The sequence below is a fragment of the Schistocerca gregaria genome, chromosome 7, assembly GCF_023897955.1.
Source record: "Schistocerca gregaria isolate iqSchGreg1 chromosome 7, iqSchGreg1.2, whole genome shotgun sequence".
Taxonomy (NCBI): Eukaryota; Metazoa; Arthropoda; class Insecta; order Orthoptera; family Acrididae; genus Schistocerca; species Schistocerca gregaria.
This window is the reverse complement of record NC_064926.1, coordinates 527,083,989-527,228,167: the sequence shown is the minus strand read 5'-3', so window position 1 is coordinate 527,228,167 and position 144,179 is coordinate 527,083,989.

Below are 144,179 nucleotides of genomic sequence, written 5' to 3'. Positions count from 1 at the left end.
GACCGCTCATGGCTTACAAGGGAACGGCGCCTACACGTCACAATTTTGTCCAAATTTGTGATTATATGCAGGGCCTGGCCAGAGATGAATGTGACAGTAATGGGAGCTCCAGATGGCCAAACTATTAAAAAAATACCGCTTTTGCCACGGGGTCAAGCGAAACATGAGCAATTATTTTTTAGCTGCATTTAGAAGCAATGATAGGCGCAGCGGAAAACGTATAGTACGATAAAGTAACGGTCGTGGAATCGAGCATCCCCTGTGCAACTTCTTCTGTTTTCAATTTTTACGTTATTTAAACAGTGCCGAAATAATCTTCAACATATGGTTTCATTAACTATTCCAGAAACAGGATGAAAGGGAAAGGAAAAAACTGGGACAGCAAATAAAATTCCAAGAAAGGACTGTACTCATTGCGTCCAAGAAGACAGCAGAAACACTTCCAGGAAAGGGTTCTAATTAAAGCGCACAGGATTTCGTATTCCATTTCGTTCATTTTGACTTCCGAGCAGTGAACAGCATCACACGTGGTTTGCTGCCAAACTGTGCTGTGGGAGAGACTTGGTTTTTCTACTAGAAACCTTATAAAAACCAAGTAAGTTTAAAATTTGGGCATTTATAACATGAGCAGGATGCCGATAAAATTGATGCTTTTCCTATTTTTAAGACGAATTTAGCCCTAGGACGTGTAAATCAGCCTATGTAAACGTTCTCTCCCATAGCATAGTTTGGCAGCAAACCACGTGTGTCGCTGTTCACTGCTCGAAAGTAAAAATGAAACAAATGGAATATGAAATAAAAAGACTTATTTTTACATACGAAGTTCTCATGTACGCATTGAAATCGTGTCCTGCGAATTTATTTCCAGAATCCACGTATATTCTTGTAGTACAATTTTCTCTCTTAGAAATTTATTTACAATCCTTTGCCTTATGTTTCAAGCCTTTCATTAAAATGTTGGTACGTACAGTATATTTAGCATTATTTCTTTTTATTTGCATTGTAAGTAACATAAAATCTGGTAATAAAAATAAATGTAAACATAGGGGTTCGACTCCATGACCCTTGTGAAAGCCATCACTGTTCTTTCCGTGAACCTACCACCGCCTGGAAGCAACCCTAACGTACACTGAAGCGCCACAGAAACTGGTATAGGCATAGGTATTCAAATACAGAGATATCTAAGCAGGAAAAATACGACGCTTCCGTCGACAACGCCTATATGAGACTGTCTAGTGCAATTGTTAGACAGGTTACTGCTGCTAAAATGGCGGTTGAGTTGAGTGAGTTTGAAATTGGTGTTACAGTCGGCACACGAGCGATGGGAGACAACACCCCCGATGTAGCGATGAAGTAGGGATTTTCCCGTAAGACCAATTCACTAGTGTACCGTGAATATCACGTATACGGTAAAACATCGAATCCCCTGCATCGCTGAAGCCAGAAAAATATCGTGCAAGAACGGGACCAACGACTACTGAAGAGAATCTTTCATAGTGACAGAAGTGCAACCCTTCCACAAATTGCTACAGATTTCAATGGTGGGCCTTCAGAAAGTGTCAGCGTGTGAACCATTCAACGAAACATCATCGATATGGGTTTTCGGAGCCGAAGGCCCACATCTCTATGCATGATGACTGCACGACACAAAGCTTTACGCCTAGCCTAGGCCCGTCAACACCAGCATTGGACTGGAAACATGTTGCCTGGTTGAACGAGTGTCGTTTCAAATTGTGTCAAGAGGATGGACCTGTACGGGTATGGAAACAAGCTCATGAATCCACAACCCTGCATCGTGTATCAGCAGGGCACTGTTCAAGTTAGTGAAGGCTCTGTAATGGTCTAGGCGTGTGCAGTTGGAGCGATATGGGATCCCTGATACGTCTAGACACGTCTCTGACAGGTGACACGTACGTAAGCATCCCGTCTGATCAGCTGCATCTTTTCATGTCCATTGTGCATTCCGACGGATTTTGGAAATTCCAGGAGAACAATGCGACACCCTACACGTCCAGATTTGCTACAGAGTGTCTTCAGGAACACTCTTCAGATTTTAAACACTTCCGGTGGCCACCTAACTCCCCAGACATGAACATTATTGAGTATATCCGGGATGCCTTGCAACGTGCTGTTCAGAAGAGATCTCCATCCCCTCGTACTCTTACGAATTCATGGCGTCCATTCCCTCCAGCACTGCTTCAGACGTTAGTTGAGTCCATGCCACATCGTGTTGCGTCACTTCTGCGTGCTCACGGGGGCCGTACACGATATTATACAGGTGTACCAGTTTCTTTGGCTCTTAAGTGTAATTGGCTCATCCATCACTCAGTGCGCATTCAAAATGCTACTTTTTCTACACTTAGCCATCTGAAGCTTCCACTTCCGTCACTTTTATTTCCGGCCAGCGCTGCATACACCATTAATTTTGAGGTAATCTATGGAATTGGAGCGGTCCTCTTGTAAGCGGTCCGTGGACTCTCTGCTATGATGCATCGCAGCGCAGTCAGTCTGGCCTACCTGCTACAGATCACTGAGAGCCGCCACCGCCACCAGCGCTGCTGCTATGCGAGGTCAACTGAACTCTCCCCGCCGAACGAAGTGGCCGAGCGGTTCTAGGCGCTACAGTCTGGAACCGCGCGACCGCTGCGGTCGCAGATTCGAATTCTGCCTCGGGCATGGATGTGTGTGATGTCCTTAGGATAGTTAGGTTTAAGTAGTTCTAAGTTCTAGTGGACTGATGACCTCAGATCTTAAGTCCCATAGTGCTCAGAGCATTTTGAACCATTTGAAGAGTTGTCTGCCACATCCACGCACATGTCGAGACTACTCACTGAAAGAATCAGCAACAGAATTCAAGCCGTTGTAAAGGCAACATGTGGTCACATCCTATATTAACGTCTACTAATAGCTGCCAATATACTTTTGATCCAATAGTCTACTTAGAGTTACCGGGAATGTGTTTGGGGTACGTCAGAACGTCGGTTTCGCTCAAGACCCCAGCGCTCAACATTACTACTTTCACTGGGTTCCGTTCTTGAGGAAGAGTGAGCTGCCAGTTCCCCACAGACATTGAGACTACTCACTGACTGAATCCCCAATAGAATTCAAGCTATTATAAAGGCAACATGTGGTCACACCCTACATTAATGTCTACTAATAGCTGCCAATATACCTTTATTTAGTGCTGCCGGGAACGTGTTTGGGGTGAGTTAGAACATCGGTATCTTCGTAGTGGAGCGCCTGGCGAGTATTTGAAGTCTAGTTCGTACCGTAATCGCACTGTCTGGGATCAAATTGAAGACAGACACCCTCAGTATAATAACTTCTGCGACAACATCAACTACTGAATATGCAGCCGGCTCAAATATCGAGTAATGAAAGTCAGCACCCTTACTTTACACAACCTCGTGATCGCACAATGACACGATTACACTACGAACAGACACTTCCAAGCATTCTAATGATAATGATCACCAATATTACGAGATAGGCCAATGAAGATAACAACTCTCCTTATCCAAGCTACTGGTCGAATCCTAGCATCAAATCTCTTTAAGTACATTACCTGTTTATATTATGTTGAGATAAATGCCCATCTTTCTTGCAGTTGTTCTTCCACGCAATGAAATCCTCACAACGCAGTACATTATCTCTGGAAAAGACTCGTAACCTTTTAATTACTTACAGTATTCCTATTCCATATACCGTCATGTTGTGGCCAGTTGGTATTAAGTCGCTTCCACTAATATCGATAAGAACTGAAATAGTTTAAGCTACCACAAAATCTCTTTCCACTTAGCCCAGCGTTGCTATGTAGATAATACAACGTAACGTACTTCACAGATTTGCTAATCTTTGTTCTTGGTGTAATCGTTGACTTTCCGTAATAAATTACGACAGCTTCAATTCTACTTATCAATGAAATCGTTTTAACTTTTTGGAATATCTACTCTCTGTAGGTTATCGTGGTTCGAGACGTGGCAGCACGATGCGTTACAGCCAAGCGGATAAGATGCCTGTCATCTCGACTACTAGTGATACGAGGCCGTTTGGATCCAGCACGGTGTTCGGTATTACCCTCCTGAATCCACCGAGTCCATATTCTGTTAACAGTCACTGTATCTCGACCAACGCGAGCAGCAATGTCGCGATACGATAAACCGCAATCGCGAGAGTCTACAATTCGACCTTTACCAAAGCCGGAAACGTGATGGTATGCATTTCTCCTCCTTACACGAAGCATCACAACAACGTCCCACCAGGCAACGCTGGTCATCTGCGGTTTGTGTATGAGAAATCGGTTGGAAACTTTCCTCATGTCAGCATGTTGTAGGTGTCGCCACCGGCGCGAACCTTGTGTGAATGCTCTGAAAAGCTAGTGATTTGCATATCACAGCATCTTCTTCCTGTCGGTTAAATTTCGCGTCTGTAGCACGTTATCTTCGTGGTGTAGCAATTTTAATGGCCAGTGGTGCACTTGAATAGTGTATGGTTACACACAGACGTTTCTGTAATGAACTAGACTCAGTAATGGTAAAATCTCAGTTGGCTCGAATAGCAGACATCTGCGACCCATATCCTAATTTCTATGTAATGCGTTCTACGTCGGAAACCAGCGTGCGAGTCTGATTTGAGGATTTCCCTTGCATCAAGAGAATGTGTTTTGAAACTTTTGGTGGTGGCCGAATGCGGTGATCTGTAGGAGGTTCAGTGCCATACATACGACGAAAATTACAGTAACCTGTCGGAACGGACTACGCCAATCGACTTTAGTTGTTGAGTTACCGCAGAAACAAAAGCGACAGGACCCACTGTTATAGGTTTACAGGATTGAAGAACAATCACCTGAAGTAGTTACGCCCTTAACACATCTACTATCATGGGTACCGCACGATCTGAAGGGGGACGTCCACATACAACTCTACAACTAATCGCAGTAAGCGCTGTAAACGAAGTAAACGCCGGATGGATCTTAAGGATAAGACCTTTGGCCTGAAAAGGAAAACCCGTATTGGTTTTTGGAATGTAAGGACGTTGAGAGAGGCAGGGAGTCTAAGACAGGTCGAAAAAGATATGGAGAACTGTCAACTAGATATATTATGACTACGTGGAATAAGGTTGCCAGAATCTTTGGAATTACAAACACAAAATGTTGGAGTCAGACAGGTGAGGACGCGATGCATGGATATGGTGTAAGGTCTTACTGTCTAAAAGCAGCAAAAAGAGCTTACTGGGGTGGAAACCAGTCTCAGAACGGATAATAACAGCAGCCTTTTAAACAAATGTGCGATATGTCACTGTAATTCAATACTATGCACCTACTGGAATAGCTAAAGGAGAATTAAAAGATGCATTTTATACAGAGCTTAACGGAGTCCTTAGACAAACAATTCTAGGGACATAAAAATTTTAATGGGTGACTTGAACGCAAAAGTTGGCTCAGAAAATGAAGGGCTTGAACATATCATGGGCGTGCATGGCGGCGGGTCAGGAATGTAAATGGTGAACTGCTGATAGACACGTGCGCTGAACATGACGTAGTCATTGGAGTCACATTGTTTCCAATGGCAGTTCCCATAAGATAACATGGATTTCTCCAGACCACTTTACCGCAAATCAAATAGACCACATAGTCATAAGCCGCCAGTTCCGACACTCTCTGTTAGATGTCAGAAATAGAAGAGGAGCAGACGCTGAAGTGACCACAATCTATTTTTGGCGGAATTAAGACTGAAGATAGTGGCAAATCGAACCAAGCTCAATCACAGGTGCAAGAAAATAGATGTGGCAAGGTTAAAAGACCAACAGATTAAAGAAACATTTGCCCTTGAACTACAAAACAGATTCCAGATCCTCTCTGAAGAAAACTTTACAGAAGAGGGAATTGAAACATGTTGGCAAAAAATCAATAGAGTTATTTAGATGTGGGAGAAAAAATCTTAGGAGTTAAGGCACGTCAAAGGAAGGAATGGATCTCTGATGCTACATGGAATGAAATTAGCTACAGGAAAGATCTACAACTTAAGCTAAATTTTTGTAGGGCAAGAGCGCAGAAGTGCGAAGAGCATAAAGAATACACGGAGGCGAACAAAAAAGTGAAAATAAGGCTACGTCGAGAGAAAAGAAAATGGGTAGATGAGCAAGAAAAATTAGCAGAAGAGGCAGCAAAACAAGGAAATATGAAAGAGCTCTACAATATTACCAAACGGTTGTCAATGAAGAACTTCAGACATGAAGGACGAATTAAGAACAAGGATGGGGTGATGCTTACAACTCAACAGGCACAGCTACAGAGATGGGAGGAGCACTTCAGGGAACTGTTAAATTGTGAAGACAACCAAGATGCACAGGTAAGAGATGTTCCAGAGGAATCCGAAGGAGGTCAAAATATAAATTTGCAGTGCCCCACAATGGACGAAATTAGGATTGCCTTGAAAGCACTGAAAAATGCAAAGGCTCCAGGCATAAACAACATAGCACCGGAGCTCTTAAAACCCGATATTGAAAGTACTGTTAAAATGCTACGTCCTTTGCTGAAACACATTTGGATTGAAGAGAAATCTCCAAAGGAGTGGAAAAATGGTTTGGTGGTAAAGCTCCCCAAACAGGGAAATTTGTCAGACTGTAACAACTGCCGGTTTATTACATTGTTGTCAGTGCCAGCGAAACAGTGCCCAGCTGTGAATAGGTGAGCAATCACTTCACGGAAAGAATCCCCAATACAATTAAATCCGTTATAAAGGCACTGACAACAATGTAATAAATACAGGCAAAACAAAGGAAATGAGAGTAAATTCAGGGAACATGGATGTGCTACTGTTAATAGGTGAGCAATCATGTACCTGGAATTCATTGATTTTCAAAAGGCCTTCGATTCCGTGAAACATAAAGTGCTCTGGCAGACGTTGCGGAAGTATGGCATACCACAGAAGATCTTAAACATCATAAAAGATATATATGAGGGCTACAAATGTTGCGTACTCCACAAGGGAAATATGACAAGAACCCGTAAAAGTAACAACTGGAGTCCGGCAGGGTTCCATTTTATCACCAACACTTTTTTTTGTTTTAGACTCTGTTACGAGAAGAGTCACAACATGCACGAGACGAGGAATCCAATGGTGGATCCATGAACGTCTGGAGGATTAGGATTTTGCAGGCGACATCGTTTTATTGCCTCAAAGGCTAACTGATATGCAAGCTGAAAGTAGAAGCAGAGTCTGCTGGCCTCAAGATAGATACAGGCAAAACAAAGGAAATGAGAGCAAATTCAGGGAACATGGATGTGCCACGGTTAATAGGTGAGCAGCGGGTGGAGACTGTCAACTCATTCCTGTATCTGGGTAGTATAGTGACGGAAGATGGTGGAGCTGGAGATGACGTGAAAAATCGCATTAAAAAGGAAGATGCTGCCTTGATACAATTGTATCCAATATGGTAAAATACAAATATCACGTACAAAACAAAACAAAAATCCGTATTTTTAATGTGGCTGTCCTGTACGCCAGTGAAAGCTGGAAAAGGGATAAAAAGATAACATCTTAGTTACAAAGCTTCATAAATAGATGCCTTCGACGCATCATGAATATCTGGTGGCCAGAAAAAGTGTAATGATGAGCTCTGGCGAATAACAAACCAGGTACCTATAGAAGACCAGATAAGAGAGAGAAAGTGGGGTTGGTTGGGTCATACCTTGAGAAAGCCAGATGGAGCCATCGAGAAAAAAGCATTTGAATGGAATCTCCAGGGAACAAGGAAGACAAGGGGCACATGGGAGAGGACAATGGAAGGGGAATCAAAAAGAGTTGGCAGGACCTGGGCAGAATTGAGGCACGTGGCCAAAGACAGAGACGGATGGACAGTTCTCCTGAATGCCCTATGCCCCCATATGGGCCAAAGGACTTAACTGAACTAACTGAAGTAGTGTACTAAGTGGTCGTGTAGGACGCGCAACACTGGTAAGGGCGAACGTAGCCCTTTGCGTTTTTGAAACAGCGCACAGTTCCCGACAAACGTTGAGACACTTCACGGAAAGAATCCCCAATAGATTTCAAGCCGTTATAAAGGCAACATGTGATCACACCCTACATTAATGTCTACTAATAACTGCCAATATTCTTTTGATCAGATAGTGTACTTAGTGCTACCAGGGGAAGCAGGGACAGGCCGCTAGTGTAAAATAACTCCGCTGAGGTTTCTTATATGTGCAGACGTGTTCGTCAGTTAGTCCCAGCGAAAGGCCGCTGCAGTCGTCATCGAAACGTCAGTGACATTAATTCTACGTAAGGTGGCTCTACTTCAAGGGCATGTGGCCGCGGAAGCCTGTGCATCTACATTGCGCCACTTTACCGTACTGCACCGGAATATATACATCTTTCCTCATCTCAGACACCTTTCTACGAGATTTGTGCGACTTGTTTCATATAAAGTAATGTTATACAAGCTACCCAATACAACGACCTTACAGACACTACACAATACTAACATATGTCTACTTTGTTTCACTATTCACTGTGTACGTGCACATTGTTCACTGTGTCCCTTTTCCGATGCTCATCTCTGGTCTAAGAAGCAAATAGTCAGATTGGAATAGCCACTAGTCTTCTGGTCATGTGAGAATCGTATGTACGGTGTGGATCGTCCGTAGCCATCGCACGCTGGGATGTTCTACATTGATGGTTTCAATAAAACTGAACGTTAACCGCAATGCTATTTGACAATTCACAAACGGGAAATTATAGTAGCAGCAATTATTCCCATTGCTTTAACTCACTGTGTGTACCGGTTGCAATAACAGCAGTGAACCTTTCACCTTTCTTTTAGTTACATCACCCTAAAGTCACCGCTTGGTTCGTCGGCAGCGTTAGCTATTCAACAAGTGACTCATTTAGTACACGCGACCGTTTGTTTCCCTTTGAGTGCTTCAGCCTGACGAACCCATTAACGAAGGCTCTATAGTCTGTGTAAAACAGTATTTTCCTTTCTAGCGTCATTTTGTGTGAGTCTGTAGAGCTTTTGTTTGTGTCCATTAACCGAAAATGAGCAGTTAATTAAAGCGTCGTTGCAAGACCACAAGAATATCACATCACCAAGAACAGTCACCTCTTTTACTTCACAGCTGCATAGGGGGCAGACAAAGGTAAAGTTCCAAGGTTATCAACTTTTTATATTTTTCCTCCAGCTACGTTAGTGTAAGACATGGTATTATTGTGCCCTTAGTTGAAACTACGAACGGTCCTCAGTCATGATAAAAAGACGTCCTTTCATTTCCATCCTCTAGATCATAGGCAGACATTATCTCGCATTGTTCAGTCACATCTGTCAACACTTTGACAGGGTTACCAGAAGTTTTCCCCTGATATTTCCTTGATTTGCACGCAAGTTTCAGTAATTTTCCCTGACAAGTTTTGAAATCTACAGGATAAGTAAAGTCATAAGATGACAAAAAGAAAGTAGGGCTTTCTGTATTTCTCCCCCGTGTGAGCATAATCTTAAGTACTAGCATCAGCTTCTTATGTAATGAACTGCCTTCAGATGGAGAAAACAAGCCAATTCTACATCTACATTTATACTCCGGAAGCCACCCAACGGTGTGTGTCGGAGGGCACTTTACTTGGCACTGTCATTACCTCCCTCTCCTGTTCCAGTGTCGTATGGTTCGCGTGAAGAACGACTGCCGGAAAGCCGACGTGCGCGCTCGGATCTCTCTAATTTTACATTCGTGATCTTCTCGGGAGGTATAAGTAGGGGGAAGCAATATATTCGATACCTCTTTGAGAAACACAACCTCTCGAAACTTGGACAGCAAGCTACACCACGATGCAGAGCGCCTCTCTTGCAGAGTCTGCCACTTGAGTTTGATAAACATCTCCGTAACGCTATCACGCTTACCAAATAACCCTGTGACGAAACGCGCCGCTCTTCATTGGATCTTCTCTATCTCCTCTGTCAACCAGACCTAGTACGGATCCCACACTGATGAGCAATACTCAAGTATAGGTCGAACGAGTGTTGATGGACTACATTTTCTAAGGATTCTCCCAATGAATCTCAACCTAGCACCCTCCTTACGAACAATTCATTTTACATGAGCATTCCACTTCAAAACATTCCGTACGCATACGCCCAGATATGTTACAGAAGTAACTGATACCAGTGTTTGTTCCGCTATCATATGATCATACGATAAAGGATCCTCCTTTCTATGTATTCGCAATACATTTGTCTATGTTAAGGGTCAATTGCCACTCCTTGCACAAAGTACCTATCCGCTGCAGATCTTCCTGCATTTCGCTGCAATTTTCTAATGATGTAACTTCTCTGTATACTACAGCATCATCCGCGAAAAGTCGCAGGGAACTTCCGACACTATCTACAAGGTCATTTATACTTATTGTGAAAAGCAATGGTCCCATAACACTCTCCTGTGGCACGGCAGAGGTTACTTTAACGTCTGTAGACGTCTCTCCATTGAGAACAACATGCTGCATTTCTTTAAAACCACTGTTGTTATTTTATTTCAATAAAGCGAAACACATTTGACTACAAATATACAAATTTCCTTGCGGCCGCCAAGACGCATTTAAAATACCTTCATTAATTTCGGAAACAACCTCTGAAACCTTTGAAACATGTGTATATGTAGGGAAAGAGTTGTGTAAACCAACACTATAGCTGACCGCCAATAAAATGTTCGTTTTTGTCGCTTATTCCCCACTGTGTTATGTGTATTGTTTGACAGGTATTATGTGAGTTCTGTTTCTTGACTTCATAGTGTACAAACCGAAAGCAACTGCCACCATTTTCTTCTTCGTATCGTCCGTACTTTCTTATATATAAACTACTTTCGAAGCGCCAAAATGTATTAGAATAAAAGTCTAGAATCTATAAAATGCCGCACGATACAATCTGCTTGCGGTGAGACAGTCGCAATTCCTGAAATCCATCTCCCTTGGCCCTCTGGCGTGCCGAGAAGCGCCGTAGTCCTGGGTCCATGGATAAGCCAAGAAAATCAGCACCATTATACCGCACACATACAGACCCGGCTTGCCGGCAGATCGCTGAGGCTAGATCTGACGGAGGATAGTCTAGTGTCCGATACCATCCGCTGGCTTTGACCAATGACGTCATACGTAGGGGAAAGATGTTGCAGTGTACAATCTATGAATGGAAAGGATCATTCTCTTAAACAAACGAAAGTAGCATGCCATAAAATGAAAGATTTAACGCGACTATTATTTGCGAGCTAATTTCATTTAAACGAGTTGCAGATGGCTGCAGTAAGAACACGAGAGCAATTACGAGTGCATATATTATATTATATTTTCCACACGCACTGCAAAAACGATCTAAATAATGAAGCGTCGAATAGTTGGAATCGGTAACTAGAAGCAACCTATGTAGGAGGTCATTTCTAGTTACCGATTCCAATACTATTGTTTGTTGCGCGAAAACCTTATAATATATCAGAAACGTGCATAAGAAATGATCTTATTAGTGAACTACAGAATACGATTAGACTTTCAAAAAATTAAAATCTTTACACCCTTTTTGACGGCTTCAGTGGCCGAGCGGTTCTAGGCGCTACAGTCTGGAAACGCGAGACCGCTACGGTCGCAGGTTCGGATCCTGCCTCGGGCATGGATGTGTGTGATGTCCTTAGGTTAGTTAGGTTTAAGTAGTTCTAATTTCTAGGGGACTGATGACCTCAGCAGTTATGTCCAATAGTGATCAGAGGCATTTGAACTATTTTTACACACTTTACTACACAAGCAAAGAAATAAAACGCAAAATTGACCAAACCTTGCAACCGATAACTATAATACACGAAAGTCACACCAGCTATAGTAGTTCCAGATAACACTCAGTAAAATCGATACACCAGGAGTGACAGTAAAAATAAGAGAAGTGTAACAGAAACAAATAAAAGTAAAACATAAAAGTGGCTACATAAAAAGAAACTTACCGCATATGAACTTTCAAAGGAGTCAGAGATGGAGCCTGACAAGAACGAAACAAGGACATAACAAGATATCATAATGTTAGAAGGTCAAGCTGTAACGAAAGGAGCAAAATCTAGGATAACTAATGAGATAATTAATAAAACACACAAATTGCCAGGCACGAATGAGGTACCACCCAAATCAGTTCTTCCCTACCACCCGCCGCCAATCAGACGCAAAATTTGAAAATAGTAAAAAAAAAAAACATAAACCCTCCGACAAAGACGCAGCAGTACCCCTCGGCGCACCATTGTAACCAGAAAATATTAAAACGACAGAAAAACCTCCCTCCAGAGAAACCAAAAAAGTACACTGGCACAATACAGTAACATAAAAAAAACGCGACGTAAAACTAGAAAAAAGGATCAAACCCACCTACACCTAACTAACAAAACAAGGATTCTGCACTTTGCTGACTACTTTCATAAATGCAGGAAATAGACAATAACATTTAGGAATACTCTTCCTCCAAAAGTATTCATCTAAATGGCCTTGCAACACAGAAATCCTCTTTCCCCGCCCGAAAACATATTTTACAGCCCCCCAGTACCCCTCGATAGTGTTAGTACATGCCCTCGTCTTATAATCTTTAAACTGAATATTGTGATTCACGACCAAATGATCATAACCCCTTTTACCCAACCCCCTTGTACGAAGCAAACCCATCCGACATGACTACAGAACCTTCTTATACATATTCTTCTATTAAAGATGTCAAGACTTCCTTGTTCCGATTTGGTACAGTCCTAAATGCAACAACAGCACAATCTCCTCCAGAAACTACTACTCCAAAAACCCAAAGACCCGTTTCGTACTTTCTCCTTCCAAAATGTGACTCATCTACTTCAACTTCAACCCTCCCCCACTCTTACAGTGACCCCCTATATTTTATAAATTCCCCGAAGACTTCTCTACAAAACGGGAACCTGTCGACTACAGTGCCACACGAAACCCCTGCTTCGTGCATGACACATTTGCAAGAATATTCATTGCAAAAATAGTAGGTTAGCATGATAATTACTTATAAATTCAGCCTCGATCTTTTGAACCACGTCCCCCTGCGTATGGATCTCCATATGTTATTTTCTCTGCACCTCCACATGAATTCTTCGGAATTTCGTGATGACCCAACATTTGTCAAAACTATATAATATCCACAGACACTGCAATTGCAAAATTTAGCAATGACGTCGAATGATTAAAAAATTTTTATAGTTGATTTAAGGTCACTCATTTTCTGAAGCAGAATTTTCGCAGTAAAAACAACTGACTCATCTATAACTAACAGCGTCAGAAATAAAGACCTTATATATCACGACTACTTATAAATCACGACTACTTTCATTAACAAAAGACGCCGAAAACAAATTACGAGATGAAAACAAAACGATCTACATCGAATTTTTAATATACGTGCGTAACGAGGAAAACCAGAGAAATGATTTAACGTTCATCCACAGCAATCTGTGGCACAAACAAAATAACATCACAAATTACGTCATCGGTCAAAACTGACAAGTGGTATCGGACATTGAATTGGAGCTTGCACATTAGTGGGAAACGGTGGGCTTCAGATTGGGAGACCCGATCCGTTAGAGATACCCGCATAAGTGGACTGCGGTTTTGGACCGTCGTGAAAGTCTTCTCGTGTGACACTACGTTGAGGAAAGGAGACCGCAGTGACCAATCCGTGCAACAGATAACTTGCGCAAATACTCTGAGATTCAATACTAATGACGATAGTTAGCAATCACAATAAAGATGATCGCTGAGCCGCAGATAAGCATGGGGATAAGCCAATCACACTCTCACGACTAAATTTTCGACTGTAGCCTTTGAGAGCACACATTCACACAATCACTCAGGCACGACCCAGACACATATCACGGCCATCTCCGGCTGCTGCATCAACAAGCTCTGAGACTCAGATCCCAAAAGCCACTCCTCACCCCTCCCTGCCTCTCATCAGCAGCTGCTAGGCTAGCAGCAAGAAGTGGTGGCAGCACTGACTGCAAGTTGAGGGAGGTGGCAGAAAGGGCAGGATCAGTAAGAACGAGCGAGGAGGGAAGCGGCGCACGAACTCAGCTGCACCCAGCTGCAACGATACACGATACTTCAGTAAGCAAACCAAATCGTCTACTGAGACAGAAACGAGATTTTTGGAGTGTTATTTCAAATTTCCTTGATATTTCCCTGATTGCCCTGAAACGTTTGAATGTCCCTGATATGCCCTGATATCCAACACTTTTGGCAACCCTGTCCGATGACATGGCGTTTCTAGCATCTACACCCAACGTCATATAAGTGTTAGATCTTTCGAGATTTAAATCAACCAGTTCAACTTACGTTATCCACTAGCACCTTAAAATTCAAAACGCTAGTTACACACCCTTCACTTCTGCTAAAACCGCCCCGTCACAAGGGGAGGTCACGACGTTTGGAACGCGGATTTACTGCAAACTTCGTACCCTCGTAGTACTCCACGAGGACAACAAAATGTGTAACCAGTGGCGCGTACTTCTCAACCGTTATTGAGAAAATCGCGAGATACTTTCGGTCGTCAAATATATACCTGTGCGTGGCCATTATTACTATGAAGCGCCGGCAGGCGAGTGGTTAGCGTTCAAGCCCCGTCATCGCTGGATTGAGTCCCGCTCGTCAGTTTTTATTTCTAACACAGTAATTTTCTTTACAGTTCATATTACAATTGATGTAATGGGAAAAATACGTGTAATCGGATAAACTTTTATCAAATTTACAATGTTATTTGGCAGTATACAAATTTTTATTATCATAAATAATATAATATTCATAACTATCGACTGTTAAACGGCCAAACGCATAAAGTGATACTGAAAATTAGTTAGGGGAATGAAATCACAATAAAGGGAAATAAAAGCTAATCTAGGCTCTCTGAAATTTGTGGAGACTACCGACATTTCGGCAACAGACAGCGTGTTTACAGTACTTTGTTTTCGTTACTATGGACGTTGTGGATTCGTTTGGTTGTCTCTTGTCACCCCATTGTTTCTTGCGTGTTGCCGTAGTAAGGTACGCTCGGTCGTCCGTCCTTACTCGTGTCGGTCCTTTCCCGGTCGTTTGTTTGTTTACGGGGCGCCCTGTTTGGTCCCGTCGCGCTTTCTTTCTCGGAAACCCCGTGACCGTTCCGTTCGGGGTTAGAACAGTCGATTATGTTTTCATTTTTAAATAAAGTAAAAGTATCATAAATAAATACATGATGTCCTTAGGTTACATAGGTTTAAGTAGTTCTAAGTTCTAGGGGACTGATGACCTTAGAAGTTAAGTCCCATAGTGCTCGGAGCCTTTTTTTCAAATTAGATTCCTTTTTATAGTTTAACTGAAAAAGTAGTTCGACCCAAACACAGCTCTAACATCGACGATTCAGCATATCCGTTCCTCACGATAGTTCGCCGTCTTACTGCGCTAATTGCACAGCTCCGATACAGTGCAGAATTCTTTCTACCTGTTCTTGGCCACGTTGCACGCAGTTACGGCGTTTACAGAGCCTCCTTTTTAAAATCACATCTCTGTCAAACCTGTTGGGAACTAGGTTTCTCTAGACACAATTTGGTCTTGAAGTGCAATGCCAGTCACCCTGTAAAACCTACTTCCCAAACCTGATAATCTTTCAACAGAACGCTGCGAGCAGGTTCGAATAACAAGAGAACATAATTTTACGACTTACTAGCATCCACCAGTACAATATAATATTAATTCCTTGATACGTTGATACCTTAAGAACCCACGAACTTCTGCATCCTGCAAATTCTACAAATATTTCAGAAAGTAATGTGCTCAAACATCCGTTTCCCTTGCACTCAGACGCCCCTTCACCAGTTTACCAAGAGTGCCACACCTTCTACTCTCCCAAGCACATCTTACCACTAGCACAACGAGTCACTACAATTCACATGAATGTAAGGGAGAGTAATATATACACCTTCACCAATCATGAGCACCTTGTACAATCGAAACAGAATGGTACTCACCACAATCAGTCACTACCTAAATGACTGTTTCTGCCTTCTACTGACTTATTTAGAACTGTTGAAAACCACTGTAGCCGGCCGCGGTGGTCTCGCGGTTCTAGGCGCGCAGTCCGGAACCGTGCGACTGCTACGGTTGCAGGTTCCAATCCTGCCTCGGGCATGGATGTGTGTGATGTCCTTAGGTTAGTTAGGTTTAAGTACTTCTAAGTTCTAGGGGACTGATGACCACAGCTGTTAAGTCCCATAGTGCTCAGAGCCAGCCAGCCACTGTACACGCCGGTGATTGTTGCTGAGGTATCCAGTGACACACTACCATCTACAAGAATTACTATTATATATGAAAAGATTATTTTTTTTACAATGCATACCAAGCCTACGAAAAATTTGTTGGACAATGACATATTACTAAACTTACGAACTGCTCAACACATTAATAAACTACTGACAACTCTGAAGTGACAACTCTGTAGGGAGCGCTGCGTGTGTGGTGATGCTGTAGGTGGTGGGGAACAAGTGGAAACTCGGTGGACAGTGTAACAACATTCTTGTTGTTGTGGTCTTCAGTCCAGAGACGGGTTTTATGCAGCTCTCCATGCTACTCTATCCTGTGCAAGGTCCCTCATCTCCAAGTACCTACTGCAACCTACATCCTTCTGAATCTGTTTAGTGTATTCATTTCTTGGTCTCCCTCTACGATATTTACCATCCACGCTGCCCTCCAATACTAAATTTGTGATCCCTTGGTGCCTCAGAATAGGCCCTACCAACCGATCCCTTCTCCTAGTCAAGTTGTGCCACAAACTCCTCTCCAAGTATATTCAATACCTCCACATTAGTTATGTGATCTACCCATCTAATGTTCAGCATTTTTCTGTAGCACCACATTTCGAAATCTTCTATTCTCTTCTTGTCTAAACTATTTATCGTACATGTTTCACCTCCATATATGGCTACGCTCCATACAATTACTTTCAGAAACGACTTCCTGACAGTTAAATCTATATTCGATGTTAAACAAAATTCTCTTCTTCAGAAACGCTTTCCTTGCCATTGCCAGTCTACATTTTATATCCTCTCTACGTCGACCATCATCAGTTATTTTGCTCCCCAAATAGCAAACCTCCTTTGCCAATTTAAGCGTCTCATTTCCTAATCTAATTCCCGCAGCATCACCCAATTTAATTCGACTACATTCCATTATCCTTGTTTTGCTTTTGTTGATGTTCAACTTATTTCCTCCTTTCAAGACACTGTCCATTCCATTCACCTGCTCTTCCAGGTCCTTTGCTTTCTCTAACAGAATTACTATGTCATCGGCGAACCTCGAAGTTTTTATTTCTTCTCCATGGATTTTAATTCCTAACCCGAATTTTTCTTTTGTTTCCTTCACTGCTTGCTCAATATACAGATTGAATAACATCGGGGAGAGACTACAAACCTGTCTCACTCCCTTCCCAACCACTGTTCTTCTTTCATGCCCCTCGACTCTTATAACTGCCATCTGGTTTCTGTTCGCTCTCTGTATTTTACCCCTGCAACCTTCATAATTTGCAAGAGAGTATTCCAGTCAACATTGACAAAAGCTTTCTCTAAGTCTACAAATGCTAGAAATGTAGGTTAGCCTTTCCTTAATCTATTTTCTAAAATAAGTCGTAGGGTCACGTGTTCCAAAATTTCTACGGAATTCAAACTGATCTTCCCCGAGGTCGGCTTCTACCAGTTCTTCCATTCGTCTGTAAAGGATTCGTGTTAGTATTTTGCAGCCGTGGCTTATTAAACTGATAGTTCGGTAATTTTCGCATCTGTCAACACCTGCTTTCTTTGCGACTGGCATTATTGTATTCTTCTTGAAGTCTGAGGGTATTTCGCCTGTCTCATACATCTTGCTCACTAGATGGTAGAGTTTTGTTAGGCCTGGCTCTCCCAAGGCTATCAGTGGTTCTAATGGAATGTTAACTACTCCCGGGGCCTTATTTCGACTCAGGTCTTTCAGTGCTCTGTCAAACTCTTCACGCAGTATCATATCTCTTATTTCAACTTCGTCTACATTCTCTTCCATTTCTATAATATTGTCCTGAAGAACATCACCCATGAACTGATTAACAGATTAATAAACTACTGACCACTCTGTAGTGACACCTCTGTAGGGAGCGCTGCATGCGTTGTGATGCCGTAGGTGGTGGAGAACCAGTGGACAGTTTAACAACATAACTGTACTAGATCTTCAATTCTACGTTAGGATTGTACACCTCTCCTCGTGAGTTGTGGACAGTGCATGTGTCATCGGTTGCTAGGAAGACGCCCGGCATCAGGACTCCGGTCCAGCGGCAAAGGCAAGGCCACGACCTGACACGACAGTGGTGCTTCCCGGCAGAGCGGGCACACAAGAGGCCCGCCCCGCTACCCTTCACTCCGCGGTGGTGGAGGCGGCTGTGCACGGGTCTCGACCCGCGACCCTCGGCCAGCCGGCAGACGGCGGCTGGTGTTGTGAGGCCGAACAGGTAATAGGATTGTGGATAGGGCCAAGGGTTGAAGTCAGTATCTGCTTGCAATTGTCATTTATTGTAATTTAGCAACTCTTTCACGGCTGAAGTTCTCCAACACGAAATCTTAACAAGGAAAAAAGATAAAAACATAGCATAAAATAATTCAAAAATCAGCATACGCAAAGTGCAATACAAATGGCTTAGGGCCACAATTAATTTCCAAAATTTTAGAATATATTACCATAGATCTTTAAAGGCAGAAGCCCACAAAGAAATCTTTAAAAAAATTCAATTAAGATAGCAATAAAATAATATGAAACCCAAAGCAACACATGCAAGGTGCAACACAAATGGATGAGGGTCACAGTTAAATTTCAAAACTTCAGAATAAATTACGATAGACCTATGAAGGCAGAAGGCAAGCATGTTTAACAACAAGAAATCTTAAAAAACAACAAAATAAAAATCCAATTAAGATAGCAATAAAATAATTTTAACAGGCAACATAGGCAACGTGCAAATACTTATGGCTCAGGGCCACAACCAGACTTCAAAATATCAAAATATATTACCATAAACTTTAAAGGCAGAAAGCCTTATTTTTTATTGCTTGAAAGATATATTTAAAAAGTAATTTTTCAAAATTTTAAGGAAGCAAACAAATAACCATAAGCCTAAAATTTAAAAGAGCTGACAACAGATAATTAAACACTGGTTTCACTGAGAAGGCCTCCAGGGAGGTCGGTCTGTCCCCGTTCACTTAGGTGAGACAGGTGGTGAGCCCAATTATACTTGATCCGTCGGAAGTCAACCAGGGACAGCCAGAGAACGACCAACACAGCGACTTGCTTCCCGTCCATCAGTATATGGGAACTCAACCAGGAAAGGCTACAAATGTGATTATCCAAATTGCACCACCGAAACGAACCACACAACATGAATGGAGGGGGCTTGGGTACTTAAAACCACTATTCAACCTTGACGTCCTGGGTCGGTGAACCTCGAAGCTCGCAGTGATCGAACAGCTCCACAGACGCTCCGACACTGCGCAGGGACGGCCACCGGACCCAGCCGACTGTACCGCACGGAGACAGCCTTCCTGGTCCGTATCAACCGACCGACTGCCGCTGGTACGTCTGCAAACTGCTGCTCCATCGCGACTGCACTGCTGGTGCGTCTCCCAGTCACTTACAGACACACGACGGCGGAAATACTGGCTCGGACCCAACCATGCAGAGAAACACACACACTGGTAGAACGACATCCCTGCACCAGGAAAGCGATCTACCCAGGATCCACAAGATGGTAATCTAAGTGGCCCAGAAGCGCTCAAGGGAACCAGTTACACGTCACCCGATGACACGACAGACCTCTGAGAGCCAATACTCCAACAACTGAAACGTCCCCTTAGAAAAATTATAGGTGACTGTGCTTAAACTGACACACAATATTTTTAGCGCAACGCAATCTGACTTTCAAAAATCCCTACAAAAGAATGGCCCTGACTAACATTAACCTATACCTTTCACAAATCACGTACCTCACCAAAACTCTTCGTTCCTCGAACTACTGCAATATAGCGAATGCCACTACTGCCAACTAAATAAAAGATTCAAACTACTGAAGGCACTGACTACTGATAGGCGTAGTTAGCAAATGAAAGATTTTGATAGAGAGCAAACAATGTATTTACCTTAATAGTCATAATATATACAGCAGTTTATGATATCCATTCTTACAAATTTCAAAACTCCGCCATCTCTCTCCCCACATCGACCACTGCTGGCGGCTCACCTCCAACTGCGCAACGCTACGCGCCGCTAACAGCCAACTGCCCAACGCTACAATGGCGAATATTACAACAATGCCAACCAGCCACTGACTGCACACAGCACAGCCAGTGATTTTCATACAGAGCGCTACGTGGCGTTACCAATACAAAAAACCTAAACAGCCTACTTAAACAACATTTAAAATAACCTCCCATTCGAATGACACAAACTACACACACAACCTGACAAACACTGCACGAAGACCTTAACCATTCGCAACGGTAACTAAGCACACACGAAGACAAGTCGGGAGTCGACGCACACACAGACAGCCGACTCATGAACGGTCGGCGAGCCAAAAGGCGTCGTTCGGTAGAACGATCGACCGACGATTTCACTAAGACCGTAGCCCGGCTTAAGTGATGCGTGGCGGTAATGGTCGGGCGAGCCATGCCGACACAGACCTCATCGCTGCTCCAACCCGACTGCACTACTGCCGCATTGCAACTCCCGACTGGCAGGTCCGGACTGCTCTCCAGACCCGTTCCAACTTACTGCCAGCCCGAACTCCGACGTGAACTCTCTACCCGAACTCCGGACGAACTGCCAATCCGAACTCCCGACCCGAACTCCGACGTGAACTCCCTTACGACAGACAATGACCGGGAAGTAATATCAGTCGAGCAAAGATACTACGAGAGGGGATATGTCGGTACGCTCTGCTAACACTGCTCAAGGTCAGGCGAAGCAGCAACTCAGTAGTAATTTAAATTAACGTAGTGAGAGGAAGTATGGTAAAAACAGGGCGAAAAATACATGATGGTGGGAACTCGAGCAACGCACGGCTCAAGTGCTACTACATTGCCTCCCTTTATGGAGAAAACCCGTTGCTTTATGTCTTACTATGACCCATTACTCTACTTTGACTACAGTTACTCTCTGTATAGTTACTCCAACTTGGCTGTTCCTAAGTGTTAGGTAAGAGCTATATGAAGTAAGTCGTTCTATCTGTCATCTTTTGCTGTGGGAATCCAGTTTACCAGAACTTGTACTACCCCTGGAGCGGAATGCTTCCGCCACATCGCCTGAAACATAAAATAAAGCTAGGCATACTTAAATCAGAATCACCGTTGTGCTACGAATTGCCCCACCTAATGTCATTGTTACTTGACGTCTCCTACTCCGATACTACTCTACGTACTGTAGCATTATTTCACTGGTTATCCGGCCTCATTATGTTGCAGCCATTTGTCTTTAGGAGCAGTCCAGGCCTCGCTCTCAGGTATCGTTCAGAAGGGTATAATTCTGTTTGGATAAGATCTCTAGTGATTCGTCTGGCCAGTACAACTGAGTCTTTGATACAGTAAGTACAGAAACTACCATTTGGTGAATAAAACTTAAGTCCTACTGTATTACTACTAGTCCTGTTATTCCGCTGCCTAGCAACTCCAAACGTGAGTTCATCTTGCTCATAATGGCTAACAACCACCAGCGTGTCAATGTACACCCAATTGACTCAGTGGCGTTCTGCTGTCCGAAAATAGGAGTTTGGCTCCATCACCCATTGTGGGCAAATATATTCTCCTGTTATGCACTTAAATAGTTGCAGAATACATATCAGGGTACCCATTACAACCTCATGAGCTGGGCGTTTGGTGACCACCTCGTTGTGACATTGCTGGAGCCCACCTGCGCTCAGCTCCATGTATCGATCCCCGTCTTCTGCTAGAAGTATCATCGCTTCTTCCCTTATTTCTATATACACTCTTGGAAATTGAAATAAGAACACCATGAATTCATTGTCCCAGGAAGGGGAAACCTTATTGACACATTCCTGGGGTCAGATACATCACATGATCACACTGACAGACCCACAGGCACATAGACACAGGCAACAGAGCATGCTCAATGTCGGCACTAGTACAGTGTATATCCACCTTTCGCAGCAATGCAGGCTGCTATTCTCCCATGGAGACGATCGTAGAGATGCTGGATGTAGTCCTGTGGAACGGCTTGCCTTGCCATTTCCACCTGGCGCCTCAGTTGGACCAGCGTTCGTGCTGGACGTGCAGACCGCGTGAGACGATGCTTCATCCAGTCCCAAACATGCTCAATGGGGGACAGATCCGGAGATCTTGCTGGCCAGGGTAGTTCGCTTACACCTTCTAGAGGACGTTGCGTGGCACGGGATACATGCGGACGTGCATTGTCCTGTTGGAACAGCAATTTCCCTTGCCGGTCTAGGAATGGTAGAACGATGGGTTCGATGACGGTTTGGATGTACCGTGCACTATTCAGTGTCCCCTCGACGATCACCAGAGGTGTACGACCAGTGTAGGAGATCGCTCCCCACACCATGATGCCGGGTGTTGGCCCTGTGTGCCTCGGTCGTAGGCAATCCTGATTGTGGCGCTCACCTGCACGGCGCCAAACACGCGTACGAGCATCATTGGCACCAAGGCAGAAGCGAATCTCATCACTGAAGACGACACGTCTCCATTCGACCCTCCATTCACGCCTGTCGCGACACCACTGGAGGCGGGTTGCACGATGTTGGGGCGTGAGCGGAAGACGGCCTAACGGTGTGCGGGACCGTAGCCCAGCTTCATGGAGACGGTTGCGAATGGTCCTCGCCGATACCCCAGGAGCAACAGTGTCCCTAATTTGCTGGGAAGTGGCGGTACGGTCCCCTACGGCACTGCGTAGGATCCTACGGTCTTGGCGTGCATCCGTGCGTCGCTGCGGTCCGGTCCCAGGTCGACGGGCACGTGCACCTTCCGCCGACCACTGGCGACAACATCGATGTACTGTGGAGACCTCACGCCCCACGTGTTGAGCAATTCGGCGGTACGTCCACCCGGCCTCCCGCATGCCCCACTATACGCCCTTGCTTAAAGTCCGTCAACTGCACATACGGTTCACTTCCACGCTGTCGCGGCATGCTACCAGTGTTAAAGACTGTGATGGAGCTCCGTATGCCACGGCAAACTGGCTGACACTGACGGCGGCGGTGTACAAATGCTGCGCAGCTAGCGCCATTCGACGGCCAACACCGCGGTTCCTGGTGTGTCCACTGTGTCGTGCGTGTGTTCATTGCTTCTACAGCCCTCTCGCAGTGTCCGGAGGAAGTATGGTGGGTCTGACACACCGGTGTCAATGTGTTCTTTTTACCATTTCCAGGAGTGTATTTATTTCGAAGAACAAGAACTCTGCTTCTACTTCGCCCTTTGCATCCGATGTGCATAGTACAGTAGGTGTCAGATCAGAGCGAACATAGGCACCCACACCACCCCCGCGTCGTGTTTCACGATCTGCCCTTAGGAGAGAGTAACCAGCGATTCGGAGAGCGTCGGAAGAAATGTTTGGTTTCAACCAAGTTTTAGAGGCGAGGATAATGTGGAACAGCGATTGGCAGAACAGGTCACAGAACTCGTCGAAGTGATCCGTTAGCGACTGCGCGTTCGCGTGGGCCACAAAGAGCCCCCCCCCCTTAACCGGTCCGTCCCATTGTGGCCGCCTGTAGGACCGAGCGCGCTCCGTTTACCTGCTGACCAGAAGAAAGACAAAAGCTGGATTTCGCGGGGGAAGACATATTTACAGGTGTGTCCAAGATCGTGACTGGCTCAAGCGTCTGTGGACTAAAGGTGAAAAACACGCTGGAAGTATCGCAGAACGGAGCGAAAAGAAAGATGGAAAGTGGCAGTAGTGGTTACGGAAAAGATAATAGTAGTAGTAGTAGTGGTAGTGACGAAGATGAAAATAACAGATATGGAAAGGCGGTTGTAAGGAGATTCCTGTTAATGGAGAATGTCAATTCCCATTTGACTGACAATATGAATATACATAAGCACTTATGATAGACAAATAAAGAAACCATATTTTTGTGAAACAATTGACTGATTTTAAATAGAGTACTTATGGTACTTATAGAAATAACGGAGCAGTATTTAAGCTAAAAAATGAAAAGAATGAATAAAAATTAACTTATATTAGACAGATTACAATATGAGACTTTGTGTCTCGCGAGATTTCGCTCAGTCTTTCAGTTCGAACATGTTCGTTACCGTTTTCCTCACTCCTTCCGTCTTGACTACGATGCTGCCGTCCTGGGTCCATACATTTTGAAGGCCGAACTGTGTGATCTCAGCGTTCAAAACTTTTAGTCTTTCGCACGTTAGATTTTCCTTCAGGGTAACCCCACTCTTGGCGAGTTTTCTTTTCTGAGCAAACACTTCAGCTTTTTTCCGGTAATACACATTTTTAATTACTATGGGCCTGGGTTTCATGGTACCTGGTATCCTGCACCCAACACGATGGCTTCTGTCAATATTGGCCACGTCGATCTGCATGCCAAGTTTCTCATGCACGAGGCTAATGGCCAGGTCGTCGGTGTTTTCGCGATCGTTTTCAGCTACCCCGAACAAGCGCAAGCTCTGATGCTGCTCAATTTCATCGGTGGCAGCAGACAGTTTAGCTTCTAGCTCGGCGGCTTTTTTCTCTTCTGCGGCCAGGGACTTTCTAAGGGACTGGATTTCGGTGCTGTTGCGCCCGACAGATTCTTTCAGTTTGTCCATGACCGCGGCCGTCACAGAGTGCGTGATGGATTGCACGATTACGTCTAGCGTGTCTTTGCTGTGCAGCGCCGCACTCACCTGGGACCGGACGAGCTCCAGGATGTCGGGAAGCGGGGCCTCACCTGCCGCCGGAGATCGGGCGCCTCGCCTGCTGCCGCTTACTTGTGCTCTTCCCATTTTTCACTCACTTATCACTTATCACTTGTGGTAATCAACGGAGAACAATACACCACGGCAAGTAACACTTGTTTAGTCGGATCCACACGTTGTGGACTGCCGCACTTCTCTGTAACACCTTCAATGAGCGGAAAAACTCGCGATCCGAAGAAACGCGCGTCACTCAGTGGCCGCCATCTTACAAGATTAAGTTGTGCTCTGTGCAAAATTCTACCAGGCGGCTTCCTCTTTCATTTCTTTGTCCATATTCACCTACTACGTTTCCTTCTCTCCCTTTTCCTACTACCGAATTGCAGTCACCAATGACTATTAAATTTTCGTCACCCTTCACTACCTGAATAATTTCTTTTATTTGATCATACATTTCTTCAATTTCTTCGTCATCTGCAGAGCTAGTTGGCATATAAACTTGTACTACTATAGTAGGTGTGGGCTTCGTATCTATCTCGGCCACAATAATGCGTTCACTATGCTGTTTGTACTAGCTTAGCCGCATTCCTATTTTCCTATTCATTATTAAACCTACTCCTGCATTACCCCTATTTGATTTTGTGTTTATAACCCTGTAGTCACCTGACCAAAAGTCTTGTTCCTCCTGCCACCGAACTTCACTAACTCATACTATATCTAACTTTAACCTATACATTTCCCTTTTTAAATTTTCTAACCTACCTGCCCGATTAAGGGCAGTACGCCAGTTTTCTTTCTCCTGATAACGACATCCTCTTGAGTAGTCCCCGCCCGGAGATCCGAATGGGGGACTATTTGGGTGCATAGATCCTGATAAATCAGTACCCCGAACAACCACCTCTGGCCGTAACAAACGCCTTGATACGCCTGGGCATTGAGTCAAACTGAGCTTGGATGGCGTGTACAGGTAGAGATGTCCATGCACCTTCAACACGATACCACAGTTCATCAAGAGTAGTGACTGACGGATTGTGACGAGACAGTTGCTCGGCCACCATTGACCAGACGTTTTCAATTGGTGAGAGATCTGGAGAATGTGCTGGCCAGGGCAGCAGTCGAACATTTTATGTATGTAGAAAGGCCCGTACAGCACCGGCAACATGCGGTCGTACATTATCCTGCTGAATGTAATGTTTCGCAGGGATCGAATGAAAGGTAGAGCGACGGGTCGTAACAAATCTGAGATGCAACATTGTTCAAAGTGCCGTCAATACCAGCAACAGTTGACCGAGACGTGTAACCAACGGCACCCCATACCATCACGCTGGGTGATACGCCAGTATGGCGATGACGAATACACGCATCCAATGTGCGTTCACCGCGATGTCGCCAAACAAGAATGCGGCCATCATGACGCTGTAAGCAGAACATGGATTCATCCGAAAAAATGACGTTTTGCCATTCGTGCACCCAGATTCGTTGTTGAGTACACCATCGCAGGGGCTCCTATATGTGATGCAGCGTCAATGGAAACGGCAGCCATGGTCTCCGAACTGACAGTCCATGCTGCTATTAACGTCGTCGAACTGTTCGTGCAGATGAATGTTGTCTTGCAAACGTCGCCATCTGTTGACTCAGGGGTGGAGACGTGCCTGCACGATCCGTTACAGCCATGCGGATAAGATGCCTGTCATCTCGACTGATAGCGATACGAGGCCGTTGGGATCCAGCACGGCGTTCCATGTTACCCTCCTGAATCCACTGTTTCAATATTCTGCTAACAGTCATTGGATCTCGACCAACGCCAGCAGCAATGTCGCGATACGACATACCGCAATCGCTATAGGCACAATCCGACCTTTGTCAAAGTCGGCACCGTGTTGGTACGCAATTCTCACCCTTACACGAGGCATCACAACAATGTTTGAGCAGGCAAGACCGGTCAACTGCTGTTTGTATGTGAGAAATTGGTTGCAAACTATCTTCATGTCACGGCGCAAACCTTGTGTGAATGCTCTGAAAAGCTAGTCATTTGCATATCACAGCATCTTCTTCTTGTCGGTTAAATTTCGAGTCTGTAGCACATCTTCGTGGTGTAGCAATTTTAAGGCCAGTAGTGTATATTGCCCCTTTTCCTACTTTTGCTGTCTTTAGTGACTCCTCCTCAACAACACGAGCAATATGTGTCTTGCAATTAATTTAGCTTCATTAGTAGTTCTTTTTATCTCTGCTACTTCACATGCCAGTCTGGCTTGCAATGTAACTATCTCGCCTTTGATGTCTTTTGTTTCCATCTTAATTGTGTTAATATCCATATTAACTTTGCCCATCCTGTTGTAAATTCCCGCTATGATGTTTTTAATTTCGGTTATAATGTTTTATTACCGCCATCAACCGCTTTTCTAGAAACGCGAGTATATTCGCCATTCCTGTCGCGTCATTACCTTGCACGTTATTTGACACAATTGGTTCTGAACAAGCGTGGACATACCGGTATTGTGTTCTATCAGTCTCTTCGTGTCAACTGTAACTGCTATAACCTGATGCATTACTGGGTGCTGACGCATTCGATTGTGGTCGGTTGTAGCAATTACAGGAACTTCTGCTTCCACGTGGGCTAACTACAGCGTAGTTTCTGATGTTTACTACTGCGTCCACGTGCTCCCGAGTTTCTTCCTCACTATCGGACTCTCCTCCCCTGGCATGGTTAAATTTACCTTCCTCCAGAAGTTCCCGCTGATCCGCGTTTATCTCATCGGTTCCCTGCGCACGTAGCATTCCCAGTTATGTCTCGTCCCACACATTTTCGTCACTCCCATGTGCCTCCGCCATTTCGCTATTAATCCAGTCTACAGTATTTGCTCGTTTCTCTAAACGAGCTTTAGCTTTGGTTAGCTTCAGGTGTAGGACTACTCGATATTATCTCTCACGTGCAAATTTCCCTCACACAAATAATTACTAAATTGTCACTAGCACACACACAAGAAAATAATTTAATAATCACTTAACATTCCTAAGACAACGTCGTGATTGTGATGTCATCTGTACAAATAAATATTATAAAACACTCCTTAACGACTATAGGGAGCGAGTAGACGCTCAAACACGGCACTGTTTCAAACTAACCCTTTGAGTACTGCAGACGTGATACGCCGCGGCGCTCCACCTTGCGGCTGGGCCTGCGGACGTTGTTTTCCGTTGAAGTGGGCTTTCCCGTGGGCTCTGCAGACGGCATTCGCCGCGCGGCCTGGCCTGTACTTGAGTCCTAATGACGGCCTATAAAGCAGCCGGTTCCACTGCCTGTGGGTCTGCGGAGGTCAATAGCGCTCCGGACTGCACGCCGGCCCGTCGCAAGTGCTTTTGTCCCGTGCACTCCAGGGATGGATGTGCCCTCTTTATTGTTCTGTTCCGCTGTCCCTGCGACCTGGGAAACACTCTGCTACGGATTTCGAAGTTGCTGTTCGACATTCGTGCTAGCTGGTTCGTGTGATCTGCATTCTGTTTCTGTGGTGTCGTTTAGCCATCTGCTGCTTCATCAGGATTCTTAGAGTTCTGTCTCATTTGAGTTCCACAGGCAAATGGCAGATCGGCGTCGTTTCACTGACGAAGAAATACTGAAGATACTGACAAGGAGTGACAGTGACATTGAGTATGGAATCTTCAATGAATATAGTGACGATGAAGGTTCATCAGAAGAATCTCTAACTAACCTAAGGAGAGCACACACATCCATGCCCGATGCAGGATTCGAACCTGCGACCGTAGCGACCGTGCGGTTCCAGACTGAAGGGCCTAGAACCGCTCGGCCACCGGCGGCCGGCCAGGACAGTTCTTCTTAAGATTCTGAAAGTGAAGACGAATCGATCCATAAAAGGGCACGCCATAGTGAGAATGAGAAATTTGATTGGGAAAAACGTGATTTCAGTCAAGTACTTCATGAATTTGATGACTCATCTTCAAGACATAATTGCCAACTAGCACCTGATTCAAGCGTTCTACCCTTTTTCGTGCTATTTCTATCAGACGATCTGTTGAAATTTCTAGCACCATTACGAACCGACTTTTCATTTCCACCATGGAAAATACGTCGGAATCAATTCGTTCTCAACTATCCACCTGGAAAGATACAGGCATTGAGGAAATTTATAGCATCATTGGCATATGGCCTCTCATGGCTCATGTTAAAATGTTGAGGATAAAGGAATATTGGTCCAGAGATGTACTTCTGAGTACTCCAATTTTTGGCGAAGCTATGTCCCGTGACCGTTTAATGTTACTTTTAGTGACAACTCGGCTAGTCGTGGAGATGACAGTTTGTTTAAAATTAAGAAAATAATTGATACAGTTCGATTGGCGTTCTGTAGTGCATTTAATCCATACAGAAAACTGTGTCGATGAAAGCCTATAAGTGTTCAAAGGTAGATTATCTTTTAAACAATACATTCCTTCGAAACGAAGTAGATTTGGAGTCAAAACATTCCTGTTGTGCGACTGTAGAACTGGGCACGTCTTGGATTTCATTGTATACACAAAAACAGAAATTGAAGTCCATAATCTGGGGAAATCTAGTGATATTGTGGCAAAACTAATAAAGCCATACCTTGAACATGGACATACCCTGTATGTCGACAATTGGTATAGAAGTCCAGCCTTGTTCCTGTTGCTACAGAACCAGAGAACAGCAGCATGCGGTACTGTACGTAGGAACAGGCGCAACTTTCCGAAGCTACAAAACTGAAACGAGGAGAAGTTGCGTTTATATCAACGGACACAATGCTTGCCATCCAGTGGTCTGACAAGAGAGAAGTGTTAATGCTGACAACTTGCAAAACTACAGAAATGCGTGACACGGGAAAGACAAACAGGACGACTGGCGAAAGAGTAATGGAGCCGCTATGTGTTGTTGATTACAATGCAAATATGGGAGTAATAGACCACTCCGATGTGCTATTACACTCTGTTGCATCTGTGCGTAAATATGTCAAATGGTACAAAATATTTTTCCTTTTTTTCATCTTGTGGACCTTTGTGTTTTGAATGCACGCACTCTTCACAGATCGGTGGCAGGGAGCAAAATATCATTAGCAGCTTTTTATTTATGTCTGGTACGAGAATTTGTGGAAAAATTTGCTACAGATCGGAGAAGAGACTAAAAAGGAAGACGCTCTGATGACGAGAATCCGCTTTACTGAGAGGCACTTTCCACATGTCATTCCAAGCGACCAGTCCAAGAAACGCGGACTATGGCGTAGATGTGCAGTCTGCTCAAAACAGAATGTGCGTCGAGAAACGAAATATGAATGCGAAACATGCAATGTACATTTGTGTATTGACCCATATTTTGAAACATACCACACAAAGAAGACCTTTTAGCCAAGTTGTTACAGCTGGAAGATGAAATGAAGCCCTTATTTCTGAAAAAAAATTAGTTAAAAATGAAAAAATGAAAATCATTACAAAAATTAAAATATATTTTAACTTCGCCATTGCCAGTCCAAATCCCAGATGAGAATGAAGGATGGGAAATGGGAAGTATAACTGTGTAAAAAAAGAAAAAAAAGAAAGAAAAGACACCGAATTGCCTGAGCTTGACTAGCCTCTCCAGATGAATTACTCTGCTGACAAAAATCTTATGTACGAACGAACATGTGAAACACCCAGTCTGTGCTGGCAAACACAGACTGGATGCTTCAAATGTTCATACAGAACGTGCAGAAATAAAAACTTTGTGCAAATTTATGTATTCTTCCATAACTTCTTGGTAGAAGTTAAACCTTAAACTTAGTGCAAATATCATGAATTAAACAAAAAATTCGAACATTATTATTATTACAAAATTGTAGCCTGGGTTGCGGTAAGAGATATTTATTTAAGCGGTGACTAGTTTCGGTCGAAGGCCATTTTCAAACCTCCATGTAAAACAAAGACAGTGATACCCTAATTAGAGCTGTTAATAAAACCATAGAAGATGGACAGCTATCGATATTTGTGGTTTTATTAACAGCTACAATGTGTTTGACACATTCCCTTTTGACATGGTTGTTCGAAAATACCTCTTACCGAAACCCGGGCTACAATTTTCTAGTCTTATTCAGTAACCGATTGCTGTCCTATTTTTCCAGGACACTGGATTTGTGAAAAAATGGTTACAAATCTCAGGTTCTCCCTGTATTAATACTAGCCCCAAAACTGTTTGTCTGGCACTATTCTAAAATGTACTCGCGATCTATGATTAGTCGTGGAGTAACTGACATCCCCGTTCTACTAAATAGCAAGAAGGAAGTACTATCTCAATGACCAAGGTGAAACCATACTGCACAACGGAGTGGAACATGCGATTCGACAACGTAAATTCACTTTCGTACACAAGGGTGCATAAGGAAGATAACCATAGTGAACAAAAGCTATAAACGTGGATTTTTAGCCTCGGCGAGATAATAGAAAACTTTTATTTCAGCGAATTAACAGCCGAAGTCGTCCGTCAACTGCCGTGGGCCTCCAAGCCGACTCTCCTGCTCCATGGCCCCACAACGCCTCCAGTTTTTATTTCTATTCTCTTTTCGCTGCTCAAAGTCACTCGCTCGCTCGCTGTAAATCTCTGGCTACATATGCCAGGTGTAGGGGCAGGTTAAGCAGCGGAGCTGCTGTTCCTGCTGTGACGTCTTTGGGGTGCAGTTTCACCTAACGGGTTGAGCTGTCCTCACTGGGCGTCATTTCTTGTGACACCATTTGTTCCTGCATCGGGCTGCGAGAGAAAATTACTCTCGCAGTAGGTCTGGCCAGCGTGTCGTTGGCTTGTGGTGGACCTGGCGGCCCAGACCTCGAATCAGGCGGCTGCCAGAGTGTTCTGCATTGCTGTAGAACACTCTGGCGATTTTCCGGAAGCGATCCCGCAGGAAAGGGATACTCGCTTCCTCGTGCAGCAGCCTCGTCGGGTAGCGAGGTGGCTTGTGGAGCGCAAGTCGCTACGCCCTATTTTGCACGCGTTGGAGCGTCGCAATGTGCGTCGCTGCCGCGTTACCCCACACCACGGCCGCATATTCCAGTACCGGTCGGACGAGGGACAGATACATGGTGAGGCCGTGGCGTGGAGGAAGTGTCGATGAAGGGTTGAGCAGTGGGTAAAGCGCACGAAGGCGCCCCACTGCCTGCCCTCTGACGTCTCGGACGTGTGGCACCCACGTCAGGTGTCTGTCCAACGTTACCCCGAGGTATTTGCCGGTCCGCAACCATGGGCTGGGGCCCCCCATGATCGTGACCGGCGGTAGGTCCGGCGACAGCCTCCTTCTGTTAAAGATGACAGCCTGGCTCTTTGCAGGGTTGAACTTTAGGCGCCATTTCGTGGACCAGGCGCCCAGAACGTCACATCCGAGCTGGAGGCCGCGGCGCATCTTGGCCATGTTCATGCTGCGGGTGAACAACGCCGTGTCGTCGCATAAAGTGCCAACTCCACGCGTGCCACCCGCGGGGCGTCGGCGGTGTACAGGGAGTACTGCAGGGGACCGAGGACCGACCCCTGCGGTACTCCCGCTCGAATCTGCCGGTCGGTTGAAGTGCCCTCAGCTGCGCGGACGTGGAATGTGCGCCCCGAGAGATACGAGCGCAGCAGGACCACTTGCGACGTCGGTACCCCGTGCACAAAAAGTTTGTACACGAGGCCGTCGTGCCACACGCTGTCGAAGGCCTTGGAGACGTCGAGAAGCACCGCCCCTAGGTACTCCCGCGTCTCCAGCGCACGCATCGCCTGCTCCACGAGGCGCAACAGCTGCTGCGTGGTAGAGTGGCCGCTCCGGAAACCAAACTGCTCCTCGGGAAGGAGTTGCTGCTCTGTCACGATGCGCAGCAGCCGCTCCACGTACAACCTCTCAAACACTTTTGAGAGGGACGGGAGCAGACTGATCGGCCGATAGTTCGCTGCCTGACGTGGATGCTTGCCGCTCTTGGGGATGGCAACCACTTCCGCATGTTTCCACGTGGAAGAGAAGGTCCCAGAATGGAGGATGCTGTTAAAGTTGTCCGCCAGGGATTGGTGTACCTCCGGCGGTATCATCCTCAACAGGCGGTTGCTGACACCATCTGTGCCACCCGCCTTCTTTGGGTTGAGTCGACGGAGCTGCAGTTCCACTTCCTCAGCTGTGATCTCCTCGATCGAATCGTCGTCCTCCCTTGCAGCGAGGAAAACCGGCAGGCGGTCCTCCACCAGGCGAACGTGGTCGGGATCGATCACACCATCAGCAGGTTGAAAATTTTCCGCGAACGCGTCCGCGAGGATGCTGGCTTTAGCAAGTTGCTCGCAGACAACGTTCGCGCCCGTATGGAGTGGCGGGACTCGCTGGCGACGACGAAGGAAACGCTTGGCGGTCCGCCAAGCACTACCATCCGTCGTAGTTAGGGTGGCCACCAAGCCCGCCCAGTCCCGATTCGGATGTTCATCGATGGCGTCCCGAATCTCGAGTCGCGCCCTGTTGAGGCGGCGCTTCGTCTCTGGCTGCCGTGTGAGCTGCCACTCCCGGAAGACGCAATTCTTGTTCGTTATCGCCTCTAGGATATGCTGCGGGAGTTGGCGCGACATCTCTCGCGGCCGATCCGGCCGCCTGGGGGTGGCCGCCTCCGCTGCAGCTAGTGTGTGCCGCGTGAAGAAGGCTAACCCTTCTTCAGCCCCATGCAGAGTGGGATCTGGCGCGCCCTCAAGGCGGTCAAGGACCACGTCACGAAAGCGCGCTTCGTCGATGCCACGGAAGTTGCGGCGGTCGGACGGCATAGATGCACCGATGACGTCCGGACGACATGGCACATCTAACGGTGGCTGAAGTGAAGTGCCCAACACCTTTGAGCACGGCGATGTCAAGCACATCTGACTGGCCGCCATAGGGGAAGACGGTGTGATCGTAAGGCCCCAGTACTATCGCGCCATGCCGCTGTGTGGCGCGGAGGAGGAGGGCGGCGGATGGCATTGGTGATGCGGGAGTTCCACTGCGTGTGCTTGGCATTCAAGTCACCCGCAATGAAGACTTTTCCGCGCAGAGCCAGCAGGGCGTCGACGTCAGCCTCCTGAAGCAGTCCCCTCGGCTGCCTGTAGGCCGCAACGAAGGTGATGACCCCCGCCGTCGTGGTGACAGCCACAACAGTGGCCTCCACTGCAGCGAGGGGCGGAAGTTGAACTTCATGGTGTTTGAGGGACGCCTACATATAAACAGCCGTCCCGCCGCCGTGGGTCAACCTGTCGGTGCGGTAGCACCGATAGTTTGCCACATTGAATGCGTTCCCGGCTTCAGCAAGGTCTCGCACACGAGGCAGATGTCAATTGCCTCGTCGTGTAAGAACTCCCTGAATTCCCCTTGCTGGGGGACCAAACTGTTTGCATTGAAAGTGCAAACGGTGAGGCCATGGATGTGGCGATTATCCATGACGCGGCGGAGTTGCAACGCCGGCCTGAATGGCCGACGTGACCGCGGTGACGAGCACCGGAAGCTGCTCGAGCAGCTCGCTCAACGACCGCAAGAGCGAACGGAGCTCGGCTGCGTCGGTGGCCGAGCGGGCGGTGGTGGCGGCTGGGGAGGCCTCGGCCACTGGGGCGGCCGGTTGCAGCCGCTCCGTAGGAGACGACTGCCGCGGAGCATCGGCCGCTGGTCGCGGTTGCGGCGCAGCACGAAGTGCCGTCCTCTGCTGCGGCAGAGTGTCATCGGCAGTCCTATGTGCAGCGGCAGGGGTGGCCCGGCCCGCGCGGCGGCGACGCCTGCGCGGGGCGGTAACCCGAGCGCTATGCGTGGGCGCGGGGATTGCCTCATCCCCGGGCGAAGCCGTGGACGGCGCGATCGGTTGTTGCGTCTCGCCCGCCACCTGTTCCGAACGTCGGGTGGTGGCGGCTGATGGTCCGCCCTTGGTGGCGGCAGCAAAGCTGGTGGACGGGTGCACCTTACGAGAAGGAGGAGTCCCTCCGCTCCGTTGGTTTCGGCGCCTTTTAAAGGCCGAACAGCCTCTGTAGCTGGCAACGTGCGCGCCGCCGCAGTTGCAGCACGTCGGCTTTTCTTCCTTAGCAATCCCGCAAGACTTGCTCTCGTGCTGTCCCTCGCACTTGACGCAGCGGGGCAACATAGAGCAGTAGCGGGAGACATGGTCGAGCCTCTGGCAGGAAAAGCACTGGGCCCTCTTGCCTTTGGCTCGGAGAGGTTCCACCGCGACCCTGACCCGGCCGACCCGCTGCACCTGGAAAATTTTCCAGGTTGTCAACGAGGACAACCTGGTACAGCGGCATGTCACGGTGCGTACGCGGAGACTTCATCAGTCCGGTGGACCGGACGCCGAAGCCCATGTCCTCTAGTTCCTCTCGAAGGTAGTCCGCACCAAACTTGAGGGGAAGGTGGCGGAACACCACCTTCAGAAGTTTGAGTGGCTCAGAGGGGTGCGTGTAGCACGGGAGGCCATCTTTGCAGATGGTGTCCATCACCGCGCGGTACTCCTCGTTGGAGGACACTGTGACCTTGCACAGGTCACGGCCAGCGTTGTTGACCGTGGCGGACGTGGCCACCCTGTCCAGTTTTCGCTGGAACTCCTTGTATTCGCTCGCCCATTGGATGACGATAGGCGGCGGCTTCTTTTGCGCCGGCACCAGAGGGGCGGCGCCATCCTCCATCGCATCTACGCTGGCGCCCGCAAACGTGTTGGCGGTCGGCAGCGGGGTCGGTTGCTGCAGCGCAGCAGCCCTGGCAGTGTGCCGCCTGGGAGGGGCGACAAATCCATCCTCGTCCGGCTGCCGGGAGGTGGCAGGCGAAAGAGTGGGCCGCCGCGTCTTCGGCGATCTCTGCGAGGCGGTGCTCCGGTAGGAGCCCTCGATAGTCATCCCACACTCTGTGGTGGAGGGGCGGGAGGCCCTGGAGGCCTTCTTCCGCGGCCTCGCTGTTTCAGATGTCTGAGAGGGAGTGTCAGAATCGTCATGCGTCACAGCCGGGCGCTTTCTGGGCGCGCGGGCAGCGTCAAGGTCGGTGTCACGGCGCTCTGACTCGGCAATCGCCTCAGCCAGATTTGCGCCGGGCAGGTCGATGTCCTCCATCTCGGTGGCCGCAGCTAGCGTAGCCACGGGCTCTTCTTGTGTCTCTGGGACCAGGGGGGCAACCGGGGGCACATCGACCTCTCGAGTGGTCGAGGCCAGAGGCGCAACTCCCGCCGAGGCCGCCACCGCCGGGACCGCAAACTCGTGCGATGCGACCGGCGGGGCTCTCAGTGGCACACCCGACACTTGCTGCCTCGTGTACGGTAGAGTGGAAGCCTTCTGAATGTTACAGAAGGCGAGTATAGCCACCTCGTCGTCCTCTCGACCAGGGTGGGAGCCCCCATGGGCTTTTGTTCATAAGAATGAACACTCGATCACGAGAGTGCGCGTCAGACTCCGAAGAATCAATCCTGTCATCGTCATTTGTCGTAAGCCGGTTCGTCATAAGTGGGGGGCCGGATGGGGCCGCCACCGGGATCAGCTCAGTCGCCTGAGCTGGCCCCGACGGACGGCGATACGCCACACCCTTCCCAAGTAAAGCATCCTGTCTCATTGACATCTCGAACAGCACTTCGTGCGTCCGTGCTGCTCAAAGTCTTTCCTCCCCTTTAAATTTGGGTGGCGAATCACCTTTCTGGAAGGCGCTCGTTTCTGAACGCCGACCAATCGCAGTTTAGAATCCAGATCGAACTTTCTGGAAGTTCTTTCTGTGACCGTACAAAAGTCACCTACTGCCATGTGTTTTTGGCTCACCAGGCCGTTTTCTCACGCCTGCATGCCGGCCACGTGTTCCCGTTTTGCTGGTGGTCCAGTTCACAGGCGGGTCCCGGGATTAGCGCCGGAAGCGGCTGTGCCGCCCTATTGTCCTAAGGAATGTGTGAACTTCTAGTGTCCTTCCGTTCTACCACGAGTTTCTCAGATCTGCTTGTTCCCCAGTCACCCAACATGCAGACATTATACATTACATCAAGTATACTTGACGATGTAAGTGGCAAATATGTTTTTAACGAACGAGCGCAAACCTGTCTGTTCTATCATTGAAGAGGCTTACTTATGTCGTATTGGATGTAAACGCGGCTCGTAAGCTGTAAAATAACGCCACCTTGAAAACTTTCTCCACAAGAGACAAGGAAGTGCGATCCAAATGCAGATTGGATTTCTGCCTAGTATTAACTGAGTGAAAGCTGCTAATTCTTGGGAATAAGCTGATACTGTTAACAAGAAACGACAGTAAAGAATGTATATATTGAGAGGCCAACATCAAATACTCATACATGTCGTGTAGGTTCGTGGTCGATAATTGTACTGCATGAGTGCATGGTGACAATTAATAAGGGATGTTCCAGAAGGAATGGTCAGTATTTAGGGATACGGCTGGTACGATCACTTGAAGGACAGATGTCTAACAATCATTGCAGTAATAGGGATACAGTAAGAGCTATGAGTATTCTTCATATTGTGAAACAAATATTTTTTCCTCGCTTCTTTCCGTTTTCCGTTTTCTGTCGTTCCTTAATTGCTTCAAGTTTCATGAAGCAATGCTCTGTCTTCGTAACTAATGGAAGGCGGTTTCCTTTTTATCTACATTTATTACATTACTTCGCTTGTGCTTTTCATTGTGTGTTGAACGTATGTGTGTTTACGCACAGATATAAGCGCGAGCGCGCGCACACACACACACACACACACACACACACACACACACACACACAAAACGAAAGATGAACACACATCGATAGATGTTTGCAGACTACACACTGCAAACACACAAATCTCCACCACACAATGGAAAGTGCAACTGATGTGTCGTAATGAATGTGGGAGAAGTGAGGACGGGATTAGGCCATCTGGACTATGGGGACCGGGTAAACCCATCTCCAGCTCTATACACAAGGACTAACAACACTGGAAATCATAAGTATCACCAAGCGATAGTTTAACCTCATGAAACGTGTTTCGAAAAATTTGTTTCTAACCAGAAAAACATGAGAAGATGTGACATGAAACGTATTGTTAACTTCTAAAAGATGAGTTTACTATATATGTATAACAACAAACACTTTTTATAGGCCACTGAGAATATTTTGTAAATAAGAGAAAAACGTGTCGAAATAAAGTAAAATAAAATAAAAAATCTGTCTTTCATTTACTTGCTAAGACGGAACATACATCCAAAAACATCTCTTCTACCGCAAGTTCTTTGGTTTCCATATTTTGTAGTCTGGACCGAAACAAGGACAAAATGTCAAGCAAATATGCTCTCTAAAGTGTATACCTGAAGAGCTATGAGGTGTTGTCCGTCTTCAATAGTCTGAAACACATCGCTGCTATTGGACAAGTGTTCATAGCACTTAACTTATCCCATTCGAGCCCATGTTAGTAATCTTTTTTTTTTTTTCGGACCATGCTACTACCTCCGAATATAGAAAGCAAAGAGCTTGTAGTAGAAGAGATTTATTGCAGCGCATCGAAGACGAACAGGCATCGTGACCTGTAACGTGACCCACGGGCTCGATGCCACTTCAGAAAGCAACGTGTCGGCATATGCGAAAAAGACCGGCAGAGCTCAGAGATTCATTTGGTGGGTAAAGTGGGTTAATGGTGTCACACTGGCACCAGTCTTTCACCAAGATTCTGCCCACCGTCACCGTGGACGTGCCACGTGATAGGATGGTCTTCACAGCTCGTCTTACCCACATTTCACCCACTCTTTTGATGCATTTGCTATGGAGGTCGGGACAGCAACGCCCAGCGTTGAAATTACCCGTTTTCCTATGAATGGTCGAGGAAAACATTTGAGACACACCGCTGCTAAAAATCGAAACAGAAAGACGTCATTGAGCGGCATAAAGGGCGTCATTGAAACCACTCCCCTGCGCAGTGTACGTCAGTAACTCCTTCAGTTTAATATTTGCTGACTTAAACAACAAGGCGATCAACTTATGTAGTGAGATGCGGCCTTTCTGCACACAACCATTGCTGCTAGTAGACTGCCACTCAGCTATGGAAAACAGATATTTCTCGTAAGAACACTGGTAAGATATTTTGTCTGTGCAGTTTATACTGTGAACATTAACGATCCCTTCATTTCATGCTCATAAAGATACTTTTACGTCCATCAATGTCAGTTGACATACAGGCTATAGCATTGTAAGACGTGGTCTCCTGATCTTCATTGCTGACATATTCCACCCTCACAATCATAAAAGCTTCATTCCAACTTAAACTCGATGAGATAAAGTCAATGATGCATGAATTCATGTAAATGATATGCAAATAACTAATAAATCGCAAGTGCGCATTGTGGTTGAAATACTCGAGGCTTCCGTACACACACACACATTCAAGACACAACGGTAACAAAAGCTTTTACTTCGGGAGAGCAACATTACGGCAGGAGGCCGGTCCCAAGCTATCTACGTCGGCCGTGGAGCAGACAGCATTTGCCCGAGGGACAGGAGAAACGACCCCATGTTCGGCTTAAAAGCAAATTCCGCTACATTGTGTGTGAGCGGCGAGCCTACGTATTCTTTACAAACATAGCACACAGTTTCAGATATTTTCACAGGGAGAAAGCAAACGCCAACCGCTGATACTACAGATTTCCGGATTGGTCACCTTAAACGAAAAGTCAGTCTCACGTTTTAGAAGAGCAATGCTGATTGGCAGACAATATTTGGACGCCTTGAGAAGAGGAGTAATGGAAGAGGCTGAAAGATATACCCCTTCACGTCTGGCGTGGAGAGGGGCCATACCGTTGTCGCTCTTGGAGTGAGATCATGTAACGAGAGCGTGCGCGCTCGTACGTGTACTCAAAGTGCAAGGAACAAGTCTCTCCTCAGTACTTCACTGGCAGATCACCTCTGTCGAGATCGAATCGAAGTGCGACTCTATATTGAGTCCTTGCGATTAAGCGTTGTTTACTGTGTTGGCCGACACACTTATTGTGCGGTGTGAATGGACAGAGTTATAGTTAAACGCCTGCGAGCGAATTTTGATTGGCATCGCGGTGGACTGGTTATCTGACCGGTGTATCACGCCAGTTTTTAGACTAGGAGCATAGGGAGAGTTTCATTGGCAAAGTCAATCCAGATAGAATGAGAGTTCCTTATTTGTCACTAGCGAGCAGCGCAAACAGCAGTCATCGCAGCTTACGGTATTGTGCGCTACAGCTCATGCGAGCCCGTTATTTCCTCCACAACAGTACACTTCAGTGCATTTCACACGCGACGGCCTCGACCGTACCTAGCAACATTCTAATGGCTAATTATTCAAGTTTAGTAAGCGGGCCTCTCAGCTATGCTGCCAAGTCAATAATAATCTTAAACTTTGTATAGAAATTTCATTAGCGAATGCTATCCTTGAGAGGTAATTTCACATTCCGAGAAGGATCAGGATATAACTTGTTCAATTCATAACTAAAAGTGCTAGTGTGAATCTCGGAATTTTTGCAAAATAAATAATAACTTTCGTTAGTTTCATGTTTTTCTTCCACTAACTAACACTACTCCAGTACCCAAATATCCCTAGTTACATAAGATATTTTGTGATTTTTTGTGTCATTTCCTTACAGCGGTGTATTCCAGAAGATATTTATTGCTGACAGTTTTTAAGGCATTTCTCTTCAGAACATTAGGGGCGTCTGTCTGACCTCTGTAGTAGTGTGCGGGTGGAAATTGCGTCTTGCAGGAGCCACAGGGTAAAGGGCACATCTCAGATTAATCCGTTGCGAAGAATGACAGAATAGCAGAGCAACCCCACACACTCACACCGTTGTTTGACTCAGAGCTTGGCTCGAGGGCAGTCAGGGCAATCCTCTTATGGCTGTCTCCAGAATAGCGTCACACGCGAAAGGCCTACCACGCAAGGGCGGTGACCACCGTTTTCGGAACGCGGACGCGGCCTGCGAGACGTCCTGCCAGCATGCGCGGTAACGGAGGAGACCAGCTCACCGTACCGAGGCGGCCAGAGAGGCACATTTCAGTGGCGAGGCCGCACAGTGCGTCCTGTGGTTTGATTCGGGAGACGCAGCGCACAGGTCAGCGCCTTCGCTTGAAAGGGCGACGCGACAGAGGCCGTCCTCATCCGTATATGTCTAAAATAGCGAATACCGGCAGGGGGGCGCGTGGCTGGGCTGCTGGGCAGATGCGCCTTCCCCGCCACGCTCTGCGGCGCGCAGACCGCAGCTGGTCAAAGGCCCGAGCCGGTGGCTCTTTGTGCGGGCTGGCGCCAGTCACTGGCGCGCCCGGAGCGCGCCCCCCGTGCCGCTGCGAACGCTGCGCCGAGCCGAGCCGCTCGCCTCAGGAGGGGGGTCTCTTTGACACGCGCTTCTGCGGCGTCTTTACATAAAGGACACTGCCCCTTTCTGTGCCAGAGATCCCAGCCCCTAGGCCTACAACATCGCCACGGACTACGCCGGTCACAGGGAGCTTTAATACCAGGAGCTAATTAACCAGATTGTCACACATGCACAAGAATATACACACGCAAATAGTAATGGGACGTACAGTGATGAGCCAAAACATTGTGACCACTGCCCACCGCGAGATTCAATGTTTCCAGGTGGTGGCACCCGTGAAACACTACTAGTTCTTTATTAACATGAAGTACTGAGTGCTATTGACAAGGGATTTCAGATCGATTCCGTATTCCTGGATTTCCGGAAGGCTTTTGACACTGTACCGCACAAGCCTCGCGTACTAATAGAATATCGTCTCAGTTATGTGACTGGATTTGCGATTTCTTGTCAGATAGGTCACAGTTCGTAGTAACTGACGGAGAGTCATCGAGTAAAACAGAAGTGAATTCAGGTGTTCCCCAAGGTAGTGTTACAGGCTCTTTGCTGTTCCTTATCTATATACACGATTTGGGCGACAGTCTGACCAGCCGTCTTCGGGTGTCTGCAGATGACGCTGTCGTTTATCGACTAATAAAGTCATCAGAACAAAAAGATTTAGAAAAAAACATATGTGAATGGTGCGAAAAATGGCGCTTGACCCTAAATGCCGGCCGGAGAGGCCGAGCGGTTCTAGGCGCTTCAGTCTGGAACCGCCCGACCGCTACGGTCGCAGGTTAGAATCCTTGATCCCTGCGAAACCCTACATTTCAGCAGGATAATGCACGACCGCACGTTACAGGTGCTGTATGGGCCTTTCTGGATACATAAAATGTTCGACTGCTGCCCTGGCTATCAAATTCTCAAGATCTCGCAACAATTAAAAACGTCTGGTCAATGGTGGCCAAGCAACTGGCTCGTTACAATGCGCCAATCACTACTCTTGATGAACTGTCGTATCGTGCTGAAGCTGCATGGGCAGCTGTACCTGTACACGCCATCCAAGCTCTATTTCACTCAATGCCCAGGAGTATCAAGGCCGTTATTACGGCCAGAGTTGGTTGCTCTCGGTACTGATTTCTCAGGATCTATGCACCCAAATTGCCTGAAACTGTAATCACATATCAGCTCTAGTATAATATATATTTGTCCAATGAATACCCGTTTAGCATCTGCATTTCTTCTTGGTGTAGCAATTTTAATGGACAATAGTGTATTTTTAAACCCGGTTTCCTTCTAGGTCCCGCCCACCCCCCACCCCACGAACCATGGACCTTGCCGTTGGTATGGAGGCTTGCGTGCCTCAGTGATACAGATAGCCGTACCGTAGGTGCAACCACAACGGAGGGGTATCTGTTGAGATGCCAGATAAACTTGTGGTTCCTGATGAGGGGCAGAAGCCATTTCAATAGTTGCTGGGGCAAGAGTTTGGATGATTGGCTGACCTGGCCCTGTAACACTAACCAAAACGGCCTTCCTGTTGTGGTACTGCAAACGGCTGAAAGCAAGGGGATACTGCGGCCGTAATTTTTCCCGAGGGCATGCAGCTTTACTGTATCATTAAATGATGATGGCGTCCTCACGGCTAAAATATTCCAGAGGTAAAACAGTCCCCCATTCGGATCTCCGTGCGGGGACTACTCAACAGACGTCGTTATCAAGAGAAAGAAAACTGGCGTTCTACGGATTGGATAGTGGAATGTCAGATCCCTTAATCGGACAGGTAGGTTGGAAATTTTAAAAAGGGAAATGGATAAGTTAAAGTTAGATGTAGTGGGATATAGTGAAGTTCGGTGGCAGAACAAGACTTTTGGTCAGGTGAATAAAGGGTTATAAACACAACATCAAATATGGGTAATACAGGAGTAGGTTTAATAATGAATAAAAAAATAGGAGTGCGGGTGAGCTACTACAAACAGCATAGTAAACGCACTATTGTGGCCAAGATAGACATGAAGCCCACACCTACTACAGTAGTACAAGTTTATATGCCAACTAGCTCTGCAGATGATAAGGAAATTCATGAAATGTATGATGAGATAAAAGAAATTATTCAGGTACTGAAGGGAGACGAAAATTTAATAGTCATGGGTGACTGGAATGCGACAGTAGGAAAAGGGAGAGAAGGAAACGTGGTAGGTGAATATGGGGTTGGACTAAAAAACGAAAGAGGAAGCCGCCTGGTAGAATTTTGGAGCATAACTTAAACATAGCTAACACTTGGTTCAAGAATCATGAAAGAAGGTTCTATACATGGAAGAACCCTGGAGATACCAAAAAGTTTCAGAGAGATTAGATAATGGTAAGATTTAGGAATCAGATTTTAAATTGTAAGACATTTCCAGGGGCAGATGTGGACTCTGGCCACAATCTATTGGCTATTAACTGTAGATTAAAACTGAAGACACTGCAAAAAGGAGGGAATTTAAGGAGATGGGACCTGGATAAACTGAAAGAACCAAAGGTTTTGGAGAGTTTCAGGGAGAGCATAAGGGAACAATTGACAGGAATGGGGGAAAGAAATACAGTAGATGAAGAATGGATAGCTTTGAGAAATGAAATAGTGAAGGCAGCAGAAGATCAAGTAGGTAAAAGACGAGGGCTAGTAGAAATCCTTGGGTGACAGAAGAGATACTGAATTTAGTTGGTGAAAGGAGAAAATACAAAAATGGAGTAAGTGAAGAAGGCAAAAAGGAATACAAACGTCTCAAAAATGAGATCAACAAGAAGTGCGAAATGGCTAAGCCAGGATGGCTACAGGAAAAATGTAAGGATGTAGAGGCTTATCTCACTAGGTGTAAGATAGATACTGCCTACAGGAAAATTAAAGAGATCTTTGGAGAAAAGAGAACCACTTGCACGAATATCAAGAGTTCAGATGGAAACCCAGTTCTAAGGAAAGAAGGGAAAGCAGAAAGGTGGAAGGAGTACATAGAGCGTCTATACAGGGAGAATGTTCTTGAGGACAATATTATGGAAGTGGAAGAGGAGGTAGATGAAGATGAAATGGGAGGTATGATATTGCGTGAAGAGTTTGACAAAGCACTGAAAGACCTAAGTCGAAACAAGGCCCCGGGAGTAGACAACATTCCATTAGAAATACTGACAGCCTTGGGAGAACCAGGCCTGACAAAACTGTACCATATGGTGAGCAAGATGTATGAGACAGGCGAAATTCCCTTAGACTTCAAGAAGAATATAGTAATTCCAATCCCAAAGAAAGCAGGTGTTGACAGATGTGAAAATTACCGAACTATTAGTTTAATAAGTCACAGCTTTAAAATACTAACGTGAATTCTTTACAGACGAATGGAAAAACTAGTAGAAGCTGACCTCGGAGGAGATAAGTTTGGATTCCATAGAAATGTTGGAACACGTGAGGCAATACTGACCCTACGACTTACCTTAAAAGCTAGATTAACGAAAGGCAAACCTACGTTTCTAGCAATTGTAGACTTAGAGAAAGCTTTTGACAATGGTGACTGGAATACTCTCCCTGTCAAAATCTGAAGGTGGCAGGGGTAAAGTACAGGGAGACAAAGGCTATTTACGATTTGTACAGAAACTAGAGGGCAGTTATAACGGCCGAGGGACAAGGAAGAGAATCAGTGGTTGGGAAGGGAGTGAGAAAGGCTTATAGCATCTCTCTAGTGTTATTGAATCTTTATATTGAGCAAGCTGTGAAGGAAACAAAAGAAATTAAAATTCATGGAAAAAATTAAAACTTTGAGGTTCGACGATGACATTGTAATTCTGTCAGAGACAGCAAAGGACGTGGAAGAGCAGTTGAACGGAATGGATAGTGTCTTGAAAGGAGGATATAAGATGAACATCAACAAAAGCAAAACGAGGATAGAGGAATGTAGTCGAATTAAGTCGGGTGATGCTGAGGGATTTAGATTAGGAAATGAGACACTTAAAGTAGTAAAGGAGTTTTGCTATTTGGGGAGAAAAATAACTGATGATGGTCGAAGTAGAGATGAGATAAAATGTAGACTGGCAATGGCAAGGAAAGCGTTTCTTAAGAAGAGAAATTTGTTAACATCGAGTATAGATTTATGTGTCACGAAGTCGTTTCTGAAAGTATTTGTATGTAGCGTAGCCATGTATATAAGTGAATCGTGGACGATAAATAGCTTAGACAAGAATATAATAGAAGCTTTCGAAATGTGGTACTACACAAGAATGCTGAAGATTAGATGAATTGATCAAATAACTAATGAGGAGTTATTGAGTAGGATTGCTGAGAAGAGAAGTTTGTGACACAACATGACTAGAAGAAGGAATCGCTTGGTAGGACATATTCTGACGCCTCAAGGGATCACCAATTTGGTACTGGAGGGCAGCGTGGAGGGTAAAAATCATAGAGGGAGACCAATAGATGAATACAGTAAGCAGATTCAGAAGGATGTAGGCTGCAGTAAGTACTGGGAGATGAAGCACAGGATCAAGTAGCATTGAGAGCTGCATCAAACCAGTCTCAGGACAGAATACCGCAACAACAACAACATCCTTGTAGGTAATCGATCATTGCTGGCCACAAAATGTATAATACCACATACACTGATAAGCAAAAACATTACGACCATATGATTAATATCGTGTTCTTCCACTTTTCAATCACAGTATAACAGAGATTCTACTTATCATCGATTCTCCAAGCCGTTGACAGAATTCCAGAAGTATGTGACACTATATGTCTACGCACAGGTCAAGGAATTCCCGGAAATTACGTGATGGTGGTTTACGGCCACGCAGCTGGTGTGTTCCAGAGGGTACATTAACTTGTCTCCTAGACATTAATGGATAATACGCATCAAACCACTGTACCACGATGCTGACCTTGCGACACGGACTGTTATGCTTTTGGTAGATGTATTCACATAAGGGGGAGACTTCAAGTATGAAGCGATGCAGGCGATCCGCAACAATGTTCACGTAGCTCACAGTAGTCACGAAGCCGTCGATTAGCACCACATGTCCCGTGGAAGCCCAGCACAATATACCCCATAGCTCAATTCTGCCCTCGACGGCCTGCGTCTGTGGTGTGGTACATGCTTCGTGCAGCCATTCACCTGGACGACGGCCTTTAAGGACCGAACCACCGACCTGGTGTAAGAATAAATGCGGTTCATCCGACAGGTAAAGAGTTTCTGTTGATCCACGGTGGAAACTGAGTTATCCTGTGCCCACCACAATCACAACTGACGATATCGTAGGATCGACACAGGATCACGTGGGGTTCGTATGGAGCTCCATGGTCAACATTGGTCTTTGAACGGTGTGCTTCCAAACACTTCTGTCTGCACCAGCATCTGCCACATATCGTTGCTTACTCTGGATTACGCGGTGGGGAATCCTGTGATCTCTTCGTTTCGTGACGAGACGTCCTCGTCCATCACACGTTATTTCACCATCCTTCAACCACGTTCTAAAGGTGGTCACGATAGTAGTACACCACAGGTGACCAGCATCTAGTTTCAGAGATTCTCGTTATCATTCGCAGCGGTACAACTATATGCCCTTTGTCAAAAGCGCTTCTATCAGTGGATTTCCGCATTTTCGGCCCTTATCTTCGGTATAATATGTGAGCATTCGTCTCTCTTCCGCTTATATTCTGTCATTACTGTGCCAAGTGCCCGGAACACCTATATATACATCTACATGGATATTCTGCAATCACATTTAAGTGCCTGGCAGAGGGTTCATCGAACCACTTTCACAATTCTCTATTACTACAATCTCGTATAGCGTGCGGAAAGAATAAAGACCTACATCTTCCCGTACGAGCTCTGATTTTCGTTATTTTATCGTGGTGATCGTTCCGCCCCATGTAGGTCGGTGTCAACAAAATATTTTCGCATTCGGAGGAGAGAGTTGGTGATTGGAATTTTGTGAGAAGATTCCGTCGCAACGAAAAACAGCTTTCTTTCAATGATTTCCAGCCCAAATCCTGTATCATTTCTGTGACACTCTCTCCCATACTTCGCGTTAATAGAAAACGTGCTTCCCTTTTTTGAACTTTTTCGATGTACCCAGTCAGTTCTATCTGGCAAGGATCCACACCGCGCAGCAGTATTCTGAAAGAGGACGGACAAGCTTCGTGTAGGCAGTCTCCTTAATAGGTCTGTTACATTTTCTAAGTGTCCTGCCAATAAAACGCAGCCTTTGGTTAGCCTTCCCCGCAGCATATTTTATATGTTCTTTCCAGTTTAAGTTGTTCGTAATTGTAATACCTAGGTATTTAGTTGAATTTACGGCTGTTAGATTAGACTGATTTACCGTGTTACCGAAGTTTAACGAGTTCCTTTTAGCAGCCATGTGGATGACTTCACACTTTTCGTTAATTAGTTTCAAATGGTTCAAATGGCTCTCAGCGCTGTTGACTCAGGGATGGAGACGTCTGTTACAGCCATGAGGATAATATGCCTGTCGTCTCTACTGCTAGTGATACGAGGCTGTTGGGATCCAGCACGGCTTTCCGTATTACCCTCCTGAACCCACCTATTCCATATTCTGCTAACAGTCATTGAATCTCGACCAACGCGAGTAGCAGTGTTGCGATACGATAAATCGCAATCGCGATAACCTACAATCAGACCTTTCTCACAGTCGGAAACGTGATGGTATGCATTTCTCCTCCTTACACGAGGCATCACAACAACGTTACACCAGGTGACGCCGGTCAACTGCTGTTTGTGTATGAAAAATCGGTTGGAAACTTTCCTCATTTCAGCACGTTGTAATTGTCGCCACCGGCGCCAACCTTGTGTGAATCCTCTGAAAACCTAATCATTTGCATATTACAGCATCTTCTTTTTGTCGGTTAAATGTCGCGTCTGTAGCACGTCATCTTCGTGTTGTCGCAGTTTTAATGGCCAGTAATGTACTTTTATATTTGCTCTATAGAACACTGTAAATCAGCCAAGCCGAAGGCACCATTCCGCACAGCAAGATAAAGAGAAAAATTGTAATCTGAGCCCACATTATATATTGACCAATATGCAGGAACTTGACAATTCAGATGAAACTGATAGAGTTAATAACATGTTCGTGCTCAAACTTGCTGGAGACAAAGGGTAAGTTCAGAGGGTGGAGGGAGTGAGGGGTTTAGTGAACCGTAAGCAACCTAGCCACGTCTCTGAAACAAATCGATTGTATAAGGTCGAAAACATATGTGGAGAGCTCATCGTAAAAAACAGCAGTTACAAAATAAAAACAAATGTTCCTGTATCAGTAGATCGAGAGGAAGGTCGAAAAGTAGCTTTTATCTGTTCAGTATCTTAATGTGGTTCTGCATCGAGAACATTACAGTAATAGCAGTCCACTCAGTTACCGTGTTCCAATGCTGTTGTCCATATTCTGTAACTAAGGGTGGGAGTTCACCTGGAGTAACTGAATAATGAAATGTGGCGTCACCCTACAGCAATGTCGGCAAGGAATTTTGCACACGTTCGGAGCTGCTGCACATGTGCAACTTCGTGGTCACAATGCGAGCTCTTATCAGACGTGTAAACAGGTGAACGGAACCGACACCGCTCATTTAGTGTCTCTCTCCAAGCATAGACGTCGCCGCATCGCTTTACCCACTAGCTGGGTTACTCTGTACCTGAGGCATTCTCGTTCTTTCACATTGTGCAATGCACTTATGGGAAGGTAGTGTGTAATTCCATTGCCCTGTCAACAACCTTCACGGTTCTAAAACATAATATAAAAGCAAACGGTGCACAAATGTAACCGATTGGTTTTACGCCCACGTTAGGTACCGAAATACAATTCATGGCAAGGACATCACACATGTCTCTCAATAACTAAAGCATAATTTCCAGGATGTAGGTATATCTTGAACAACCAGTTAAATTCCCAGTTTTTCAGATAACAGATAACAGTTCTCGCTTACATAGCATAGAGCAGGATGGGGCACAGTTTGTAAATAACCATTTTACACCAGAAAAAGAAAAGAAATCCGAAAATTATTTATCATTAGTGATGAGAAACGATAATGTCAGAAACAAAAGCAAGGCACGTTGATAAAATCAAGCAGTTGAGAGGAATTTTGTCACTTATACTCGATCGAAACCTTCTTTTATTCACTTTTATTTCATGAAAAATCTTTCACACACGTATGTAGAACCGAACATGAACAGGACTCTCGCACCTTCGTGATGGAGGCGAGGAAATTCTTGCTGTGGAACATTTTCGTAGAATTACTTCCTACGTCGTACTGCAAAAAACTTGTTTCTCAGCTGCGTGTTGCACTGCAGGTCGATCAGTTCCGTCTATACATGATTCAGAGCATCTTCAACTGGTTGCTGGAAACGGTCCTGCCAAACAATGAATGATAGGAGACACCCTCGTAACATCTATACATCGCACTCAAAATAGCTCCTTAATTTTTATACTAATTGACATGTATTCTTCGACACTAGCTCTTTGGTGGTCCAAAACTATCGTTTCGTTATCAGTGTGGTCGATATAGTTAAAAAACATCTGTTTCATCCCAGATACATTGTCACTGTTGGCTAGTGTATCCATTCACTTTGAATGAATGATAGGAGACACCCTCGTAACAATTATATATCGCACTCAAAATTGCTCCTTAATTTTTATACTTATTGACATGTATTCTTCGACACTAGCTCTTTGGTGGTCCAAAACTATCGTTTCGTTATCAGCGTGGTCGATATAGTTAACAAACATCTGTTTCATCCCAGATACATTGTCACTGTTGGCTAGTGTATCCATTCACTTTGAATTCAAATCCCTTTCTTGAAGTTTTCTTTTATATCTTTCAGAGCTCCTTCGATGTATTGACTGAACAGTACAGACGAAAGACTCATCCTCAGCGTACACCCTATTTCAACCGACCACGTCGTTCTTGGTGTTCCTGTCTTCTTGTTCTGTCCCTGTTCCCGTGCGTATTGTCTATTAACAGTCTTCTCTATAGCGTATCCATATTATTCATAGAATTTCGAGAATCTTGCCTTATCTTACATTTCCAGTTCAACAAATCCTATGAACCTGTCCCGATTTCTCTTCCGTTTCCCATTTTCAACTACAACGTCAAAACAGCCTGTCTCGCGCATTTTCTTCCCAAAAACCAAACTAATTGTTACCTCTTCGATCTATTTCCTTTTCCATAAATTTGGATGCTTGATCTGTTACTACCATTATGCGATAATTGTCGCACTTGCCGGCTCTTGCTGTCTTCGGAATTGTGTGGATGATGTTCTCCCGAAAATCTGATGGTATTTTGCCAGTCCCATTCGTTTTACACACTATCGAGGATAGCAGTTTTGTTGCCACTTCCACCAATGATTTGAGAAATTCCGATGGAATGTTATCTATATCTTTTACCTTATTTGACCGTAAGTTGTCCAAAGCTCTCCTAAACTCTGATTCTAGTACTAGATCCCCTAATACTCAGCTTCGACTCATGTTTCTTCTTCTGTTACGTCCTCATAGAGGCCCTGAAAGTACTCTCTCCATCCATCCGCCCTGTTCTCTGTATTTAACAGTAAAATACTTGTACCTTATGATATTGCCGTTGCTTTCAATTTCATCGAAGATTGTTTTGCCTTTTCTATAAGCCGAGTCAGTCCATTAGACGATCACTAATTATCGATTTCATCACATTTTTCATGCATCCACTTATCCTTAACTTCCTTGTACTTCTTATTTATCTCATTCCTAAGTGACATGTATTTCTGTATTACTCAATTTCACTGGACATTTTTGTACTTCCTTCAGTTTCGTTGAACAACTGAAGTAATTCTTCAGTTACCCATGATTTCTTCTCACTGACATTCCTGGAGCCTACGTTTTTCTTTTCACAGTCTGTGATTGACCTTTTTAGAACGGTGAGTTGCTCTTCAGCTGCCTGCTGAGCTCTTAATGATCTCAGTCTCTATAGCTTGATATAATTTAATGCGTAACCCTTGATTCCTTACTACTTCCGGTTCCCACTTTTTTGTGGATTGATTCCTCCTAACTCATCTCTTAAATTTCAGCCTACTCTACGCCATTATTACACTCTAGCTGAGTCTATATCTGCTATTGGATATGCCTTACACCCAACATCTGATTTTCGAATCTCTTCATGATCACGAGGTAATTTAGTTGCTATCTGCCTGTATCTCCCGGCCTTTTACAACCCTTCCTCCTACTGTTGTGATTCTTAAACAGAGTATTCGCTTTTACCAGCTGAAATATGTTAAAGAACTCAAATAGTCTTTCTCCTGCCTCATTCATGCTACTAAGCCCTTATTCTGCTGTAACACTTTCATCTAAATCTTCACTTACAAGTGCATTTCAGATAGAGTTTCAATTGGTTCAAATGGCTCTTTGCACTATTGGACTTCTGAGGTCATCAGTCCCCTAGAACTTAGAACTACTTAAACTTAACTAACCTAAGGACGTCACACACATCCATGCCCGAGGCAGGATTCGAACCTGCGACCATAACGGTCGCGCGGTTCCATACTGTGGCGCCTAGAACCGCTCGGCCAGCACGGCCTGCGATAGATTTTCATCTCGTTTACGAACTGAATTAGCCGTTTAATATATCCATGTGATGTCTGTATCTCATTCTCTGCGTGCTACGACATAATATATACCTGAACTATTGCTGCCGGTGTTGGTTTGCTATCAATTCTGATGAGAACAACCCTATCACCGAACTGTTCACAGAAACTCGTTCTCTTCTCCACCTTCCTATTCATGACGAATCCTATTCTCGCTATACAATTCTCTGCTGCTGTTGATGTCACCCTATACTCATCTGACGAGACGTCCTTGTCTTCTTTCCATTTCATTTCACTACCTCTAATATATCTAGATCGAGCCTCTGCATTTCAGTTTTCAGATTTCTAGCTTCTCTGCCACGTTCGAACTTCTGACATTCAACGCCCCGACTCGTGAGACATTATCCTTTCGTCGATTATTTTCGTTTTCCTCGTAGTCACCTGTCCGTTGGCAGTCCCTTCCTGCAGATTCGAATGGGGGACTGTTCCGGAATCTTCTGCCAATGGAGAGATCATCATGACACTTTTTCCATTGCAGGCCACGCGTCCTGTGTATATACGTTATGGGACTTTAATTCAGTGGTTTCCGTTGTCTACAGCTGATCACTGGTGATTCTTCAGCTTTTTAGCTGCATTTTTCCACCCCAAGTTCAAGAGTGTGCCCTGAAACTCTGTCTGCTCATCCACCGTATTTCACAAGGTCGTTGCCACGAGTGTGCATTCTTATCCCGGAAGCCTTCGGCCACATTGATGAAGACTTTTTTCGATAATTTGAGCAACTGCTAGGTTCGAATGTAATTAAAGAACTGATGTTTTGCCAGTGGCACTAAAATTGTAGTTAGTAGATGCGAATTACATAAGACCTTTGTGAGCTATAGTGGTCCCATTATTCATTTATAATAAGGATTCTGTCTTTACCACACGTGTTAATTGTATTATCTTTCTGGAATTCTTATGAGTTTCGGCACTGGGGCAGTGTCAATGGATTTAAATGAAGAAGCTGTGGGAATAGCAATTAATAAAAAACTAAAAACCTTCCGTTATGATACATGTGATCAATGTACTGCAAAACTTGTACATACCTAATTGGAATTAATTCAGATTTACATATTGTTATAGAAGATATGTTCTTAAGTGTTATTGAGTGGTATTTGGCGGTTTCGAAATGGCACCACATATTTCATTCTGGACATCAAGGAGTCCTTCACAAATGCTAAACGTGGCGCATGGTGACGAAGTAATGGGTAGGGTGAATCCACAAAAATTTGTAGGTCTCCATAAAGATGGAAATGAAATTTGAGAAAGTTCTAGATTTTGAATGCTTAAAATAATTTAACCAACATATGTTTTCACTTCGAATTATATCCAGTAACATGGAGCGGCAAATCAGTTGTTATTTTGTAGTTTCCTATTTTTGGAATTGGTTTCCTGCGTTTGTATGAGTGTGTGTGTGTGTGTGTGTGTGTGTGTGTGTGTCTTCAACAGTGTATTAAGCACCGTGATGTAGTTGCACAGGAAACCACTAGGTACAAGTACGTCAGAACATGTGGACAAATAATCCGCTCCCTATTGTCGCACCGTATTAGTTATTGAAATCGAGTGGACTGTTTTTTACCCTGGGATGCAGTAGTGGTACTGCCCCAGCAGCAGCACTATCCATGAGCTTCTAGCACACGTTGAGGTTTGCCACGTCACAAACCGAGCTCATATTATAACCTGAAGGGTGAGTGGAAATCTTGGCGAGATACCCTATCAATTGGCGTGCGGAAGCGATCTACGGTAATAGAAAAATAAAACAAAGATAAAAACAGAGAGAGAGGAGGGAGTTCCAATTTTGACAACCAGGTGCAAAACTGGCTCTGTGGATGCAGGGGAGACGTATAGAGATGTTTCCACATGAAATGGATTAGGAACGGGACGTCAGCACAAAAGGCCAAACAATTGATAAATGCCTAATGTTGATTTTCTTACTAACCACCGCTAACACAGTTTGTTCAATATGAGGACCAGAGACATCGACGAGGTGCTGCAGCCGTAAAACGACGTGGTGAACAGTTGTTCACAGCCTTTGCTGTGGAATCGAAACACCGTGTGCCTGTACACCGGCCTTCAGATCAGGTAGGTGTCGACCGTGACTGCCCAGAGACCAACGTCTCACGGATTCACATCAGGTGATCTTGCAGGCTACGCACCTGGAAAAGTCTCTGGAGGTAACACGTTAGTGGAATGTGTATTAAGCAGATATTTCACTGGCCGGGTGAAACGAGGTGATGACCAATATTGGATAAAAAACAATGGTTTGCACATTGTGCTCTTGTTCTCGTTACCCATACTGTACACTCACATTAGGCTTGTCAAATGACAGCATGGATGTTATACCGTCACACAAACACTGTACAGATTCAGAGTGGCACCTAGTGGCCACAATATGATGTAATCTGTTTTCCAGCGCAAACCCGTTCCGCATTAACGCACTAGTGTATCTGCCAAGTTTCGATAATTATAGCCCACACTGGACCCTGAGACCTCAGTTGTAACAACGTGTAACATACGATTAACCCTGTATAATTACATAAGAAAGAATTTCTGTTGATTCATGGGACACAAGACAGCAGCTGGTCAAATATTTAACAGGAAAATCGCCAAACAGCCGTGCAATTTAAGAGGTTAGTTGAATTTGTTTTCACAATCAATTTCGACAATACTGTATACCGTCTTCTGGTCCCATATGCACCTCATGTACAGACACTCAAACGTACTGAAATTGGCGTACTGCACCATCAGTTTCTGTGTCTCTTGAATTCGTATTTTAAGTGCTTCCTTCGAAGACTTGAAAATAAGTTGTTGTCAGGTGTTCGTAGCAAGCACTTGAAATACGAATTCACGAGACCCTGAATCTGATGACTTCAGTAAGCCAATATCGGTGCATTTGAGTGTGTGTTTATCAGGTGTATATAGGGCTTGAAGATGACATACTGAACTGCCGAAAGTGATTATGAATATTTAAAAAAAATATCTTATATTGCGCAGCTTTTGGCGATTTTCCTTGTTAATCATGAGAAACACACTAGCAGAGGCAGCGGGATCATTCACCACCAAAAAGCTATACCAGAGAGATGTTTCCCAGAATCTTCATCTAAAGCTCAGTCTTGATTGAAACTGGTAAAGGAAACTGGTAATGGACAGAGTCTGACATTTACTGCTGTAGAAGGATGCTGAATAGTAAGTGAATTGAAGCGATAGGAGAACATCCCTCCCAGAATCAGAGAAGAAATGATAATGAGGACAGCATTAATTAGAAAATGGACGGACTTCTAGAGGATGTGTTAAGCCAATAGAGCATAATTTCCATAATGGAGGAGAGGTACAGGCAGAAGTAAAGCTGTGAGGACGGGGCGTGACTCGTGCTTGGGTAGCTCAGTTGGTAAAGCACTTGCCCGCGAAAGGCAAAGGTCCCGAGCTTGAGTCTCTGTCCGGCACACAGTTTTAATCTGCCAGTAAGTTTCAGTGTGGTTATAGTTAGCTGCTGGCGGAAATGTACGTATAATGTATCAGTTCACTGCACTGAAAGTGTTTTACAAAATTTCTGCTGAAATGTGACTGGAGATGCGAGCAGGAGGCTTTAGCTCTCTGGCAGTGTGCGGGCTGCAGCAAGTCGGCGTCGGCAGGCGGGACGCTGACGCACCAGCCATCAGTCAATGAGGCGGCCGCGGTGTCGCGTGGCTACACTGACGGAGCAGCGGCGCCCATGATGCGCCGGGCGCCGCTGCCCACGTAGGCAGCGCGCATCAGTCTCGCGGATCGGAGCCCACCAGAGGCGCAGGTCAGCTGCCGTCTGCTGTCAGCGCGCTTCTCCTGACAAGGTGCGTGTCTGACAGTGTTCAGAAAGCGAGTGGCAGCACAATGCAGAGGAGCTTGCGAGGTGACGGGGCCGCCAGTGTATTTAACACTAAATTCTTCTAGAATCTTCTTATGGAAATGATGCTCTAAGCCCCCCCCCCCCCTTTTGTAACTTTCTAACTCCAATTTTTGCTGTTGCACGTGGATTAAGAAGATACGCGAACTGACTTTCATCGACCCTGCAAGAGGAGTAGAAAAGAGTTTGGCACCTGCAGTAATTTAATTTGATATAAATTAATTAGATAAAGGAAAGTTTCATTAACGTAGCGAGAAATGAAAGGGTTGCTCTACCGATTAACATAACACTTTGATTTATTATGACTAAACTCAAAATAATAAACAAAACACATGAAACATTTAAAATACATCAAATCTGATACTCAAATAAATGCTGTGAAGGTGAAGTTATCCATTAACTAGATTGTGACGTTTATGACCAAGTGGTATCTGGAGCCAATTCCTTGCAACTCAAATCTTAAGAGAAACACCCAGTCAACCCAACATTAATTGCTGCTACAGTAGTGAGAACTCAGACAATGAACACCCAAGACAGAACAGAGCAATAAAAGATGAACAGGCGCGTTCTGCTAAGCTCTGATTACCACCTAGCAAAATTTCCTAATCTTCCGGGGCTGTGGACATGCATTGCCAAGCTGTCTTCTTAACAGCACGGTCTGGGGTACCAGAGGCAATGGTTGGTTTCTTCGACTTCCAGTCGTGGTGACGATATTGTCGCGAGTATAGACAGAAACAAATTATCCTGGTTTGGTTGTTCTAGACTAAAGACTTCCTAGCAATACAAATGCGCCTCTGAGGGAGATGTAGAAAGCTCGCTACACAACCACTGAGGGTACAGTGATTGATTTTAACGAGCGAAGTCACACAGTAACTTCGATACAGTTAACGTTAGCCAAATCTGCTCAAGATGGACAACATAGGCCGCTTGTACGCAGAACGTTCAATTGCCAACTGTACTCGGGAAGTTACGTTGAAGTATAAACTTAAGCAAGTTCGACAAACAGTTACAATTAAATGAAAGTGTATTACACAGCCAACGGAAGGCAGGCTCTCCAGAGCAGCGAGAGCTAAGTCTTGTAACCTACCCCAACCGAAAGGTGAAAGCCGACTCTCTCAAGAGCACCTATACAACCCGAATACAGAACATTCCTGCCCCATGTCAGTGACCATGGTTAAGCGTTCCACATCAGCAACTCGAAAATCGGAGGAAAATTTCACTCTATTGCCAAAGCACTACTAATCAACTAGTGGAGATACTTGGCGCCAATTTCTGCATCGATTTTGCTACGTCACGGAGCTATCCCCTGAGCAAGCCAATCAGTTATGATTTTGCAGAAAACGCGGGATTTTGTCCACCAAGACGGCCTGGGAGCAAAAGTCTTTCCCACGCCTCGTTGGTAGCGCGCCAGAAAATGTTTTCACTAAGTTTCTGCGAAGTAACGGAATCTCTAGCCCAGACGCTCCGTCAGGCCCCAGTGGGCGTGTCGTCCCCGCTCTTATGACAATGTCGGCGTCTGGAGAGCATCGACTCCCTCACACCCGTCGGCTTAACCCATTGAAGATCAGAAGAACCTGCCTGTCACTGGACCACCAGGGTGACGAGAGACGCTGTGTGGGAAGTCCGCGTGTGAAGGAATAGCAACTTTTCAGTGCATGCAATTAGAGAGGAAAACCGAATTACTCAAAGTAAGATAGAAACATGAGAGGGGACACATGCCATCTATCAAGCTCACTGTAAATTACTACACTCATGAAATCATTAAAACACATGGCTATCTCCAATAAGCGGCTCTCATGAAAAGTGTCCGATAAGGAAAGCATATTTTGAGTGTATAATAAAAAAAAATTTATTAATGAAATAAAGTAATTTGCATATTGATTGCAATGCATCCAACCTGCGATTGCCTACGAAAGGAGATACTACTAGAGAAACTTGCTGAACTCTGCAGACACACTCTCAATCTTTCTATGAAATTTTCCATAGCTCTTCGGCATACCTGCACCTGTAGTTCTGAAATTGCACACTGAATTTTAGTCATGAACTGTGGTTATTTGACGGAAACCCCATAGAAGGAAATCACATGGCATCAAACACATCTGGGAGGCCAATTCACGTCACCGTTAAAAAAAATTCACTCGGCCAGGTATCCTCCCTCATAACAAAACCAGTGTTGTGCCATATTGTTGAAACCAAACCTTTTCTGCATTTACGCGATCCAATTCAGACCACAAAAACTCCCTTAACACAGAGATCTAATACTATGCAGCTACACTATTGATGACAAACAACTGGAGACAGCGCCTACTGTAAAATATCTGGGCGTAACTATCCACAGCAACCTTATGTGGAATGACCATATAAAACAGATAGCGGGAAAAGCAGACACCAGACTCAGATTCAGCAGAAGAATCTTAAGGAAATGTAACTAACTCATCCACAAAAGAAGTGGCTTATAAGGCGCTTGTTCGCCAAAATCTTGAGTAATGTTCATCTATGTGGGAGCCCTATGAGGTAGGACTGATAGAGGAGATAGAGAAGATCCGACGAATGGCGGCGCGTTTCCTCACGGGATCGTTTAGCTGTCGGGATAGCGTTACGGAGATGCTAAACAAACTCCACTGGCAGACGTTACAAGAGGGGCGTTGTGCATCACGGAGAGATTTACTATTGAAATTTCGGGACAGAACTTTTCAGGAGGAGTCGGGCAACATATTACTTCCCCCCTCTGGCATCTCCCTTATTGAACACGAAGAGAATATTGGAGAAATTCGAGACAATACAGAGGCTAACCGCGAATCTTTCTTCCCACGCACTATTCGCGAGTGGAACTGGGTTGGAGGGGTCAGATAGTGGTACCGAAAGTACACTCCGCCAGACACCATTAGGTGGCTTGCGGAGTATGATGTAGATGTAGATACAGTGGTAGCGTTCGCCGTCCACTGTTAATGCGTTTGCTGCCCCAAGTTCAAAGCATTATCTGTGCCCAAAGTCCTACAAATCTACTTGTTGACAAATTGTTTCGGAATTTGGGGTTCATTGGTGAACATTATTTTCTTAATGTAGTTCTTCTCCGCTCTGAGTTTCGCATAGATCCAATTAGCAAATACTCTGAAGATTTCGTGATTATTTGACGGCAGTTCTTGTGTCAGGGGAATTTGAAAGGCCCAAGGCCCAGGTTTTCTCTTAGACTACGTTGCATATCGATTCTGGCAATGCAAAATCTTTGAGAATGTCAGCAAACAGATTTCATCGGACTTCAGACAACATTTCCACTTACGTTCTAACGTGTTCCATACAACGACTACCACGGTGCCCCGAGTGTTTAATGACCTCAATCGAACTGGTTGTCTCAAATTTAGTAATCACTATCATCACAGTAGACTTACGGAACATTAAGTTGACCTAACATTCCACGAAGTTAGTGAACTGTCTCTGCTCGACATTGACCAGATTTGTAATAAGACTTTATAATATTCCATTCCATTACTCGTCATACAGGAAAAACGGAAATCTTTCATTGTTCACCTCACAAGAGCAAACACGGCGAGTGTTTCAAAGGTAGCATTCCTTAGAGGGTCACCTTTCTCATACTACCCGAGAGCGAAAAGCTTTCCTTCAGTGGGTCACAAATCATTTACATCCCATATCAAACAGTACAGATGCTGTTGAGAGCCGTCTTGACTGAAGTTATACAACTGAATCTATCTATGTGGTATATTCATTTCTTGTGAAACAAGTTAATAACCATCTTTTACGAGACTTTCACTGTTGCTTTGTTTATTCTTAAGTCACATCCTATACTAAATATGCTTTCTATTCCTTTCAACACGTCTCTTATAGCTTAGTTGCATCCGCTAGAACGACTATGTCGCCTGAAAATCTTAGCGCTGGCATCTATTCATCTTGCATATTTCTCTTCTGAACTGTTCCCTCGCTTACTTCAGCCCTTCTCTGAAATACGAACTGTGGTAGGAGCATACACCACCTGCTATCCGCGAGAACTACGTACTTAAACTTTTATCAGATCATTTAAACTTAAAATTCAATAGACAACGGCACTCTGCGACTCTGATGAAATCCTGTGGAGTACACTGCACCTGCGTACACAGTATGTAAGGAATGGGAACGTCAGTTCCACAGCCCATGACGACAGTATGCGACTGAAGACTGTCGCAGAACAAGGGGAGCCGGCAGTCGCGCTCGCTTCGGCGCGCGTTGCTCTGGTCTAGAGGCATTACGTCTGCTGCTGAGAGTGCGTTATGCAGATTCCCGCTTCGCCAGGAGTCTACGCTAAGAGGTTTATCGGGAAACCGTCCGCGAGGAAAGAAGGGCTACGACCACTTAGAGGGGTATGGGAGTTCGTCGGTTGGGCTGGCGGAGGGGAGGGTGAGGCGACGACTCCTCTCCGCCTATAACGATTCCGCTCCCCCGAGGATCGCCTGTTCCCCTTCTTTTCTTCTGCTCGCTAACACATCCCGAGAGGGCGAAGCTGAGAGACACGGTAGCGATCTCGCTTCAGCAGTTCACTTGCAACTGCATACAGTTTCTCTCCTCGGCTGCCGGTAAGAGTCGATTTCTTTTAACTCCCCACTCAGCAATTTCACTGTCCTTTGGCTAGTTTGATGCTTCCCCCCACGATTGCCTCTCGTGTGTAAATCTCTGAGCAACACTTAAGTCCAATGACCTTAATTGTATACTGCAAATGATGCAGTTTGTGTCTTGGACACCATTCTTGTCATCAGTTGCTCCGTCTAGTAGCATGGATATTATGAAACTTCCTGGCAAATTAAAACTGTGTGCTGGGCAGAGACTCAAGCTCGGGACCTTTGCCTTTCGCGGGGAAGTGCTCTACCAACTGAGCTATCCAAGCACGCCCCGTCCTCACAGCTTCACCTCTGCCAGTACCTCGCCTCCATTATGGATATTATGCTCTATTGGCTTAACACATCCTATAGACGTCCGTCCATTTTCTAATTAATGCTGCCCTCATATTCGTTTCTTCTCTGATTCTGGGAGGGATCTTCTCCTATCGCTTCAATTCACTTACTATTCAGCATCCTTCTACAGCAGTAAATGTCAGACACTGTCCGTAATCAGTTTCCTTAACCAATTTCATTCAAGACTGAGCTTTAGATGAAGATTCTCGGAAACCTCAGTCGGGTGGAGCTTTTTGATGGTGAATGTTCCCGCTGCCTCTGCTAGTGTGTTTCTCATGATTAACAAGGAAAATCGCCAAAAGCTGCGCAATATGAGAATTTTTTTAAAATATTCATTATCAGATTCGGCAGTTCAGTATGTCATCTTCAAGCCGTATGTGCACCTCATATACACACACTCAAATGCACCGACATTGGCATACTGAAGTCATCAGATTCAGGGTCTCGTGAATTAGTATTTCAAGTGCTTGCTACGAAGACTTGACAATAACTTATTTTCAAGTCTTCGAAGGAAGCACTTAAAATACGACTTCAAGAGACCCAGAAACTGATGGCTGCAGTACTCCACTTTCAATACGCTTGAGTTTCTGTACATGAGGTGCATATGGAACCAGAAGACGGGATACAGCATTGTCGAAACTGATTGTGAAAATAAATGCAACTAAGTTCTTAAATTGCATGGCTGTTTGGCGATTTTTCTGTTAAATATTTGACCATCCGCTGTCTTGTGTCCCATGAATCAACAGAAATGCTTTGTTATTTAATTATACCTGGTTAATCGTATGTTACAGGTTGTTACAAGTGAAGTCTCAGGGTCCAGTGTGGGCTATGTGTGAGCTTGTTGTGGTACCTGGAATAGGGAGGTGTCCTATTCGGGTAGAAGTTATTGACGAGGTTGGTATTACTGCAACTGTCCACGCAGCAAGTGCCCTGGGAGTGCTAGTGCTCCTGCAGTTGTCCAACCCACGGTTGATTTTTGGCATATTTCACTCTGGTTCCCGTACAAGATCCAGACGGTGTTGCAAATGAAACATCATGATCCACAGCTGCGTTCTGTTTTTGCACTTCGCTTCTGGCGTGGATTGAAGTTGATATGTGGCTCGGAAATATTTGAAGGACAAGCAAGGCACATTTTACGCTATAAGATATCGTTAGCACACAGAACCGCCAAATAGAATCTACATCTACATCTACATCGATACTCCGCAAGCCACCCAACGGTGTGTGGCGGAGGGCACTTTACGTGCCACTGTCATTACCTCCCTTTTCTGTTCCAGTCGCGTATGGTTCGCGGGTGGAACGAATGGCCGAAACCCTCCGTGCGAGCTCGAATCTCTCTATTTTTACATTCTTGATCTCAACGGGAGGTATAAGTAGGGGGAAGCAATATATTCGATACCTCATCCAGAAACGCACCCTCTCGAAACCTGGCGAGCAAGCTACACCGCGATGCAGAGCGCCTCTCTTGCAGAGTCTGTCACTTGAGTTTGCTAAACATCTCCGTAACGCTATCGCGGTTACCAAATAACCCTGTGACGAAACGCGCCGCTCTTCTTTGGATCTTCTGTATCTCCTCCATCAACCCGATCTGGTACGGATCCCACACTGATGAGCAATACTTAAGTATAGGTCGAACGAGTGTTTTGTAAGCCACATCCTTTGTTGATGGACTACATTTTCTAAGGACTCTACCAATGGATCTCAACCCGTTGCCCGCCTTACCAACAATTAATTTTATGTGATCATTTTACTTCAAATCGTTCCGCACGCATACTCCCAGACATTTAACTGAAGTAACTGCTACCACTGTTTGTTCCGCTATCGTATAATCATACAATAAAGGATCCTTCTTTCTATGTATTCGTAATACATTACATTTGTCTATGTTAAGGGTCAGTTGCTAATCCCTACATCAAGTGCCTATCCGCTGCAGATCTTCCCGCATTTCGCTACAATTTTCTTAAGGTGCAACTTCTCAGTATACTACAGCGTCATCCGCGAAAAGCCGCATGGAACTTCCGACACTATCTACTAGGTCATTTATATACACTCCTGGAAATGGAAAAAAGAACACATTGACACCGGTGTGTCAGACCCACCATACTTGCTCCGGACACTGCGAGAGGGCTGTACAAGCAATGATCACACGCACGGCACAGCGGACACACCAGGAACCGCGGTGTTGGCCGTCGAATGGCGCTAGCTGCGCAGCATTTGTGCACCGCCGCCGTCAGTGTCAGCCAGTTTGCCGTGGCAAACGGAGCTCCATCGCAGTCTTCAACACTGGTAGCATGCCGCGACAGCGTGGACGTGAACCGTATGTGCAGTTAACAGACTTTGAGCGAGGGCGTATAATGGGCATGCGGGAGGCCGGGTGGACGTACCGCCGAATTGCTCAACACGTGGGGCGTGAGGTCTCCACAATACATCGATGTTGTCGCCAGTGGTCGGCGGAAGGTGCATGTGCCCGTCGACCTGGGACCGGACCGCAGCGAGGCACGGATGCACGCCAACACCGTAGGATCCTACGCAGTGCCGTAGGGGACCGCACCGCCACTTCCCAGCACATTAGGGACACTGTTGCTCCTGGGGTATCGGCGAGGACCATTCGCAACCGTCTCCATGAAGCTGGGCTACGGTCCCGCACACCGTTGGGCCGTCTTCCGCACACGCCCCAACATCGTGCAGCCCGCCTCCAGTGGTGTCGCGACAGGCCTGAATGGACGGACGAATGGAGACGTTTCGTCTTCAGCGACGTGAGTCGCTTCTGCCTTGGTGCCAATGATGGTCGTATGCGTGTTTGGCGCCGTGCAGGTGAGCGCCACAATCAGGACTGCATACGACCGAGGCACACAGGGCCAACACCCGGCATCATGGTGTGGGGAGCGATCTCCTACACTGGCCGTACACCTCTGGTGATCGTCGAGGGGACACTGAATAGTGCACGGTACATCCAAACCGTCATCGAACCCATCGTTCTACCATTCCTAGACCGGCAAGGGAACTTGCTGTTCCAACAGGACAATGCACGTCCGCATGTATCCCGTGCCACCCAACGTGCTCTAGAAGGTGTACGTCAACTACCCTGGCCAGCAAGATCTCCGGATCTGTCCCCCATTGAGCATGAGAGGAAAGGCCGCTGGTCCTGATGGAATACCAGTTCGATTTTACACAGAGTACGCGAAGCAACTTGCCCCCCTTCTTGCAGCGGTGTACCGTAGGTCTCTAGAAGAGCGAAGCGTTCCAAAGGATTGGAAAAGGGCACAGGTCATCCCAGTTTTCAAGAAGGGACGTCAAACAGATGTGCAGAACTATAGACCTATATCTCTAACGTCAATCAGTTGTAGAATTTTGGAACACGTATTATGTTCGAGTATAATGTCTTTTCTGGAGACTAGAAATCTACTCTGTAGGAATCAGCGTGGGTTTCGAAAAAGACGGTCGTGTGAAACCCAGCTCTCGCTATTCGTCCACGAGACTCAGAGGGCCTTAGACACGGGTTCACAGGTAGATGCCGTGTTTCTTGACTTCCGCAAGGCGTTTGACACAGTTCCCCACAGTCGTTTAATGAACAAAGTAAAAGCATACGGACTATCAGATCAATTGTGTGATTGGATTGAGGAGTTCCTAGATAACAGAACGCAGCATGTCATTCTCAATGGAGAGAAGTCTTCCGAAGTAAGAGTGACTTCAGGTGTGCCGCAGGGGAGTGTCATAGGACCGTTGCTATTCACAATATACATAAATGACCTGGTGGATGACATCGGAAGTTCACTGAGGCTTTTTGCAGATGATGCTGTGGTGTATCGAGAGGTTGCAACAATGGAAAATTGTACTGAAATGCAGGAGGATCTGCAGCGAATTGACGCATGGTGCACGGAATGGCAATTGAATTTCAATGTAGACAAGTGTAATGTGATGCGAATACATAGAAAGATAGGTCCCTTATCATTTAGCTACAAAATAGCAGGTCAGCAACTGGAAGTAGTTAATTCCATAAATTATCTGGGAGTACTCATTAGGAGTGATTTAAAATGGAATGATCATATAAAGTTGATCGTCGGTAAAGCAGATGCCAGACTGAGATTCATTGGAAGAATCTTAAGGAAATGCAATCCGACAACAAAGGAAGTAGGTTACAGTACGCTTGTTCGCCCAATGCTTGAATACTGCTCAGCAGTGTGGGATCCGCACCAGGTAGGGTTGATAGAAGAGATAGAGAAGATCCAACGGAGAGCAGCGCGCTTCGTTACAGGATCATTTAGTAATTGCGAAAGCGTGACGGAGATGACAGATAAACTGCAGTAGAAGACTCTGCAGGGGAGACGCTCAGTAGCTCGGTACGGGCTTTTGTTAAAGTTTCTAGAACGTGCCTTCACCGAAGAGTCAAGCAGTATATTGCTCCCTCCTACGTATATCTCGCGAAGAGACCACGAGGATAAAATCAGAGAGATTAGAGCCCACACAGAAGCATACCGACAATCCTTCTTTCCACGTACAATACGAGACTGGAATAGAAGGGAGAACCGATAGAGGTACTCAGGGTACCCTCCGCCACACACCGTCAGGTCGCTTGCGGAGTATGGATGTAGATGTAGATGTAGATGTTTGGGACTAGATGAAGCGTCGTCTCACGCGGTCTGCAAGTCCAGCACGAACGCTGGTCCAACTGAGGCGCCAGGTGGAAATGGCATGGCAAGCCGTTCCACAGGACTACATCCAGCATCTCTACGATCGTCTCCATAGGAGAATAGCAGCCTGCATTGCTGCGAAAGGTGGATATACACTGTACTCGTGCCGACATTGTGCATGCTCTGTTGCCTGTGTCTATGTGCCTGTGGTTCTGTCAGTGTGATCATGTGATGTATCGGACCCCAGGAATGTGTCAATAAAGTTTCCCCTTCCTGGGACAATGAATTCACGGTGTTCTTATTTCAATTTCCAGGAGTGTATATTGTGAAAAGCAATGGTCCCATAACACTCCCCTGTGGCACGCCAGAGGTTACGTTAACGTCTGTAGACGTCTCTCCATTGATAACAACATACTGTGTTCTGTTTGCTAAAAACTCTTCAATCCAGCCACACAGCTGATCTGATATTCCGTAGGCTCTTACTTTGTTTATCAGGCGACAGTGCGGAACTGTGTAGAACGCCATCCGGAAGTCTAGGGAAATAGCATCTACCTGGGAGCCTGTATCTAATAATTTCTGGGTCTCATGAACAAATAAAGCGAATTGGGTCTCACACGATCGCTATTTCCGGAATCCATGTTGATTCCTACAGAGTAGATTCTGAGTTTCCAGAAACGACATGATACTCGAGCAAAAAACATGTTCTAAAATTCTACAACAGATCGACGTCAGAGACATAGGTCTATAGTTTCGCGCATCTGCGCGACGGCCCTTTTTGAAGACTGGGACTACCTGTGCTCTTTTACAATCATTTGGAACCTTCCGTTTCTCTAGAGACTTGCGGTACACGGCTGTTAGAAGGGGGGCAAGTTCTTTCGCATACTCTGTGTAGAATCGAATTGGTATCCCGCCAGGTCCAGTGGACTTTCCTCTTTTGAGTGATTTCAGTTGCTTTTCTATTCCTTGGACACTTATTTCGATGCCAGCCATTTTTTTCATTTGTGCGACGATTTAGAGATGGAACTGCAGTGCGGTCTTCCTCTGTGAAACAGCTTTGGAAAAAGGTGTTTAGTATTTCATCTTTATGCGTGTCATCCTCTGTTTCAAAGCCATCGTATCCCCGAGTGTCTAGATATGCTGTTTCGAGCCACTTACTGATTTAACGTAAGTCCAGAACTTCCTAGGATTTTCTCTCAATTCGGTACATAGAATTTTACTTTCGAATTCACTGAGCGCTTCACTCATAGCCCTCCTAACGCTAACTTTGACATCGTTTAGGTTCTGTTTGTCTGGGAGGTTTTGGCTGCGTTTAAACTTGGAGTGAAGCTCTCTTTGCTTCCGCAGTAGTTTCCTAACTTTGTTGTTGAACCACGGTGGGTTTTTCCCTTTCCTCACAGTTTTACTCGGCACGTACCTGTCTAAAACGCATTTTACAATTTCCTTAAACTTTTTCCATAAACACTCAACATTTTCAGTGTCTGAACAGAAATTTTCGTTTTGATCTGTTAGGTAGTCCGAAATCTGCCTTCTATTACTCTTGCTAAACAGATAAACCTTCCCCTCTTCTTTTATATTCCTATTAACTTCCATATTCAGGGATGCTGCAACGGCCTTATGATCACTGATTCCCTGTTCTGCACTTACAGAGTCGAAAAGTTCGGGTCTCTTTGTTACGAGTGGGTCCAAGATGTTATCGCCACGAGTTGGTTCTCTGGTTAATTGCTCGAGGTAATTTTCGGATAGTACACTCAGTATAATGTCACTCGATGCTCTGTCCCTACCACCCGTCCAAAACATCTGAGTATCCCAGTCTATATCCGGTAAATTGAAATCTCCACCTAAGACTATAATATGCTGAGAAAATTTACGTGAAATGTATTCCAAATTTTCTCGCAGCAGTTATGCCACTTATGCTGCTGAGTCGGGAGGTCGGTAAAAGGAGCCAATTATTAACCTAGCTCCGTTGTTGAGTGTAACCTCCACCCATAATATTTAACAGAACTATCCACTTCTACTTAAGGACTGTTGACATCATTGGTTTGGTCCCTTAAGAACTTACCTCAAACTTGCAAAAGAAATTTACACTGCGTTTTGCCCTCCATGAACCATGGACCTTGCCGTTGGTGGGGAGGCGTGTGCCTCAGCGATACAGATGGCCGTACCGTAGGCGCAAACACAACAAAGGGGTATCTGCTGAGAGGCCAGAGAAACGTGATACCTGAAGAGGGGCAGCAGCCTTTTCAGTAATTGCAGGGGCAACAGTCTGGATGATTGACTGATCTGGCATTGTAACACTAACCAAAACGGCCTTGCTGTGCTGATACTGCGAACGGCTGAAAGCAAGGGGAAACTGCAGCCGTAATTTTTCCCGAAGTCATGCAACTTTACTGTATCATTAAATGATGATTGCGTCCTCTTGGCTAAAATATTCCAGAGGATAGAAAAGTCCCCGATTCGGATCTCCGTGCGGGGACTACTCAACAGGACGTCGTTATCAATAGAAAGAAAACTGGCGTTCTACGGATCGGAGCGTGGAATGTCAGACCCCTTAATCGCCAGGTAGGTTAGAAAATTTAAAAAGGGAAATTGATAGGTTTGAAGTTAGATATAGTGGGAATTAGTGAAGTTCGGTGGCAGGACAAGACTTTTGGTCAGGTGAATACAGGGTTATAAACACAGAATCAAATAGGGGTAATGCAAGAGTAGGTTTAATAATGAATAAAAAAATAGGAGTGCGGGTAAGCTACTACAAACAGCATAGTGAACGCATTATTGTGGCCAAGATAGATACGAAGCCCACACTTACTACAGTAGTACAAGTTTATATGCCAACTAGCTCCGCAGATGATGAAGAAATTAGTGAAATGTGTGATGAGATAAAAGAAAGTATTCAGGTAGTGAAGGGAGACGAAAATTTAATAGTCATGGGTGACTGGAATTCGACAGTAGGAAAAGGGAGAGAAGGAAACGTAGTAAGTGAATACGGACTGGGGCAAAGAAATGAAGAGGAAGCCACCTGGTAGAGTTTTGCACAGAGAACAACTTAATCATAACTAACACGTGGTTCAAGAATCATAAAAGAAGGCTGTATATATGGAAGAAGCATCGAGATACTGACAGGTTTCCGATAGATTATATAATGGTACGACAGAGATTTAGGAACCAGGTTTTAAATTGTAAGACATTTCCAGGGGCAGATGTGGACTCTGACCACAATCTATTGGTTATGACCTGTAGATTAAAACCGAAGAAACTGCAAAAAGGTGGGAACTTAAGGAGATGGAGCCTGGATAAACTAAAAGAACCAGAGGTTGTAAGAGTTTCAAGGAGAGCATAAGGGGGCAATTGACAGGAATGAGGGAAAGAAATACAATAGAAGAAGAATGGGTAGCTTTGAGGGATGAAGTAGGAAAAAAGACGAGGGCTACTAGAAATCCTTGGGTAACAGGAGAAATATTGAATTTAATTGATGAAAGGAGAAAATATGAAAATGCAGTATATGAAGCAGGCGAAAAGGAATACAAACGTCTCAAAAATGAGATTGACAGGAAGTGCAAAATGGCTAAGCAGGGATGGCTAGAGGACAAATGTAAGGATGTAGAGGCTTATCTTACTAGGGGTAAGATAGATACTGCCTACAGGAACATTAAAGAGACCTTTGGAGATAAGAGAACAACTTGTATGAACATCAAGAGCTCAGATAGAAACCCAGTTGTAAGCAAAGAAGGGAAGGCAGAAAGGTGGACGGAGTATATAGAGGGTTTATAAAAGGGCTATCAACTTGTGGACAATATTATGGAAATGGAAGAGGATGTAGATGAAATGGGAGATACGATACAACGTGAGGAGTTTGACAGAGCACTGAAAGATCTGAGTCGAAACAAGGACCTGGGAGTGGACAACATTCCATTACAACTAGTGTGGGCCTTGGGAGAGCCAGTCATGACAAAACTCTACTATCAGGTGAGCAAGATGTATGAGACAGGCGAAATATGTTCAGACTTGAAGAAGAATATAATAATTCGATTCCCAAAGAAAGCAGGTGTTGACAGATGTTGAAATTGCCGAACAATCAGTTTAATAAGCCACAACTACAAAATACTAACGCGAAATCTTTACAGACGAAGCCGACCTCTGGGAAGATCAGTTTAGATTCCGTAGAAATACTGGAACGCGTGAGGCAATAGTGACCCTACAACTTACCTTAGAAGCTAGATTAAGGAAAGGCAAACCTACGTTTCTAGCATTTGTAGACTTGGAGAAAGCTTTTGACAATGTTGACTGGAATATTCTCTTTCAAATTCTGAAGGTGGCAGGGGTAAAATACAGGGAGCGAAAGACTATTTACAATTTGTACAGAAACCAGATGGCAGTTCTAAGAGTCGAGGGGTATGAAAGGGAAGCAGTGGTTGGGAAGGGAGTGAGACATTGTTGTAGCCTTTCCCCGATGGTATTCAACCTTTATATTGAGCAAGCAGTGTGGGAAACAAAAGAAAAGTTCGGAATAGGCATTAAAATGCATTTAGAAGTAATAAAAACTATAAGGTTTGCTGATGACATTGTAATTCGGTCAGAGACAGCAAAGGACTTGGAAGAGCAGCTGAACGGAATGGATTGTGTCTTGAAAGGAGGATATAAGATGATTATCAACAAAAGCAAAACGAGGATAATGGAATGGTAGTCGAATTAAGTCGGGTGATGCTGAGGGAATTAGATTAGGAAATGAGACACTTAAAGTAGTAAAGGAGTTTTGCTATTTGGGGAGAAAAATAGCTGATGATTGTCGAAGCAGAGATGATATAAAATGTAGACTGGCAATGGCAAGGAAGCGTTTCTGAAGAAGAGAAATTTGTTAACTTCGAATATAGATTCAAGTGTCAGGAAGTCATTTCTGAAAGTATTTGTAAGGAGTGTAGCCATGTATGGAAGTGAAACGTGGACGATAAATAGCTTAGACATGAAGAGAATAGAAGCTTTCGAAATGTGGTGCTACAGGAGAATGCTGAAGATTAGATGGGTAGATCACATAACTAATGAGGAGGTATTGAATAGAACTGGGGAGAAGCTTGAGGCACAACTTGACTAGAAGAAGGGATCGGTTGGTAGGACATGTTCTGAGGCATCAAGGGACCACCAATTTAGTATTGGAAGGCAGCGTGGAGGGTAAAAATCCTAGACGGAGGCCAAGAGATGAATACACTAAGCTGATTCAAAAGGATGTAGGTTGCGGTAGGAACTGGGAGATGAAGAAGCTTGCACAGGATAGAGTAGCATGGAGAACTGCATCAAACCAGTCTCAGGACTGAAGACCACAGCAACAATAACATGTTACAGCTTGCTTTTATTCGATGAGAACGTCTGTTCCTGACCCACCTGTGTACTGTTGGCTATGCTTTGCTGGATTGTTTCGGAATCGAACCTCAGTCTGATTGTCCTGTATCCATTAGGTTATCTCGCTGTCATAACTGTCTCAAATATTCCTTGCAGTGATTTAACGTTAGCATCGGTTGTCCTTTAAGGTGATAGGTGTTACCGTTACAAGACGATATGTTGAATATGGCCTCCATGGATGTTGATACAAGCAGCACCCCAACTCCATATTGGATATGGGACGCGCTTATGTATCTCTCGAGTATTGCGTGTTGTTTCGCAGACATCCATAATACTGGCACGGCGACTCTGAACACCTTGTACTAGGGTTCCATACACAAGAGCTTTCAAATGCTCCCCGCAAATAACCAAGTCCAGTGGTTTTAGGTCCGGAGAGCGTGGATGCCAGGCAACTAGTCCATCTGCTACAATCCGTCTGTCACCGAATATGTTATTTAGAATGCGATGGGCTTTAACACTAAAGCGAGGAGGCGATCCATTGTACATGAAGTACATGTTTCGTTGTACAGCTAATTGAACATCTGCTAACAGATATGGAGAACATTCTCGGCAAAATTATGATAACAATGTCCGTTGAGCCTCGGTGGAAGAAAGTGAGGCTCTATCAAACAGTCGCCTACAACGCGACCCGATCATTGACAGAACATCATTGTTGACGACTTGCTTAAAGAGTCGCGTGAGATTTGACGTCTGGCCATACATTCCGATTGCGAATAGTTACAATGTGATCTCGGTGAAACAACGCCTCATCTGTGAGCAGCACCCTTACACTAAAATTAGGGTTGCCATTTCGTTGAATAAACTATTCACAGTAACCGTACTCTATTAATGCTATGGACATAGATAGTCTTCGTGTAAAACTCGCCAGACGGTCGGGTGGTCAACGTTCACTTTTGAAGCTACATGTTTTGTGCTGTCACAGGGGTCGTCGTCAACAGTATGAAGAAGTGCGGCCTCCCGTTGTGCATACCCCGGTCACGAGTATCAGGCTTAAACGCCCCATGTTCCCTAAGACGACAGTCAACTGCTTCCAACAGTTGCCCTGTCGGGGCACCTTCGTCCTCGATACGTCTTCAGGTGCAAATGTTGATCGCGAATTCCATTGCCGTCCGTTAATCTACACATCAAATAGGCATCTGCCATCTCTACCTTTTTATACACTGTCATTGCACGAGCCAAATCAGTAATTAAAGAAGAATCCCGTCTGCTTGCAACGGTCGTACTGATAGCTGGAACACCTGCTGTTTCGTGTAAACAAGCAACGACGTATGTCATATGTAAACAAAACACTGTCGGTGCACAACGTAAGCAGTCGCTACAGATATTGTGTGTTCCCCAAGATTCCAGAGTTCTGTTCACATACACATATAACATAATTCTTCATCTACGTGTGCGAAACGTGTCATGCAGTTTGTACCGAAAATTTTTGTTATACACTGTATAAGATACGACGAAGGATTTGTAAGATCAGTCGAAAGAAATGGATAGTGCTTTGATAAAAAAAAATGCCATAAGAAGAATATCAACAAAACTGAAAAGTGTTTGTAATGCTGTCGGGTTTGATCTGTCGACGCTGAGGGAAATACATTAGGAACTGACACACTAAAGGAAGTAAAGAAATTTTAGTATTTGGGCAGCAAAATAAATTACTCTGATGGAATTAAAGAAGATATTAAATACAGAATGGTAACAGAAGAAAAGCGATTCTGAAAATGAGAAATTTTGTGACATCGTATAAGAATTTCAGTGTATAGAGATACCAGATCGAAAAATTTTCCCGTCCTAGCATAAAAGATTCGAATGGGCAAAGTTATGGACGTAAAGTAAGGGATTTAGCTTTATGATTTGCGTGGCAGCTTCAAAGACATTTAAATCAAAACATCGTGGCATATTCGTTCTTTTTGACTTGTTGGTATTAACTCCCAGGTCATGTAAATGCCTTCCGGAGTGGCCGTGCGGTTCTAGGCGCTACAGTCTGGATCCTCGAGACCGCTACGGTCGCAGGTTCGAATCCTGCCTCGAGCATGGATGTGTGTGATGTCTTTAGGTTAGTTAGGTTTACGTAGTTCTACGTTCTAGGGGACTGATGACCTCAGTTGAGTCCCATAGCGCTCAGAGCCATTTGAACCATTTCTCATGTAATATAATGCAGTGTCAGGTGAACTAATGAGAGACATGACGCCATCGCTCCAGGAACGAATTCACTCCCACAAATTTTATTCCAGACAGAAAAACTTTTTAGCTATTACGTGTACCCTCTTCAGTCGTATGATATTATATATTGTTTACTATGATTGGCGAACCTTACGGATTTTGGGTACAGATTCAGGGACTTCACAATATAAATTGCTAGATGCAGGATTGCCAACATCTTACAGCTGAGAGAGCTCACTGCGCTGAGAAAGTGTTTTGAATTAAATATCTTTGAAGCTGTTATATAAGTCGAAATGCTAGTTTCCTTCTCTTACATCCCCTTCTTTCGAACCATGTTCCTTGTATCGACAGGACGACTATTAATTATTGCATTTGCCCATCTTCTTGAAAAAATATGAACAGATCACACAGATTTGAAACATATAGATGGCGCACATAAGAAACCTAACCGAAAACCTTTTTTGCACTGTTTTTGTCTCTATAATCTCGACGACAGATAAAAATTATTGGATAACAATATTCCGTTTTGAGATCATCTATTTATCTATCTCAGGGTATAGTTTGAGCCGATTCGTACACGTTTAAAGTACAGAAGTGGAGCACTGCAGAAGAAGGTTGTTTCTTGCATGTAAAATCAGAATGGTGATCTAAAAATTGTGCCATTACCTGAGAGTTAATTTCAGTGCAGTTAACATCTTTTTCAAAGGAATTAATCGATCCGCACAATTTGTCCAGGCGCCATCTCCGGTTCGTCGTTGAAACCTTGCTTAGGCTCTGCAAATGGGGCTGGTGCAAAAATTATTAACCCCATGTGCCTATCTGGTATAGGAATCGAGCCTCAACTCCGCCCTCCTTCCAAACGGTGATTCTGCAAGGTGTTTTCTCAAAGATACAGTATTTGTTACTGCTCTTCCGGGCTGTGATGATACCTGCTACTTGTCCCACAACCTGAGTGGTCATTACCAGCCATCAAATGGCATCGCGGGATCTTACGAACGATGAAAATACTAGAAACACCATTTTTAGGATATTGTTCCAATGTATCCCAGAGCATATAAAAAAATCCCAGTTTGCTAAAGTGTGAGTGATTCTTCCGTGGTCACAACTTTGTTTCACTGGGCCCTACCGGAACGACGCCTCAGTCACACTGCGTCTCTATTCGGTTTCAAAGTCCGTAACATGTAACTACCTCCTGAAGATGACGATATAGGGTCTGACAGTGGAAATGTGTTGAAGAAGCACCAATGAGGTCTCATACCTGGGCAGGTGTGGTTTTGTTTCAATGTCGTAGGGTAAAAAAACGCAAGGTAAGAGTCACAGCACTGGTTGAAAGTCACTGAACTCGTCTGTAATATGGTAGAGTTATATCCATCCAAGTACAGTCTTATTGAAATACGTGAATCCCTACAGTTGACGATTTACACCAAGCCAACCTTCCTTTGAATGCGAAGAACTTAAGCCAACGAATCCCACATGCAGTGTCATCAAACAGTCTTCGTCCGGCCGCGGTGGTCTCGCAGTTCTACGCGCGCAGTCGGGAACCGTGCGACTGCTACGGTCGCAGGTTCGAATCCTGCCTCGGGCATGGATGTGTGTGATGTCCTTAGGTTAGTTAGGTTTCAGTAGTTCTAAGTTCTAGGGGACTAATGACCACAGCAGTTGAGTCCCATAGTGCTCAGAGCCATTTGAACCAAACAATATTCGATGCAACTCACATATTGTATTAAAAAATTCAGAAGTTCTCTGTCTCCTCTGTGTTGACTGTTACAGGCTTGTTGAGCTATATTGCACTTTGTCGATATCTGTATGCTTGTTGTAGGTTTAAAAGCTTGATTGATAAAGTAAGAGATCCTGGCAGAGGACGCCAAATGACAAGCTTCTACTTATTTAAGTAGTCTAGACTGTAATAAAAAATGGAAAAGAGCTGTTAATTAGAACTCAGGAAAAAGTTGTGATCTAAATCACAATAGATTTATTCGTTTTTAACATTACAAGAAAACAAAACTGACGAAAGAAACATTACACAAACGTTTTCTCTTTGACAAACGCTTTCACTGACATGGGGTCTATGGTGTACAAAGCGAACACCTGGCGATCGACACACGACACTAACCAGAACACCAATCGCTTTATCTGACTTCATACACGTGAATCCGGGCTATGGCAGTAAACTACGCTACCACGAAGCATCTATACTCTACTACTCAAAAAAGATAATACGGTTCCAAAGAACAGGGTTCTGAGAAACATATATTACAGCCATACGTCACAGCAGCGAATGCTTTACCCTCCTGCTGCTCAAGGCGGCACATCACGATGCGTTCGGCGACTGAGGTCGTGAACGGCGCCAATTTGTTATTAATGGCGCGTTCCTGAAAAATGTAAGTACGCGGTCTCGCGTTCGGTTAATTCGGAACGCAGGCACTTTCCTATGAGCGTCTGAAAACCCGGTATATTCCAGTGTGCAGGTGGACATACTTCCCGGTCTGCCAAACAAATTTTACTCCATGTCACGACTGTGCATTACGGAATTTTTCAAATGTTTGGATGGCCGACTCAAGACAAATAAATACACACACGCTTCATTTGTTGTGAGCGTGATGATATAAGCAGTACCTCTAACGGTTCAGAAGGTGACTGGCACAGGCTCCAAGTGGCACACTACTATAGGACACAAGTCTCACCGCTTAGCTAGAGACCTGCAGTTCTTTACTAGTGAAGCGCCAGTACAAGTGTGGCTTCTTCCTTCCTGCTCACTTCCTCCTCAGTTCGGTACGAAAAGCACAAGCCAATCACAATCTCGATCCCGGCATTCTTAGCTGAGAGAGCGGCCTTTGCTCTGCAAACACCGATTTGATCAATCAGGGACTTCAAAGTTGGAACCGGGCGGCCTCTACGGTCGCAGGTTAGAATCCTGCCTCGGGCATGGACGTGTGTGATGTCTTTAGGCTAGTTAGGTTTAATTAGTTCTAAGTTCTAGGCGACTGATGACCTCAGAAGTTAAGTCGCATAGTGCCCAGAGCCATTTGAACTTCAAAGTTAATTGCGAGAAAAAGGAAAATATATTTCAGCTTCACCGCCTCTTTCCCACGCGTTTACCATGTCTTTTGCCAACAAAATGCTCAGGACGGAAGCACAGCTCTCCTTAAACATCTTGTCATGTCCCCTGTTGCGTCCATTTAAAAGTTTCCAAAGAATGGCCATAAACTCGCTAAAAGCCTCATGCTTTCACAAATATGTTTTGAACAGAGGCTGGATGTCTGGGCGCCAGTCGTCCTGTCCCACTGAAATACGCAGAACTTTCTCAGTTCTTTTGTTGGCTTCCTCCCTAACAAGGGTCCATCCTCTGCTTTATTGCCAGTCTACGATGCGCTGGGCACTGCAATGGCGGCTTCTCGGCGCTAGTCTGTATATCTGGACGCGCCTGACTCCCGTCTGGCGCCAACTAAATGTGTTTTCTCAAAGAGACGGCGGAACTTAGCTGTCCGGAATTGTCTCCTCACGTTCCACAGAAAAAACCGCGCTTTGCTGGGTCCACCATCGCAGCAGGTTTTACTGTAGTCATTTACATCGGCACAGTATTCCTTTGAACACAGGTAAAGCTTACCGTCATTCCTTCCCTAGAGCACCTAAACAATACCATTAACTACTGGCCACAATTTCATCATAATGGATGCAGTCAAATCGCAGTAAAGATTCCATAAGAACATGGAGCATCATAACACCGAATCAGAAGTGAGAGTGCCCTGCAATGTCTCAAGGTGTTGTTACATGAATAGTCTACGTGATTAGCCGTCGTCGGATCTCAGAACTTACCACTGTGGGTAGATAATTTATTCCATATTCCTACGCACATTTGAGTTACTGTCAGCAGATAATAAGGAAATGAGAACATAAAGAAAAAAATTGAAAAAAAACTGAAGAGCTGAGAACAGGAAGAGAAGAACAACTGAAACTTCATGACTTAGAAGTGTGTGTCATGTGCTTACAGTGATGACGAAACTGATTCAAGTTGATGAAGAACGTTGCACCCCTTCTGACGAATCCACTGATTTGGTTCCAGACGGTGTAACAAAGCCGTTTCATCCTTTTCTGAGGCAATCTGGCTGACAACTGCTGTAGCAGGTGCTTGAGATCCCGGACACCAACCCTGGTATGGTGTTCAAGTACGAACAGGTCCCACATATGTTGTACTGCGAGTAGATCTGGGGATCTTCCAGGCCACAGGAGGACCTCAACATCCAGCAGATGGTTCATTTAGGGACGTGCCATGTGTGGACAAGCACTGTCCTTTTGCGAAACGGCACCACAGGACGGTCACGTGAAATTTAACTCGCAAGTACGCCAGATTTCCGTGACGCACTTTTTATCCTTCGGAGTCTCATCGATTACTAACAGCCGTGAGCTGAAATAAACGTTGGCTTCCCCGACCATGGCCTCAGGAGTAAAAGTGCTGCATTTCTCCAATTCACTGGACGAATGTGACCTCTCCCCAAGCTGCCGCTCTATTCGCGGACTGTTATCAACCGAGGTAGTAGAGTACCACGAACCATCATGAACATAAAGAGACGCTGTTCGTAAGCAGTCAGTACTTTCCAGTCACTCCATCACTCCAAACATAACCTTGCGACGATAATTAACAACTCCGGCTGCTATTGGTCGCTGACCAGGAAGACGCAGAATGTCTCGAGGACTCTGTTTCTTGTCCTTGGATGGCAGCGGCAGATGTGGTGGGATTGCAGTGCTTGGTCCTCAATACGGCGATCATTTCCTGTGATGATTAGTCACAAACGAGGCCTTTTCTAACTTTGTGAAATTCTGATAACGCTGCCTCATGCGAGTATGCTTTACAGTGACGGCTCTACAGCGGACCGTTTTCATGCCCTTTATGTATCCTACGACACCTGGTGGAAACTCTAAACACGAAAACGCTGGTGCCCTCGGGTGACCGTTCTAGCTGTCACAGAGATCTGCAGCCCTAATCATTTGCATGCTATTGTTTTGGGTAGTCAGTATATATACCTAGAAGGTTATCAGAACGTAATGGATTGTGTCCTGGAAAATGTCTTCCAACTGAGGCGAAGAAATGCCTCAAGTTCAGTAGACCTTACTCCTGTCTCGTAGTTCCGTCTGTGTGTGATGCCTCGACCATATTAAACACAAGGTACAGAGTTTTGTTGCGCGCGAGACCTGATTTAACGCTTCTTTTTAGGCCATTGTGCAGGTGTATTACAAAAGCTTACTGTCATTATTCCCTTACAAAATAATGCTTGGTTGTAGAGGACGAACCTAAAACGTACAGCGAAGCGTTCAGATCACATGCCGCACACATATATGAATATTCATGTCAGTCTGAAGATACTTCCTTACCACATGATAAGTCATTTTCTTCCACGCTACATATTACACTAAGGTGACGAAAGTTATCGGATACCCCCTTACATCATATCGGACCTCCTTTTGTCCGCCGTACTGCAGCAACTCGATGGATCATCTTCTCATAAGACTCCAGGAATGGTGAGCCACAAGTCTCTATACTAGCCTACAATGGCGAAAATTTTGCCCGTGCAGGGTTTTTTAATCGGAATTGACCTCTGTTTAATGCCTCATAAATATTTTATGGGATTCATGTCGTGCGATCTTGGTGGCCAATTCATTGACTCCAACTGTCCAGAATGTTCTTCAAACTAGTCGTGAACAATTGTGGACCGGTGATATGGCGCATTGTCGTCTACAAGAATTCCATCGTAGTTTGGGAACAGAAAGTTCATGAATGGTTACAAAAAATCAATGACCAGTTCATAAGGGTGAGAGGACCCAGTCCATTCCATGTAAACACACCCGCACCTTTATGGATCCACCATCAGTTTGCATTGCCTTGTTGACAGCTTGGGTCGTTGCCTTTGTGGCGTCTGCGCCGCTCTCATACCCTGTCATCAGGACTTACCAACTGAAATCGTGACTCACCTGACCAGGCTTCTGTTTTCCACTCGTCTAGCGTCCAACCGGTTTGGTCACGAATCCAGGAGAGGCGCTGCAGCCGAGGTCCCGGTGTTAGTACAGGCACTCGCCTCTATCGTCTGGTGACACAGCCAATAAACGTCCGATTCCGCTGCACTGTCATAACGGACAGGTTCGTCATACTTCTCACATTGACATCTGAGGTTACTTCACTCAGAGTTGCTTGTCTGTTATCATTGACAACATTGTGTAGACGCCGCTTCTCTCTGTTGTTAAGTGAAGGTCGCCGGCTACAGCGGAGTCCGCGGTGAAGGGATTTGCTTGAAATTTGGTATCGTTGACCAACTCTTGACATTATGGATATCGGAATATTGTATTCCCTAAAGATTTCCGAAATTTAATGAACATGCGTATAGCTCCAACTGCTATTCTGCGTTCACAGTCCTTTCATTAACATCGTGCGGCCCTAATCGCGTCGGAAAACTTTTCTCATAATTCACGCTTGAGCAAATGACAGCTCTGTCAATGAACTCCTTTTTATACATTGTACTCATAATAGTACCAACATCTGTGTATGTGGATATCGCTACGACACGGGTTTTGTCACCTCAGTGTCTTACAGCAGCTACGGAAAGACAACGAACTAACAGACCGTAAGAAGGTTTTAGAATTGACTTCCATTAGAATTGGTAATTGCGTAAATCCGCCGCTGAACTTAATCCCTGGTTAGATGTTGTATCCCTAGAGTACTGGGTACGGTTTCGAAATCCTCATCAACAACGACATCAGCAACCTTAAAACATTTTGCATTGTAGTTCGTACACTGCGGTGATTGTCCTTGTTTCAGAGTAAATAACTGTCGGTTTCCAAACAGTAGACGTAGAGGTTGTACAAAGTTTCAGGGAGAGCATAAGGGAACAATTGACAGGAATGGGGGGACAGAAATTCAGTAGAAGAACAAGTGGGTAGCTTTGAGGAACGAACTAGTGAAGGCATCAGAGAATCAAGCAGGTAAAAAGACGAGGGCTAGTAGAAATCCTTGGGTGACAGAAGAAATATTGAATTTAAGTGATGAAAGGAAAAAATATAAAAATGCAGTAAATGAAGCAGGCAAAAAGAAATACAAAAGTCTGAAAAATGAGAGCGACAGGAAGTGCAAAATGGCTAAGCAGTGATGGCTAGAGGACAAATGTAAGGACGTAGAGGCTTAGTTCACTAGGGGTAGATAGATACTGCCTACAGAAATATTAAAGAGACCTTCGGAGGAAATAGAACCACTTGTATGAAAGTCAAGAGCTCAGATGGAAACCCAGTTCTAAGCAAGGAAGGGAAAGCACAAAGGCGGAAAAAGCACAAAGGTCTATACAAGGGCGATGCACTTGAGGATAACATTATGGAAATGGAAGAGGATGTAGATAAAGATGAAATGGAGATATGATACTGCGTGAAGAGTTTGACAGAGCACTGAAAGACCCAAGTCGATAAAGTTCCCGTGAGTAGACAACATTCCATTAGAACTACTGACAGCCTTGGGAGAGCCAGTCCTGACAAAACTTTACCAGCTGGTGAGCAATATGTGTGAGACAGACGAAATACCCTCAGACTTCGCGAAAAATATGATAATTCCAATCCCAAAGAAAGCAGGCGTTGAAAGTCGTGAAAAGTGCCGAACTATCAGCTTAATAAGCCACAGCTGCAAAATACTAACGTGAATTCTTTACAGACGAATGGGAAAACTAGTAGAAGCCGACCTCGGGGGAAGATCAATATGGATTCCGTAGAAATATCGGAACACGTGAGGCAATGTTGACTCTACGACTTATCTTAGAAGCTAGATTTAGGAAAGACAAACCTACGTTTCTAGCATTTGTAGACTTAGAGAAAACTTTTGACAATGATGACTGGAATACTCTCTTTGAAATTCTGGAGGTAGCAGAGGTGAGATACAGGCAGCGAAAGGCTATTTACAATTTGTATGGAAACCAGATGGCAGTTATAACAGTCGATGGACATGAAAGAGAAGCAGTGTTTCGGGTTGTAGCCTCTCCCCTATGTTATTGAATCTGTATATTGAGCAAGCAGCGAGGTAAACAAAAGAAAAATTCGGAGTAGTTATTAAAATCCATGGAGAAGAAATAAAACATTTGAGGTTCACCGATGACATTGTAATTCTGTCAGAGACAAAAGGACTTGGAACAGTAGCTGAATGGAATGGACAGTGTCTTGAAAGGAGGATATAAGAGGAACATAAAAAAAAGCAAAACGAGAATAATGGAATGTACTTGAATTAAATCGGGTGATGCTTAGGGAAGTACATTAGGAAATGAAACACTTAAAGTAGTAAAGGAGTTTTGCTTTTTGGGGAGCAAAATAACTGTAGAGAGGATATAAAATGTAGACTGGCAATGGCAAGGAAGGCGTTACTGAAGAAAGAAATTTGTTAACATCAAGTATAGATTTAAGTGTAGGGTAGTCGTTTCTGAACGTGTTTGTATGGAGTGTACCCATGTATGGAAGTGAAACATGGACGATACATAGTTCAGACAAAGAAGAGAATAGAAGCTTTCGCATTGTGGTGGTACTGAAGAGTGCTGAAGATTAGATGGGTAGATCACGTAACTAATGATGAGGTATTGGAGAGAATTTGAGAGGAGTTTGTGGCACAACTTGAAGTCGCGAGTCGTTGGTAGGAAATGTTGTGAGGCATCAAGGGATCATCAAATTAGTATTTTAGGGCAGCGTGGAAGGGAAAAATCGTAGACGGTGACCAAGAGATGAATACACTAAGTAGATTCAGAAAGATGTAGGTTGCAGTAGGTACTGGGAAATGAAGAAGCTTGCACAGGATAGAGTAGCGTGGAGAGCTGCATCAAAAAAGTCTCAGGACTGAAGACCACAACAACAACAACACTCGTAGTCACGGGTCCATAGCATGGCTTTCGTAGAATCTGTCACCTATATTTTGTCCGTACGCTAATTTAATTTTTGGTGGGAACTGAAAGGTTTTATGTGTAGAGACCCACTATGGGTTGTAGAGAGCTCCTGTGCCCTAATTGTGGATGGTGTGAAATTATTTGGTGATCTCGAACATATCAGCGATTCAGTGAGACGGAGTTTTGGTGCACTGTCAACGCTGACGGAGGGCAGTTGGAAGAAATTATGTGGAAAAGCTTTTGCATTGTACGCCGGTTCGTTGTGTTCGTTTTTCCTTGAATTCTGCAATGGAAGTAAAGGGTTTACAACTATGTACAAATAATTCTTCTTTCGTGAGACGAAAGTTTGATGCACATGATTAACGTCCTGTGGAGTCGTTTGTCTTTGCTTGGATAGCAGTGCAGCACAGCACGATTTATTAATTTCTTCAGCGTGAAGTATGTTTATGTTTATCCTTATTATTAATCCATTGCTTCACCCTGCTTTTGATTCATTGTCGTACACTGCGAGAGGCTATGGCGCGGACCAGAACTTAGAGCTATACTCGATCTCGTTGTGGAGTTTGACACACAGAAACAACATTTTAATGACGTTTACCTCATCGTATTTTTTTAGTTTCCTTAACGTACTCACTGAAGTATGTCGTAACTTTGAGTAGATTTGTTACTGAAGTACTCAAATATTACTCCATAAAATAGTAACTGCTATATCAGAGGACAGATTTCAGAGTAATCCGCTGAGCTAAGTGCATTCAAAGAACGGTACTGTTCACTTGCTTTTGCTGAAATGTGTCACTGTGCATCGAATGGTGTCAATTGACAAAAGATTTTCCATGCCCACTAGCACGGGACAGAAGAAACGTATTCCACGGTCCATGGTCGACAGAATTGCCCATTGCCTATTGTCCACTCTATCTGCCGACGTAAACGATATGAAGGGACACAGAAACAGGAAGAGCCCTGCGACATAAAAGTTTCCTGGGTATGGTACCCGCGTACTAATGTAAAAAAAATTACTGCTACTGGAGAAAAGCGAACGTTTGGGCCACGTTTGCAAGGGCCTTCGTCTGGGTCTAATGGTCAAGAGTCATGTTTTTTGTGAGCACCTTATGAAGATTGCTGCGCAGGCCTGAGAGACACCGGGTGCTTCGGTGGTGGCTACCTCTCACGGTGTTTGTTGTATACCTCTTCCTTAGTACACAACACGCAGAAGATCGGAACAGAAGGCGTCAGATATCTGGGGGTGTGGCTACAGCCGTAGGAATGCCAAGGGAGACAGACAGTTTGGTGGTTATTGCCTAGTTAGCGAAGACCTGTTTGTTCTTCGAGTAATACGCTTGATATTGGATTTCTCATTCTGTTCACTGTTTTGTTTGCATATTGTTTTGTATGTCTTATTTAAGAGACTTCATAGCTCTGAATTTTCCACCCTCCATTCTCTGTTTTTATTCCTCTTATAGTAATGATATTACTATTGCTTTCTTCCAGTCGATTGTTGTATTTCTCATATACAGAAATATGTGCCACCTCAGAGTTCTTGTTCTTTTACTCGTAAGTCTTCTGATGTGGCTCGTCACATCGTCACAGATTCCTGCCCTGTAACAATCTTTTGTCTCCGAGTAGCAGTTTGAACCTATGTGCTCAATTATTTGCTGGATGGATTACAACGTCCATATTCCTCTAGACTGTCTACCGTCTACAGTTCCCTCTAGTGTCATGGAAGTTATTCCTTAATGTCTTAAAAGATCTTCTATCTTCCTGTCCATTCTTCTCGTCACTGCTTTCCATCTATTACTTTCCTCGCCAATTCTGTGGAGAACATCCTCATTTCTTACTTTATGAGTCGATCTACCTTTCAATATTCTTATGTAGCACCATATCTCAAATTCTGCAATTCTCTTCTGTTCTGGTTAGTGTTTCACTAGCACGCAATACTGTGCTTCTAACGTACATTCTCAAAACCTTTCTTCCGGAAATTAAAGGGTATGTTTCATACTAGCAGAATTGGTCTTCCCATGCGTGCCCTTTTTGTCTGTGCTAGTCTGCTTTTCACATACTCCTTGCTTCGTTTATCATTGATTTCTTTTGCTGACTAGATAGTAGAATTCATTAGCTTTGCCTATTTCGTGATTACCAACTATGATGTTAAGTTTCCTGCTGCTCCCATTCTTGATACTTCTTATTACATTTGTCTCACTTCGATTTACTCTCAGTGCATATTCCGTACCCTTTACACCATCCATTCCATTCAACAGATTCTGTAATTCGTCCTCACTTTCGCCGAGGATAGCAATGTCATCAGCGAATGTCATCATTAATATTGTTTCACCGTGAATTTTAATCCTATTCTTGAAGCTTTCTTTTATTTGGATCATTTGCTCATAGATGTATAGACTGCACGGTAGCGGAGAAATAATACATCCCTGACTTACATGCTTTGCAGTCTGATTACTTAGTTCTTGGCCTTGCAGTCTTATTTTTCCCTCTTGGTTCTTGTAGGTATTGTAAATTACCGGTCTTCCCCTTTAGCTCACCCTATGTTTTTCAGAATTTCGAACCTCTTGCGCAATTTTACATTGTGGAACGCTTTTTATGTGTCTCGATTTTCTTCTCTCTATTTTCTGTCATCAATAGCATAGTGAGAACTAACTTTCTGGTGCCTCCACCCTTCCTAAAGCCAAACTGATCGTCATCTAAGAGAGCCTCAATTTTGTTTTCCATTCTTCTGTATATTATTTCTATATTATTCGCATAGGTAACTTGATTGCTTAGGTCCTTGCGATAATTCTCACACTTGTTGGCTATTGCTGTCTTCGGAAATGTGTGGGCTATGTTTCTCCCGATAGTCTGATGGTATATCGCCAGGGTCTACTCACGAATGTGCATAGTTGTGTTTTTGCCATTTCTCCCAGTAAATTTAGAAATTTCGGTGGAATGCTACGCATTCCTTCTGCCTTATTGGACCTTAAGGCATCCTAAGTTCTTTTAAATTCCTAATACAATACTTCATTCCATATCTTTATCAAAGCATTAATAATATACATTATTAGGGACAGCTGGCATCAATGACAGTGCGTTACGGGGTGTAAGGGATGCGGCACGACAGCGACGCGGTTACAATACAGGCCGCAGCGGCGATCACAGGCCGGCTACCCGCAGCGCACACAGCCTGCGCATGCCCAGATTAGACTCTGGCGGCGCGAGGTGTAATTGAGGCAGCGGAGCGTCAGAGATCCCGACGCCGCTCCGGCGCGCCGCGCAGCGCCGGGTCGCCGTGATTAATGGGTCGCGCCGGGCCCTGCGCCGCCGCGCCGTGGACACTGGCTGAGGGCTCTGCCGTGCTGCCCACGGCGGGGGCCGACGGCTACCGTGGCTGGCACCGGGCCAGGCTCCCAGCCGAGCTGCCGCGTCGCCTCAAGTCATCTGTCTCCTCCCCTCTCCTGCTAATTTCATCAGCGCTGTTTCCATCAGCGTTGACTATCCGGTTTATAATACTATATTAAACTGTCGGTGGTCCAGCTTACTCCAGGTTGCTATACCTGTGATCTTCAATCCAGAGATTGGTTTCATGCAGTTCTCCATGTAATTCTATCCTGCTGAAGCCTCTTCACCTCATAATAACTACTACAACCCACATACTTCTGAATCTGCTTCCTGTATTCATCTGTTCGTCTCCCTCTACACCTTTTACACTCCATACTTCCAATTCTAAATTGAAGAACCCTTGATGCCTCACAATGTGTCCTATCAACCAAACCCTTCTTTCCGTCAAATTGTGCCACAAGTTTCTTGTTTCCCCTTCACTACTCAGTAGCTCCTCATTAGTTACGTGATTTACACATACAGTCTTCAGCACAATTCTGTAAAATCACATTTCAAAAGCTTCTATTTTTCTCTTGCCTTTACTTTTTTATTGTCCATATTTCACTTCCATACATGACGACACTATTGACAATTACCTTACGGAAAGGCTATCTAGCGCTTAAGTCTTCAATCCATCTTAACAAATTTATCTTCTTCATAAACGCTTTTATTGTCGTTTCCAGTCTAAATTTTTATTCTCCCTACTTCGATCATCATCAGTTACTTTACTGCACATATATGAAATCTCATTTACTAATTTAAGTGTCTCGTTTCCTAATCTAATTCCCTCAGCACTACATTGCAGTGTGCTTTTTCTTTTTGGTAAGGTTCATGTTTGTCTGCCGACCGGGGTGGCCGAGCGGTTCTCGGCGCTACAGTCGAGAACCGCGTGACTACGGTCGCAGGTTCGAATCCTGTCTTGGGTATGGATGTGTTTGATGTCCTTAGGTTAGTTAGGTTTAAGTGGTTCTAAGTTCTAGCGGACTGATCACCTCAGAAGTTAAATCCCACAGTGCTCAGAGTCATTTTATGTTTGTCTAACATTGTGCTTTCAAGATACTGTCCACTCTGTTCAACTGTACTCCCAAATACTTTGAGTCCACAGTCATAGTCTAGTGGCTAGCGTGGCTGCCTCTGGATCACTAGGTCCCGGGATCGATTCCCGGCTCGTTTTGCTGAGTTTCTCTGGGTGTTCGTGTTGTCCTCCTCCTCCTCCTGATCATCATCATTCGTGATAGTGAATAGACTGGAAAGTGAAAAAATTGGGACTTTGCACGAGCATTCATGACTCTGCCAGTGAGCGAACCACAAACCGAACATCATCATCATCAACAACAACAAAGTCCTTTGCTATCTCTGGCAGAATTACAATGTCATCGGTAAACCTAGAAGTTCTTATTTCTCGTCCCTGTACTGTAATTTCTGCTCCAAATTTTTCTTTAGTTCCCTTTAATGCTTGCTTTATGTACTAAAGGAATAACATTAGCGAAAGACTACAGCCCTGTCTCACTCCGTTCTCAACCACTACTTCCCTCTCATACCCCTCGATTCTTATTACTGACATGTGGTTTCAGTGCAGTTTTTAAATAGCCTCTCGCTCCCTATTTTTGACCCCTTATATATTCCACTCAATTTTGTCAGAAGCTTGCTTTAGGTCTAAAATGCAAGAGACGTAGGTTTGCCTTTCCATAACCTATCTACTAAGAGAAGTCGTAGGGTCAGTAGTGCTTCGAATTTTCTTACATTTCTCCAGAAATCAAACTGATCTTCCTCGAGGTCGGCCTCTACAAGGCTTTCCGTTTTTCATTTTAAAAAATCGCGTTAGTATTTAGGAGCCATGACTTTTCAAATTAATTGTCTGGTAATTTTCGCACCTGTCAGCAACTGATTCCTTTGGAACTAGTATTACTGCATCCTTCTTGAAGTTTGAGGGTATTTCGCCTGTCTCATACATTTTGCACAACAGATTGCAGAGTTTTGTCACGGCTTGCTCGGTCAAGGCAGTCGGTAATTCTTAAGGGTCGTTTACTCCCGTCATTTCTGGAAACCCAGAATTAACTCTGTAGGAATCAACATGGATTCTGGAAACAGCGATCGTGTGAGACACAACTCGCTTTATTTGTTCATGAGACCCAGAAAATATTAGTTACCAGCTCCCAGGTAGATACTATTTCCCTTGTCTTCCGGAAGGTTTTCGACACAGTTTCGCACTGTCGCCTGATAAACAAAGTAAGTGCCTACGGAATATCAGACTAGCTGTGTGGCTGGATTGAAGAGTTTTTAGCAAACAGAACACAGCATGTTGTTCTCAATGGAGAGACGTCTACAGACGTTAAAGTAACCTCTGGCGTGCCACAGGGGAGTGTTATGGGACCATTGCTTTTCACAATATATATAACTGATCTAGTAGTAGATAGTGTCGGAAGTTCCATGCGGCTTTTCGCGGATGATGCTGTAGTATACAGAGAAGTTGCAGCATTAGAAAACTGCAGCTAAATAGAGGAAGATCTGGAGTAGATAGGCACTTGGTGCAGGGAGTGACATCTGACCCTTAACATTGTCAAATGTAAAGCATTGCGAATACACAGAAAGAAGGATCCTTTATTGTATGATTGTATGATAGTGGAACAAACACTGGGAATATGCTTAGGGAACGATTTGAAGTGGAATGATCATATAAAAATTGATTGCTTGTAAGGTGGGTGCCAGGTTGAGATTCGTTGGGAGAGTCTTTAGATAATGTAGTCCACCAACATAGGATATGGCTAACAAAACACTTGCTTGACCTATACTTGAGTATTGCTCATGAGTGTGGGATCCGCACCAGGTCAGGCTGACAGAGGAGATACAGAAGATCCAAAAAAGAGCGGCGCGTTTCGTCACAGGGTTATTTGGTAAACGTAAAAGTGTTACGGAGATGTTTAGCAAACTCAAGTGGCAAACTCTGTAAGAGAGGCCCTCTGCATTGCGGTGTGGCTGGCTGTCCAGGTTTCGAGAGGACGCGTTTCAGGATGAGGCATCGAATATATTGCTTCCCCTACTTATACCTCCCGAGGAGATCACTAATGTAAAATTAGAGAGCTTCGAGCGTGCACAGAGGCTTTCCGGCAATAGTTCTTCCCGCGAACCATACGCGACTGGAACAGGAAAGGGAGGTAATGACAGTGTCACGTAAAGTACCCTCCGCCACACACCGTTGGGTGGCTTGCGGAGTATAAATGTAGATGTTGATGTAGAAGAGGTCTCGTTTCATCTTAGGTCTTTCCGTGCTGAGTCGAATTCTTCTGACACAATCATGTCTCCCATCTCATCTTCATCTACGTCCTCTTCCAGTCCTATAATAGTGTGGTCAAGTTCAGATTAAAACTGAAGAAACTGCAAAAAAGGTGGAAATTTAAGGACATGAGACCTGGATAAACTGACTAAACAGAGGTTGCACAGAGTTTCAGGGAGAGCATAAGGGAACAATTGACAGGAATGGGGGAACAAAATACAGTAGAAGAAGAATGGGTAGCTTTGAGGGATGAAGTAGTGAAGGCAGCAGAGGAACAAGTACGTAAAAAGACGGGGGCTAGTAGAAATCCTTGGGTAACAGAAGAAATATTGAATTTAATTGATGAAAGGAGAAAATATAAAAATGCAGTAAATGAAGCAGGCAAAAAGGAATACAAACGTCTCAAAAATGAGAACTACATAAAATGCAAAATGGCTAAGCAGGGATGGCTAGAGGACAAATGTAAGGATGTCGAGGCTTATCTCACTAGGGGTAAGGGAGACACTGCCTACAGGAAAATTAAAGAGACCTTTGGAGAAAAGAGAACCACTTGTATAAACATCATGTTCTCAGATGGAACCCCAGTTCTAAGCAAAGAAGGGAAAGCAGAAAGGTGGGAGGAGTATATAGAGGGTCTATACAAGGGAGATGTACTTGTGCACAATATTATGGAAATGGAAGGGAATGTAGATGAAGATGAAATGGGAGATACGATACTGCGTAACGAATTTGACAGATTACTGAAAGATCTGAGTCGAAACAAGGCCCCCCGAGTAGACAACATTAAATTGGAACTACTGACGGCCTTGGGAGAGCCAGTCCTGACAAAACTCTACCATCTGGTGAGCAAGATACCCTCAGATTTCAAGAAGAATATAATAATTCCAATCCCAAAGAAAGCAGGTGTTGACAGATGTGAAAATTACCGAACCATCAGTTTAATAAGCCACAGCTGCAAAATACTAACACGAATTCTTTACAGACGAAGGGTAAAACTAGTAGAAGCCAACCTCGGGGAAGATCAGTTTGGATTCCGTAGAAATACTGTAACACGTGAGGCAATACTGACCTTACGTCTTATCTTAGAAGAAAGATTAAGGAAAGGCCAACCTACATCTCTAGCATTTGTAGACTTAGAGAAAGGGTTTGACAATGTTGACTGGAATACTCTCTTTCAAATTCTAAAGGTGGCAGGAGTAAAATAGAGGGAGCGAAAGGCCATTCACAATTTGTACAGAAACCATATGGCAGTTATAAGAGTCGAAGGGCATGAAAGGGAGGCAGTGGTTGGGAAGGGAGTGAGACAGGGTTGTTGCCTATTCCAGATGTTATTCAATCTGTATATTGAGCAAACAGTAAAGAAAACAAAACAAAATATCGGAGTAGGTAAGTCCATGGAGAAGAAATAAAAATGTTGAGGTTCGCCGATGACATTGTAATTATGTCAGAGACAGCAAAGGACTTGGAAGAGCAGTTGAACGGAATGGATTGTGTCTTGAAAGGAGGATATAAGATGATTATCAACAAAAGCAAAACGAGGATGATGAAATGTAGTCGATTTAAGTCAGGTGAAGCTGAGGGAATTAGATTAGGAAATGAGACACTCAAAGTAGTAAAGGAGTTTTGCTATTTGAGGAGCAAAATAACTGATGATGGTCGAAGTAGAGATGATATAAAATGTAGACTGGCAATGGCAAGGAAATCGTTTCTGAAGAAGAGAAATTTGTTAACACCGAATATAGATTCAAGTGTCAGGAAGCCATTTCTGAAAGTATTTGTATGGAGTGTAGCCATGTATGGAAGTGAAACATGGATGATAAATAGTTTGGACAAAAACAGAGTAGAAGCTTTCGAAATGTGGTGCTACAGAAGAATGCTGAAGATTAGATGGGGAGATCACATAACTAATGAGGAGGTATTGAATAGAATTGGAGAGAAGTTTGTGGCACAACTTGACCTTGACTAGAAGAAGGGATCGGTTGGTGGGACATGTTCTGAGGCATCAAGGGATCACCAATTTAGCATCTAGATCTTGATATTTATACAGCTGCTTCTCTTTTTTCCAAATGGCGTCTGTAAGTTTACTGTAGATGCCTATGTCCACTCTAGCGAAATTTGCTTATAAATACTTAATACTTAGATTTGTTCTCTGGCCATTCTTTCTTAGTTACTTTTATTTATGAAAGAAGTTGAGGGGGAGAATGCCACGGGAAGGGTTGACCCAATTTTCACTCTCGAATGTTGTCGCAAGATGCAGCAACTGGCCAGACCGTGGAGACAGTATCCTAACAGTCTTTTACGTATATGTGTGTGATGCCACAACGATTATTCGCTATTCAGTGGAGTGTGCGCTGATATAAATCATCCTGGCAAATTAAAATCGTGTGCCGGACTTTTGCCTTTCGCGACCAAGTGCTCAACCTTGAGCTATAAAAACAAGTTCAACTCCTCTCACAGCTGTAATTACACCCGTAACACACGTCATTTTTTCCCAGTTTCTCAGACATTCTCCTGCATACGACGCCCCACTAGCACTCTGGGAAGAAAGCACGCTGCGGATAAATGCCATAATCACAGCAGGTAGGTTGTTTTCTGAACGAATTTGAAATCTGTAGCATAGTATGCGCTGATTCCTTGTACATTAAAAATTTGTGCTGGACCGACTCGAACTCGGGGCGTTTGCATTTCACGGGGAACTGCTCTACATACTGAGCTCTCGAACCACGACTAGCGTTATGACCTCAGTCGTTTGTTCCAGGATTGCAAGTCTTGCAAGTCATGCCAGAGAACATATGAACATATGTGAATTGTCGACGGAGCGAGACGAAGTACCGGAGAACGTAGCACTCTGAGGGCACCCTGTGAGACGCGATTAGGTAGCTCAGTCGGCAGAGCACTTGTCCGTGAAAGGCAAAAGTTGTAGATTCGAGTGGTGGTCCGGTACACAGTGTTAATCTGCCAGGATGTTTCAGGTGAGTAGAGAACATCGAAACACGAACTCTGAACGTCGGGCGAAATGATCGATACTAGGTACTTGGGACGTGTCGTGTCACGGATTACACGAGAATTCAGGTTTCCGCGTTCAAACATATAAAGGGTCGATCTTCAGTGTGGCTTACAATGCTCGCCTCACAGGGCGCCCACAAATGTAGCACTAACGGACGTCACGGCGTCTCTGCAGAGCCGTATGTGGCCATCAGTGGTCTGCTGTCCCTCCGACGACTTGTGTCAGTGGTGTCAGGAAGCCATTGATATCTTCACTCAAGACATGATCTGACGAACGCTGGTGTGTTGCATTGGGCTGATGTGCGAGTACTTCTCATAAGAGAGGATATAGAATGCTACATTGTATTGTACCTCACATAACTAATTGTTCTGAGTTGGGGATAAATCAAAAAGGCAGCAAGAGAGCAGAAACGATCATTAATGAAATTTCCACTCTGCAGTGGAGTGTGCGCTGATGTGAAACTTCTTGTGCCGGACGGGAGCTCAAGCTCGGGAACTTTGCCGTTCTCAGTCCAGTGCTCTACCATCTGAGTTACCCAAGTACGACTCACTTGACCCTTTCTCGCAGCTTCAATTCTGACAATACCTCATTCCCCACTTTCCAAACATCACAGAAGCTCTACTGCAGACCTTGTAGAACTAGCACTCCTGGAAGAAAGGGTACTGCGGAGACATGGCTTTGCAACAGGCTGGGGGCGTTCGAGTCTTGGTCCAGCACACAGCTTCAATCTGTCAGGTAGTCATCATGTTTAATATTCAGTTAAGATTTAAGCAGAAGTATACTCCTGGAAATTGAAATAAGAACACCGTGAATTCATTGTCACAGGAAGGGGAAACTTTATTGACACATTCCTGGGGTCAGATACATCACATGATCACACTGACAGAACCACAGGCACATAGACACAGGCAAAAGAGCATGCACAATGTCGGCACAAGTACAGTGTATATCCACCTTTCGCAGCAATGCAGGCTGCTATTCTCCCATGGAGACGATCGTAGAGATGCTGGATGTAGTCCTGTGGAACGGCTTGCCATGCCATTTCCACCTGGCGCATCAGCTGGACCAGCGTTCGTGCTGGACGTGCAGACCGCGTGAGACGATGCTTCATCCAGTCCCAAACATGCTCAATGGGGGACAGATCCGGCGATCTTGCTGGCCAGGGTAGTTGACTTACACCTTCTATAGCACGTTGGGTGGCACGGGATACATGCGGACGTGCATTGTCCTGTTGGAACAGCAAGCTCCCTTGCCGGTCTAGGAATGGTAGAACGATGGGTTCGATGACGGTTTGGATTTACCGTGCACTGTTCAGTGTCCCCTCGACGATCACCAGAGGTGTACGGCCAGTGTAGGAGATCGCTCCCCACACCGTGATGCCGGGTGTTGGCCCTGTGTGCCTCGGTCGTATGCAGTCCTGATTGTGGCACTCAACTGCACGGCGCCAAACACGCATACGACCATCATTGGCACCAAGGCAGAAGCGACTCTCATCGCTGAAGACGACACGTCTCCATTCGTCCCTCCATTCACACTTGTCGCGACACCACTGGAGGTGGGCTACACGATGTTGGGGCGTGAGCGGAAGACGGCCTAACGGTGTGCGGGACCGTAGCCCAGCTTCATGGAGACGGTTGCGAATGGTCCTCGCCGATACCCCAGGAGCAACAGTGTCCCTAATTTGCTGGGAAGTGGCGGTGTGGTCCCCTACGGCACTGCGTAGGATCCTACGGTCTTGGCATGCATCCGTGCGTCGCTGCGGTCCGGTTTCAGGTCGACGGGCACGTGCACCTTCCGCCGACCACTGGCGACAGCATCGATGTACTGTGGAGACCTCATGCCCCACGTGTTGAGCAATTCGGCGGTACGTCCACCCGGCATCCCGCATGCCCACTATACGCCCTCGCTCAAAGTCCGTCAACTGCACATACGGTTCACGTCCACGCTGTCACGGCATGCTACCAGTGTTAAAGACTGTGATGGAACTCCGTATACCACGGCAAACTGGCTGACACTGACGGCGGCGGTGCACCAATGCTGCGCAGCTAGCGCCATTCGACGGCCAACACCGCGGTTCCTGGTGTGTCCGCTGTGCCGTGCGTGTGATCATTGCTTGTACAGCCCTCTCGCAGTGTCCGGAGCAAGTATGGTGGGTCTGATACACCGGAGTCAATGTGTTCTTTTTTCCATTTCCAGGAGTGTATATGCTGAAATTGACACTGCCCCCTGTTACCATTATCTTTCCCGTTATGATGAAACCATAGGAGAGCGATAAGTTGGATGAAGGTTGATAGTGTTAAAATGTCACACCACGCGGTGCAGTAAGTCGTCGGGCACAACAACAATAATTTGACTTCGTAGAATAAACAATTTAGACTGCGGGTACTAAGAGAAATGGCGTGTAATCGTACCATCACCAAGCTTTCTACTCAAATCGTAAGTAAACTGCTGATCGCTGTAACAAATTTGCACAGAAAATTAGTGACATTTGGTGTACATCTATATAAATAAAAATTTAAGTATTCCTTGGTTCAAAATCGTTGATATCCGAAAGTTCCTCACCGGCTGCTTCGAAACTTGGACACAACGTTGTATGCGTGTTTTAGGCACTTATTCATTTAATGTATGTGTTTTAATACATACTATGAGTACTTGATTTATAAAAGAAGAGGTTCCGATACTGTGTCCTAACTTGGGCTGTTGTCTTTGAAACTTAGACGTCTTAAAACGCTACTTTAGTCCGTTGTTTTCGTCAAACGTATCGGTACTGTGTGTGTGTGTGTGTGTGTGTGTGTGTGTGTGTGTTTGATTTCTTGAGATCTTTTTGTGAGAACGTTTCTCTATTATTAAATCGATAAGAAAATGTCTACTTCATATATTAAAAAATGGGTATATAGAAACTCACACATTTCAGTGCAATCTTTTCACGAAACTTCAAAGTGTTAGGTCAAAAACTTTCGGAGACTAGAAACATTTACCACATCAGATGGATCCATATTTAGTGTCAAAATATTGGATCTTTTTTTTTTTAGGGCGTCACTTCATTGTCTTGTACTATCAGCCCATAAGGTTTTAGCCATAACTCAAATGAAGTCACAGACAATCGGAATGACATCACGCGTAACTTGGGGTAGTACACAGTTGTCTCTTGCTCGTCAGCTGTGCAGAATTCCTAAGTGAGTAATTGTTGGATGTAAGAACCGCCAGTTATGCACAACGCCGTTTTTTCCAGGTTCCCAAACCTGTTTCAGCACACCTGTGAGTTTCTGTTTTATTTAATCTGTAATGTGAAACATTTTTGTTAAATGATTACAAAATTATGTGGATATTTTATTCAAACAACTATTCGATTATTTTTGTTAATACCTTTTACACTCGGTTTGCATGATTTTTCTAGCCCACTTGTGTGTTGTTTATTACTGGTAGCTTGTCATCTGCAACCAAACAGAGTTGTTGAGAAATTTTGTTGGGAGTTAACCAATCATTTTATGCTGTAAACTTAATTTAGTATGTCTCGGTATTTCGCGTCTACATTCGTTTTTAATTACTTTCACTGTGACAATCCCTGTTATTCCCCTCAGCATGGTAAGGTGTTGTGAAGCACATGTGAATGTAACACGTATTTTCACAAATAACGTCGTATAAACACTTTGCACTTCACCAAAACACACTGTAATCGTGGTTCTTGTGTGTCCCAGTCCAGTCAGTGTTCATTTGTTCACCAATGAGTTTGGCACCAAATTTGAGTTTTGTTTACAATCTTGGTGTATGTGTGAGTGTGTTCTGTACAATTCTTAGGTGTTTGTGTTGTATTGTGCATGATCTTCGCTTTGTGTGTAAATTGGGGAGTCTTTGCAGAATGTAATGTATCAATTTATCGTGTGTGTGTGGGAGGGTGGGTGGGTGGGTGGGTGGGTGAGTAGACATTTTAGTTGTTTGTGTTGTTTTTTTTGTAAAGTTCCTTTAACGTGTTAAGTAGTGTGCCCATGCAGAGTGTAGTTATTCATTTATGACCTGTTTTCCATCGACTATTGCCTTCTGTATGTGGACGTTTCTCTCAATGTTAAGTTTGCTGCACAGGCTGTGGTTGTGTTTAGCATTCTTAAGTCTGTTTCTATTTCAGTTGAGTGGTGATTGTGGGCTATTAGGTGGTCAGCAAATATGCTTTGGGAGATATTGTTTTTTAACGCTCTCAGATGCTCTGAATATATAGTTTTGAATTTTGTGCACGTGTGTCCTATGTACACGGACTGGCAAGTGTTGCATGTGAGTTCACATATTCCTGATCTGTTAAATTTATCCATGGGTGTTTCTTGTGTTCAGATCTTCTTCTGTGTTGTGCTCTCTGTCCTGTATTCTATTTGGAGTCCCTGTTTCTTTATTACGTTACCTGTTTTGCGAACAGTCTTGTTACTCTATGTGAGTATGTGCCATTTCGTTTTGTGATGACTGAAACTGCTACTACAGATCTTGCAGTTTATAATCGCTTAAGACTGCGATCTATTTAACTCCACCTCCCTCAGAGGCAAGCGGTCCTGCAATACCTACACAATTTGAAGTTGTTGTGTTGACATAGTGCGATGTAACACTGTCTGATGGTATCCATTGATGTGTTTGCATTTTTGACTAATACATATATTTTGGAAGTTGTTGTGATTGTTTTCCCATGTGTTGAAATTAACAGCATAATTTTATCCTCTGTACACAATTATATACGCCATAATATCCTCATGCATTATACATAAACCATCTTCACATTCTCTAGGAATGCAAACACACCAAGTTTTGGAATTATGACTTTGTCTATAGAACAGGATACCATCGATGTACTGTGGAGACCTCACGCCCCACGTGTTGAGCAATTCGGCGGTACGTCCACCCGCCCTCCCGCATGCCCACTATACGCCCTCGCTCAAAGTCCGTGAACTGCACATACGGTTCACGTCCACGCTGTCGCGGCATACTACCAGTGTTAAAGACTGCGATGGAGCTCCGTATGCCACGGCAAACTGGCTGACACTGACGGCGGCGGTGCACAAATGCTGCGCAGCTAGCGCCATTCGACGGCCAACACGGTGGTTCCTGGTGTGTCCGCTGGGCCGTGCGTGTGATCATTGCTTGTACAGCCCTCTCGCAGTGTCCGGAGCAAGTATGGTGGGTCTGACACACCGGTGTCAATGTGTTCTTTTTTCCATTTCCAGGAGTGTATATACGAATTATAGTTGTCGGTGATGGTTTTCTGTCGATTCTGATGAGAACGCTGTCCTGTTCACAGTAACACACTGTCCGATCTACTCTCGCTATACCATTTTCTTCTACTCCTTTACCTATAACTCATCTAACTATAAATGCTTGTCTTCTTTCCATTTCACTCCACTGACCCCAACTAAATCTATATTGTGAATTTGCATTGCTCTTTTCAGAATTTATAGCTTCCCGGACACATTCAAAATTATGACAATCCACTCGCCGACTCGCGCAACATTATCCTTTCGTTGGTTGTTTAATCTTTCTCTCATGGTCACCTCCCTTTTTGCAGTCCCATCACGAAGATCTGAATGGGGTACTAGTCTAAAATCTTTTGCAAAGGAGAGAGCATCGTGACAGTTTTTCAATTACAGGCCGCATGTCCTGTGCATACACTTTATTTGAAACACGAACAGCTGCTAACATGAGTTTCTTAGAAGTAGATACCCTAGGGGTTACGAAGCAACTCAAATAGCTTGATACAGGCAAGTCTTCCGGTCCAGATTCTATACCGATTGGGTTCCTTTCAGATTACGCTGATACATAGCTCCCTACTTAGCAATCATATACAACCGCTCGCTCACCGATAGATCTGTGCCTACAGATTGGAAAATTGCGCAGGTCGCACCAGTGTTTTAGAAGGGTAGTAGGAGTAATCCACCGAACTACAGACCTATATCATTCACGTCGGTTTGCAGTAGGGTTTTGGAGCATATACTGTATTCAAACATTATGAATCACCTGGAAAGGAACGATCTATTGATACGTAATCAGCATGGTTTCAGAAAACATCGTTCTTGTGCAACGCAGCTAGCTCTTTATTCGCACGAAGTAATGGCCGCTATCGACAGGGGATATCAACTTGATTCCGTATTTCTAGATTTCCGGAAAGCTTTTGACACTGTTCCTCACAAGCGACTTCTAATCAAGCTGCGAGCATATGGGGTATCGTCTAAGTTGTGCGACTGGATTCGTGATTTCCTGTCAGGAAGGTCGCAGTTCGTAGTAATAGACGGCAAATCATCGAGTAAAACTGAAGTGATATCAGGTGTTCCCCAGGGAAGCGTCCTGGGACCTCAGCTGTTTCTGATCTATATAAATGACCTGGGTGACAATCTGAGCAGTTCTCTTAGATTGTTCGCAGATGATGCTGTAATGTACCGTCTAGTAAGGTCATCCGAAGACCAGTATCAGTTGCAAAGCGAGTTTGAAAAGATTGCTGTATGGTGTGGCAGGTGGCACTTGACGCTAAATAACGAAAAGTGTGAGGTGACCCAAATGAGTTCCGAAAGACATCCGTTGGAATTCGATTACTCGATAAATAGTACAATTCTCAAGGCTGTCAATTCAACTAAGTACCTGGGTGTTAAGTTGACGAACAACTTCAGTTGGAAAGACCACATATATAATATTGTGGGGAAGGCGAGCCAAAGATTGCGTTTCATTGGCAGGACACTTAGAAAATGCAATAAGTCCACTAAAGAGACAGCTTACACTACACTCGTTCGTCCTCCGTTAGAATATTGCTGCGCGGTGTGGGATCCTTACAAGGAGGGATTGACGGAGGACATCGAAAGGGTGCAAAAAAAGGGCAGCTCGTCTTGTATTATGACGTAATAGGGGAGAGAGTCTGGCAGATATGATACGCGAGTTGGAATGGAAGTCATTAAAGCAAATACGTTTTCCGTCGCGGCGAGATCTATTTACGAAATTTCAGTCAACAACTTTTCTCCCGAATGCGAAAATATTTTGTTGAGCCCAACCTACATAGGTAGAAATGATCATCAAAATAAAATTAGAGAAATCAGAGCTCGAACAGAAAGGATTAGGTGTTCGTTTTTCCCGCGCGCTGTTCGGGAGTGGAATGGTAGAGAGATAGTATGATTGTGGTTCGATGAACCCTCTGCCAAGCACATAAATGTGAATTGCAGAGTAGTCATGTAGATGTAGATGTGTGTTTAATGTATCGACGAATCAATGAAGGAACTGAAAGGAAAGTACAAGAGAGGAATTAAAATTCAGTGTGAATGGATATAAATGATAATATTCGCTGATTACTTCGTTATCCTCAGTGACAGTGAAGAAGTATTACAAGATGTGCTGAATGGAATGAACTCTCTGATGAGTACAGAATATTGGTAAAGAGTAAATCGAAGAAAGGCGCAAGTACTAAGAAATAGTAGAAATGAGAACAGCGAGAAACTTAACTTGAGGACTGAGGGTCAGGAAGTATGAGAATAAATTCTACTACCAAGTCATAAAAATAAGCAATGGCAAAAAGATCAAGGAGGTCATCAAGAACATACTAGCAATGCTAGAAAGAGTATTCCTGGTCAAAAGAAGCCTAGTAGTATGAAATGTAATACGTAATTTGAGGAAGAAATCTCTGGGAATGTGCATTTGGAGTACAGCATTCTATTGAGGTAAAACGTGGTCTGTAAGAAAAGTGGAACAGAAGGAAATCGAAGCAATTGAAATTTTGTCTACAGACGAATGTTTAAAAGTAGGTGGACGGATAAGGTAAGGAATGAGGAGAACCAGAGAACAATGGCATGTGTGGAAAACACTGACAAGTAAAAGGGACAGGGTGACATGACATCTGTTAAGACATCACGGAATAACGTCCATGGTACTAGAGGGAGTTATAGAGTGTAAAAACTATATAGGATGACAGAAATTGGAATACACCCAGCAAATATTTCAGGACGCAGGTTGCAAATGTTCGTAACGGGCCGTATGTCACTGATCTACTTCTACTCTACATCTACATCCATACTCCGCAAGCCACCTGACGGTGTGTCGCGGAGGGTACCCTGAGTACTTCTATCGGTTCTCCCTTCTATTCCAGTCTCGTATTGTTAGTGGAAAGAAGGATTGTCGGTATGCTTCTGTGTGGGCCTTAATCTCTCTGATTTTATCCTCATGGTCTCTTCGCGAGATATACGTAGGAGCGAGCAATATACTGCTTGACTCTTCGTTGAAGGTATGTTCTCGAAACCTCAACAAAAGCCCGTACCGAGCTACTGAGCGTCTCTCCTGCTGAGTCTTCCACTGGAGGTTATCTATCATCTCCGTAACGCTTTCGCGATTACTAAATGATCCTGTAACGAAGCGCGCTGCTCTCTGTTGGATCTTCTCTATCTCTTCTATCAACCCTATCTGGTGCGGATCCCACAATGCTGAGCAGTATTCAAGCAGTGGGCGAACAAGCGTACTGTAACCTACTTCCTTTGTTGTCTGATTGCATTTCCTTAGGATTCTTCCAATGAATCTCAGTCTGGCATCTGCTTTACCGACGATCAACTTTATATGATCATTCCATTTTAACTCACTCCTAATGCGTACTCCCAGATAATTTATGGAATTAACTGCTTCCAGTTGCTGACCTGCTATTTTGTAGCTAAATGATAAGGGAGCTATCTTTCTATGTATTCGCATCACATTATACTTGTCTACATTGAGATTCAATTGCCATTCCGTGCATCATGAGTCAATTCGCTGCAGATCCTCCTGCATTTCAGTACAATTTTCCATTGTTGCAACCTCTCGATACACCACAGCAGCATCTGCAAAAAGCCTCAGTGAACTTCCGATGTCATCCACCAGGTCATTTATGTATATTGTGAATAGCAACGGTCCTATGACACTCCCCTGCGGCACACCTGAAATCACTCTTACTTCGGAAGACTTCTCTCCATTGAGAATGACATGCTGCGTTCTGTTATCTAGGAACTCCTCAACCCAATCACACAATTGATCTGATAGTCCATATGCTCTTACTATGTTCATTAAACGACTGTGGGGAACTGTGTCAAACGCCTTGCGGAAGTCAAGAAACACGGCATCTACCTGTGAACCCGTGTCTAAGGCCCTCTGAGTCTCGTGGACGAATAGCGCGAGCTGGGTTTCACACGACCGTCTTTTTCGAAACCCATGCTGATTCCTACAGAGTAGATTTCTAGTCTCCAGAAAAGACATTATACTCGAACATAATACGTGTGCCAAAATTCTACAACTGATCGACGTTAGAGATATAGGTCTATAGTTCTGCACTTCTGTTCGACGTCCCTTCTTGAAAACGGGGATGACCTCTGCCCTTTTCCAATCCTTTGGAACGCTTCGCTCTTCTAGAGACCTACGGTACACCGCTGCAAGAAGGGGGGCAAGTTCCTTCGCGTACTCTGTGTAAAATTGAAGTGGTATCCCATCAGGACCAGCGGCCTTTCTTCTTTTGAGCGATTTTAATTGTTTCTCTATCCGTCTGTCGTCTAATTCGATATCTACCATTTTGTCAACTTTGTGACTATCTAGAGAAGGAAGGACAGTGCAGTCTTCCTCTGTGAAACAGCTTTGGAACAAGACATTTAGTATTTCGGCCTTTAGTCTGTCATCGTCTGTTTCAGTACCATTTTGGTCACAGAGGTTCTGGACATTTTGTTTTGATCCACCTACCGCTTTGACATAGGACCAAAATTTCTTAGGATTTTCTGCCAAGTCAGTACATAGAACTTTACTTTCCAATTGATTGAAAGCCTGTCGCATAGCCCTCCTCACACTACATTTCGCTTCGCGTAATTTTTGTTTGTCTGAAAGGCTTTGGCTATGTTTATGTTTGCTGTGAAGTTCCCTTTGCTTCCGCAGCAGTTTTCTAACTCGGTTGTTGTACCACGGTGGCTCTTTCCCATCTCTTACGATCTTGCTTGACACATGCTCATCTAACGCATATTGTACGATGGTTTTGAATTTTGTCTACTGATCCTCAACACTATCTGTACTTGAGATAAAACTTTTGTGTTGAGCCGTCAGGCACTCTGTAATCTGCTTTTAGTCACTTTTGCTAAACAGAAAAATCGTCCTACCTTTTTTAATATTTCTATTTACGGATGAAATCATCGATGGAGTAACCGCTTTATGATCGCTGATTCCCTGTTCTGCATTAACTGATTCAAATAGTTCGGGTCTGTTTGTCACCAGAAGGTCTAATATGTTATCGCCACGAGTCGGTTCTCTGTTTAACTGCTGAAAGTAGTTTTCAGATAAGGCACTTAAAAATATTTCACTGGATTCTTTGTCCCTGCCACCCGTTATGAATGTTTGAGTCTCCGAGTCTATATCCGGCAAATTAAAATCTCCACCCAGAACTATAACGTGGTGGGGAAATCTACTCGAAATATTTTCCAAATTATTCTTCAGGTGCTGAGCCACAGCAGCTGCTGAGCCCGGGGGCCTATAGAGACATCCAATTACCATGTCTGAGCCTGCTTTAACCGTGACCTTCACCCAAATCATTTCGCAATTCGAATCTCCGTCAATTTCTTGATGACACAAAACAAAAAAATGAGATGTGCGGAGTGCCACACACGATGGTAAAGGAACAGGGAACGAACTTCATGTCAGACCTTATGAAGGAACTGTGGCAGCTGTTGAAACTGAAGGTGTTGAGGACTAGCCGACTATATCCGCAAGCTAATGGAAGGACAGATAGAGTTCATAGAACACATGGAAAAATTCTTAATTACGCTGTGAGTTCAAATCATTCAAACTGGGATACATACCTAGAATTGGTCGTAATTGCATAATTTCATACTACCACTGGATTATCAGCATTCGAAGTAGTATATGGCAAAAAGCTGTCGATATGTAGATACCTATCAACATGATTGACCAGAGGAGTGGCAGAAACGGACAAGCCGTCAGCGATTTTGCAAGTAAAGTGAAGGAGGGTTTGAAATGCGCGGAAAGATAAAAAACAAAGCCTTTGGAGAAACAGAAAAGGCGGCGAGGCGTGTGGGTTTGTCACCGCAGTGTAAAGCTGGCCAATGGGTGATTTTGTCGAGTCCATATACGCCGAAGGAAAAGACAAAGAAGTTTTTAACACGGCACCAGCCACGTACCAAGTAGTCGAAACTAAGGTACCGGTGAATGTGAAGCTGCAGTTGCTAACAAGGACAAGGACTGTGTATGTGGGACGTCTGCGGGGCGCCAGAGGCGATTCCACAACAGCTGCTTGTAGACGTTAGGAAAGATATTAGGAAGAAGAAAACAGGATAATATGGCAGGGACGTCCGGATACCTCAGACTCGGTAGAGCAGTTATGTGTACCGATTTGGTGAAGTTTATTTGAATGTGTAGTGGAGGGCGTAATGTTGATAGTTGTGGATGTAGACGAACATATTTATTTGTGGTAATCTTAACAGAGAATAGTAAGATGATAGCTGTTTAGAGAAAGCACGCTTCTTGGTGGAGCGGGGGTTATTTCGATCCCTGTCCTCAGAATTCCGGATGAAGGAGTAGGAGAATGCTAGTTTAGACGGTACCGCACCTCTTCGCTAGGGAGGGGTATTGAGATTGCGAGGGAATTACGTGGACGGCGGAGTGTTGTTTTCGAGATAGCTAGGTATGGTATTTTCTAGCGATAAATGGTCTTTAAGATTAGTATTTAATGTGTGGGAGTTACGAAATGAAATCAGTCGGCTGGAAGAAGTATTTTCAGGTGCACAAAAATTGACGATTAGTAAACGGAAAAAGAGGGAGGTCTGAAAGAACCACAAGAACTTCCTCGGGACTTATACGCGATTAAAGGAACAGATGCAAGAGCTGATTGAAGTAGTTCCGGGCGAGCTTACGAGAGAAAAATCAGAAGGATAGATGCTGGGGGTCGAATACTGTAGTCGGTTTTTGAGGCAGCAGACGCATGCAACGTGGGCATGATGTGAAACGGCATACGTTGGTTCAAATGGCTTTGAGCACTATGGGTCTTAACTTCTGAGGTCATCAGTCCCCTAGAACTTAGAGCTACTTAAACCTAACTAGCCTAAGGTCATCACACACGTCCATGCCCGAGGCAGGATTCGAACCTGCGACCGTAGCGGTCGCGCGGTTCCAGACTGTAGCGTCTAGAATCACTCAGCCACCCCGGCCGGCAGGCATAAGTAGAAAGAGGGTTAGCGGAAGCAAATAAAGTGAGTGTAGAGTACCGTTCCACGATAATTGTGAACCTGGAGAGCGGCGTGCTGAATACCACGCGTACCCTCCACCAGCCGTGGATTATGCCAGGAGCTTGACCTGGTCCCTGAACTGAGACTTTGTGGCAGTGCTAGCACTTATGCAGGTATTAGACGCAAGGTTAAGGTTGACAAAGTTACTGCAGTTGTTAGAACATAGTGTAACAGGAGAATATGGGCTTGGGACAAGGAATGAAAGAGGAGAAGGACTAATTGAGTTCTGTAACAAGTTTCAGCTAGTAATAGCGAATACATGCAGAAAAGGAGATTCAGCGATCATAAAGCGGTTACTGCATCGATGATTTCAGCCGTAAATAGAAATATTAAAAAAGGTAGGAAGATTTTTCTGTTTAGCAATAGTGGCAGAAAGCAGATTACAGAGTACCTGACGGCTCAACACAAAAGTTTTGTCTCAAGTACAGATAGTGTTGAGGATCAGTAGACAAAATTCAAAACCATCGTACAATATGCGTTAGATGAGTATGTGCCAAGCAAGATCGTAAGAGATGGGAAAGAGCCACCGTGGTACAACAACCGAGTTAGAAAACTGCTGCGGAAGCAAAGGGAACTGCACAGCAAACATAAACATAGCCAAAGCCTTGCAGACAAACAAAAATTACGCGAAGCGAAATGTAGTGTGAGGAGGGCTATGCGACAGGCTTTTAATCAATTCGAAAGTAAAATTCTATGTACTAACTTGGCAGAAAATCCTAAGAAATTTTGGTCCTATGTCAAAGCGATAGCTGGATCAAAACAAAATGTCCAGGCACTCTGTGACCAAAATAGTTCTGAAACAGAGGATGACAGACTAAAGGCCGAAATACTAAATGTCTTGTTCCAAAGCTGTTTTACAGAGGAAAACTGCACTGTGCTTCCTTCTCTAGATTGTCGCACAGTTGACAAAATGGTAGATATCGAAATAGACGACAGAGGGATAGAGAAACAATTAAAATCGCTCAAAAGAGGAAAGGCCACTGGTCCTGATGGGATACCAGTTCGATTTTACACAGAGTACGCGAAGGAACTTGCCCCCCTTCTTGCAAAGGTGTACCGTAGGTCTCTAGAAGAGCGAAGCGTTCCAAAGGATTGGAAAAGGGCAGAGGTCACCCCGTTTTCAAGAAGGGGTGTCGAACAGATATGCAGAACTATGTACCTATATCTCTAACGTCGATCAGTTGTTGAATTTTGGAACACGTATTATGTTCGAGTATAATGTCTTTTCTGGAGACTAGAAATCTACTCAGTAGGAATCAGCAAGGGTTTCGAAAAAGACGGTCGTGTGAAACCCAGCTCGCGCTATTCGTCCACGAGACTCAGAGGGCCTTAGACACGGGTTCACAGGTAGATGCCGTGTTTCTTGACTTCCGCAAGGCGTTTGACACAGTTCCCCACAGTCGTTTAATGAACAAAGTAAGAGCATACGGACTATCAGATCAATTGCGTGATTGGATTGAGGAGTTCCTAGATAACAGAACGCAGCATGTCATTCTCAATGGAGACAAGTCTTCCGAAGTAAGAGTGATTTCAGGTGTGCCGCAGGGGAGTGTCATAGGACCGTTGCTATTCACAATATACATAAATGACCTGGTGGATGACATCGGAAGTTCACTGAGGATTTTTGCAGATGCTGCTGTGGTGTATCGAGAGGTTGCAACAATGGAAAATTGTACTGAAATGCAGGAGGATCTGCAGCGAATTGACGCATGGTGAACGGAATGGCAATTGAATCTCAATGTCGACAAGTGTAATGTGATGCGAATACATAGAATGATAGCTCCCTTATCATTTAGCTACAAAACAGCAGGTCAGCAAGTGGAAGCAGTTAATTCCATAAACTATCTGGGAGTACGCATTCGGAGTGATTTATAATGGAATGATCATATAAAGTTGATCGTCGGTAAAGCAGATTCCTGACTGAGCTTCATTGGAAGAATCCTAAGGAAATTCAATCCGACTACAAAGGAAGTAGGTTACAGTACGCTTGTTCGCCCACTGCTTGAATACTGCTCAGCAGTGTGGGATCCGCACCAGATAGGGTTGATAGAAGAGATAGAGAAGATCCAACAGAGAGCAGCGCGCTTTGTTACAGGATCATTTAGTAATCGCGAAAGCGTTACGGAGATGATAGATAAACTCCAGTGGAAGACTCTGCAGGAGAGACGCTCAGTAGCTCGGTACGGGCTTTTGTTGAGATTTCGAGAACATACCTTCACCGAAGAGTCAAGCAGTATATTGCTCCCTCCTACGTATATCTCGCGAAGAGACCATGAGGATAAAATCAGAGAGATTAGAGCCCACACAGAAGCATACCGACAATCCTTCTTTCCACGTACAATACGAGACTGGAATAGAAGGGAGAACCGATAGAGGTACTCAGGGTACCCTCCGCCACACACAGTCAGGTGGCTTGCTGAGTATGGATGTAGATGTAGTTACGGCTAATAATGGAAGCAAGGCTAAAGAAAAATCAAGGCACGTTCATAGGATTTGTCAACCTGGAAAAAGCGTTCGACAATATAAAATGGTGCAAGCTGATCGAGATTCTGAAAAAAGTAGGGGTAAGGTATAGGGAGAGACGGGTCGTATACAATATGTACAACAACCAAGAGGGAATAATAAGAGTGGACAATCTAGAACGAAGTGCTAGTATTAAGAAGGGTGTAAGACAAGGCTGTAGCCTTTCGCCCCTACTCTTCAGTCTGTGCATCGAGGAAGCAGTGATGGAAATAAAAGAAAGTTTCAGGAGTGGAATTAAAATACAAGGTGAAAGGATATCAGTGATACGATTCGCTGATGACACTGCTATCCTGAGTGAAAGTGAAGAAGAATTAAATGATATGCTGAACGGAATGAACAGTCTAATGAGTACACAGAATGGTTTGAGAGTAAATCGGAAAAAGACGAAGGTAATGAGAAGTAGTAGAAATGAGAACAGCGACTAACGTAACATCAGGATTGATGGTCACGAAGTCAATGAAGTTAAAGAATTCTACTACCTAGGCAGTAAAATAACCAATGACGGACATAGCAAGGAGGACTTCAAAAGCAGACTCGCTATGGCAAAAAAGGCATTTCTGGCCAAGAGAAGTCTACTAATATCAAATACCGGCCTTAATTTGAGAAAGAAATTTCTGAGGATGTACGTCTGGAGTACAGCATTGTATGGTAGTGAAACATGGACTGTGGGATAAACGGAACAGAAGAGAATCGAAGCATTTGAGATGTGGTGCTATAGACGAATGTTGAAAATTAGGTGGACTGATAAGGTAAGGAATGAGGAGTTTCTAAGCAGAATTGGAGAGGAAAGGAGTATGTGGAAAACACTGATAAGGAGAAGGGACAGGATCATAGGACGTCTGCTAAGACATGAGGGAATGATTTCCATGGTACTAGAGGGAGCTGTAGAGGGCAAAAACTGTAGAAGAAGACAGAGATTGGAATACGTCAGGCAAATAATTGAGGACGTAGGTTGCAAGTGCTACTATGAGATGAAGATGTTAGCACAGGAAAGGAATTCGTGGCGGGCCGCATCAAACCAGTCAGTAGACTGATGACAAAAAACAAAAAAAAAAAAACAAAAAAAGTGTATGGAACGCAAGGGTCGCGCTAACAAATTTGTAGAAGGCAGTCCATCAGGCGCTACGTGGTCAATTAAGTCCTGTCTTGTTGCCACCCGAGCGGGTTGAGGAAGGCGCAAGGAGAGTTGCCAACAGAATTACAACTAGTGGTGGAACTTGAGACGCAGGACACATGCTCAAGGACACTTGAACTCAATAAAGACAAGGTTACAAATACTAATCAACCAAAAACTCTGGCTCATAATTTCCAACTGAATTTATTTAACAAGTGGATGACAATAGCAAACTGCTGTTACCCCAGAATAATATCCATAAATTCCCTAGAATTAGAATCATTACTAAACCGACAAAATATCTACGGGCGTCAAAGCCGACCCCAGAAAAATAATTTTAAAACGCTCTTAACATAAGTCTTAAAACCATAAAAATAATAAATGGTTTACTGAGAAACATTCCACAGAAGCATGACACCTTTTAGGATATAACAGCAGAAAAAAAAACAATTTCACTTTCAGCATCAGATACTTAAATTGAGTACAGTAAAAGGCATCTTTCATGTATTATCAAATTTCAGTTACAAGTAATGGGACATCAGAGAATATAACAGATCTGAAGGAAAACTGAAAGGAACTGTGAAGAAGGAAAGACGGACGCTTCGGCATCACGAGGAAAAAATAATAAAATACTCAACTTACATTCGCTGAAGAAGTGGAGTCTCCAGAATAAATAAAGCGACGCGCTATCGGTTACAGTTCAAACTGTCCTCGCCGGCCGCATTGGTTCTAGGCGCTTCTGTCTTTAACCGCGCGACCGCTACGGTCGCAGATTCGAATCCTGCCTCGGGCATGGATGTGTGTGATGTCCTTAGTTTAGTTAGGTTTAAGTATTTCTAAGTTCTAGGGGACTGATGAGCTCAGCTATTAAGTCCCACAGTGCTCAGAGCCATTTGAACCATTTGAACCAAACTGTCCTCCAAGGCGTTATCCCCTAGTTAAATGACCAGCTACAACGGACGACGCACACCGCTGATTATTCACTGAAACAACAACATAAAACCACAAAGCAACTGGGCAGTAAGACAATCCTTAAAACATTAGAAAAACTTCAAACCAGGAATACGACCACAAGAGACGCACAAGTCATTCGCATTCAGAACTGACCACTTTAAGTATCTGCACTACCTTGTCGTTAATATCATGTGCAGGCAGGCTGATTACTGCCAGAGAAAGAAGTGATAATATACAGAAACTTATAAGGAGTTGGTCATAGGGCTAAACTACGCCCTCATAATTTAACTCATAACATAACTCCAGAGCCTATTAGTTATTATATACAGTGCTGCTTTTCTGGGGAAACGCTGGGGAATGCGTTCCCCTAAACTGTTTCATCGACAAAGTAATTTTTTTACGATGTTGGTTAGTCCTACACTAATGTTGCCATAGCATGGACTATGTTCGCTCTTGGTTCATGAAAGGCAGACATCTTGCTACTGATAGCAAGAGTAAAAAAAGAAGGCGTGAAGACTACAGCAGCCATAAACTAAAGTCAGTTTGGATACTGTTGTAATGCTATTAATGTAAGTTGCACTGTAGTTTTACAGTTAAATAAATTTTCAGCTGTATTAAAAATTGGGCCAGTTGATGCACGGGATACTTCCCATCATCTATGCCATTTCTGGAGCCAAACAAGGTTACAAAAGATTTTTGTAGTGGAGTTTCTATCGTTGCTGACGATAGGTGTGAATGGTTTTAGTAGTATCGTGTCTTTTAGTGGTGTTTTATAGGCTAAAATATGTGTTCGGTAATATTTCTTTGTATTGTTTTGTATGTCGGAGGGTTGATTGGACTCACCTGTTTCATTTGAGGTGTATTACAGGTCAATTGAAGTGTACGATAACATTTTATTTTATTGTTCAGAGGTTGATGGGAATCGCATTGTTCATTTGAGGTGATGTAAACTGAAGTGTTTGATACAAAACTCTCTTCTATGTTTCAGTGTTTCTCGGTATCGCCTGCTTCATTTGAGCTGTAAAATCAACTGAAGAGTCCGATTCCTTTTTTTTTAGTTCGACGTGTTGATGACGTCATGGTTAAAAGCAGACGGGTGGTATCTCATGCATCACTTATAAGAAATCTTCGATGAATTATATCCAATGTCGGAGTACACTCAACTTTTTGTTTTTAGAAAAAAGGCAATGATTATATATCCATAAACAAACACTCCATGATTACAGTACGAGAATACCCTAGCACACAAAGAATTTTTCAAAATTAAGCCCCTGCTTGTTTCCCTCCGAACACTTTACCCAAATACCAGCAGACAGACAGAAAATCGAATCTGTGGTTATTTCAGAGAGCACAGATACGTGCTTAGATGTACACTGCTTGCTCGTATCTCCAGTGCGTCCAAAACAGGCAAACCTCATTCACTCATTCACACGTGTAATGACTGTTCAATAAGTTGTGCACCAGTGGTCAATACGAAACAGATAACATGGGCGTCCAAACTCTTGGAGTGTAGTTAACTGCAAACAGCACGAAATTCAATATACATATATACTGCAGGACTTTATAAACCTGAATAATTCCCAACGTATGATTCCGTACAGTATCGAGTTACATTACAAAGTTTCACATGTTCACATCGTTGCTTTTCGCGCCCGGGTTCCCGGGTTCGATTCCCAGCGGGGCCAGGGATTTTCTCTGCCTCGTGATGACTGGGTGTTGTGTGATGTGCTTAGGTTAGTTAGATATAAGTAGTTCTAAGTTCTAGGGGACTGATGGCCATAGATGTTAAGTCCTATAGTGCTCAGAGCCATTTGAACCATATTGTTTACATCGTTTGGCAGCTCTCTCACTGGACGCAGTACACACTCGCCTACCGCACGCAAGTCTCTGTCCGCAGCCCCACTGCCCCGAGACAGAAAGAGGCAGAGCATGCGAAAAGAGTGACCGTCGACAAGCAGACTGCACGCCGGAATGCCAACCAACCGACCCTATACCAGCCCTCTTCCGTCAGCGTCATGCGCTTAAATAGCCGAATACCGACCGAGGATGAAAATCGGTGCCACACGATACAGAGTCGATCGCACAGATCTTAAACGAATACAGGGAAGCGACTGGACCAAACGGCGCCAGCTATCAGAACCGACTCATTTTACCACCGTAGTCCAGTATATGTAAAAATACCTGTAGATGGGAAACACTTAGTGCACATTTAATCAGTGAAGCTAGTGGCAGTTTGGAAATACACTCCTGGAAATTGAAATAAGAACACCGTGAATTCATTGCCCCAGGTAGGGGAAACTTTATTGACACATTCCTGGGGTCAGATACATCACATGATCACACTGACAGAACCACAGACACATAGACACAGGCAACAGAGCATGCACAATGTCGGCACTAGTACAGCGTATATCCACCTTTCGCAGCAATGCAGGCTGCTGTTCTCCCATGGAGACGATCGTAGAGATGCTGGATGTAGTCCTGTGGAACGGCTTGCCATGCCATTTCCACCTGGCGCCTCAGTTGGACCAGCGTTCGTGCTGGACATGCAGACCGCGTGAGACGACGCTTCATCCAGTACCAAACATGCTCAATGGGGGACAGATCCGGAGATCTTGCTGGCCAGGGTAGTTGACTTACACCTTCTAGAGCACGTTGGGTGGCACGGGATACATGCGGACGTGCATTGTCCTGTTGGAACAGCACGTTCGCCTGCCGGTCTAGGAATGGTAGAACGATGTGTTCGATGACGGTTTGGATGTACCGTGCACTATTCAGTGTCCCCTCAACAAGCACCAGAGGTGTACGGCCAGTGTAGGAGATCGCTCCCCACACCATGATGCCGGGTGTTGGCCCTGTGTGCCTCGGTCGTATGTAGTCCTGATTGTGGCACTCACCTGCACGGCGCCAAACACGCATACGACCATCATTGGCACCAAGACGGCCTAACGGTGTGCGGGACCGTAGCCCAGCTTCATGGAGACGGTTGCGAATGGTCCTCGCCGATACCCCAGGAGCAACAGTGTCCCTAATTTGCTGGGAAGTGGCGGTGCGGTCCCCTACGGCACTGCGTAGCATCCTACAGTCTTGGCGTGCATTCGTGCGTCGCTGTGGTCCGATCCCAGGGCGACGGGCACGTGCACCTTCCGCCGACCACTGGCGACAACATCGATGTACTGTGGAGACCTCACGCCCCACGTGTTGAGCAATTCGGCGGTACGTCCACCCGGCCTTCCGCATGCCCACTATACGCCCTCGCTCAAAGTCCGTCAACTGCACATACGGTTCACGTCCACGCTGTCGCGGCATGCTATCAGTGTTAAAGACTGCGATGGATCTCCGTATGCCACGGCAAACTGGCTGACACTGACGGCGGCGGTGCACAAATGCTGCGCAGCTAGCGCCATTCGACGGCCAACACGGCGGTTCCTGGTGTGTCCGCTGTGCCGTGCGTGTGATCATTGCTTGTACAGCCCTCTTGTGTCAGGAGCAAGTATGGTGGGTCTGACACACCGGTGTCAATGTGTTCTTTTTTCCATTTCCAGGAGTGTATAAACCTCCAAACGTCGGTGCCATGTCCTCTTTCAGTCTGCCCTGTCCTCACTCGTGACACATTGTGAACACATAGTCATGATGGGCGACAAAAACATCGACTTACAGTTAAAATCTCCCTCTGCCGAAAAACTGAGGCGACTGTTCCACTCCAATGATACGAGTTTAACACCGCTGGACCCAACTCATCACACGCCACACAGCCACACACTCATAGATATAATAGCAACAAAGCGACCAGATAAAATAATCCGCGCCAGTCAGACATCCGCTCCGGGACTCTCTGCTCATGACGTGATATTCTTAATTTACTCAATGCATACTACCAAAGAAAAATCTCACCTGGTAACCTACAGAAACCTAAAAATTTTTAACCATGACGCTCTTCAATAGTATTGTTCAGACATCCCTTGGCATGATATAAGCAATGAACCGACTTTAGACGGAAAAATTCGGCAATTATGTCGCAAAATTATTGCACTGTATTATAAACATGCTCCTCAACGCACTGTCATGGTAAAGAGAGCTCCCGCTCCGTGGCTCACCACTGCATTACGCCAGTTAATGAATAAACGTGATGCTGCACATAGGGCCTTCAAGCGTAACCCAACTCCCGAGGCATACGAAGCTTATAGGAAACTCCGAAACAGAACCAAGCAAAGCGTGAGGAATGCCAAAATCAGACATGCCCGCTCTGTCGTATGCTGCATATCAAAACCTGCTGCAGTGTGGAAAAAGCTGCGCATTTTCGATATAGGGAAGCGAAGATCTGACGCTGTTTATCAAGTATCTGCAGAAGAATTAAACGATTTCTTCTCAACAGCTGTAAACTGCCACGCAGCGACAATTTACCAGCCCCAAGATATCAGTCTCTCGAGAGACAATTTTTTCCTGAAATTTGTCACTACCGGCACAGTTCACAAGGCAATTATGAGAATCCTTTCCGAGGCAGTAGGAAATGATGGAGTGAGCATTGGCATGATTAAGAACGTCGTAGACACTATTATCCCTGTTATCACAGATATCTTCAACCTGTCTCTTGTCAGTAGTACATATCCTACTGAGTGGAAGCAAAGTTTAATTCAACCTATAGCCAAGACTGACAACCGTAAGTCGCCAGGTGAATACAGGCCGATCAGCATACTACCTGCAATATCTAAAGCCCTAGAATACATCGTCCATGAACAGGTGACGGATTACCTCAAAACTCATAACATCCATGACGAATATCAGTCAGGCTTTCGAAAGTGCCATAGTACAGCAACTGCATTCATCAAAGTAACTGATGACATTAAACATGCTATGGACAGACATGAAGCTACTATCCTAACACTGCTTGACTTCAGAAAAGGCTCTTGACACAGTTGACTTCGATATATTACTAATTAAAATGAAACAGCTGAATTTCTCAAATAGCGCAATACACTGGTTCGACAGCTACCTCAAAAACAGAAGTCAACAAGTCATTTGTGGGTCGGAAAAGTCATCATGGAAAAGTGTGTGCTCTGGAGTTCCCCAAGGCTCCGTCCTTGGTCCACTACTCTTCTCACTGTACATTAATGATGTTTCTTCAGTGATTCACTCCTGCACCTACCATCTATATGACGACGACATCCAAATGTACATAAGTGCAAGCCCCAAAAACATTGCAGGCGCAGTAGCGAATATGAACGCAGATCTTTGCTCTGTTTCTCGATAGGCACAGAACCTAGGTCTGAAACTAAACCCCAAGAAATCCCACCTCATACTTATATCTCATCCAAAGTTAATCAGCCGGTACTTTCGCGAAACAGTCGCTACAATACCCAACTACCATACCAAAAACAGTAAAAGACCTTGGAATAATCTTGGATGAACACCTAAACTGAGGAGAACAAACAGTCACAGCTTGCCAGAAATCGCTCTCTTCCCTACATGCAATTCAAAAATTTAGAAAAATATTACCAACCCATGTTAAACAAAAATTAGTCCAAACACTAGTCTTGCCTAATCTTTACTACTGCGATGTAGTTCAACACGGCACAAATAGTGAAAATTCTAGATGTCTCGAGCTAGTGATGAATGCTTGCGTTAGATACGTGTGCAATATTCGGTTGTATGATCATATCAGTCCTTCATACTCCCAGCTAGGTTGGATACACATACATAAGGCACGCGATCTCCACATGATGTGCTTACTTCATCCATTTCTTAGCTCCAGGTGCCCCCAGTACTTATCTTCTCACATTAAACACCTATCATCATTCCACAATCGCAATACCAGATCGGATACGTCTAGCATCTTGGCTGTACCTTTACATAACACAAAATCTTTCTCCATTCTCCATCTCAGCCATACGACTATGGAACGCACTCCCCTGTGATCTGCGTCTTATCCATAACTACTCAACATTCAAGAGGGAACTCAAAACTTACATGTTAGGGACGGTATAGCCACCGTTGTTGTGTCCCTCCCATCTCTTTCTTTCTCCTCTCCATCACAGCTTCGAATTTTACCATTCTATTTCTCTTCCTCTAACCTATCTACCTCTTATATATATCTTTCACCCCATTCTATCGTCTTATGTCTCTGCTCGATGAGAATAACTCACAAGCTGCAAGAATATAACGAGAAAATTCCCAACTAACAATGGAACTGACTCACAAAAGAAGAGTATGTTTACTATCATATACATAGTCACTATTATTATTATTATTATCATTATTATTCTTGATTGTTATAATTAGTATTTTATTGTTATAATTAACATTGTATTACTTTTATAATCTCTATTTTTTCTTTAACATCAATACTGCATAATACGTTATATGTCCTTAATGTTATGTAGAAACTGTAACTCGTTCAATCTAACTATGCCTGGTTACGTGTATGAGAGGGCCTGAAATCCCTAATCTTGCCAGGTAAAATAAATGCATAAATAATAAATAATAATATTCATAGCTAACACTTGGTACAAGAAGCATAAAAGAAGGCTGTATACATGGAAGAAGCCTGGAGATACCGATAGGTTTCAGATAGATTATATAATGGTAAGACAGAGATTTAGGAACCAGGTTTTAAATTGTAAGACATTTCCAGGGGCAGATGTGGACTCTGACCACAATCTATTGGTTATGACCTGTAGATTTAAACTAAAGAAACTGCAAAAAGGTGGGAATTTAAGGAGATGGGACCTGGATAAACTGAAAGAACCAGAGGTTGTACAGAGTTTCAGGGAGAACATAAGGGAGCAATTGACAGGAATGGTTGACAGAAATACGGTAGAAGAAGAATGGATAGCTTTGAGGGATAAAGTAGTGAAGGCAGCAGAGGATCAAGTAGGTAAAAAGACGAAGGCTAGTAGAAATCCTTGGGTAACAGAAGAAATATTGAATTTAATTGATGACAGGAGAAAATATAAGAATGCAATAAGTGAAGCAGGCAAAAAGGAATACAGACGTCCCAAAAATGAGATAGACAGGAAGTGCAAAATGGCTAAGCAGGGATGGCTAGAGGAAAAATGTAAGAATGTAGAGGCACATCTCACTAGTGTTAAGATAGATACTGCCTACAGGAAAATTAAACAGACCTTTGGAGATAAGAGAACCACTTGTATGAACATCAAGAGCTCAGATGGAAACCCAGTTCTAAGCAAAGAAGGGAAAGCAGAAAGGTGGAAGGAGTATATAGATGGTCTATACAAGGGCGATGTACTTGAGGACAATATTATGGAAATGGAAGAGAATGTAAATGAAGGTGAAATGTGAGAAAAAGTACTGCGTGAAGAGTTTGACAGAGCACTGAAAGACCTGAGTCGAAACAAGGTCCCCGGAGTAGACAACATTCCATTTGAACTACTGACGGCCTTGGGAGAGCCACACCTGACAAAACTCTACCATCCGGTGAGCAAGATGTATGAGACAGACGAAATAACGTCCGACTTCAAGAAGAATATAACAATTCCAATCCCAAAGAAAGCAGCTGTTGACAGATGTGAAAATTACCGAACTATCAGTTTAATAAGTCACAGCTGCAAAATACTAACGCGAATTCTTTACAGACGAATGGAAAAACTAGTAGAAGCCGACCTCGGGAAAGATCAGTTTCGATTCCGTAGAAATGTTGGAACACGTGAGGCAATACTGTCCTTACGACTTATCTTAGAAGCTAGATCGAGAAAGGGCAAACCTACGTTTCTCGCATTTGTAGACTTAGAGAAAGCTTTTGACAATGTTGACTGGAAGACTCTCTTTCAAATTCTGAAGGTAGCAGGGGTAAAATACAGGGAGCGAAAGGCTATTTACAATTTGTACAGAAACCAGATGGCAGTTATAAGAGTCGAGGGACATGAAAGGGAAGCAGTAATTGGGAAGGGAGTGAGACAGGGTTGTAGTCTCTCCCTGATGTTATTCAATCTGTATATCGAGCAAACAGTGAAGGAAACAAAAAAAGAATTCGGAGTAGGTATTAAAATCCATGGAGAAGAAATAAAAATGTTGAGGTTCGCCGATGACATCATCGTAATTCTGTCAGAGACAGAAAAGGACTTGGAAGAGCAGTTGAACGGAATGGATAGTGTCTTGAAAGGAGGATATAAGATGAACATCAACAAAAGCAAAACGAGGATCATGGAATGTAGTCGAAATAAGTCTTGTGATGCAGAGGGAATTAGATTAGGAAATGAGACACTTAAAGTAGTAAAGGTGTTTTGCTATTTGGGGAGCAAAATAACTGATGATGGTCGAAGTAGAGAGGATTTAAAATGTAGACTGGCAATGGCAAGGAAATCGTTTCTGAAGAAGAGAAATTTGTTAACATAGAGTATAGATTTAAGTGTCAGGAAGTCATTTCTGAAAGTATTTGTATGGAGTGTAGCCATGTATGGAAGTGAAACATGGACGATAACTATTTTCTTTCGAAATGTGATGCTACAGAAGAATGCTGAAGATTAGATGGGTAGATCATATAACTAAAGAGGAAGTATTGAATAGGATTGGGGAGAAGAGAAGTTTATGGCACAACTTGACCAGAAGAAGGGATCGGTTGGGAGGACATGTTCTGAGGCATCAAGGGATCACCAATTTCGTATTAGAGGGCAGCGTGGAGGGTGAAATCCGTAGAGGGAGCCCAAGAGATGACTGCACTAAGCAGATTCAGAAGGATGTAGGTTGCAGTAATTACTGGGAGATGAAGAAGCTTGCACAAGATAGAATAGCATGGAGAGCTGCATCAAACCAGTCTCAGGACTGAAGACCACAACAACAACAATATGCACCCAGATTCACATGTCAGCTCTATATAATATATTTGTCCAATGAATACCCTTTTATCACCTGCGTTTCTTCTTGGTGCAGCAATTTCAGTGGCCAGCAGTGTATAAATTGCAGAGTAGGATAAGAGGCGTTGAAGAGACGCAATTGCGTGCGAAAGGGACACCGCCGAATGAAGTACCTAATGCGAAATTAGAGCAACTCCGAATAAGCATGAAAAGGGAAATGAAACAACTAGCGAAAGAAATGAGGTCTCAATACAAAAGTTCAGAAAATACGGAAACCCACAGTGATAGTGCTGTAAGAACAGCGTGAACGAAAGAAATCAGACTTAATTCGTAACTGTACAGTCTTGTACAAACGTTAAGTAGCGTGTCGGACAGTAGTGTGATACACCGGGTAAATACAGTAAAGGAATATGGTGTAGTCAACTTTGGCATGGAACATGTAACCACACTGAATCCAACAGCCTGGCATGTCGCAAAGCACACGAATAGTAGCGCCACATTCGACATGGACAGCTGCAACCCTTTAATTCGCACTATCGCACACCTCTCTAACAACACAGAATGTGCTGTAGGAATGAGGAGTAAACTGAACCTGAACCGCAGACCTGAGGAAGCGCGCGAAAGACGCGAAATCGCAGAAATGAGAATAGTTAAAAACACAGAAGAATATTTTTAATTCAAGCACTTCATTTAAATCAGAAGGTTGAAACACTATAATGATAACGGAAATATTTTACACCTCCGAGACGTTTGTACGATAATTTGATCTGAGCTTACCACCCCACTGGCCTCTCAGATAGCAATCAGATTTTTGTCTGCTCACACATGAAAGGTGCAACTGCCCAATGGATGAGAAACATAGCAAGAACTTGTAAAACATATGAAGAGTTTCGCACAGCCATTCTCAATAAGTACTGGTCTAGAGAAACACAAGACCGAATTAAGCAAGATATGATGATGAACAGGAATTTCGAAAATTCATGGTTCTGCAGACAGGACAAGCTTTTTGAAAATATGGCATAAAAGAACCAATACTTAGATGAACATGCAGTCCGCCAGAAACTATATGACTATGTTACATGAAGTTACCAATAACACATAAGCAAACGCTAGCCGGTAGGTGCGGTGATAATATGGAGTTCTTTAAAGGCACGCTCAGAAAATTATAATTTGCCTTTAACGAACAGCATAACAGGGACAAAAGGAATCAAAGAGAGACACAGAATCCGAATCTGTATAATCAAAACAGAATCAACAGTGGCAGGGATTGGAACAATGACAGGTACACACAATAGCAACAACAAACTTTCCAACGAAACAATCAAGCCTGGAGCAATCCCACTTGGGAAAATAATAGAGACAGTAGACAGACACACGAACAGAGAGGAAACACGTGGAACAATAGTGGACAGTGAAACAATAGTAGAAAAACAATCGCAAACGTACCAGGCAGGTATGGCAAGGAAATGGTTGCGTCGAGAATGGGCAAGGAGTTGGCAGTCGTCCACCAAATCATGTATGTGTACAGGTGTCAGAAGAAGGAAACGATGACTGACTAGGCCAGAGATCGGGCAGGACACAGAAACAGCCCGAAAACAGCATCGGATACGGTAAGGTAAATATTTCAGAATATGGAGATGTAGGAAAACTGCTGTTAGAAGAGGAGGGGGCAAAAGGCAGAGCGGAAATCTACCATATGGTCAAAATAAAAATAGGCGACATTAACTGCACTGCAATAATAGATAGTGGGAGTGAACTGTCGGCGATATCAGACGCACTCTATAACAAATGTACAGACTCCCGTGAATCTACCAACACTAGCCGTACAGAAGTTGAAGTTTGGAGGTGCGCTAATGGGGAAGAACACAGAGATTACACAACAGACACAAACCAAATTTGAATGCCAGGGACATAAACTTACGGCATATCTGTTTCTTATACCAAAATTAACAGCAGACATAACTGCCGGGATTGACTTCCTCTCCGCTCACGGTTCTAGGTGCTACAGTCTGGAACCCCGCGACGACTACGTTCGCAGGTTCGAATCCTGCCTCGGGCATGGTTGTGAGTTATGTCCTTAGGTTAGTTAGGTTTAAGCAGTTGTAAGTTCTAGGGGACTGATGACCTTAGACGTTAAGTCGCATAGTGCTCAGACCCATTTGAACCATTTTCTCCGCTCAAAAGGCCATAACACATCTGGGAAGAGATGAATTAAAAAAAAAATGTTCATATATGTGTGAAATCCTTTGGGACTCAACTGCTAAGGTTATCAGTCCCTACGCTTACACATCACTTAACCTAAATTATCCTAAGGACAAACACACACACCCATGCCCGAGGGAGGACTCGAACCTCTACCGGGACCAGCCGCACAGTCCATGACTGCAGCGCCTCAGACCGCTCGGCTAGTCTCGCGCGGCTTAGGTGAATTAACAATGTGAGAAAATGACAAAATCACGATCAGGTTTGACGAAGGGTCGATAAAGGCACAAATCTCGGCAAACTGCCTAAAATTACAGTTTACGAACCAAAAGACAGGAAAGGACAATGTCCACCATGAAAAGAAAACTTGTAAGGAACCTTGTATGACAGAGAGGGAGCAATTATGTGAAATTCATGAGGAAATCGACACAAAAGTAAGAGCACTACACACAAAAGATAGGCAGGGCTTAGAAATGACACTACATAATTATGGAGAATTCTTTTTACCTAAAACAGGGCAATAAAGGGATAGCAATACCGATTTAATGTGAGGAAACATACCCCTTTTTCGTGATCCATCCATTTCATTCCATGGTCATACCGGGACAGGGTTTTATTAGAATTACAGGAAATACTTGACGACAGCGTCATTGAACCGGCAACCTCCGAATACAGCAGCCCTTTAAGAGTCGTTGAGAAGGAGGTTGGTGGAATCCGACTTGTTTTAGACTCTCGTCAAAGAAGCACAATTATTGTGCCGGAAACAGATTGCCCTGAGCGGTTACAGGAACTGCTCCAGAAATTCTATGGGGTTACCTTTTTACGAGATCTATCTTTTGGCAGATATAACTCGATCCTACGTGCCGCAAATATACTGCATTTATTGCATTTGGACAGTGCTTCCAATTCTGAAGGTTGCCATTTGGATTAAATATTTCTTCTGCAGCATTCATCAGGGGTCTCAGTAACATATTGAGTTCTAACCTGAAAGAAAGATTCACATGTTATGTCAACGACGTACCCATAGCGGAGAGCACGTAGGAAAGACATAATGCACTACTATGAGAAATGCTGGGCCGACTAAAACAACAAATATTAGAAAATCATGTTTTGGGAGCAGTCAGGTGCACTTTCTCGGTCTCGTCATAACTACGGAAGGGGTCTCTCCTGATCCAGGAAGCATGGCAACTGTTGTGGAATCTGCAACTCCAAGAACTAGAAAACAACTAAGACGGTTCTTCGGAGTAACCAATTTTTACAAAAAATTCATTGATGTCACTTCTTTGGGTACACCTTGCCTCTGTTAGTTTGAGCCGTGGCGGGACTGTCACCAGTAGTACCTCTGACATGAGTATGATCGATTTCCTAGTACAGAGGTTTGTCGCGGGACTTGGAACGGCTCGGGATATAAGCGAGTGCCGACCACGAGTAACGGCAGCAACGCTTTGAGAACGGAAAGCGGCGGTGCGCGAGTCGGCGATTGGCTGGCGGACAGAAGCGATGACAGCGTGCCTGAGGCCGGGCGGCGGTTATCACGTGGTTATACTGGGGACGGCGGGAGCTGGCCGGCGCTGTGTATTCTCCGGCAACCTCGTGACCTGTGGATTTGCCCGCTTCCTTAGAGGGACACGCAGTTAACGTCTTGCGAAGCGATGGTCTGACATCTTCGCAAAATCGCCCCAGCATCAAGACACCCAGTTAAGTACTCTAATTACTAAGAGCGCTTAGTCATCAGTGATTGTGATCGCTCTTGGTATAGTAAGACGTTGCCGGACGCGTTATGTTATGTGCGTTCGATTTCATTTGATTCCTTTTATTAAGCGTGTGTTCTGCTTCCGCATAATATTGATGTATTTGCAGAATGGTAGTTCATTGACTATTAATAGCAAGTGTTTAATTTTCTTACGATATCAGTTAATCCCTGTCAATATGTCCTCTGCGGGCAATCTGAGTTTTTATTTCTAAAGGTTACCGTGTTGAGCTTTGCAGGCTCACTTAAGATGGCCAATATGTGTGTCATTAAGTTCTAATGAGTGTCGGTTCTCGTGAGGCAGTTTATTTCCCACTTAGTCTTTGTTTCTCAGGTACTGTTTCCGTTTAAGAAAGGACTTGCGAGTGAAATTAGTGCTGTTGAGCCGTGGTTTGATAGTGTTAATTTAATGGTTTATCTTGAATGTCAAAGTTAAGAAAAGTTTTAGGCCTCCTGTTGTCGGGTGTGGTCTGTGTTTCAGTGAGCTGAGGCTGCGGGCAACCGAAGCGCAGAGCTTAAATTACAAGTTTGTCTTATGGGTGGCGGACTTGGCCTGAACTCGTGTGTTCCTCTTCGGTAGCGTTTGCTGGGTTTACTTTTCGATGGCCTACACGACGTGAGGTTGCAAACGGAGTCACGTCATGGTTCGAAGTCTTACGTTCCTCAGTCGGTACTACCGTTCTTGCTCAAACTTCGGCCTTACAAACTTGGGCCTTACTTCTGTTATTACACATTTATGGTGGTACAAATTTGTATCTTCCTATGGCCTAAAAGCCCATTTTACAAGCCAATGGGCATTTGAATAAATTCGTTGTTCGCTCAGCATGGTTCTCTAGTCTAGTAATTTGCATTATTGCTCAAGTCACGTTTTAATAAATATGTTCTAACTATTCGTGTTAAAATTGAGGCTGTGTGTCCACTATTATTTTACATGTAATGTTGAAGTATTGGAAGTGATAGGGTCTTAAATAACGTGTCTTAACTAGAGTTGGTTTGCTAGAGTTATGGTCAAAGTCTGCCTTAGCTGCTTCTGTCAATATTTATATGAGTTCGTGGCTAATGGCTTATTAGTTTATTAATGGTTTAATGCAATGAAAGAGTTTCTGAAATATTTTGCCTGAGTGGTGTTTCTCAATGTTTATGGGACATCGTTTGCTGATGATTTAGTAACTGGCTTATGATTTTATGTAATGAGTGTTTCGTAAATAATCTGTCAATTTTTGTGTGAGATTGTTTTTGCTAGTCAGTAAATACAGTGGAATTGGAATGTTCACTTATTGGGTCAGCCCTTCCACTCCCTTTCGATTTGAAGGTTAAACAAAGCAGATGTTAAGTAAAAACGTTGCAATCTTAAAAGAGCTTTGACCTATAATGAAGGTGGTGGTGGGGTGGGGGGAGTGAAAATTTCATTTCTGAATTGTGTTAATTTTCATGTGCCCTGATAGACAGTATGTTGTTTTGGTAATTCTAATACTGTTCTACAGATTTTCAAAGAAAATTCCGCACTGGCTGTATGAATGATTTTTATTAAACCTGCGACCGGTTTCGCACCATTTATCGGTGCATCCTCAGGCAACCTGTAAAAAAAAATAACGTAATAAGAGATCATATAAACTACTCGATCCCCCAAGTCTGAGGTGTAAACTAAACTTTTATATAGCCAGTTGTTTGAATGAAACTGAAAGTACTCACATACGCTGTTTATAACATAGTAACGTGGAACATTTCCCTGTAGCCACTCCCCACCATTCAGGTCCAGTATACCGTCATCTGGTGAAAGCGGTAGTTAAAATTTAAAAATCTTTTTTAATTTTTTTTTAAATGATGGGAGCGACAATGATCTAGAAAATAAAAATGAAATGCTATGCTGATAAAACTCCCTTAAACACAAACGACGAACAGTGGAACATTAGCTTGAACAAAAAACAGAACTAGGGCCATGTAAGCTTGTCAGGACATACCGTGCAGTGTTCAACGTTATTATGTTATGAATAGCATATGTGAGTACTTTCTTCTTTCATTCAAAAAACTGGCTATTTAAAGGTTTAATTTACACCTCAGAATTGGGTGATCGGGTAGTTTATATGAGCTCTTATTATATAATTTTTTGTACAGATTGCCTGAGGCTGCACCGACATGTGGTGCGAAACCGGTCGCAGATTTAATAAAAGCAGCCAGCGCGGAATTTTCTTTGAAAAAAAAAAAAAGGAAATAGCGCGTTTTGTAGGAATGGCAAATTTTTTCGCAAGTTTATTTGTAGCTTTGCGCAGATGGCCGCCCCTTTGAACAACTTAGGCAAGAAGAGCTGCGAGTTTTCTGGGGGTGAAAGGAAGCCATAAAGCCCGTCTCACACGGAGAAATATTCGCTGTAAGTTTCCTTGCTGGCTCGCTCGACGGCTGCCTTACGGGCTCCGTCGTCTGCTAGCGGGATACCTTGCTGGGAACCTTGTAAGATTTCCAGGATAGGTCCGGTGCTATTTTTCTTGTAAGGTTTCCTGCGTGCTACCTGCGTTGGCCAATCATGAGACGTATCGTTTGTAACGTCAGACGCGGAAAGCTTGGGCGGGAAGCCTTTGTTGACAGTCGCTTTTTTGCTGTTTTGAGGTGCTGTAGGAAGTTTTTATAATTATTACATAATGGCACCGCAATGGTCCAAGGAAGCGATTGAAGCATTCATATGTACTTATAGGGAAGAACAGTGTCTGTACGTCGTGAAAAGCGCAAACTATTATAACAAACACTTGCGTGCAGAAGCACTCGAAAGAGTTGCAAAGTGCCGTGTGTCTTGTTCGACCATATACATCCACTCGTATAAATTTGCAAAGGATGTATGATCTTCTATCCTATAAAATAAAGTTGTATATAACAATCATTATTGGTATATTTATAAAGTCAAACAGTAATGAAATGATGGTACTTTTCAAACAAAAGTAGGTGTTACGCGAACTAACCTTACCTGTTTATGAAGCATGGAGAGCACACCTTTTCCATCGTTTCTCCTCTAAATCCAGTTTTGCGTCCATTCTTTCTTTCTTCTTCTCTCATTATCATGCATTTCATCATCGTTTAGCACCAAAACAGGTAATAACGCTAGTTTGCTCTGAACATCTCTACCTGAAGCATCCATCTTTGTTCGATACAACATGGCGTCGATCACAACACAACTATCTGCCGATCTTACTCCGTGGGAGTGCTTCGGCATGGAGAATAGCTGGCTCCTTTCCCTGCAAGCCGGCAGACATGCACGCCATCTCGCAAACTTGCGGCAAACCTTGCTCCGTGTGAGACGGGATTTAGCATATGCGTCTCGTCGGTTAACCAGCGCCGAACTTAAAAATGCTGTTTACGAATGTGAAGCATTGGCCGTCTTGTTCGCGCTGGAGGAGTACACCGATTTTATCTCGAACATAGGGTATTTCACACTGAGAATCAAGCTTTAAGCTGGGCGCCCAGGCAGGCCGCGTAAAACCGGCTGTATCGCGAGGTGGGTGACATGCATTTTGGCTTTTCAGTTCGAGGTTAAACACATTGGGGGCACTGGGAATGTGGTCGCGGATGACCTCAGCCGCCTGCTTACTGAACACCCATCTAGTGAGGGCGCCCAAGAAACTGAGGGGGGGCTGTCTTAGTTGGCATCGCCGACCATTAGGATCAAGGGCCCGCTTGGGGACCTGTTAAGAAACGCCCTCGGCGGGAGAACGTTTGGTTGAATGCGTTATCGGCAAAGGCATTTTGCGTAAAACGGTAGGACGTGCCAGGAAGATTAAGATCTGTCTACCAGCCACCATAGTACGTCCGGTTTTCCACTACTTTCACAACTCTTTGATTGGCGGGAATTTAGGACGTTGAAGATAATTAGGAGCATCTTACTTGGCCGTCTGTGGACCAAGACATTAGAGAGATGGTTTCTCGGTGTCAGTTGTGTCATGTGGCCAAACCGAAGAACGCTCTTCAACAGGGCTTTCTGAGTTTTCAGCACTAATCCTGTCCCATGGACAAGCCCTATATTGATTATGTGGCCACCAAAGAAGGCCATTGGTACGTATTAGTTATTATTGACGATTTTTGACTCTTACCTGGCTTCTTCTGAGTCGTAATGTGACTGCTGCTGCCACAATTGCGCATTTCGCTAACGTATTTAGTGTTTTAGGACCCCTTAAGCTGGTCGTTAGTGATTATGTGCCGGCCTTTCTCTCGGCCCCCTCCAAGGTCTTCTGTTTTCAAACCGGTTTGTGGCACGTGACTACCACTCCATATTATTCGCACGGGTCCTCCGCGGAAAGGGTCAATCGTAAACTTAAATTCGCACTGATTATCTTTCATCCGAAGTCTCCATGTAAGTGGGATTCTAGTCTCTCTTTGCATAGTTTTGCCTTCAATATCGCCAGCCATGAGGCTTTGAATGCTACCACAGTTTCCCTGATCTTTGCTTATGCTGTTAACTCCCCCCTTTCGAACTTATGGGGGATTCAAGATCTGATTCCTGCGGACATTACCACTCACGTTGTCAAGGAAAACTGGAAACGCACGAGGCGCAATATTCTCAGGGACCACAACAGACAAACTGATTGTTATAGCCGTAATCGATGAGCCTTCTGAGGGTAAGCCGGTAGATCAGTTGTATGTCCGTAATTTTTCCTGGGGTGAGGCGCGTGTTCGTAACCTTGGAAAGGTTTCTCCCCGTTTCCTGGGTCCCTGTACGATTAAGCGTGTTTTAGATCCAGTCAATCTTCTGGTTAAGAACAACCATTCGGAAAGCAATATCGGGTCCCTCTTCATCAAATTAAGTTTTCTTAGACCGCTAGTTGGGTTCCCCCAGGTTTGTATTTGAGGGGACGAGGTTGAGCCATGCTGCAGCTCGTGTTGTTGCCATTGCTAGCATGGCATCATTTAGTTGGTATTGTTACCATTGTCTTCTTCTTCGTGTGTTCATTGGCGCCACTCCATTTGCAAGCGATGTCCGTCCGCTAGTGGCAGCAGCGACGGTTACCGATATCTAGTAATAGTGCTATGATCTTTGGGGCGACGTGGTGGTGTTTCCGAGCGGTGAGAGTCGGCAGTTCGGTTGGCGACGGGCGAACAGCCAGGTTCGCGTAGCGCGAAAACACGCCGGGACCACTGGCAGCATACATGCATTGCCGGGTGGAAGGGCTGTAGTCGCGAGGGGTACAACCTCGTTGTCAACCGTACCCACGAAGTTTAAGTTGAGTGGACCTTAGTTAAAGTAGTGAAACCTATACCATTGTGAGATCGCACCATTTGCTTGCGTGTTGCTGCTCACAGTGTCGCTGAGACGAAGAGCAGCTAGTGGAGCGTTTGGGGAAGGCGAACCTGATTCGCCTTTCTCCACTTATTATTAATTGTTGCGTTCTATATGTTATTATTTGTAAAAGTTCAGTCAGTGGTATTTTTCCTGTCCAGTGGGCTCTAATGCCCCAGTTACCTGCCCTGGAGTGTAGAGTGCGTTACAGCAGTGTACTTTTCCTAGCTTTGCTCTTCCTGTCCGGTAAGGCGTGTAGTTCGGCAGCTTCCTTGATTTGTGGGCTGGACTGTGATAGTAGTGGTTCCTTTCTGCTTCTGGATTCTCTTAACATCGGAGTCTGAAGACGTAGTGCTGACCGCCGCTTCTGGTTGGGTGTGTTATTCCAGCATTGCATTGGTCATCGTACGTTAGGTAGATTTCGCAAATGATTAGTGGCCATGCGTTTGAACTGCTACCATTTAATGAATTGAATGCAACTCTTGGCTGAATGTCTCATCCCTTGGAGCAACGTCTGCGCCGTCCCCCCCCCCCCCCCCCCCTCTCCCTTGGTTTGGTCAGATTTCACGTTTTTTATGTATATTTTGGTTTAAGAATCATGAAAGAAGGTTGTATACGTGGAAGAACCCTGGAGATACTAAAAGGTATCAGATAGATTATATAATGGTAAGACAGAGATTTAGGAACCAGGTTTTAAGTTGTAAGACTTTTCCAGGGGCAGATGTGGACTCTGACCACAATCTATTGGTTATGACCTGTAGATTAAAACTGAAGAAACTGCAAAAATGTGGGAAATTAAGGAGATGGGACCTGGATAAACTGAAAGAACCAGAGGTTGTACAGAGTTTCAGGGAGAGCATAAGGGAACAATTGACAGGAATAGGTGAAAGAAATACAGTAGAAGAAGAATGGGTAGCTCTGAGGGATGAAGTAGTGAAGGCAGCAGAGGATAAAGTAGGTAAAAAGACGAGGGCTGCTAGAAATCCTAGGGTAACAGAAGAAATATTGAATTTAATTGATGAAAGGAGAAAATATAAAAATGCAGTAAATGAAGCAGGCAAAAAGGAATACAAACGTCTCAAAAATGAGATCGACAGGAAGTGCAAAATGGCTAAACAGGGATGGCTAGAGGACAAATGTAAGGATGTAGAAGCTTATCTCACTAGGGGTAAGATAGATGCTGCCTACAGGAAAATTAAATAGACCTTTGGAGAGAAGAGAACCACGTGTATGAATATCAAGAGCTCAGATGGCAACCCAGTTCTAAGCAAAGAAGGGAAGGCAGAAAGGTGGAAGGAGTATATAGAAGGTTTATACAAGGGTGATGTACTTGAGGACAATATTATGGAAATGGAAGAGGATGTAGATGAAGACGAAATGGGAGATACGATACTGCGTGAAGAGTTTGACAGAGCACTGAAAGACCTGAGTCAAAACAAGGCCCCCGGAGTAGACAACATTCCATTAGAACTACTGACGGCCTTGGGAGAGCCAGTCATGACAAAACTCTACCAGCTGGTGAGCAAGATGTACGAGACAGGCGAAATACCCTCAGACTTCAAGAAGAATATAATAATTCCAATCCCAAAGAAAGCAGGTGCTGACAGATGTGAAAATTACCGAACTATCAGTTTAATAAGTCACAGCTGCAAAATACTAACGCGAATTCTTTACAGACGAATGGAAAAACTGGTAGATGCGGACCTCGGGGAGGATCAGTTTGGATTCCGTCGAAATGTTGGAACACGTGAGGCAATACTGACCTTACGACTTATCTTAGAAGAAAGATTAAGAGAAGGCAAACCTACGTTTCTAGCATTTGTAGACTTAGAGAAAGCTTTTGACAATTTGGAGTAGGTATTAAAATTCATGGAGACGAAGTAAAAACATTGAGGTTCGCTGATGACATTGTAATTCTGTCAGAGACGGCAAAGGACTTGGAAGAGCAGTTGAACGAAATGGACAGTGTCTTGAAAGGAGGATATAAGATGAACATCAATAAAAGCAAAACGAGGATAATGGATTGTGGTCAAATTAAATCGGGTGATACTGAGGGAATTAGATTAGGAAATGAGACACTTAAAGTAGTAAAGGTGTTTTGCTATTTAGGAAATAAAATAACTGATGAAGGTCGAAGTGGAGAGGATATAAAATGTAGACTGGCAATGGCAAGGAAAGCGTTTCTGAAGAAGAGAAATTTGTTAACATCGAATATAGATTTAAGTGTCAGGAAGTCATTTCTGAAAATATTTGTTTGGAGTGTAGCCATGTATGGAAGTGAAACATGGACGATAACTAGTTTGGACAAGAAGAGAATAGAAGCTTTCGAAATGTGGTGCTACAGAAGAATACTGAAGATAAGGTGGATAGGTCACGTAACGAATGAGGAGGTATTGAATAGGATTGGGGAGAAGAGAAGTTTGTGGCACAACTTGACTAGAAGAAGGGATCGGTTGGTAGGACATGTTTTGAGGCATCAAGGGATCACAAATTTAGCATTGGAGGGCAGTGTGGAGGGTAAAAATCGTAGAGGGAGACCGAGAGATGAGTACACTTAGCAGATTCAGAAGGATGTAGGTTGTAGTAGGTACTGGGAGATGAAGGAGCTTGCACAGGATAGAGTAGCATGGAGAGCTGCATCAAACCAGTCTCAGGATTGAAGACAACAACTACATGTATTTTAATAACTGTTATTTCAAGTTTGAAGATGTTTTACCGGTTCTTAAGATTGATGACCTCCGATGTTAAGTCCCATAGTGCTCAGAGCCATTTGAACCATTTGAAATAATTCCTAACTCAGGTCGAACTGGTCTATGTGCTTCTCGCAGATAATGGACCCGAAAATAAATCAGAGATTTGGAACAGAATATTAAGGAGAGATAAGATCAAATCTGTCTTCATCTCTAGATTGAGGCCCAGTTCGAATCCTTCAGTGAGAACGATGAAGGACGTGTGGAACTTTTCCTGTCTGTATTGTATCAAACGTTATGCGACATGGGATGTGTTAATGAAAGAGTTTTAGGATGTCATCAATTAACTCCGTCACAGCACCACTTTGATGCCGCCAATCTCCATATTGAAGAATAGACTGGCTCCAGATAGAATAAGGGAACTAGTCGATTTCCCGCCAAGGAAACGACAACAGCACAGAGCCCCACATACCAAAGCAAATTAGTAAGAATTTGTTATTGGTTATTGGCTAACGAGTGTTGGTATAATCCTACAATTTGTCCAATAAACAAAAGAGGCTATACCACAAATTCTTCACTGCCTGTGACGGACCTGTACGGTTTAGGCGATTAGCACACGCGATCGCAGTGTGTGGTAGTCTCTTGGCTTACATTACGTAAGCCATATCAAGAACTTTGCGGAGTAAATAAAGGGTCGGTACACCGGTTAATGGAGAATGGGATGTCCATTGTGTAAGTTATTTATAAGTATAGAGGTTTAGTAGATATAGTAATCTGGTATAACATGATTAGAATTAAGCTGTGGTAGAAAGAACAATAGTTAAATTGATACCCAGCAAGTACAAAACCATATAGTGATTCCATATTATCTGTGCATGAAAAAGACAGAACAATCACATTGAGTTTATTTAAGAAAAGGTGTCTCGTTTTAAATATGTTCATAGTGATATGGGTGTATGATAAAAGGATTACCTGTACAAATGGGATGCCAGTTTTGGAACTACAAACTGTTAAGAAATACTTATTTGCGTGAGTACAGGATGTCAGCAGTGAGTGATTTGTTAGGCATTATTTACGGAGACAAATGTGTATGACTCCCATTTTATTTAGAAGTGTTGATGTTAATATAATTTAGTGGCCTGCTCAGTGTACAATACGCAACAGCGCACCGTGAAAATGTAGAGCGAAACCCTTAATTGTGTTTATTGAGACGAGAGATTAATAATGGTGGCCTGATCTGCGCCATGGTGTATGAATGCACTGACATCTGAGAAGTTTGTGGGCAGCTGAGTTCAGAATGTTAAGTATAGTTACTTGGTCGGTAAGATGAAACACAGGTAGCTAACACGACAACCATAGGCACAACAAATTCCGAAAATTGGCTCTTGAGGGAATGTACTAATAATAAGATCTCATCGCGACAGCTGTGATACTGAGCAGCGACACTATCACAAGAAAGATTCATCTGTCTGCAGGTACCAAACAAAGACACAGTTTAGGGCGGTCGCAACAAGAAAGAGGTGGATTACCAACTAAGAAAAAATGACTACCGTAACCTATGCGCCCAGTCGCTTCTGTTCTTATGTTCAGAGGGAAACCCACACAACTTTCACAAACTGAGAACCACGGCACGGAAGAATGCTTCTGAGATCGTAGAAACAAAAAAGGGAGTTCGTAGAATAAGAGAAGAGTAGACACGCTGGCCAACGTGTTTCGTTTTCTATGTGTTTGCTCTTTGTCTAATTTTAACGAGTAGCGTAGACAGATATTTACCATATGTCATGGGCCTTGGTACTGGAGTACACTGTATGTCCTAATGAAAATATAAAATAAGACAGGTGGAAAGGAGAGCTACATAAAGTACATGTACTTATAAAATTAAACTGAAGTAATAATGTAAATATGAACATCTGCATTAAAGGTCACTGTCGTCCGTCCTCAATAGACAATCACTGTAATGTACGATGTTTATGTATGTGTAGAAATCCATACGCAAGTATCGATGATTTAGACTGAGTGCATTAGTGGGTGCAGGTATTCAGATGACGGGCACTAGTGTGACGAGCTGTTTGACGTAACAACACTTGACAAAAGGAGCCAGCTGCTGGGGTGGCCGAACTGCTCGTGTGGACGCAGACGCTAAAACCGCTCCTGGCGACCGCATCACGGACAAAAGGTGAAAGGTTACGGGACAGTGGACACATGCCGTCGCACTCCCACGCATCAATTGGGCCCACGCAGCTTGCTAATGATCTATATAGTGGTGGCATGTTCATCAAGGCATCGACAGCAGATGACGTGGCAGATAAACTGATAGGATCACGATTTCCACAGGCAGCTTGTACACAGATGAGGTTTGTGTACTGCAAAAGAAACCATTACTGCCACCCTGTAGCACCACCAAAGCTTAAAGAGTGACTTTTACGTCACGAACCCAATAGTTTCGTGTCTTCTGACACCATCCAATAGGAACCGATGAAACTACAAAAGCTCGCGTTTCGAAGCAAAATCTAAACCAATCACAAAATTCAGTTTTACTTAAAACGACCTATGTTCCTTACCTGATATTAACAGTTTACAAGAGATAGAAGAACACGAAGCAAGAAGATTAGTGACACTCAGTCCAACACTCTACCTTGGTGCGCACCTTGTGAACAGACATGTCATACATCGACGTCACTGTACCTCGGTGGTCAGTGCCAATCGACGAGAAAGCTGAGCGCCCATGGACCTTATTGCAAACGCACTAAAGTTAATTCACACCAGGTTACAACGTGGGCTGGCGTGGAAGTGCACAGTTGATGGGGTTGGTTTTGCTGAAGATTAATGGTCACAGATAACAGTGTCCTCCCGTAAATAAACTATCATCAATAGTGTCAGTGAAGTATCTATCAGTGAATAGAGTTACCGTCATACAAACAGTAGTGCCACATCTGATAGACACTCATCAACATCCACAGACCAAATTCGTGGATGCTTTTTCTAAAACAGTTTTTGTAAAATATATCAAATAAAATGTATCATACTAATCTTGTTTCTACACGTTTCTTGCAAGCGAATACACTGAATATATGTGCATTGCCCTTTGTTATTTTCTTTAAATACGGATCATCAGAATGTCTCTGAGCACTATTGGACTTAACTTCTGAGGTCATCAGTCACCTAGTACTTAGGACAACTTAAACCTAACAAACTTACGGACATCACACACATCCATGACCAGATCATCAAAGTAAACAATATGATTACAACTATGCCTCTATTGAATGAACAGGATGTACACTAAAAGCAAGCACTGGACTTACACCGACCGTTCATAAATTATGTACAGTTAACTGAATCATTCACCAGGGACAGAAACCCTTACAAATACAATTACACTAGAAACTTGTTATATGTAACGAATATTGATTGATAAGATGACAAAAGTCCTATTTGTTGAAATGATAACGACGAAACTGCCCTCTTCTAGCATAGTAAATGTTATGTTGGACGACCCTATATATCAAATATGTTTTTATAAATATGTTATTTTACTGTAGATTTAGTTAGGGAAGTGTAATAAGTGTAGTGATCGTATGTGTAAATATTAGTTATAAAATTAAGTAAAGGCTTGGTGAAGGAAGTTACAGGTACTCAAGCACGCTAGCAGATACACGGAAGTGGAGCAGGACCGCGGAGAGGTAATCGTCCGATCGAGTATGCGAACCAAGCAGTCAGCAGTCTACTGGGGGCGTCGTCCGGAGGACATTGCCCGCCCCGCTGGAAAGCAGGGCAGACGGATAAGGAGCCAGCATAAGTCACGTGTACGATACACGAACCACAGAGGTCAGTCACTGTGCTACAAACGTCACGCCGTCAGCAGGAACACGAAATAAATACACCGGAAAGAGGCAGCTCCCTCTCGAAGTTTGCAGCTTCTTCTGAAGTCTGCTGGGAGTCTGCTCGAAGTCTGCTGGAAGTGCTGGTCAACTTATGGAGTACGCTTATCATGTTCCGGAAGCCTCGTGACGTTTGCTGGGCGTGCTGATGTACTCCCGACGGTACGCATGAAGAAGAAGCGGCAGCTATGGAGGTCATAGCACAGCATCGAACGTGATAGCAGCGTCTAGTTACCACGACTTACGAAGAAAGAAGAAGATGTCGTCCCTTCGCCAGTAAGTCACAGAAGTCGAGTATTCGTTCTGAGTCAAGACATTAAAGTCGAAGTCTCACCAATAGCAACGGAGGAAGACGCATAGTGAATAACCCGGGTGACTGGTTCGGACGAAGGGATGCGGCCGAACCAGTGAAGTCACCCGTGAATTGGGAAGAACTCCAGTTCAATGGACGCCGCCCAGAGCCGACGAATCTGACAACACGGGTTCGCTCCTAGTACGGGGCAACTTTCGTCATAGCAGTGGCCGGCCAGCCACCCGGAATTGCAAGCCAGTATACTCGCCGGCAAACAGTCTTGCCGCGTAAGCAGCGCTCGCCACGTGCGGCCGTCGTCAGCTGCTGTTTCTGGGGCATTCCTTGCAGTCTACGTTAGCATCTCCCGCCGGCGCCAGCACCGAGGCCACTACGCCGTGTTGCTACGGAAGCACTGAACCAAGCGAGTAAAGTAAACCGGTTGAAATCCGCTGAATGCATTGTTGTCAAGGAAATGTTTGTCAATAAACAACTCTTGGAGTAAGGGATGTTTTATTGTACCTCATCCTCTGAGTCAAGGGAAGAACCCATGTTTCCCAGCTCTCCGTGCCTGACAAATAATAAGAATAACAAGAAAGAAATAAAAAGAGACTCTACTTTTTTTGGTGTCAGAATACCTCGGCTCTTTCGGGTGTAGGACATAAATATATTGGCAGAAAGAACTTGGATCTATCCGGTAATTAAACGTCGGTAGTGGCTATATTGACTCGAGGACCACGGCTTAAGAAGTCATCAACACCAGTATCAGCCACAGGCACAAGATTTCTAGCAACCATCTACAATCAACAGACGTTAATTCAGTTTTTGGTGAGTGCCATATGGCTAACGATATTTCCTTTGCTCTTTCGTTCTTTTTGTTTTTAACGAAACTCATGTGAGTCACTATTATTCTTTTCAAGTAGTAATTGATATTGTATTTTGTTTTTCCCTCTTGGTAATGACATAAACAAGTACTCATTATTTCTTGCATTAAATCGAATACTCGGTAGTGATTTCTGTACTAAAGTTAAATATTGGTTTGTATTGTGTTTGTGTAAACAGGAAAATCGTACAATAGCAAACAGTCAGGTACAAGAAGTTTCCGCAACCGAAGCTATACAAAGCTTAGTTAATCAATTTGCTCAGTTAAAACAAGATAACAATGACTTGCTAAACAGATTATCCCAGAGTAGTTCATCTTCCAAAGCAACCCCAACCATGTTAGACCCATCAACAGCAACCTTATTGACCCCATTTTCTGGCAAGCCGGCTGAGGACATAGAAGCATTTTTTGCACATTTATTAGCAGCAGCTAAACTAGGGTTTTGGACGGATGAACAGCTACTACAAATGACAAAATAACGATTAATTGGAGAAGCAAAGACACACGTCTTATACCAAGAGGAATTGCGGAATGTATTAACATTTGATGAATTGAAGCAAGGCTTGTTAAAAAGATATAAAAAACAGAACAGTTGCCGTTTTTACAGAGAACAACTAAACACCATCTCTCAGAGACATAATGAAACACTTGAAAGTTTTGTGGACAGGATACGGAAAGTCAATAGTCACACATACCAGTTGACCGCGAGCGACGAAGCGAATAAGTACATTTTGATGGAAGCTGAAAATAGAGCTTTAGATACTTTTTTAATTGGTTTGCCACCCGAATCTTCACGCCGTGTCCGTGCAGAATTTCCGAAAAACTGAAACGAAGCACTTATCATTGCTATCGCTTTCGAGGAAATTGATGTCGTGACAAAATACAAAGAAAAAAAATGTATTCGCCACAGGAGTTCGCTGTTTTCGATGCGACAAACAGGGACACACTGCAAAAAATTACAGGCAGCCACAGTGCACAGTTTGCCACAGAATAGGTCACACATTTCGGAAATGTAGAAGTGTAAGGAGATCAGAGAATAGAGGACAGTTAAACGAATCAGGGAACCCTGGAACCGCCGGGCGGCGGTTCCAGGGTTCCCTGATTCGAGACATAGCATGAAAGGGATTTAAATGAAATAGAGGGACTACCGTTTGTCATAGTTAACTAAATAAATAATGTTGTTTCTTTACATTTTTCTTCGGCTGACATGCGTTATTTTGTACCTGAACATTGTAACTGTCGTGCTGTAAACAAAAATAATTCAGACTAGAAGGCACCTGTGAACAACGAAGTAAATATTTAGAATGTCAATAAAAGTGAATTAAAGTTGGTAGCATCCCAGCAGTGAATGTTTGGTGAATATATAAAGGCATATTGGTGTTTATCTGTCCCTCTGCTCACGATTAATTAGATAAATTGACAAGGACATTTAAAAAAATATACTGCATGAGACGACACTATAAGAGGCATCTCACACTACTACGAAATTGCTCGGAACGGGAAGGTATTGTAAGGTGCCGTTATTTTACAACATACAAATCGCGTTTACATCCAGTACGACGTATGTAAAGCCCTCCAATGATAGAAAAGACAGGTTTGCGCTCGTTCGTTAAAAACATGTTTGCCACTTACATCGTCCAGTACACTTGATGTAATGTATAATGTCTGCATGTTAGGTGACTGGGGAACAAGCAGATCTGTGAAACTCGTGGTAGAACGGAAGGACACTAGAAGTTCACACATTCCTTAGGACAATAGGACGGCACAGCCGCTTCCGGCGCTAATCCCGGGACCCGCCTCTGAGCTGGACCACCTGCAAAATGGGAGCACGTGGCCGGCATGCAGGCGTGAGAAAACGGCCTGGTCAGCCAAAAACACACGGCAGCAGGTATTGGTGTATTTTCCTACGGACATAGGAATAACTTCCAGAAACATGGATATGCAATTGGTCGGCGTTCAGAAACGAGTGCCTTCCAGAAAAGTGATTCGCCACCCAAATTTAAGGGGGAGAAAAGACTTTGAGCACCGAAAAGAGGAGAGCAGTAAAACCAGGAGTCGTTTCGGGGTCGTGGAGCAGAAGAGTCGTCTTGGACGTTCACGGCAGTTGACGGACGACTTCGGTGTAAGTTTGGTGAAGTAAAATTTTACAGTTACCTCGCTGAGGTGAGAAGTTCTATGGTTATAGCTTCTGGTCATTATGGTGATCTTTCTAATGCACTGGCGTGTAGGAAACTAAATTTACATTGTTGGATCACGTGTTCCACTCCGTTCTGCACTGAAGTTTCACACTGCTCATTGAGATAGTAGTTTCTTCTTGCTATTTAAGACAACGGGGGATGTGAGTTACTCCGCGCCTAATCAAAGGTCGCGAGTATATTTTAGAACAGAGCCATGCAAACAGTTTAAGGACCAGTATTAATACAGGGAGAACCTAAGATTTGTAATGATTATTTAATTTCTTTAAATGTTTTTCTAACATGAATAAATTTGTTAAAATCACGGCATTTATGCTTTAGTAGATAGTATTTTCCTGTACCTCTTATTCTTGTCTCTTGTGTACATTATATAACTTATTCGTTAAAAGGGGGACCGGATATTGTCAGCTTACCCTGACATTCTATCGTATCCACAGGATGAGACTAGGAAATGACAATTTACATAATTAACGAATGTACTCCTACTGGGGAACGTATAAGTGTGGTGTCACCGCCAGACACCACACTTGCGAGGTGGTAGCCTTTAAATCGGCCGCGGTCCGGTAGTATACGTCGAACCCGCGTGTCGCCACTATCAGTGATTGCAGACCGAGCGCTGCCACACGGCAGGTCTAGAGAGACTTCCTAGCACTCGCCCCAGTTGTACAGCCGACTTTGCTAGCGATGGTTCACTGAATAAATACGCCCTCATTTGCCGAGACGATAGTTAGCATAGCCTTCAGCTACGTTATTTGCTACGACCTAGCAAGGTACCATTATCAGTTACTATTGATATTGTGAAATATGTACCGTCCAGAGCGACGTTCGTCATTAATGGATTAAAGTTAAGTATTCCACCAGCTACGTCCGTTGTTTCTAAATTCTAATTTCCTTGTCCTGTTCCAGACCTCACGTAAGCCTGCGTGAGCTAAATCGCGTGCCTTTCGGCCTCCTCTAGTAACACGGTGTTGGCTCTCCTGCCAACCACAACATTGGCGACGAGGCAAAGCCGCGTTATTATCGATATTGCCCAGATTTACTTGTGTAATGGCTTCGCCACACTCTCCAGATGTACTGTCCGAATTTTATCGCTTACAGAATCAGCAGACGCAGGCCTTACTGGATGCCCTTGGACAGCTCGTCCAGGGTCAACGTGCAATGCAAAACGATACGGCAGCAGCCGCTCCACCGCTAACGCAGCCACAAGGTAACGAGCGGCAGCCTTTTCTCCTTTCTTCAGTAGGGGTGACCACGTACCGTGTGATAGTCAAATTATTTCCCCGACGCGACGTAGCAACTCTGTCCTATGAAGAAATTTTGTCTGCATTAGATGCATATTTCAAAGAATCAGTCAATGTAGTTGCCAAACGGTATACCTTCTTTCGTACAAAACGTACGCGAGGTCAGACTGATCGCGAGTGGGTTGCAACCTTGCAAGGCCTTACTAGAGATTGTGCTTTTGAGTGTCAATGTGGACTCCCTCATTCAGATACTATGGCACGTGATGCAATTGAACAGAACGTTTCTGATGTTCATATAAGGGAACAGATTTTGAAACTAGTCAATCCCTCCCTTCAACAAGTGATGGACATATTGGATCGGCAGGACACACTTGACTTTGCTCAGGAATCATTTGAAACTTCGCCAGCAGTGTGTCAGGTTAACCGGCCGGCCGGGCGAGCTGCACGGAGCAGTAAACAGCCCTCGTGTCCGGCCGCGCCGCTGCCGTCAGGCTCTCAGCCACGTGTGCTGCGCAGGCAAGCAAATGCAGTGATCAAATCATGCCCGCGGTGTGCTACTAAACATTCGCGTGAGAATTGCACGTCACGCCAAGCTATTGGCTTTTATTGTAATAAAAAAAGGAAACGTTCAGAGTGTTTGCCAGAAAAAGCTCAGATCGGAAGCTCAAAACCGTTCCAGGCCCTTTGATTCGCGCCAGAATTGGAATCGAACCAAGGATACTCAGGCACGCGAAACTGCGCCCATGGAAATTCATGTCGTTCATTCCACTCCGCCCAGTGCCACTCTCTCTAACACTGACTGTGTTCGTCCCAAAAATAGTGTGCGTCGACATCGCCGGAACTCCCGTCAAGTCGCAAGTGATTATGTACCAGTGTCAGTTCACGTTGCACGAGACAGTTGCTCTTGTGAGCAGGACAATAAACTTTTTTTAGACTTGGACATTAACGGCAAAGTGATACCATTCCAGCTCGATAAAGGAGCTGTAGCTTCACTGGTCAATCAAGACACTTACAAACTACTAGGCACACCTCCGTTGCGTGCCGCAAATGTTAACTACCTATTCAAGTCAAGCGATCCCTGTGTTAGGACAGTGCAGCCTTCTTGCAACATACAAAGGACAAACAAAACTTGTGTCATTTTACGTCCTTCGTTCTTCTTCTGCATTGAACTTGTTTGGTTTCGATTTATTTCAGTTGTTTAACTTGTCTATAGTAAATCAGGTCCTATCAGTGAACCAGACTATGTCTTCAGACAGTGTTTCTCGTCTATGTGAAGAATTTGCAGACATTTTTGCACCGGGGCTCTCTTGCTCTAAGAATTATAAAGCACATTTGGAACTGAAAGTAAACGCGCAACAGAAATTTTTCAGAGCGCTCAATGCTCCCCACGCATTGCGTGATGAGGTCGCAAAAGCATTACACGATTTGGAATCACAAGGTGTAATTGAACGTGTGCAGGCTTCTCTCTGGGCATCACCCTTAGTAATTTTGCCAAAACCTTCCGGAAAGTTGAGACTTTGTGTGGACTTCAAGGCCACAGTGAATCCACAACTAGTGATTGCAACTTTTCCTTTACCCCGCCGGGAAGATCTTTTTGACAAACTGTGCCCGGGTAAATATTTTTCGAAGTTGGACCTAGCTGATGCGTACTTGCAAATACCGGTGGACGAAGAAACCCAGAGCATTTTGGTGGTTAACACGCATCTTGGGTTGTATCAATTCAAACGACTGCCATTCGGGTGTGCACCCGCCCATGCATTGTTTCAGCAATATCTACAAACTGTTTGTGAGTCGGTCCCTACTGCAGCAAATTATCTGGACGATATTGTGATCTGCGGAAAGACGGAAGACGAACATTTGGCCACTGGTATTTAACATCTGACGTCCGCGCCGTTTTCGCCACAGTCAAACGGTGCCGCTGAAAGAGTGGTCAGGACTTTCAAGTCACAAATGTTGAAGTTGAACGAGTCGCATTCTCGGGAGGACGCGTTATTGCTCTTTTTGACCTCGTATCGCTCTCAGCTACGAGATAGTCGCTCGCCGGCTGAGTTGCTCCGCGGTCGTCATCATCGAACCTTGATGTCCGTGCTACATCCGCCGCATCAGGTTCCTGTGCAGCGGCAGACACCTGCTTTTGCTCCAGGCGACGTTGTCTACTATCGCCACTATCGAGGTTTACGGCGTTGGCTTGAAGGGCGCATTCTTCGCTGCCTCGGCCCCGCTATGTATCTGGTTTATGGGGCCTCTGGTGAGATGCGTCTGCATCTCAATCAGCTGCGCCTCTGTCGTCGCGCGGGATCTGCCGCTCGCCGTCTGCTTTCAGCGACGGTGCCGTCCGGTCAGCGCCCTGGGGACCCATCCACTGGCTCGCCTCAGCCCCAGGTGTTACCGACGCTGCCTTCCATTTTGCCCCATGGCGAAGCGCCGCCGCCGCCGCCGCCGCCTGTTCTCCCGCCTGCGACGCCCGCAGGGGACGCGTCGCTGCAACCGCCGGGCGCCTCCCTGGATCACGCGCCGACGATCGCTTCCCGTGACCAGTTGTCCTTCGACATGGACTCTTGCTCACTCCGGACCTGGTGTCGTCTTCGCCCGTCGGGTGCCCCGGCCCGATGGAGGTCGACCCTTCGGCCCCTCCTGTCTCTCTACGGGCGCATACATCGCATGTTGGCGTGCACCCTGGAGCAGTTTTTCAGGCGTTTCCTAACTCCCCGAGGTCCGAATGCGGGGTGCGGGTGGTTCAGCCTTGCCTGTTGTTAGGCTCCCCACCTCGTCCCATACGTCAACATGGGGTCCTCCCCACGGCGGGCGGACGCCTTATGCCACAACCGTACGCTGATTTGCGGGGAAGGAATGTGCTGCACCGCCAGACACCACACTTGCTAGGTGGTAGCCTATAAATCGGCCGCGGTCCGGTAGTACACGTCGGACCCGCGTGTCGCCACTATCAGTGATTGCAGACCGAGCGCCGCCACACGGCAGGTCTAGAGAGACTTCTTAGCACTCGCCCCAGTTGTACAGACGACTTTGCTAGCGATGGTTCACTGAATTAATACGCCCTCAATTGCCGAGACGATAGTTACCATAGCCTTCAGCTACGTTATTTGCTACGACCTAGCAAGGTACCATTATCAGTTACTATTGATATTGTGAAATATGTACCGTCCAGAGCGACGTTCGTCATTAATGGATTAAAGTTAAGTATTCCACCAGCTACGTCCGTTGTTTCTAAATTCTAATTTCCTTGCCCTGTTCCAGACCTCACACCAGCCTGCGTGAGCTAAATCGCGTGCCTTTCGGCCTCCTCTAGTAACACGCTGTTTGTCCTCCTGCCAACCACAACAATAAGTATCAGAGCGACGTAAGTAGCATTAAAATATCCAATGCGCAAATTAAAAATTATCATTTGTACGTACTCATGGCATCAATAGCCAGTAGGAGAAGTGGAGGTACGTTAGAAGGTGTGCAGTAAACTGTTGCGTTCATTGTCAATAAGCTACCACAAGTATACAAAAATCTTAGCAGTAATCCACGTGCTTTCAAATGGAAGGTCAAGAGTTTCTTAATGGGTCACTCATTCTATTCTGTCGAGGAGTTCCTTGACAAATTAAGCTGATTCCTGTGCTATATTGTTTATTGCATTTACGTAAACTTATGGCTTGTCTTTTATTGCGTTCATAAAGATTTTATCTGTTATTATTTTTATGTTTTAATTTCATGTACTGACACGTTCCATGACCTTGGAGATTCGATCCTCGAGTTTGTCTTACATAACTAGACGTGTAAAATTAAAAAAGAAAAAGTGATATCGCCGAGCACGTCTGCGCGCAGTGCATTCAACGCCGAGTTGCCCACCTTCCAAATGACGACGGTGTTGAAACCTCGCCGTCCCCCCACCCCTCCGTCCCTTCTCTGATGACAACTCCAATGTTAACACCACGCGACACCAGTAGCAAGCGATTACTACTCCAGCCCACAGAATCTCCGTGTGACTGTAAACTTAATCATGGATGTTGGTGATTCCAAAGGCACAGCGCAGCCTAAGAAGCTACTTAAGAGAACAGGGCGCTGCAAAGAACGTTTGCGACACTCTCTCCAATGAAGATAAAACCTACTACATGAAAATATGAAAATACAGCAGAACTTTGGTCTCTAAAGAAGATGAAACGGCGCTGAGTTCATCAAGGCACTGAACCAAGAACGTTAAAAGAATAAGAAACAAACAAGACGAGCCAGGGTCTGAAGACAACAGAGAAAGAGTAAACTTCGGCCCCGATCGACGTAAAGAGGATAAATTTTGCAAGAAGTTGACAAAAATAAGAAAAAGAAGTAGTAAGACAGAAGGTGACATAGTCTTTCTGCCGGAAGTAAGATATAAACAATTATAAATACTACGCGGTTACAAACCATGATGAATCGGGGAAACAGAACAGATACGGGAACGGCATAAGTGTTAACAGCAGGAAACATAAGAGGGCTCTCAAACAGTAGACGCATAGAATTTTCAATGTCTATGCACCTCCCGGAGGTAATTAATAAGCATGACCGAGCTACGTTTTTTAAATGTGAAGTATTTTATTTTTCCGGAAAACATTAGAAAGTATCCTCACAGAAGACTTCAACAGTTTTCTCAGTTAGAAGAACCTAACACCTAAACAACACAAGTGCATAGAATAAGAACGTATAATTCTTCGAACTACGGCTGAGAGAAACATGGGCATCGCTTAGAAACTGGTTTCACATCTGCACTTGATCACTCAGCCCACCAACTCGAACGAATCTACATCTCACTTACCTAATAAAACCAGGTTATACATTTAATATTGCGCCCCATTACTTTTTCTGATCACGTTGTATTCAAAACCACAATTTATATCGAGAAACAAGCAATATAGCTAGCCAAATTATTGTTGTAACTAGACGTCGCAAATATGCGAGATAGTGAATGCCGCAAAGATAACGGTTAGATCCGGATAGAACGTGAAAATAAATTCCCGACGTATAATTCAGAATGATAGTTATTGTAAGCCAAACTCAAGATACGAAAACTGCTCATGTCCCACTCAAGAGACAAATATGTGTGGCACTAAGGGACGCAGCTGGCGCCGTGGCGTGGTCTCCCCCGCCTAATCGATGTGCATCTTTTTCCTTTTACTTTTTTTTTTTTTTAATGAAATATAGCTAAATGCTACTACTTGTCAGTGTAGGCCATTAGCACCGTGTTCCCAAACGCAACCGGGACAAGTTGGCTTGTGAACACTGCTGGGTCTGACAACATGCGTCACAGTGTCATTTCATGGTAAGAGCACGATCTCATTCTCACTTTGCGACAAGAGCAGTTGTCAGCATGGAAAGTAGCCCACCGACCTGGTACACATCACAGCAGCATTGTACGAGATTTTAACTGCTATCGTGTGACAGACAACGCCGAAAAAGTTTCTCGTACTCGTCGCAGGGAATACCCCCTGATGGGTACTGCCTGCAAAGTAAACCTTATAAGAGGTCGACGAGAATGCAACAGATAAGCGCGATGACTTTTTCTATGCAGCTAGGGCAGCTGTGTCGGCACAAACGGCACGCAAACTCTACCCACGGTCGGTTTGGCCTATAGTCATCGAAGGAGACAGAACGGCATCTTTATTTATACTACCCATCTAATCCCTGTTAGGTTTTACTAGTTGAATTGCTTAGTAACCTTGGGTGCCGTCTCCTCTACTGCAACTGTATGTTATCGTCAGCTGGGAATAGGTGCCAGATCTCTCTTTTGCCAGATGGCAACAATGAACTTCCACTAGTTTCTTGTACCACCCCGTAACTCAGCCACACACAGTGACAATCTTCCACCTCTGCACCTCCACATTTAGGAAAGTTTACAAGTTTGATCAGATTAATCTGTCGTCTTAGAAGCTTAATGGGTTTTAATGAAGTGTCAATTCTTTCTTCGCAGAAATACAGGTCCGAAAATGCGCTATTTTATGCCATAAAGAACTTTGCCAGTTACAGTGCATTTTCTGCTCCTGCAGCGTCCGGGCTGGGGCTGGACACAGACGGTATTGAAGCACGTGATGAACGGCCTGGTCTTCTGCACAGTTACGCCTAACATCATCTCGATCAGTATAGTCCCATCTTGCTAAATTAAGCTTTGATCTGCTAACTACAGATCTCTGTTCATTAACTTCTTATCGCCCAACTCTCATCAGAGCCAGGAGGTGCAGTTTCTGAAATTCTGTTCCAGCCATGGAGAAGGCAGGTTGTTGCCCTCCATAGCTGCAACCAAGCTTTCTCAGCACTGGTTCCAAGCGTTTAGGATACTCGTACTCGGCTTTAGTTTTTGCGGGTGTGGTTTACACTCATTCAGGGGATGTACTCCTTCCTGCTCCACATTCTTTCTTCGCTCATTCATGGCTGTTTCTCTTCGATCAGGAAATGATGCTGCTACTACTACTTGTTAAGATTCCGCAAGTCTTTCGTTGACGGGATGGCTCTAACACCACGATACCACACTGAAGAGCCAAAGAAACTGGCACACGTTCCTACTATCGTGTAGGGCCTCTGCGAGCACACAGAAGTGCTGCAACACGTGACATGAACTAATGTCTGAGCTTGTGCTGGAGGGAACTGACAACATGAATCCTGCAGGGCTGCCCATAAATCCATAAGTGTACGAGGGGCTTTAGATCTTTTCAGAACAACACGTTTGCTAGGCATCCTAAATATGCTTGATAACGTTCTTGTCTAGGGAGTTTGAAGGTCACCGAAATAGTTTAAACTCACAAGAGTTTTCCACGTGCCACTC